The 121,896-nt window shown below is 37.9% G+C and overlaps 2 protein-coding genes across 2 annotated transcripts; both read left to right on the top strand.

The window, feature by feature from the left end:
- The first annotated feature begins 1,688 nt into the window (after positions 1-1,688).
- On the top strand, positions 1,689-57,905 carry LOC140227001 (synaptotagmin-14-like). The gene is made up of 8 exons (XM_072307437.1): positions 1,689-1,818; positions 6,493-6,654; positions 7,554-7,697; positions 47,792-47,910; positions 51,514-51,924; positions 53,310-53,508; positions 54,492-54,607; positions 56,048-57,905. Exons 1-8 carry the CDS (start codon positions 1,800-1,802, stop codon positions 56,243-56,245), a joined length of 1,368 nt encoding a protein of 455 aa, XP_072163538.1. The 5' UTR covers positions 1,689-1,799; the 3' UTR covers positions 56,246-57,905.
- A 10,113-nt stretch (positions 57,906-68,018) lies between these two features.
- LOC140236940 (ribosome biogenesis protein NOP53-like) lies at positions 68,019-84,741 on the top strand. The gene is made up of 13 exons (XM_072316885.1): positions 68,019-68,158; positions 74,416-74,480; positions 75,571-75,652; positions 76,117-76,331; positions 76,731-76,825; positions 77,247-77,342; positions 77,994-78,098; positions 78,824-78,997; positions 79,776-79,951; positions 80,548-80,614; positions 81,375-81,451; positions 83,371-83,424; positions 84,735-84,741. Exons 1-13 carry the CDS (start codon positions 68,019-68,021, stop codon positions 84,739-84,741), a joined length of 1,353 nt encoding a protein of 450 aa, XP_072172986.1.
- The last annotated feature ends 37,155 nt before the right edge of the window (positions 84,742-121,896 follow it).

Below are 121,896 nucleotides of genomic sequence, written 5' to 3'. Positions count from 1 at the left end.
TAAAACAAGCTGTTTAATGTACGGCTGTACATGTCAAATTAATCCATTAAACAACCCAGAGATTGGTTAATAGGTTTTCCTGTTCATTTTCAAACTTTTTTCATTCAGTTTTTATAGATTTGTAGTTCAATTTCATACAGAGAGATCTGGAATAGGCCAATCCTAGTTTCAAATTCATTATTTGTTGATCATTTTTTAACAAAGTCTATTCAATTTAATCATTTGTCACACATTTTCACCATTTACAATTCAAATTCGTCTATCACACTCTCTGCATGCCTAACAGCAAAAGCAGTTTTGTCTTTTTATGATCATTTTCATCAATTTTTCATTCAAATTCATGTTATATCTTTTCTGTTGTGATTTCTTGGTTACTGTAGGAAGTTAATATTTTCTGCAGCCATTCACTATTTGCACATTTAAGAGTAAAATACACACACGTGTACCCCAACTCCCATCCACATAAGACACACACACACAGTCACAGTTACATGCTATGACCAGTATCAACTTAGAGGAATTATTGCCTGTTTAACTAGGTGTCTACACATACATTAAACAAATGGTAACATTCTGAGATACATCTATGCTTCTTATTTCTGGTTGAGGCATACTGATATTGTTAGGCATTAATTTGCTCTTGAAATGCAGACACTGTTTTGCATTCCTCGTTCAGCCCACTGGTTACTTCCTCAGAGATGCATTTGTTCTCGTCCAGTTGGTAAATTCATCCAACTTTATGGCTGATTGCTTGTCATGCTTGGTTTCTCTCCCAACCTGCTTCCTTCCTCCCCCCCCCCCCAAAAAAAAAAAAAAATGATAGCAATAAAAACACATTTAGAATGCACTCAGTGCCACTCCAAGGTAAGAATCAAAGATATTACAGCTCTTCATCGCCGTTTGTGTGACACAGTGAGTTTATATCGTGATGTATCAATTCTTGGCACGGTGATATAGTATACACATAATTCTGTGCCCTTTCTGCCAGGTAGCAGTGCACTGGTGCTTTTGTTATTGATGGATTACGTGTATAATGCAGAGGTGAGCATCCATGATTGACTGGGTTCCATACGTTTGTGTGCTGCTGTATTGAGCAGTGTATAGGGCCTACAGTGTGTTAGGAGAGGGTTGGTGGAACAGTCCGGAATTACAGTTTCAGCTAGGCCATTGGACAGTTATGCATACTGGTAATTCTCGCTATAGCATATAACTATGAAAACTGAAGCAGCAGCGGCACTATTTAATTTCCATAACAATGAGTCAACAATGCAGTGCTGATGCCCAGTGCAAGCTATATTTGATAATAATGAAAAGCACAGAGTACTATATCTATTTCAAAACTACAACAGTTGTGAAAATTTCCTTAGTAGTATACTTTGTAACTGCAACATGTTGGGAAAAGAAACCTCAAATGTTAGCTCTGAAAATGCATTTTCCATTGCAGAAAGTGTTGTGATACAACTGTATGAGTGCTGCTGCTGATAACATTCACACTACATCTTGGGTTGTTCATACTAAAAGTTAGTTTAGATATACACCTAAATCATCTAAGAGGAGAGAAATGAATGAGGATATACTTTCAAATCTACACCTGATGAGGGCTAGGGCCTTCCTTCTGTACCTATTCTATATGTTGGTTTTATTTTTTATTGTTGCTTTTTGTTTTGTTTGTTTGTCAATCAGCAGGATCCTTAGATCCAAACAAGACTGGCTCTGATTTTCTGGACTTGGTCTAGTCTCCGTGCTTCTAGAAAAAGAATCTTCTTTGTGCTGGGCGTCTGTGGTGGAACTTTGCCACAATGGCAGGCATTGACGGTCGTGAGTATCATTATGCAGTATCAATATGCAGTATGAAGGTTATCTATCCTTTCTGCAAACATCACAAAATTTTGTATGGTTGAAGAATAATCCCTTCCACCATTGTGTATGGAATCTTGCAGTAATACACTGCATAGATTTTTTGAAAAGATACGAAAAACTTACCCCATGTCACTCAAAAGTAGGCTCTCTTTTTGTACCGAGAATAACTTGGTACTATTTTTTTCGGGGTCTGAATAAATTTACTGAAAATCTATTATATTGTTTCCTCTTTCATCATGACAAAATTCTCAGTTTTATCATTTTTAGGAAAATTCATGAGAGGAATCCCAATTTCAGGGTTGCAAAGGGGCACACAAACATTAAAGGCATTATTTAACATTTGCGGGTGAAACAAAAACCAAGCTTTATTGCTTCAAAGTAACTCTAAAGTGTGAGTTAGGGATAGATACAACCAATGTAAAAAATGAATCAGTATATTGAATCATTGTTTAGTATTGTTAAATATACAAATGTGAACAATAGTTATGATAAAATTGTTTCTCGAATAAACTGTATACAATTTTGGTTTATTGAGAAAAGTAGTGATACCTCCTTATACTTCAGGTTTAATTGCAAAAATTTTGTATGAAAGGATATTTTGTGATACAACTGACCTACATGTACACATACATTGTACATGTATGCATCAATTAACTCAAACTTTTTTTTTTTTAATCACTGCTCCCAATGGTAAACAGTACCTTTACGTAAGTCTCAGTGATGCTGGTTCTTAAGTGTGCTTTCCTCATTCTACTTTGTTTCATCTGTCAGATTCAAACATGACATCTGACTTACATATCAAGTACATGATGAATATTTGTTATAAATGCATATGAAATGCTACTTTGCAAGCATGTTTAAAAAAAATGGATGCTAATTGTGAATGAAAGTACAAAATTTGTAGTGCTTTTTGTCTTGAAAATTCTGATGATATATAAAGAGAGAAATCTGTCAAAACATATATGTTTCTTGATTATGCAGTAGTACTTATCCTACAAATTTTGTCTCTATATGCATATAATGCTGCCTTCTGCCAATGGTCAGAAAAAGTAGAAGAGTTGGGGATTCACATGTGTACAGCCTATACTTTTTAGTGAGACAGACCAAAGGGTAGAGCAGGGCAATGTAGATGAAAAGATTTGAAGAGTGGATTTTAATGTAATTTGCACCTTTTTTCCCCTTTAAAACTTAACTCTTTTTTTTTTTACATTTGTAAGAGTGTTGTCCAACATCCATTTTCCTTTCTATCTTTCTTTCTTTTTTAGTTTTGAGGTATCAGCTATCATCAGAAGATAAACCCACATGACAAATGAGAACAATAATAACATGTTTTCCCAGAACACTTGCAGTGAAAAATCCCCAAGTTATACTTGTACAGGTGTTGAAATATGAAAAAAAAATTAATATGAAAATATAATATATTTTCTGACATGTGTAGAATGTGTAGATAACAACAGTTTTTGGATATACATTGTACTTAAACCGTGGAGTCAGGAGCTTGCACTGATGTTTGATATGCAGTTGATAAACTGCATGTACATATTTCACTTAAACATTGCTTCACAGTGTTCATTTTACTCCAATGACCAAGATCTTGCATTATATATTAAGTTAAGAGAGGTTTATCTATAACAGAGTGAGATGTGGAATTAATTAATATCCATGTCATGTGTAATGTTGCTATCCTGCTTAAACTGACCAGTATCATTTCCTGATTTTATGAGGTCTATCTCTGTAACATAGACTTGAACTTCTTACTTTTGTAAAGATAGGACAAGCCTCATATTCCTGTAGTCTGCATCACTTTCCAAATGGACCATTCATTCAAAATATAACCTGAATTATCCATTTATCCACTATCAGAAAAAAATAACATTTTGATTCAAACTGCAGATAAGATGTTCTCTTCCTTGCATTTGAATACTTTACGTTTACTGTAGACTATATCCTAAATCTTTAAAATTAAAGGAAAATTGAAGCATGTACATGTACATTTTAGTAGTTCAACATAGACTTTGTGATAAACTTCATGAAATCTTTTCAGGATCTAACACCACAAAGTTGTCCTTCAAAATTTTGGAATGAGAGTATGATGTTCTATGATATTGATACTCAAAGCATCACAGGTACTGCAAACTGTGGTGTATCCCCATTCATTTTCGTGTAATGCATTTTTAATCAATGATATTGCCACATCCACTATAAAATTTTACATGTAATGCCTGCAGAAAGTAGGCATGAGTAAGACCAGAACTGATGTAGAGTTTATTCAGTTTTGTATTGGAGTATAAAGTAGTAGAGTAGTCCTGACCTACTGTTTGTAATGAATACCTATAATGATGAGACAAAGTACTGGCTGTATGTTTTCTGTTGATATGATATATGCATAGTGATCGATATTCTATAATGCTGAGTTTAGCCACAGAACTATCAAAATGGTGGGCATCAGATTTTCAAATGGCTGTCAAAGCTTGAAGAAAATGAGGCACTTATGTGTATACTTAATAGATAATGTTAAGAAGAAATAAGAGGATGGTAATGAAACCATATGCTCATCAAGTATATGTCCGTCTCTTACTGTATCACATATTATGCTGTCATACAGCTAGCAAACCCTACAGTAAGTATTGAAGCAAAACACTGCTGACATTTGCTGTGCAAACAGAGATCTTTGAGTCTTTGAACTCAGGGGTCATCTTTTCTACACAGAAATGAATTCACAAACACCAGTCTTTTTCTGTCTCTCTGCACCATTGCACTTAGTTTCAAAGAATGCAGACAAAGCTATTTATTTGCCATTTCAATGCATATTACTGTCGACCTGACTTTTGAAGAGCACCAAAACACATTGCACTGGACTTGGCAATCATGCCAAGTTAGCTTGAGTGGGTGATGCATGATATCTGCAGTGTTGAACATGCCAAAGCAAATCCTACACATCAATCACTAACCTTCTTTTTTTTCTACCAAGAATGTCATTCCTTAGCCCGACTCCTGCCTGTATTCTTTTACAAGAAGTCTAATGTACTGTAAAATGAGGAATGTTCGCCTACATTTTAATTTCGCGAATTTTTGCGAGTGCCAGGATTCGCGAAATTAAAATGCACGCGAAAGTTGTTGTCTACATTATATGCATTGAATGCCAGTGGCAGTTTGCGAAAATTTCATGTCGCAAAAGAGGCCTTCGGCTCCAATTCGCGAAAAATTCATGCCGCGAATATACAGTAGTCTTTCAAGTCTTATACCAGAACTGTAATCTTTCACAATTCAAGAGATGTCTTATTCTTTGGCTGTTCTAAGAGAGACACAGATTGAGAAAAATTGTCATAATTGTTAGGTTGAAGCACAATGCAGCAAACTGGCTTGTGTGCTCTGCCCAAAAATGCAGAATATGCCACAAAAATAGTGACAATATAAAAATTGATTGATGTATGTGTGATATGAATTTCATTTGACGTCAGTGATTGGAAAACATTTACAAGTAGGGCCTACAGTTCACACAAAAACAAGTAATAATGTGTAATTAGTTGAGTTGTTCATTAAATTCTGTGTCGTGTACATGTAATTCAATCAAATGGAACGAATAAGATTACTGCTTAGGTAGGATTAATGTCTGAGTTGTAGTGAATACTGACAAAATTTCTAATTACATTCATTCATTCATCATGAGAGGCTGTTAAGCCGACAACAGAGTGTTTTTAAATGATCTAATGTTTAAATGCGCCTTATGTGCTCATACAGCCACTTAGTACTGATCTCAGCTTCTAACACACTTTGCATGATTTGAATGTGAATTTTTCTTATGTCATAGCATGTTGAACCATTACTAATCTATCCCAAATCCTGATTTTGCTGTGATGACAAGCACCTATCTTTTGTTTTCTTTAAACATATTGGAAACTTGTTTCTTTGAACTAAAAATACACCTTTCATGAGTTTTCCAATGAATGTGATGCATGATTATTTGAACTTTGCCACTTTGTTTGAGCTTGATTGTATAGCTCTTTTTCATTTGATTGTAAGTACTGTATCAAATATCTCTTAACTTCGATTTAAGGATGTCTGATTATTTTGTATCATTAAAGTGATAACTGTCAGTGATCTTTTACTATCCACTTGTTAAATATTTGAAAAAGGAAGTTTTTTTTTGTGTGTGTACAGTTCACTGTGCTTTTGCACTTAAGCTACATGTATAACATATCTAGATATAATACATTATTTCCAGCAAGGTCCTAACAAAATTTTTGCCTGTATTGTCTGAAAGGGAACTTTGCATGTTGTTTGGTCTTCTGAGTTACCACAATACTTTTAATATGACAGGATATGTATGGTTGCATGCTTGGTTTCAATAACATTTGAGGGACAGACATTGTTATTTAAAAAAAAAAAACAACAACGCTACCTCTCTTTGAGTAACATTTGTATACTAATATGGTTGGCAAAAAAAAAAATGTTTTATGTGTCCAACAGTATATTAAGGCTTTCTCTGTCAGTACTGGTGTTATGTTGGGCTTTGATAAACTTAGTGATGATAAGATAATACTTGGCCAATGTGTTTCTCTTTTTTGTTCATTTGGTGATATTTCCTTGATTGTAAAGTGGTATGTCTTCTTTTTTCCCCCTTTGTGATAGTTCCCTTGGCAGCGCTGATCTTCCTCGGGGTCATCTTCATCTTTCTCACTTTCCTGGTCCTGATGTTCATGTACCTCAACAAGATGGCCTGCTTTGCCAACTGTGGTGGCTGCCCCTGTCTGGAAGAAAGGAAGGCAAAGAAGGATAAGCAAGCTATACTTGGTGAGTCAGACAAGTTTGTAACATAAAAAAGAAAAGTACATTAGACCCACTAATTGGTATTCATGGTGGTAGAAGCTCCCAAAGGTTAACACAGGATATTAGCGATAACAATAATGATTGCAGTAGTAATAAAATTGATGACAAATATGACAGATGTGACAATGATAGCAAGTATATCTTCACAAAACACTGAATAACTGGCCTATATTTTTTGTCAGTGAAGGGTGATTTGTCAATGAGTTGCACTAAAAAACAAAAACTATGCAAGGAATCATTAATTTTAATATACAGTGTAGCTTATGCAATGAATGTACATCTTCGCCCAGAGGGTCCTGCCTTCATATTACCTGTCAACGTAACTTTACAAGAACCTTGCACAGCAAGCACATTATTTATTTTAGTATTTACACTCTTATTTATACACATATAAATAGTCTTCAGCCATTATCATACCCAGGTAAATGCAAGACCTATAACGAACTTCATGTTGTTTACATAAGACAGATGTTTACAGTTGTTTGAAAATAATATCATTGAAATAGCATACAGTGTATCATCTCCTGTTTTAGAAAGGTCAAAGTAGTATTCATTCACTTGGTATCTTTCACATCTTTGTTTTTCTTCTCCACCTTTTATTCTTTCTTTCCTTCCTCCTCTCATTCTGTTTGTTCTTCATTCTCTTCTATCATCTCTCATCCTGCTTTATTCTTTCCTTTTATTTCTCCTCCTCTGGCTCTTTCTTCTTGTACCTCATTGCTTTTCTTTCTATCTTCAGTACAATTCTCCTCCTTTGCATTTTTTTTTTTTTTTACAAATTCATATTTGTGTCATCCTCTTCAATGTGATCGTCTTGCATCACATCATGTACTGATCTTCTTTCTCCCACCTTCTGTCTAAAGGAGACAGCTTCGGTTACAAGGATGAGGAGTCATCTTCAGACAGTGAAGATGAGACAATCCTCCGGTACCAGCAGTCTCTCCTGCCCCCAAATGGCAAGGAGCCTGCCATCAACAAATCTCTGAAGAAGAGGACTAACGTTGAAGGTAAAGACAGAGTCAGGGGTTTCTGTCAAAAGGGTATGCATGCAGTAGATACAGCATATAAATCTGATGCATTCCCTCCCCCTTTATTTTTTTTTTTAAAACAAAAGAAATAAAGACAAAAAATGGAGGGGGGTGTGTGCCTCCCTTTTATTTGTAAAAGCACCCCCCTTTACAGAATTCCTGGATCCACCCCTGGCTTTATTACAATTTTTGGGGGTTATTGGTATCATGTTGTAGAGCTTGATCTCCTCTACATTATGTCATCAATATTAAGTTATTTCCATTTTCAGTAAACCACAAAGGCACCATTTTACCCTATCTTTGGAATAATTCTTGGAACTCTACCCACTTTTGATTATCAAATAAAACTTTCTATTTCATGAAACTTGATTGTTTCATTTTTATCTACATTCAATCGTAGAATGTGATACTGCCTTCCTGATTCTAAACTGACAATATGTGACCGTGCATCACAAAACGAACAAAAAGTCGCACCCCTTGATTTCATGTGAGGACTCAAAAAATAGGTGAAACGGGTCAACCAAGTCAATATTTAGTTTTTCATATTTTCTTAAAGAGCTACCCTTCTTCTGCATTTTTCTTAAGTTTGGTATCATAAAATGAATGGGAAAGTGCATTTTCAGTAGTTTTTCTAAAACCTTTTTTATGTAGAGTAGTGGGATCAGGTATGCCTTAGAGGCACCTTTTCATTTCTTGATAATCCTTTGCTCACTCTTCACTTTCAAGTCTGATAACTTTTGAAGGGATAATGCTCCTGATTTGAAAGTTGGCATCAATCATATTCAGAATGTGTTTAATACAGCATGTTCAATTTCAATTTAATCTTATAATCCCTTCATTGTTGTTGCTCCCATAGTTTACATCCTGTTTTTTGTCCCATTCATCTCACAGCTAGCACGGTTTGGTATAAGATTAAGCGCTTGAATAGACAGATAGACCCTGTACTTCAGAGCCTCTTTTCTCGGTACACACTTTTTCAGAGTGTGCACTTTCTTTCCAATATTTAGATTGGTTAGGAGAGTCCATTTGAATTGAGTTATATATCATTTTAAAGCTTAGAGTCTGCTCTTTCGGAATATGTCCTTCTCTAAAAATCCATGTCTGGCGACTTTTTGTTTGTTTTGTGATGCAGGGTCACATATGTACAATGTATATATCTAGAGGGTAGTAGCTTGTCCTTGTATAAAGGGACAACATAAATGACAAATATCACAGCATTATTTCCCAGTGACCTTCCACAGACATGCACATACCTTAAGAATTCAACAAATACAGTTATTTTTATACCATACAACCTTCATATCAGGGCCAGACAATAACACACCATGGGTGTGTATGGAATACCCAAGTGCATTTGTCATTTTGCAGTTGTGAGAGTAGTAATGTTAGGACACTTTCTTGGTAAGGTATTGTGAGCCCAATACAATTGTACTTCTCTGAATTTTCTGCACATTATGCCTGGGTTTCAGTATGGGAACCCAGCTCTTGCTGACCATGGGGAAACAACCATCACCTTGACAATGTTCGTGGATTTGGGTTTTTATTTTTGTCATTGAAATGTAAGGGTAAAGAGTCAGTGTCAATATTTTCTAATTACAAAAATAAATGTTTCTTCTTTTTTCTTTTTTCTTTTTTTTTTTTTTTTTGCTAAAGCTCTTTGTGACATTTTCCTGCTGTGGCAGTTCTAAGTGTCATATTGGAATTCTAGGGATAGAATATGTATTTGATGATTGATAGCACGTAATTTTCTCCATGGGTATGGAATTTTAAGTACATAGACCAGGGTATGATATTTTGTCACCATTCAAAAAGTGTTTGAGTAGGGCCAAGCCCCCATGTCTGTGTGCAGCTTTGTTAAAGTGGAATGAAGTACCAAATACCAAATACCATATACATGTGGGTAAAGCGAATGTAGCAATAGTAGTAGAACACATCTGTAAAGTTCGGGGGAATGCGGCAATCTGTAGAAAAGTTTTGGATTTTTAAAGTTTCAGTGCGACAGTTGCTGAAAGCAAAGACTACTGCAGTTTATGACGTCACATATGGACAATGATAGAAAGAAAATTCCACGAAATTTCACATCGTCAAAACAAAGGTTCACATTCCCGTGACGTGTTACTCATGTCCAGGCTAACATCATTCCCCTGCTTTTTGAAAGATGTGAGTCAAGTGCTGTTTTACAAATGCTACAAAAGTGAAAATGTGTTGAATTTTCTTCCTATTTTTTTTAATCTGTATGATTGTTCATATGATGATGTCACAAAATATTGTAGTCTCATCAAGGGATGTCAGCACTTAACTTTAAAGATTTATAGCTTTCAATGATTTGCCAGCTGTTCCTCAAACTTTGTTCATGTGGTCTACTAATATTGCTGCATTCCCTCAATCTACATGCATATTTGGGTTTCATTCTCCTTTAATAATGAGTGAATGTGAAAGATCTGTATCACCATGTCTATGTGTGTTCCTATGTGTGTGCATTGTCCTTGGCAGACTGCCAAACTGGGATCTGTCCGAGACAGTGCAGTTATTTTGATGTAAATGAATTAATGAATGCATAAATGTTCAAACAGTATGTACATGCAGAAATGGAAGAGGAGAATGATATGTTCATCTGACCACATTGTAAATCATAAAATGTATTTCAATTATTTTATGTATTATAGAGTTCACATATTAACAAAAAAGAAATCAGTTAACATCATGTGAAGCAAATGAGAACCAGCCTGTGTTTGAATTCAGTGTATCTATGCAATCCGCAAATTATGAACTAAAATAGAAACCAAAGATGATGTCAATAATGTCTGATAAAAAGAATAGCATTTGTGAAAGGAAATTTGACCATAAGAATCACAGTGTCCGTTCCTTTCAGTGTGCCTTTCTAATGCATGTCCGGAGAGGTGCAATGTTGCATATATGGCAGTCTGTATTTATTTGTAGTCATTAATGATAGTCTGTGTTACATTTCATAGCAATGTGCACATAACATATGCAGATATTTTGAATATGGCATGAATCTCTATATCATCTACCTTCTGCCGATTTGGCCATCTTGCGTGAACATAGCGCCCTCTTGTGCTCCGTTTTTAAAATGCTTCCATGTGGAAAGCAGGCCAAGACCTGTTGTACATCCATGATGTGGAGATCCATGAGTCTCCGTCGTCATTTGCAGGGCATGGTGCTGGCGACGACTCCGAGGGTAATATCTCAGAAGATGGGGAAAATATACGCCTCTTAGGTTCGTCCCATGTGTGCAATGTGGTGAAGCACCTGTGAGGCACTGTGATCTTAACATACTAATACCAGAGATGCCAACTGCTTTTTTTTTTTGCAGTATTTAGTACTATTTTTTACCCAAAATATTGAAGTCCTCATTGAAAGTGCTGTTGTTTCCAAATTTCATAACCACATATATGATGTGTGTTGCAGGAGAGGTAAATATACTGTTTTTCCATCAAAAACATATATTTTTTGAGCCCATCAGAATATGGCAATGCAGATTACAAGGTTGGCATCCCTGTAATATTGTGTTTGTTTGACGAGTGTGTGTTTTTGTGTTGGGGTCGCACCTGATGCATATGTAGTTGGTTGGTCACAGAGTTACTTACTATTATAACACTTATCCATAGCATTCAAATCACTGTGGAATATGTGTTTGCTACTCATTGGAAGGTATAAATAACTAAGATCTGACATTTTTTTTTTTTTTTGTTGCTGCAATACCTCCCAGATCAATTTTCACATTCGCTTTAGGTGAAACTTGAGATACCGTTCTGCCCAGGTTCATCTCAAGTAATTATGTTGCTTCTCAATGTGAAAAGACACATTTGGAAAATCATAGTAATTATCAGCTTTATGTAATGACATGTGTGAACTCTACCAGCGACGGACGTGCACTTTAATGAAGTGAATTATGACAATGAAATGAATATAATGGTGATGAAAGTCATTAACAAAGTTGGATATATGGGTTTGATTAAAGATACTAAAATGAAACATGAAATGAAATACGTAGCACATCCAGCCACAAGATAAGATTAACCAAGGAGCTTTAATAAACCTCAACCCATTTTCATGTCACTATGGTTAGCCAGCGGGAGACACTAAAGATGGTAAAACCCTGTTTTTAACAGCACCTCGCACATGTTCACTAAACCAGTGGGCTTGAGTGGGTCAGAGTTGGGGTGATGGTAACTTGTAACTGTGAGAGGGCGTGAGGCATAGCTAATTACGTGCCAGACCAATGGAGAGCCCACTGAATCGTGGCAGTTGTTACTGACAAATTAAATGAGCCATGGCACTCTTGGTTTTATGAGATGGGGTACACTAAATCAGACTCTACCATCACTTATATTCCAGTACATGAACCTAAATTACAGGCAGGGACAAACTCGTACATGTCATGTGGATGTGTGTGTACATAGAGATAGTTTATTAACAAAGGGACTACTGATCCAGGAATCCATACAGACACTATGGGTGCGTTTGAGCGCTCTAAACGAACCAAAGCGAACTAAACCAGAGCGTACCTTACCGAACTGTGCCAGAATTGAAGCATTCGAGCGCTCTGTTGGGAAAGAGTACCTCACAAGTTAATTTTAGAAAAGGTCACGCATTTTTGTAGCAAGAATGTCATCCACCTGGCGCTTGAACTCCTTAAGCTGGTATCTCACTGAGCGGCGAACGTTTGCGAATGTAGCGAATTTGAGATTCGCCAACTTTTCTGACGAATGTTTGCGAAAAATCAAAGTTCGCTTCTGCCATTAGCGACAGTTAGCGACTTTTAGCGATGTTTAGCGACAATTAGCAACACTTTAGCGAATGTTTGCGAAAGTGTTTGCGAACACAGGTGGCGACTACTAGCGAATGTTAGCAAATGTTAGCGACAATTTTGCAAATGTTAGCGACAGTTTTGCAAATATTAGCAACTGTTTGCAAATCCTTTGCGACAATTTTGCGAATGTTCTTGGACCTACAAAAGCACCAGGCGATTGTGTATAGTAAGACCCATAAAACGACATAAAACCTTCCACTGAATTCAGATCTCTTGTGACAACCGTTCAAGATGGATTTCCAGGATATGGAAATAAATTTCTGCCAAGAAGAGGCTTAAGATGTTGCTATCCTTGAAGAGCTGCTTTGTCAGGCTGCTGCTACAGCTATTCTCTCTAAAAAAGAAAGAGTGAAAATGTTCACTCTTGAAGAAGTGAATAATAGAAAAGAGTGAGTTTCAAGTGAAATTAGAGTGATTTTGGAGTGAAAATGTTCGTTTTCAGTCATTTTTTAGTGACCTCAGGGATCACTCCAAGGTTTTCGAGTGATCCCTGAGGTCACTCCAAAATGAGTGAAAATAGATATTTTCACTCAAAATTCACTCCAATTTCACTCAAAACTCACTCTTTTCTGTAATTCACACCTTCAAGAGTGAACATTTTCACTCTTTCTTTTTTTAGAGAGAATTGTGCAGCATAAGAGAAATAAAATAAAGAAAAACAAGAAAGGAAGAAGAACAGAAAGAGAGTCAGAGAGTGCTTGTTGCAGAGGACAGACTTTAGTCAATATGAAAAGCCTTTGAAGCAATTACAATCATGATGGAGATGTCAAGAGCTTCAAGAACTTTCTTAGAGTGGAATCTTGTCTGTTCCAGAAGCTTTTATATAGGAACCATGCGGTTACTTGTTCGCTAGCAGTGGCGAATCATATAAAAATGTTAGCGACATCGTATTAGGACCGTTTGCAAATTCTTACGAGTGTTTTGCGAATGTTTGCAACTGTTAGCGAAAATACAAATTCGCAAAGGTTCGCAAAGAAATTTTGAACATGTTCAAAATTTCTTTGCGACAAGAAAAACTGTTTGCAACAATAAAAACCGTTTGCGAACTTTCTTGCGAATGTTAACGAACCTTTTGCAACCGTTTACGAACCCTGGCGAATTCCCAAATTCGCTACGTTCGCAAACGTTCGCCGCTCAGTGAGATACCCCCTTTACAGCTGTCCCGAACAAAGAGAATGATGTCTTTGCATTGTGACGTATGCGCATGATACGCGCATGCTTTACAGCGAGCTTTTGGTACGCTTTTTGAGCACATCGGGAAGTGGTCCATTTTTGGCTCATACAGTACAGAACGGTACACTTTAGGAGCGTTCAAGCGCTCCTCTGGTGCGGGTACGGTACGATACGGTACAGTTCTCTATAGGAGAGCGCTCAGACGCACCCTATTATATACACACAGATGCACATATCATACGCATAGACACGCATAACACAAGTTTAATCAGTTTTCAGAAGAGGGTTATAGTCAGTGCAGATAACTATAGCTCTGTCCTTGGCTAATGGGGAAAAAATGTATCAGTATAGACTCTTTATCCATCCGGAGATAAACTCTTGCACTTGCGCATATTACATATTACATATGAGGTTCAAATATTACATTTTGCTATTAAACATGAAATGAGCTAATCTGCACATTTAATGTGAACTAGCTTTGCACTTTTGAAGTTATTTTCTCTCTCACATCAGAAACTAGAGATATGAGTTAGTGGTTTCATAAAGAATAATTTGGTGACAGTTTTAGTTCAAAAGTAAAGGATGAAATCAGTTCTAATCTTATTTCATCAGTATAATTTGCTTGTTCAAAAATGTAAAGTATATGTGTTATATATATACATATTCAAATTACGTTGTTTCTTTGTGAGTTTATGTGTTTGCATTTGATACTGTTATTCTTTTGGACTCACTTTTGATATGGCTGTTCTCAAGCTTCGGTAATGCCCAAGCTTCTTGTGGTTTTGTATTGCAGGCAAAGGAAATCCTTTTGACTCTGCAGCTGTATATCTCTTTACAGCTCTGTGAAACAGTTTTTGAAAGCATCAAAGAAAAGATTTGAAAGATTCTACACTTCTCTCATATTGCCTAATATTCACATGGAAGTATGACCACACATGCACACACCCATCATACTGAGCCTCATGTTTACCATACATTGTATGTCCTTTAATAAACAAAGTGAAAACCTTTACATGTTTGAGCTAGCTTTGCTATTAAGTAAAGTTAAATGTACAGAAGAGTTAAGGTTGTATTTAAAGTAAACAAGCTAATAAACAATATAAAGTTCATATGTCAACACTGTATCAGAACAATTAACCCTGGACTAAATACCACTTAGTGATTGAGTTAGAGTAAAGATTGGGGTTAGGGTTACACTTAGGGTTAGAATTTGTGTTACTGTTAAGATTAGGTTCGGGTGTTGTTGTTATTGTTTGTTTTTTTTTAATTGTTTTTTTTTTTTTGTCTTTGTTTTAGAGTGTCGCCAACAATTTTTGCTGCAATTTTTCCTTATTGCTCCTTTGTCTGTTCAAAGTTCAGGGAAACATCACTGTCTGCCCCCACCCCCACCCCACCCTGGTACTTGCTAATTATAGTTACACATAATGTAATCGCTGCTGAAGTATGTAGTACGTTATCTTTTACCACAGATGGCAAGTTTTTGAGCATGGGCATTCAACAACTGACATTCTTCTCTCTTTGTCTATATAGTTACAATATCTCCCTCATTTCAGAGTGTTATCTTTGCACATGATCACCAACATTTGTGTAATACACACAGTCTACTAGTAAATTCACGATGTACCGTTCGCACATGCTACATATAATCATCATTTTCGGTAAGTTTTAAAATGTGTATGTCAATATTGATAGCATAGATATGAAGTCTCATTAAGGAAGATTTACATTAGATGAGTTTGAGGTGACAAAAAAATGATCTAAAGTATCAAAACTCGAAGCGATTGCAATGCGATCGCTGAGCTCTCTTTGTGTTGTGGGTCATGACGGTACAGCCCTGTCTCTATTTATACAGCGACTGGGCTGTCTATAGTTATTGACCAGTCAGGCGTGGTCCTTGCCAAAGTTGTGCCATGCTAAATAGTGCCTTAGGTCTCACAACATACAAAGCGCCCTCTTGTGTCAATACTGGTACATCCTTCTTCCCTTCTTACGGTTAATTCAGCCAATGAAGCCATTACACGAGACTTCTGGCCGTGCACTCTTTATAGTGTAACAGCAGATCACTTTACTTGTATGTACTCAAATTAATGTTACTCCAGACAATCAATGAGCTTTGCTCATGGATCAACAACAGCCAATGCATGTAACAGCATGGATTTCAAGGGTATAACTTTATGTAAAAATAGCTTGGAGCAGGGTTTTCTGAAGAATCCATTCTTTGGTCTCTTGAGGGAACAAGTAAGCATATAATGTACATTTGACTGAAATGATAAACTAGCTGATTGCACATTTTGGTAAGTAAAGATAATGTCATGTAGCCATACAGATGTCCTCCACTGTATGATGACTTGCGTATATGCCACTTAGGAGTAGATGAATTTTTAAGCATTTCCTGCAGCTGAAGAGTTCAGAACAACTTTTAGATACAAAAGTAGGGCTCGACAGGGGTGGCCATGCAGGGGCCACTGAAGATTCATTTCGGGCCACTGCATTTTATTTTTTAGGTGGCCTATTTTTTTGATTTATTTTGGGCCATTTCATATCTTTTTCGGGACACCAAAATTTCAGATCTAATTTAAGGTTATAGTGGCCCAAACAGGTCACCAGACAAAAATTTAGTACTGAACCCTGTATACGTACATATATAGTATACATTTATGATATATACTGATGCCCATTTTGAAATGTACACAACAAATTTTATGTCATAAATTACACCCCTCAACAACAACAAAAAAGCCAAAAATTAATTTTGCTCAGTGTGACAGTAGGACGTGCGGTATATGTGTGTGACACGTGTGGTTATTCTTTGTGATATTATGAAAGTTTGCGGTCAGGTTTGTGATACGGTAGGTCACAATGCTTTTGATACATGAAATGTAGTATCTAGATATATCTGAGGTTGCGTATGGGTATATTCAAATAAACCATGTATTCATGGTTTTCAATAATGTAGATTATTAATCATGTTATTGCTTTTCTTTTCTTCACTCAAGGCAAATCAAAATAAATATCACATTACCTTGTGATCAGTAACTGTAAAGATTTATTGTGTGTATACAAGGCGTGGGCTAATATGAATGCCCTCTAGTGATAGTATATTTTAGTGCTTGTGTAATGACATATTGTGGTGGTATCCTGTTTCTTTTTATGGGTTTTGATTCAGCTGATCATAGCTATAAGTTCAGAGCAGCTTTAAGTTACATGTACATGCATATGCTTGTTGATTTCCTGGATCCTTCCCATCATCTGTTGATTTTCTATTTAGATGATTGTGGTTCTTGAATAGAGTGATACAAAATGTATGCTAATGTTTTCCCAAAACGCACAATTGCCCATTTCTGTAACTCATAGTAGGCCACAGCAGAAGTGTTTCAACCTAAAAGAGGAGTTCTCTTCAGCAGTTTTTTACACTTGCTGAAGAAGACTTGTTAGCAATATCTTTGAAATTCCACTGCTTATGTCATAGATGTATTTTTTTTTTTTGGTATGTGTGTTTGTGTTTTTGGTGTAAAGATTTCTGTGAAAGTATTTATTTAATGAATCAATGAAATGTGTGTTGGTTTGTTATCTTTTGTTTTTCATTTGGAAATGTGTGTTCTATGTGTATATAATATGGATGTCACTTGATTCATGAAGATTTTCCATTCTATGGACAAAAAAAAAATGAATGAAATGAAATGAAATGAAATCAACAAAAATGAAGATTGGTCACTGTCTCACATGTTTGTGGCCTACAAAGTATCAATTTTGACCAATGTCATCGTATTAGCCTAGTTACACATGCTCTATGTGTCATTGTAGTATAGTGAATATAATGTCATATCAAGCAGTATGGGTTATGTCTTGCATAATAATCACCACCTGGTGTGTTCCCAGTATCATATTTTGTCAGTGTGTTGCATGTGTGTGTGTGAGTGTGTATCAGTGAATATTTGCAATATACATTGTATCATATGTTCGCTTGTTGCAAAGAGGAAAGCTCTTTGAGGCAATTACTTCCACTAGGGACTAGTATTGATTTTATTCCTCTAGACAAGTACAAGGTATTGTTCTCGATGGCACCATTCTGGGAAGTCTCACCCAAACGTCCTCGTACCCAAATGTTGTCATACTGGATGAGAGGTGTGTGCTGTAACCTTGTACACAGAGATCGAAAAACAGCACTGCTGAAAAAATGGCAGAACAAAGGTCATTACCTCAATAAATGTTCTTTCCCTTGGTATACGTGTGAGAGAAATATATATACAATGTACTAGCGTCATTTTGATATACATCACATTGTTGGAATATTAATTTGCAGCAGATCGCCGAAGATGTTCATAGTGGCAGCTCATTTTTTTTTCAGGGAGCCAAAGAGCTGAAAGAAAGATTCAGATGATACAAGATGATATATTGAGCAAAAAAGAGTGAAAGTTTTTATGTACCGACATTGTTCATCCATCCCTCAGATGTCTTCCGTCCCATCCAAGGCATATTTCACGTGTAGCTAGTGCCTACCTCAACTGTGCATCGGTATTGATTTTGTACCCCACTGCCTCGGAGATCGTCAATTGTTGCCACATGATGGGTGGAGAAAAATTCAATACTTCGACACAGAGGCCTGTGTGCTGCCAATATTCAGCTACTTTGTTGAGTGTTCCTGCAAGAGGATATTAGTACGCAAGGAATTTTTCCACTTTGTTGTGATGGAAAGATAGGAAATTTGTGTCCATTTTGTGGTCTTTGAAGAACATTTCTGAGACAGCGACAACTTCAACTGTCTGATAAAATCATATTTCCTGGTGGCAAGCAGAAAAGTTGTGCTAGTTTTGTTTCAAGACATGGCTTTCTCGTGGGCAAGTAAGCTTTTCTACCTCCTTGCATTATCAGCTGGTGTGCTGGAATCTGGAAATTGCATTGAAAAGGAAACTCAGTTGTGCCTACTTGAATGATGGAAATACATGAGAACGCTTTGAAATCCTTTCTTGGGGCTCGGACATAGGAGAGGGACCAGAAGATATTGGCTTGCCAGGGGAGTACAGCCCGTGCAGAAGAACTCCATTTTGTGGTCTGCCACAGGAAACAGGCGATACTGATCAGTGTGATAATGGCTTTTGATGAATTCTCTCAATTTATCGGGAACTTCTTCAGTTCCATCCTCCCCGGAAAGGGGGAGACGAGCAGCGACCCTGCCGAAAAAGAGAGCATGCTCCAGGATGGAGGGAGAGATGGTGTTACCAGTGAAGAGGGTGGTTCCACTGACTCCGAGCAGAGACTGCCCCAGAAGGATGTCTTGGCCAGCATGCAGCATGGTCAGCTAGATTACGATGGGAGTGATGGGGGAGGGGAGGAGGTTGATGGGGATCTTGAGACAATCACAGAAGGGCAGGTGCTGAGGGTCCCCGTCACCCGTCTCTACGCAACGGACAGCGAGCACTGCCTGAGCGAGGGGACATCAAACTCCGACCTCAGCGACATCACAAGCTCCAAGAGCCTGCCTGTGACAAGCCGGCTCAGGGTTAGGGATGACCAGCGGCAGCGGCTCTTGCCCAGGAGCGGTTCCGAGAATCTGCAGATCCAAGTCCGGGAAAGAAATTACCAGAAGAAGATTGTTCTGACAAAACACTATAGCCCCCATCGCTACCATGGTAAGAAGTTCAGCATTAGAAGACCAAACAGTTGTCCGATGTGTACACTGCAAATTAAAATGTCATAAAACCTTGTCATAAAACCTGGTACAGTTCGACCTCGATTATCCAGCCATGTCGGGACTGGCGCTCATCCGGATAAGCGAATTGGCCGGATATGGGAGACACAATGTTAATGTATATAGCTGCCGTCCAAGCTGCCGTCCCTGTGCACTGGCAGCTAGGCAGGTAGCGTACCCCGCAACGGTGGTGTAATCTATGCTAGCCTGCGCAAAATTGTAGTCCCTTCTTCACAAAAATAAAGTATATTTTTATGTGAAAATCATACATGTTTTACCTCATTAGATATTGAGAAACCTATCATGCACATCTTATGAAATTAGTGAAATAGATCCAAGAAAAGATGTTAAAGTCACTGTTTTTTCTCAATTTTGGGATGAAAAAAAAAAAAAAGTCCTTCATTGTGTGAACGCGTCTGGATAAAAGGAGGCCGGATAATCGAGGTCGAACTGTATCACATTAATAGTTCTTCTGTGGAGTTACTGCCTCTCCCTACTCTCCCATTGTCATGTGGATCAGCTCATCAGAACATATTAAACAGATTTTTTGGCCTCTTTTATAGTTTTCGTGATCACAAAATTTGATATCAACCCTATTGCTGATTCATGTCTTATCACCAAATGATGACAGCACTGTACCTCATGTGGTAAGGCATTGAGAAAACTAAGAGCAAAAGGCCAGCTGGAATATATTCTCTCTGTATCACAGAGGACCTTTGATTATACTTGTCTTGATATATGTGCGGTCAGTGGAATTTCCCAGGAAAACGCTCCATGTAATTCAGTCTTTGTGCGAGAAGATGACTTATCGGCTTAAATAAGGTCTGCATTTATAATAGGAAAGAAGTAGCCTCAATCTCTTAGTTCCTGCCCCAAAGAGCTTCTGAGCACATTTTTAGTGATAATCATATTATGCTTTACGTTGTGGACAACCTACTTCAGTAGTTTGGATGTACACAAAGTTTCATTAGATTTTATTTGTCATGTATATTTTGTTTTTCTCATGTTCCCACTACTTTTGATTATGTAAAGAATATAGTTCTGCATGCTGTGTCTTGACCCAAATCCATGAAAAGTGGAGAAAATGAGAAATATCTTGTGGAAAGTGGTCCACATCCTAATAATTAAGCATGTCCCTACTTTGATTATCAACTGCTTATGATTGCTACATTTCAAAGAGCTATAACCTCTTTTATCCTTGCCAGGCATTGACCACTTTTGCAATAATTTATATAGATTTTTGTTCATTACCATGACAGCAAAATTAAGACCTTGATACCATGGTCTGGGTTCTCTTTGGCTTTTTTGAGACCATCACATATTATAGTGACATAGACAGTACTGTATACCATGAGATATAGATGATAAAACATAAGAAGAGTGTGGTCAAACTATTTAAAACAGTGCATCTTATTAGTGGGCAAAGAGAAAACTGGCTGAAACTACACATTACCCGTAAAGGTGGTGGAAATAGAATATGACCAAACTGTAGATAGTATATATAGATACATGTACATAGGTAGGAAGGTATACCACTAGATAGATAGATAGATAGATAGATAGATAGATAGATAGATAGATAGATAGATAAGACAGACAGCTGTAGGTAGATAGATACGTAGATAGATAAATAGACAGATAGGTAGATAGATAGACAAGTAGGTAGATAGATAGATAGACAGAAAGGTAGATAGATCGATAGATAGATAGAGAGACAGACAGGTTGGTAGATAATCTAGATAGACAGGTAGATAGATAGATACATATGTTTTGATTTGATTTGATCATGGTTTATTGAAACAAACATGCAAAGATAGATAGATCCCTGTATTAATTATGTGGGTAGGTAGGTAGATTGAAATTAAGTGGGAAGAAAGAGGAGAGAGTTATGATTACTGTAAGCCGAAGAATGTTCATGTGCATTTTAATTTCGCAAATTTTACGAGTGCCAAGATTTGCAGAATTAAAATACATGTGAAAGTTCTTGTCTACACTATATGCATTGAACGCCAGTGGCAATTTGTGAAAATTTTATACTATGAAATAGGTCGTTGGCTCCAATTCGCGAAAATTTCATGCCGCGAATATATCATGTTTTACAGTATTTAAAGTGTACATATGTTTGTTAGTAATGACAGGTATAATATTATGACGATGGCTCTTAGGATATGATACAAGATATGATCAAACCTAGACAGACCTAGAGTTAGACATTGTATTCTTTTGTGATGTCCTCAGAGAGAGAAAGAGAGAGAGAGAGAGAGAGAATGTGTGTGTGTATGTGTGTTGTCTCTCTCAGTCCCTCTGCACTCCTAGCTAGACTAGAGTCTGTGAATGAGATGGGAGAATGTGAGAGATGAATGGAATAGACAGCAAAATAGATATACGAAGAGAGTTTATGAAAACAAAAGGGAAGACAGGGCTCAATAGGCGTGTCTTCATCAGCCCAAAGTTTCAAAATAGCGTGCGCGGTTACGAAACTAGCCCGATGTCAAAATAGTGCGCTGTTTGTGTGGTGAAGACACAAATAGCTCGATCGATATTTGGTCGGGAAAATATCCCGAGAAATCTTGGGATATTTGGTCGGGAAAATATCCCGAGAAATCTTGGGATATTTGGTCGGGAAAATATCCCGAGAAATCTTGGGATATTTGGTCGGGAAAATATCCCAAGAAATCTTGGGCTAGTTTGTGAATTAGCGCACTAATTCGTGAACTAGTGCGCTATTTTGGGTGTGTCTCCATCAGCCCAAAATTTTCTCAATCCCTCCACGCTTCTGGTTAGCCAGCTGGCTATTGGAAAGCGCATAAACAGCTAGTGACTGTATACATACACGCACGGTGTATTCAAGGATCACATGTGCGTACTAGGCCTACTGTTGTTGACATCTTCTTAAAAACTCCGTACCATGCATGCTGGCTGTTTCATCCTTGTTTGTACTTCTTCTGGTCTACTCTACCTAAGCTGAAGATTCTTGCAGATTGTGTGTATTTACGACGCGTTTAAACTGCAAATTGTACATTTCATAAGATGTCTCACTGGACACAAGAAAGAGTAGCGTTATTGATATCCCTTTGGAGAGTATAGGAGATTTTGTGCAGGGAAATCCACTTTCGAACCGCGAGCTAAGCATGCTAATTTCAAGCGGGCTGTTCGAGCTGATGAAGACACACATTCGCAGTATCGGGCTATTTTCCCAGACCGCAAAATATCCCGCTAGTTTGAACTTCAGGCTGATGAAGACACGCCTAAAGTGAACATTTGTTTGGTGACTCAAAGCAACTGAAGTTTTATTTCTTTGATTTTATTTATTTCAATTTCTGCATTCCTCTTTCATTCAACAATACAGCAAAGTCCATCAAACAAAGTTTTTAAGTAATATTTGAACAGTGGAAATATATGGAAACAGGTAAATGATTGACTAACATGTTTGGAAAAGTTGAATGGATACACTGGAATAAAATGTCACTCTAGTTCAAGTTGAATGCAATAAATATAGTAGAATCAAATGGAAAAGGACAGTAAAAGCTGTGATGAACTTCAACTTGAAGAAACTGAATGAAATTGATTTTAAAATGATATCATTTTGGCTGAGATGGGGAATTCAGATTTTAAGTTCTTGCAAGATAATTAGAAACCACTTATGAAATATGAAAGAGCAAATTCCAAGAGAAATTCAAATCTTATTTGATGAAGACTGATTTTAAAATGGCTGAGATATCCAAGAATAAAGTAAAAGTAGTCCTAATAGAATATGGGTCTCATCTTTTATTGGGACCTCTTTGTTTTTGGATATCTCAACCATTTCAACACCAATTTTCATCAAATAAATCATGAATTCCAGGTAGAAGTGTATGCTCTTTCATGTTTCATAAGAGATTTCTCATTATCTCACAAAACAGAAACCTGAAGCCCCATCTCCACCAAAACTATACAATCCCTTAAAAAAATCAGGAGACATTGGTATTGGTCACAACCTCGATGCAAATTAGATGAAATGATGATGTCATATCTCACAAGTTGAAAAAAACAACTTCACCAAATAAAGAACAGATTAACCTTGTGCATCAAAATCATTATTTGAGGTTTAAAAAAAAACTGGGCAACCAATTAAACGTACTATGTAATAACTTCGCATAATAGTGACTTTTATCCCAATCCATAGGCTCTAAATGAGAGTGGAGGGAGTGCAGAAATTTTGCAATGATTGAAGGAAAACTTCCGATTTTCTCGCAAGGAGATATCTCATTAAAGATAGACACAAAAAGTATATTATGTTTGGAGGAAAGGGTAATGTTTTAGGTGACGTACTGATATTCAGATCACTGTATTATACTCTTCTATTATTTGTTCCGCCGTCTGAGTATATAGCTGTTTTGATTATGTTTGCATAGACCCCTCTTCTAGTAACTGCTAGCTCCCCAAATTCCAAGAATACCATGTGCATAATAATGCCCAAGCCAGCACAATCTTATATATTCACAAACTCAAGATCTATACCTCTTTGCAAGATTATGTGAAAGAAATGGATATACCTCATTTTAGACGCTTGGATAATGGGACCTGTACGCATAACAGTTTCAATGTTCCTCTTTTTGTTTGTTGTTTGTTTGTCAGTTGGCAAGTTTGTTTAGTTTTTAATAGGTGAAATGTTGGGTTGTATTGTATTTGACTATGTGCATTGTAAGTAGTCTTCATCATATGCATCCAATGACAATGATCTGGGAAACCACAGAACACATTATTCCCAAGGCTTCGAGGTAATGCAGCATCCCTTTCATGTGTTGTTATTCAAATGAAGAGACCCATGTAGGACTGTTTAGCTGAAGTGTAAACATTCCTTTCTGTGACTAAGGATGCATTGTGCTCACCTGATGAACCGCCAATACATGTTGCCGAATACGGAACTCACTATCAAACACAGTCATGCCAGAAAACCCCGGACAATGGGGGAATAGTACGGGTTGTAATGCGAGGAGATCCCTGTATCTGCAAGCAAGCTCAGTGTCTTTTGAAATAGATATTTGTGTGCCTGTTGAATAAAATGACACTGAAAATGCCACAAGGATAATTAACAAAGGTGTATTCCTCAATCCTCCCCCCTTATCTCTTTGCTCTTGTGTATTTGGAGAGTAATCCAGGTACAGACAAAAATGTGGTCCTACGTGGATTGTGTGCATGGTGACATTTCATAATGGATAGTCTCTGATACGCAGGGATTGATTTGTTCCAGTGCACTTGTTATTCTGACGGATTCAGAAAAGGACAAAGTGAGGTGACGTTTTGGTGCCTGTGACCTGTATATGCGGCCAGAATGGGCTGTTGCTGTTTTTGCTGTTGTACTCGCAAAGGAAGGGGCAAGTCAAAGGGTGACAGGCGTGTGACGAGCAGCAGGCTCTTGGGGGTGAAGCCGTCGGGTGGCTATACCACCACCACCGACATCACCGACTCGGAGGGAGCTGCCCTCCTGGGCCATCAGAATCCTCGCTATGCAAGGAGGACTGCCAGGCATCAGAAGCAAGGACGGAGTGTGTCCACTCCTGTCCGACCCCACATGACGGCCATACGCATTTTGCCGCACGACACCTATGACTCGACGGACAGCGACTTCTCGAGCGCCTCGAGCCACGCCACCCTTGGCAATCGGAGAAGATTCGCTATGAGAGGTAGTACCCTCGATGTTGCAATATAATGAGCTCCTTATATGCTGCTTCAAACTCAGTGAAAGTTGATGACAAGTTTTGGGCAGATGTTATTTCAAGGCATAAGCATTAATAAACTCTACATTTAGTGTTATGCGGAAATGCATGTGCATGGTTTACCCTGCTGCCCACCATTTCAGCAATTTCAGATGTATGCATGATTGCAATTAAGAGCATTAAATGATTATGATTGAAATTGAGGAAAATCAATCCATGACTCTGCACTCTTTACTTCATTGCTATAATTACAAACAGGCCCTCATTGATTTTCACAGTCCTGTAATACTCTCTGATATATTTTTTATATATTTAAAAGTGAAAAGGGACAAAACAGAAGAATAATGTTTGTATCTAGAAGAAACACTAAAAGTTCATCAAATTGTATGTAGTTTCACATACCATTTTTCCTCTGTGATTGATGTTTTATGTTTTGTTATTAAGCACTGGGTTTTGGGGCCTGAAATGCAGACCCAGTGCCTTTGATCATCCCACGGACCTACTGTAGGTCCATGCTCATATAATCATTTTGCGAGTTTTCCACTCTCACATTAGCTGTTGGCACTAAGAAGTAAATGTCCAAATTTGGTCAGGCTGCAACTGCTCCCCTTTTCATCCCTCACTTAAATGGAGAATAGTGATTGCAGGCTAGGTGTCTTCATCTCTACCTGGCTTGATTTTCTTTTGCTTTCATAATCCCACTCTTCCAATTAACCCTCTGTGTCCCAAATTAATTACCAAGGTAGACCCCTGTCCGAGTATACTCGGGACTCGTCCTCAACAGGTTAAGGACTATACATGCTCGTATGGGTAATACACTAACAGTTATTCATCAGCCCAGGGTAAAGACAGCAGAGAAAAAAAAGCTCAACAAGCCAAAAAGATAATCTGGAAAACCATTTAACCTCACTATGATTTCATATTCAAATGATAAAATATCTCCCACTATTCTGCAGCATTACTGTTAAAGATGGTTCCTATAAACATTGACACTTCGTCCAAACCAATCAGTATCAATTTCCTACTAATTTCATATAAGTCTAAACATGTTGGAAGACCCAGGCTAAAATGGCTCACCACCAGCCTCACACCCTTAACCCATTGAGGATGGTTCGATTTTGCTCTAACACGCATTTCCCATAGAGACCTGCCTGAGTATATTCGGGACTCGTCCTCAACAGGATGAATGTGAGGTACCCATTCTTGTTCCCACAACTTGCTTGCTATGACACAGCATTCTTGCATAATTACATGCAAAGGTACATTGCCTCATATTCGCATGGACTTCCTTCAAGGATTCTCATAATTCCAGACAAATTTTGCCTGCTAATGGTGAATCACATTCTGTATCACAATATTGTCTGTGTCACTATCCTTTACTCCATTGAATTCTTCTTTCTTTCATTTTTTTTTTTTGAATTTGGTAGGATTTTGCCCTCACATTTTGTAGAACTCCATTGAAATTGTACCAGATCAGCATCTTGAGAGCTCACCACTGTTCTGTGAGCTGAAATGTAGATTACCTAACTATCCTCATAAGCACCAATGGTTAGAGGTTTATCCTTTGTATAAGATCTTGCTGCGTGAATAGCATTGTTCATAAGGATCAGAAGAAGGAGATCAAACTGATTGCATTAACCCAAGAAATCAGGGTGACTTTGCTGCAGATATCATATATTGTTGAATATGACTTTTTAAAACTTGGTACCTCTGAATTTCACTGTATGTCTCTCATTCAAAAAATATTAAATGAAACTCTTTAAATCTAATACATCAGTGCAAAATTGGAAAGAAATGTCTATAAAAAAAAAATACCAGTGTCCAGAGAGAAACCAGACCTTAAATACTTTACAATATAGTATTGTCAATTTAGGAATCAGCTACATCTTCAGGAACTTTTTTTTCAAGGCTTTTAAAAATCATGCAGCAGGAACATGAAGGGCTCAAATAAAAAAAAATAAATATATATATATATTTTACTCCATCCTCAGGGTTTTGGCAGTACTACAGTAAGAGGCAAAATCTAAGCAAAAATTCAATGCACTTTTATTTTTGTGCTAGTTTCATTTCTTATGCAAAATACACAAAAAATACCACACTGCCAAAGTTTCTACCCTTACTGTATTCTACCACTTGAATCGGTAGAGCTGGCAAGCTATACAGTGTGGCAATGAGAACAAAAAATTTCCAGCAAAATGCATCATCAGGTTGCGAGCAGGTGAGTCTGAAGGAGCTATAGTACATAATGCGGAAGATTTTCGACTGCAGCATGCAACCAGGGCACAACAAGGAGGTATTCAGGTCGACCATATTGCTGAGTGAATGATACCCTAATCTCTCTGCAACGAAGAGGACTTAAGAGCTGGATTGGAGAACTGGGGCGTGATGGATGGTACATGCTGAATGCCATTACCTCTCGCAGTCACTTTGTTCCCAGCCTTGATGTCTGCTTGCATGCAGTGGTCTGTGAAAGCCACGTACATCATATTCAAGCAATTCATTCTCGAGTGGGTGGTAGGCATGTTTTCATGAAGAAATTGCATTTTCAAGAGGCCCCCCTTTGTTTGTAACTGGCATAGTTTGGTGCAGGCAGCACATGCATTCAAACTTTGTCTCTATATCTGTGATGGACTTACACTTGCAACCATTTGGGTAGCAGAGCTTCCAGCATGACGAGACCATTTTATGTTTTCTGTTCTATCTGACAAACAGATAAAGGTTGATCTTGAAAGAATTTAGTACCTGGATTGTTTGTTATGTGCCTAACAACGCAAGAATTCCTCATAGGGGCTAGCCAGCGTGAAGCAAACTGATATTGCATTCTAAATTGGTACTTGTGTAGAGTATGGATGCCTATGTACTACAAACATAGATGATGAACTTCTGGGTCTCTGCTTGAATGGTTCTCATAGGACCTGCTATGATCACCATCTGCTTCCAAGAGATCATACAGAATCAAGAATTAATCTGGCCACTTTCAAGTAAATCCAAAGGTGTGTTGACTTTTTTTATCATCTTTTTGGGACCCGCTGCAGAAAAGAAGACATGCAGTACATGAACTTCTGCGTGACTGTCGTGTACAGCAGTAAGTAATGTCTGCAGAATGCTGACTTGATGATCAGGATCAGATCAGGATGAAGTGCTGTTGTTGTAGAGAGAGTGATTCTGAGGAGGAACAGAACCTTTGCCTGCCAAACAAGAAATATGTGAAAAATTACAAGGAGCTGCCCGGCGGGAGGAGAGATGATGATACTGATGCTGTAGCAAAGAGAACCCACAGAGATGCCAAGAAGCTGGAGGAGATTATGCGGGCAAAGCACTACCAATCCTGGTCAAGTTCATCTTCTTTAGGTGCCTATAGATGCTTGAAGAGTTTGAGTGCAAAAAGGGTTAATCACATTTTTTTTTTTTAAACACTTTAACCCGTTGAGGATGAGTCCCGAGTATACTCGGGCAGGGGTCTATGGTAAATGTGTGTTGTAGCAAAATCAGCCCATCCTCAACAGGTTAAACGAAACCATGATCAGATAGAGCAAAATAATGCTTTATTGTGATATCTCACAGTTACACATCAAGGAATATTCTTGAAGTTATGAGTTAAAATATTCCATATTCATATTATTTTCTGTGTTTTTTAGCAGATTTTATTGCAAATATCAAATATTTGCAACTACAATGTGACTTATATTGCCTTAGGTTTATTATTATTATATTCAATTTCTTGTGTGATTACGAAGCTTTATGTGTCTGTGGAATATAACATTATACATGTATGATGTGAGAAATATCATGGAAAGAGACTCATGTTTTGTGGTACATTGTACATAATTTCTATTTAGAAAATAGGTTGGATTATGGGTGCACCTGTCTAATTCTGTCTTGTTTTGGTCACAGAATTCTGTTTTACTGATTCAAATCCTGGAGAATCATGGCATATATTGGGTACATTATGCCCTGCATTGATTTTTTTCCCTCTCTTTTTGTTATAAAACAATAGTCGAAGAGTGGTTGATTTTTGTTTTGTCACCAATGTGAAACATAATTTCCATTGGTCACTTGACAGTACTAGAGACTCTAGACCAAAGCTGTTCAAAAGTTGACATATAACTCAATTTTGTTAAAATGGGACTTTACTTTCTAGAGATATATGAGTGCATATGTAAGATTGCAAACAGTCTACTGGCCTGTTTAGACAGGCATGTATGGCCTGAAAAGGCATACTTATTCCCCCAAATGGAGTGATGTATCCTATTACTTTGTGCCGACAGGAAAACTGATACCATATTCTCCCTCTCTAAACAAGAAGCACTATAGAGATCACAACATATCTTAGTCTCATTCAAATTAACTTAAGTGTATGTTTTATGTGTATGTGTGTGTGTGTGTGTGTGAGGGTTCCTCTTCATAATAGATAATGGTCCTCAGTCAGTCTGAAGAACTGTAAATTACTTTCAAAATGATATTGATTTCTGAGGTCTCTGTGAATGTTTTCTTCTCTCGTGCCCTTCCTCTGGTCTGTTTCCATAACATGTGCTTCTATAGCCACACCACATACGAAGCCCCCACTACATGAAATTTAGGCAGGGGGCATTGGGTTTCATTCTAACCAATACTTTCTATCTGTTAAGTTGACAAATTATTTCTTACTGCCGCAATAACTTAATTTATGCAAACAAAAGCTAGGTGCCTTATGTGCATTTGATCTTGCTTCCAGGAGTACTGTTGAAAACACTAGAGTACACTAGACCTGTTATCTTCTATATGTCGTCAAATATCAGACTAGTTGTATAAATCATGTTCTAGGGAAAAAAAAGCAGGAGTGCAGGTTTGCAGGGAGCATCATCATTAATTGAAGTATCCTCCCCTCCTTTCAATCAAATGGCTGAACAATGGTACTAGTTGTTGTATCATAATGTATACACAGCAAAGTGTAAATAAGATGGCCCTGAAAATTGTGCAAACATAGATGTGTCCTCACAGCTGATGGTTAGATATATCCCAAAGATTTTAATGTGAATGCTTTTGTTTTTCATAGTCCAACCATATCAATTTTGATCCTGCTTATTTCTCTGTCCTTTCTTGTCTGTATTGTTTTGAATTTCATTTATGGCCCCTCTGTAATGCATCCCCTTTTATTGCATTCAGCAACAAAGAGGTGTGATAATAAAATGTAATTGACATTGTCAAAACGTGCTATTTATGGATACCATGCAATAATATGGTTCTCCTCAGCAATGATTGGAATCAGAGGGGCGGGGGGGGGGGGGGGGGGGGAGGGAGTTCAGGTAGTGAGTAGAGCTGCTTGAATACACACAAACATTGAAAAATGAAGAGTGAATGGCTTAGCGAGATGTCTTCATATCTTGAAAGTTTTCCAAATAGTTTACCAAAAATGTGCACCACATCATGGAATAATTTTTCATTTCTAAAAATGAAAGAACTTTCACTTGGAAAGGGGGATGGAGTTATCAATTCTTTCCTAGCACAGTCACCACACTTAGATATCTGATTTTCAAATGATTTCATCAGTAAGTGAGAAATTATAGAACAATTACAGTAATCACTTTTTGCTAGAAACTTTTTTTTTCCTTGTAATGTGAGTATATGGCCAACCTACTGTCATCTTTTCTCTTTCTATTTATAATTTTTCAAAATATTTCAACAAACGTGTGAAGGTTCCAGAATGTTGAATTTCAATTCTAACAATGTAAAAGCTCCCTTGTGGGAAGTTGGGGTGTTGGAAGGGCAGTGTCAGCTTACATGGGGTGATAACTGGGTATAAGCAAGGAGGTTCAAGAGAATGGAGTCACAACTGTCTTATTTCCTTTGCTAGATTTCGATGCCGCCGCTCAAAAATATTTGGAGCATGTGCCAAACAGGATCTGCCACGCAGATAGGAAGACAATTGACTCGTGTCTCATTGCATAATCACCAGCCACTTTCTAAGGAAGATATGTCTTTGTGATGGTAATTACTTTTCGCTATCTCTTCTTATACAAGGTAGGTGGTACAGACACGAGTACAGACACGAGGATGTGCGAATAGAAATTGTGCAAAAAATGCTGAAATAAAGATGAAAATTACTCGACTGGGCATACGCGGGCACTAATCTGATATATCTATCAATAAATAATTATATTTGAAGATTATTCTATGTCAGTTTTATTTGTGGGAATTAAGTGGAAAAGTGATAATACTGGCCTTCCAGGATGGTACAGTTTTAAACATTTTCACATGATACAGCTCTGATTTACACTTTTGCACAAATTTCTGCACAGGATTGATTTTTGTTTTGAATGCTTTATCATTAAGTGAAATTTTATTTCATTTAATGAATAGATAAGCAAAATATGGCCAATATTATGTTAACGTTCAAAATGAATCTTCAGATTGCTCAGCAAGACGGCAGCTTCGAACATCGATCATTAAAGGCACAAATGCACCTGTGAAATTCTTTTGTACATCAATAGAAATCTGACAACTGTTTGAATAATTACAGCCAGTTGGAACTCCAACTCTTAAACCTCCTTGGTATAAGCAAGTAATGTGGATGTAGATAGCTATATACAAAGCTGTCTGATTGTCATACATCTATTGTCAGGGTATCTTTACCACGTTGGTACTTACCAAATAATAATTTGTGTAATTCGAGTGATGACTGGCACAGAAAACCCAAGTAGCATTATGCACACCTTTCAGAGTTCCTGATTTTCTGTAATCGGAATTATTTGATTATTCTGGGATGGGGACAAAATATGGAATTTGTACTGGCTGTTGTGTATTGTTGTCAATAGTAAACAATTCAGCTACATTGGACCCTGCATTCATTTTTGTTGTCAATAGTAAACAGTTGACTTGCATTCCAAAGCCAAAAGGAGCAGTTGATGCAAAGAGAATGCTAGTAGCAGAGATATTGCTCTGACATGGTTGGATGAAGAAGGGACGCAATGAGCGTCATGAAGGAAAATATCCTTCACAACTTCTGGCTTTTGTTGAATGGCTGACTCTCTATGAAAGTATCATGCACTTTGCGCAATTTCGCATAGGATTTAGGGGGGAAAAAGAACAGGTACTCTCTAGCCCATTTTTCCTTTATTGAAAAACTGCAGCCACCTGGTGCTATATATGTATAACACAATGGTCTAGACGCAAGGACACTAAGTGCAGTGTTGAAATTAGCTTGTGACTGAGCCCTATATCTAGTGGAGCTGCTAGTGGACATATACATTGTGTACACTGACCATACAGGGAATATAAAGAAAGAAGTCTTCTCAGGCCCGGACGAACTTGAATAAAAGTGCAAAGAGGTCACAGAGTGACTATAGTATTGTACAAAGGGTAAACTTTGACCACTTTGTAGAAAGACACTGACCATTAAGGGAGGCATCAGCAGTCATTAATTGACCCGTACAGGTCTCTTATGAAGCATTCCCTGTGCAGTATTGTATTGGAGCTAGCCAGCTAGGAAGGGGAGCCATGAGGACACTGGTGTGCTGCTGTGATGGGGGAGTGTCGGACACCGAGGCATTGCTGCTGCACAACGGGGAAAAGCCGGCGACGTTGGATAACGGAAGCTGTCATGTGGCACGGGATGATGATGAGGCAATCCAGGACCAAACATACTCTGCCAAGACTGCCGTTGCCCCCCTTCTGAAACCCTCCAAGTTGAAAAATGTCCGGAAGAGGAGGAAGGCCCACCTCCAGAGCAACCTGTCTTCTTCTTCTTCTTCCAAATCATCTGGAGAGTTCCCTGCTGCACCTCGCCCTGCCGCAGGGGGTATTTTGCATTTCTTGATCCTTACTTGCCTTGTTTGGGCAGAGATCATATACCGTAGTCGAGACTAAGAAAGTGTAATGCAAAACACTTCTGATGATAAGCCTACTTCACTTAGTTTTTACCACTATTTGCTTTGCTTTCAAACTGAACACTGTGCGTTTGTTTGTTTGTTTGCATTTTTTTTTATCAGATCAAATATAAGATGCTACTCCAATGATTTATGGGTCTCCTTATGATGCTCAGTATGAAAATAGAAATATGTGAATTTTGGAATATACTGTTCGTCATGAAATGTCAATCATAGCCTAGCTATTAGATACACAGAAGCGGTAGTGGTATATGGTAGTCGTATACATGTACTATGCGGTTGTGCAGAACATGCCCACATATGACAGAGTTGACGGACTGATTGGTAATTGCTGCTAACCACAAACAGCATTAGTTGACCTGTGACGTAAAGAATCTGTGTTAGAATGACTAGTTTTGACCTGTGACGTAAAGAATCTGTGTTAGAATGACTAGTTGATCATTTTAAGAAACTGCATGTATTTTGAACATACAAAATGTTTTTGGTTTTTTTCTGAAGGTTCATTAATTAAAAAATGAAATAAGGTTTGTTATTATGAGGGTCCATCATTAGAAACACATCAATTTCCCTATACCTAGATGTTCTGTAATGCAAACATTTGTGGCATTATTACAAAGGTAGGCCCTACATTATTTTGAAGGTATGTTTATCTGAAAATAAAATAAGGTTTATTTTGTTACTCTGGAAATGAAATAAGGTTCATTGATCGGAAAATGAAAAGAAGGTCCGTTCAGAGGAACCTTTGGAATTACAAATTCAATCTCAGTATTTCTTTTTCGAATCAACAAACCCTCAGAATAACAAACCTTTTTAAAATTTTGTAGTAATGGACATTAGTAGTAGCAAGCCATACTCCATTTTCGGATCCATGAGCCTTTGGAATAACGAAACTTATCTTATTTTTTAATTAACAAACATGCAGAATAAAGAACCTATTGAATAACAAACTGTGACCATGACCTTTCACCCGTCATTCTGCTTTTCCCCTTCAAAAAAAAAAAAAAAAAAGAAAAAAGGAGAACAGAGTAAGGATATCATCAATATAACATGTTGACTGTGCTTTGATTAGATGACATTTCAGAATGTTCGGCTCTGGTTTTTTTTTTTCTTTTTTGTCAATGAAGTGTCATTATAAAACATTTTCCATGTTTGGCATAGATTTGCCCAGTTTGAATGGGCTATGTTATACAATCTGTGACCAGATTTGGGAATCTGCCTTTTATGTTGATAGCGGCCTGCTTGTCAGGGTAGTAATACATAATATAAGAAGAAAATATGGAGGTACCAGTTTGATATTGCACAATGTCATACCGTGTCTCACATAGTCATTGTCCTTCTAATCTCTATACGGTAGAATGAGCTAACAGATGACACTATCGGTTTTCAGAGTCACGTTCTTAATCAGGTCAGCTTTGTATTGTTTGAATTTACACATCCTTGTTTGTATCACTCGAATGAATTAAAAGTGTCCGATGCAGTGGTTGCCTATTTTCCACAGGTATATTTTCACCGACAGATATTTTGGCAACATATTGAAATGAAGCTGCTCAACACCCATGTATATTGATAGAGGTATTGGAGGCCAGTGATTGCATTTACTCATATTTGAGCTAAAGACAGTGAAGAATGACCACCGATTAAGTTGAACTGCCATCCATAATATCCCCTGAGTTTGACCTGCATTTTTTTAAACCCTGCCTTAAGGATGGCTCTATTGATCAAGATTGGATTCTATACCTTGCAGATGCTGGTATATCTGGTGATTTGCACAACATGGGATTTTGGATGTGGGATATATCGAATTTCAGACCAGCTTAAAGGACAAGCTCACCTTCATAGACATGTGGGTTGAGTGAATGCAGCAAATTTAGTAGAACACATCAGTGAGAGTTTGAGGAAAATCGGACAATCCGTTTAAAAGTTATGAATTTTTAAAGTTTCTGCTTACTAAAGGCTACGTCAGTAACTAGTTGAAGAAATGTGCACTTTATTCAAAAAGTCAAGTTTTGTGAAATTCTCTTTTTATTTTCCTTATATTGTTGTACGCATGTTACATCATACACTGTGGTAGTCTTCTCATCCAGCAGTGACTGCGCAGATACTTAAAAAATTCATAACTTTTGAACGGACGGTCTAATTTTCCCCAAACTTTCATTGATGTGTTTTACTACTATTGTTGCCTTCACTAAATCCACATGTCTATGAAGGTGGACTTGTCCTTTAAGTGAGGAAAAGGTGTACTGTTGTCATTAACCTGATAAAGAACTCCAGCAGTGGACACCACATTGCTAGCAAGTGTCTGAAATCTTCAGCAAATATTCACATACTTCTGTCTTAATGAATTTCTCCCAAATTTTTTCTTTTTGTTATTTCCTGAGAGTTCAGACTCAGTCTCTCCCTGCAAATGCAGTGATAGACATCAACTGAACATGCTGAAATATAAGACATTATTATACAGGGAATGAGATATAGTAAAGTTCATGAGTCCCTTTGCAACTCTGAAAATTAGATTCCTTTCATAAGTAAGCTGGTATACTGTAGAAGTAGGTCATACTTCAGACCTTTCCTCAGCATAAAAGCTTCTTTATGATGGCAGAGGAATAGATACTACACGTTTCCAGTGAATTTATGCAAACCCCAACAAAATTCCAATGTCATTCTTGGACAGGTACAAAACATGAATACATTCTTGAGTGAGATAGCGATGGGATTCGTTTTTTAATTCATTTTTAAAACTGAGGTATATTACCATTAGATTTCACATGCAATGTTGAGACATATCATTCGTCAACCATGCAAAATTTTGTGATGTTCGTAAAAGGGATAAACAACCTGTAAAGATGCTGGGCCCATGTACAAAATTGAGAAGAGCCAAATCTTGGTAAGGCGATGTGATACCAGGTCTCCTGTAGTGTAAAACACAATATTTTCGCGGCATGAAATTTTCACGAATTGGAGCCGACGGCCTTTTTCGCGAGTTGCCTTTAACATTCAATGCGTATAGTGTAGACAAGAATTTTCGCGTGCATATTAATTTTGCGAATCTTGGCTCTCGCGAAATTCGCGAAAATAAAATGCACGCGAACATTCCTTGTTTTACAGTATTCTGCTGGAGGCGCACTGCAAACGTTAACTGTTTGTCAAGTCCTGGCAAAAGAATGTAGAGTCAAAGCCCCCCTTGACTTGGGTATCATTATTACCAATTGGGATTCATATAACTTTGAATCTCCATGATTGCTGTGTGATGTATGAATGCTGATAGCCCTACCAGTAGATTGAGAGTTATAGCTGCATAGCCAGGGATGGTTCCATGATGGGCCTTTACTTGATCTATGTAAGGCTTAAAAAAGAAAAAGGAAAGTACATACATGTACCGGTATTTAAAATTTGTCTCCCCTACATCGAGAGTGTGGTAATGTTTAGAAGGACAGAGATTGGATAATACTCATGTACATGTGTACTTTGCCAGGATGGCCCGATTTAGCCCCAAATTTTGTCAAAAGTTTGAGAGCTTGGCACCCTTGCAAACAAAGAAATATGATTCTCATCATTGTAATATGTACCATCTGGACTTTCAGCTCAGTATTCCTTCTGGGAGGATATGAAGAACTTGTAATAGATACTGAGACCAAAAGAGACCCAGTGTGTGACAATCTTTTCCCCTGTTCTGTATTAAAAAAAAAAAAAAAAAAAAAAAGAGAGAGAGGAAATTGTGTCATTTTTACTGCCACCCTCTCATCAGTAGATATCAAACTACTGTATTATCATACACGCTGTGTGACATGTGACTTTATGGCAGTTGTACTGCCTAACGATTTAGTTTGACACCCATCTGATACCACGCTTTGTGACATGTGACTCTATGACAATTGTACTGCCTAACGATTTAGTTTGACACCCATCTGATGCACGCTTTGTGACATGTGACTATATGGCACTTGTACTGCCTGACAATTTAGTTTGATGCTCATCCCTGCAACATCCATTTCTAGCAGTCCCTGGGGCTTTTTGAGCCATTTTTTCTTTGTAAAATACTGCAACTTTTTAATGGTAGGATATCACAATGCTCAATAATCCAAATTGACAATACGCCTTATCTGATGATCCATGCAATTAATTTACCGCTTCACATAGCATGCCTAAGTAGGAAATCCTTGAATCTAAAGATTATCTGGTACTGTCTTTGATGATATGTCTTATGAAATTTTTATTAGAATCTAAAGATTACCAGGTACTGCCCCCAAGAATGCAATTGGGAATCTTAAATAAAGGAAGTAAGATTGCCATGATTGAGTTCACTTCATGTCAGAAGAACAAATGACATGCAGGCTATGAATGGCTGTTTTGATTGCTAGTTAAGTCTTGTGACATAGGAAGCAGCATTGTGACATAATGGTTGCATAATGCATGCTTTTCTGACATAATACTTCAAGATAGCAACCAACTGTGTCTGCATTGCACTTTTCACAGAATTTATATGTCTGTCTCATGCATAATAAGCATTTATGGGGGAGGGGGGGGGGTTATAATTGTGTGATCATGTATACATGCAAATGTTTGCGCTGCTAAGTTTTTACTTGTTACCTTCATTTCACTCCTTTTTGTTTAGAATCCCCCTAACTAATTAGTGATACAATATTTCAGAATGAAATCACCTCCATATCATTCCAGTGCCAGAGTAACAAAATTCAGTCTTCACCCATTGGAGGACGGACTGATTTTGCTATACAGCACGCATTTCCTGTAGACACCTGCCCGAGTATTCTCGGAACTTGTCCTCAATTGGTTAAGATACCTTTCATATCATCCCCCCCCCCCATAATGTAATTAAAACAAGTAAATAGGGAAAAGAGAATGCAGAGATAATACCATTGATGCCAATGATTAATGGTAATCTTATTGCTCTAGAGCCGGAATCATTACAATTAGCCTTGATGTATCTGAGAACTTAACTGTTAAGTATCTCCATATTGGTATACATGTACCTACCTAGCATGTCCCATCTCAGTTTATTATCAATATTATCCATGCTTGTATTATTTTCCAGTGTACTGATGATATATCTAATACATGTACACTGTAAGTTGCCAAGTTTGGTCTCTAAGAGTGTGCAAGCACTTAAGATCTCACCCTTCTTTTTCTCCACACACTTTGATTAATAACCTGATCCACACTTGTTAGTGTGAGAAACTGCATAAAGACAAAACTTCATTGCTTTGATGAATATCAGTTTTGAAAGATTATAAAGTATCATGTTTCAGCACTTCAGACATATGTCTAGGATTGATGAAGATGAATACCAACAAAAAAAAAAGGGGGGGGGGATTGCCTTGCCGTGTGAAAGCTAAGGGAGTATTCAAGAGGCCTAACCTTTCCACATACGTGTTATAAGAGCCTTGATTCATCACCTCAATATGGAAAGTACCATGTGACCATAATCTATGACCCTTCATGTGTACCGTATTTGTGTTAGTACCACAACTCCTCATATCAGATTACATGCTCTCCACACTGTGTTGCAGAAGTCCTCCATTCAGGAGCATATGTGCCCGGTAACTTTCTGATGTAGATCCAATATGCTTCTGTAGGGCGCGAAGTAGTTGGACTCAGCAATGCATGTTCTCTTTACTTTATTTTTTTTTTTTACTCATCATGTATGAATCTATGTATTTAAACAAATACATACTACTGAACGTTTTCGACGTGCACTCGTCGGAGTAGAACCGCACGTACGTGTATGAAACAAGAAATGCGAACATAACAATATATACAAAATGAGCAAACCATTCAAGCAAGCAAAACAGGGCGTACGTTGGTTGGCTGACGTCAACATGCATTCGATCAATGCATTTATTAATACATCAGGAAGAGTTAAAATTGGTGGCCCATTATGAATGTTAAACTCTAACTGTAACATATTTTACTTATATATGTGTGTTTCATGCTGTTATTGATAACATTATCACACACAAGCAAGCATACAGGCAGCAAACTTTTTAGTTTATTCATTGCAATGCCTGAATGGCAGGTACAAGTGTAAATGCATCAGTGAGAAATTATAGGTTGCTTGAATGTCGATGAATCACATCAGTAGAAATTAATCTATATCCTTATCGTAATACCCTTTGGTAAATGACATGGCCAAACACTGGGATCATGCATGTTCACATAATCTCTCAAACGCTGCGCACAAGAAATGCTCATTTGTTCTGACAATGTAACTTTGTTGTTGTTGTGTTTTAAAGAAAGAAGAGAGAGAGAAAACTGTAAGTTTGCAACACTATGAAAAGGAAGTGATGAAAAAGATGAGTAAACTTTCATCTAAGATATCTTCATCGAATAAACTCCAACCTGCCGTCTCCAAGACTTTTTTAGACAAAGATGGGAGAGACCAGGGAGTGGCTTGGAAGCAAGGCTAGAAACATTCACCACTCAGATTCACTCTGACTGTCCTTCAGGTGCTATTTATTAAAGGGAATGGGAGGGGGGAAATGAGAGCAGCTCTGTCCAGGCAAGTCTTTGTGTTGTAATTCTTATGAATTTGAAAGAGCAAGATGCCAGGATCTGATGTGAAATAGCACCTTTTGTATAGGATTGAAGTGAAGCGTTCAGTCCACCTCAACTTTTCATCCACCTATACAAAACTTCTCTCCACATGCACTCCTCACCCCTTTCAACTATATAGTGCCTTAGAGATTGCTTAATTCCACAGCAGGGTCACTGAAGTGTACAATGTGCAGCACTGGCGAGAATGCAGTCATTATTCTCGCCAGATTGCGCTCGCTCAACAGTGTCGATCGCGCATCCCTGGCCGAAGCGACTGTTGAAGTTTGCAAAAGAATGGCATGTGATTCTTTCTTGCCTGCCCAATGAATGTGCTTGTACAAAGGCAAAAGAAAAAAAGGAGAACCCACTGCAATGGAACTATCGGGGAAAGAAACTACATGTAATGCCTACGCATAGGCCTGTATGGACCACTTGTGCCTTTCTACGTTTGGCGACAGTATACTCAACAGTCAGAGGGAGTTGGAGCCATGTAATCTTGTTATTGCTTCTTGTTGTTGTTCTTGATGGAGTTCTGTCTACCAGCAAATGTTGAAAATAGCAGTTCTCATGCTTTCTCTCTACAGCGGAGAGTGGCTTCATTTGGGTCAGAGGTTTTGCAGCAAGTGGTCGTAGGTGAAACATGCACCACTTACCTGAGTTAACAGGTGTGCCTGTGTTGTCTTCCATAGAAATATTCTGAAGTGATCACCTCATATCAAGCCTTTTCAGCCACTGTGAATAAAGGATGGCATACTTGGACTATGCCCCCACTATTTGACTTTCCGTCTGATGTTTAGCATATGGACTGTCAGCACTGAGGACTGGCATATTCTTTGGAAATTTATTTCTCTGAATTGGAAGTGCATGTCATATGTGAATTGGAGTGTGTGTGATAGACCCCCTTCATCTATAGCTGCACTGTACATCTGACGAGTGGTTCACCTTGTTGTCTCCGGCCATCACCGAGGCCATAAAGGCGGTCACGATGGGCTCTCTGCTGTGCCTCAAACTTTGTCCGGGGTTTCTCCCTTTCTTTGGGTCAATGCCCCGGACAACCAACGCGGATGCCACCACCTCTGAGGATGGCAAAGAGAGCAACGGCAATGTTATCAAGGATGATGCCGTGGAGGCATGTGACTCCTGCGCGTCTGACAGCATCCAAAAGACAGACAGCTTGCAGGGGAGCAAAAGTGATGTGAGGTCGGTTGTTTCGGAAGCACGGAGTGGGGGCGGCTCCCTCGTGAATGGATCAGTAGCAGTGCAGCCTGTATTGGAAGAGGCGATGGAGTCAGCACCTTTGGAAAATGGCAAGTAATTTCTGGATCATCCAAAGGCAATTTTACCTTGATGAATAGTCTTAAAGGAATACTTCACCCACTACCATACATGTACATGCACTGAAACTCTCCAGGTTATGCTTGCCACCATTTCTTCCCAACCCACCCATCCAAGAAACGGAGAGAGAGAAAGGGTTTGTTCTTGGGCTGTATTCCGACTGTTTTGCTGCTGATCATGCAAAGATTTCATTTGAAGGAAAGATGTCTTTCCGTAGATGGAAATTGTGCTTGTGCCAATTGTACCCATGTTTGGATATCATCCTGTTTTGTTTTTTTTTGTGTGATATTTGATTTGTTGTTTGTTTGTTTTTAATTCAGATGGTTGCAGTCTTGAAAGAGGGCATGTAATTATTGTTCTCTTTGTACCCAAAGTTGTTGTTTGGATTTTCAAGGTGTGTGCCATTTAGTTCGGATATATAAAAAAAAAACCAATAGTCTACCATCTAGGAAAATGTATTTATAGCCATTTATTCGTAGTTACTATAGTAAGTATAAAGCATGTATTTCAAATGTAGGTTTTTAAAAGACCGTGATGTTCCTTCAGTGAGACCCTCCAAGAGCATTCTATTGGCCCCTTTCCAGCTAAAAATTCCATACAAGTATCCAGTTTTTCAAACAGAAACCTGAGATTCCAAATTATTACATCAGTGTATGAAGGCTTCCCTTCAAAGAACTATACCTAGGTACACATGTCTCATATTTTATGGTGTGATTTGCCTCACTGCACATTTCACCAAGGTGTAGAATGAAAATGTCCTCTTTGACAATTGATTAAAATTAACACTAAAATGCAAGGTGATAGCATTTGACCCCTTCCCAGTTAAAGGTTCAGTACCGGTATCAAGTTTAACAGATACCTGTGACTCTAATTTATTACATCAGTGTTTGAAGGCTTCCCTTCAAAGAACTATACATGTGTATCATGTTTTATGGTGTGGTTTTTTGTTGTTGTTGGTTTTTTTTTTTTTTTTTTTGCCTCACTGCACATTTCACTAAGATGATAAATGAAAATATGAGGAATTGATGACTGAGATACAAATTAATGGACGTGAGTGGTGTGTGGCCCAGAGCTACCATCTTGATAACCACTCTCTTTTACATGGCACTTCAAAATGCACTCATTAACTCTTTCTCTCATAGAAAAGCAAAAGACTATAACAAACTGCCAAGCAATATTGATTAACAGATCCCAAATTCTTACACATTTAAAGATGTGCTCTGGACAGTGTCACTTCCCTTGTGATGAGCTACACATTAACCCATTCAGGACTGACTGATTTTGCTACAACACACATTTCCCATAGACACCTGTATACTCGGGACTCATCCTCAACGGGTCCTAAGCGATACAGTCCTGAGTGATACTCTATACAGAGGTGTTTTTAGCGTACTCAATCCAGATCCAGATCCAGATCCATACCTAAATCCAGACCTAGATCCAAACTGAGAGTGGGGGGTTAGGAACATGAATCTCTAGAGGGTTTTTTCTTCTCAAGTCTTTTACAAACGCATACATGTAGTGCCCAAGGTGCCATGAGTGGATCACCTAGAAGCTTATGTGTAACTCTTCAGTTGTCTCAGTGAATGCTACAGCCTCGAACCTTTGAATGGATTAAAAAAAAAAAAAAAACCTACAGCAGCTCGTAGAAGCTAAACCGGGATGGATTATGCGATGGTGACATTGGCTGACTGTGCTCTAAAGTGCTTTCACTATTTACAGTAAAGTAAAATAGGACTGTATGAGTGAAGATGGAAAGGTGTGTAGTATGATGATACCTTAAACCACCCTGTATATGGCAAGCAACTGTGGTAAGAGTTCATTTTGTACCCCCATCAGCAATTTTTTTTTTTAAAGAGAGAAAATATCAAACATTGCTGGAAATGATATTTCCAATCTTGGATGTTTATTGCCTACCATGATGAAAAACTCTCCCCCCCCCCAAAAAAAAAAAAAAGAAAAAAAAAAGTGGGATCTACATATACTTGGGATTCCAGAATCCTAGAACTGGGATGAGGCTTTTGGTTAGTATTTGAGTTAATATTTCTGTTATCATAATGCTCCCCTCAAATATTACCATGCCTGATTTTAGCTCACTCCCCCCTCCTTGACGCTGTACAAAAGCCATCTTTAAAAATGTTGGTATAGAGCACAAAAAAAAAAAAAACAACACATACATATATTCATGTATACACACTTTTCTGGGATACAAAAGAAACTCTGTCACACCAAGGAGACAAGAGAATGGACTGCTAAGCATGTTTTGGCTGTCTCTCCTTCGTCTTTTATCTCGATCTCTTCCTGTCTTTATTGTTCACTTTTGAGAATCTGAAGCAGCGCAGTATGATCATGTGTGGTGACAGGACATTTGAGTCCAAGGTTTATAAACTTAAGGAACTTTCCTTTCATTGGAGGTACTCACCTAGATCGCTTTTGCCTTGCCCTATTCTTCATTGCATTCAATTTTCTTTCTAAAATGGAGGAAAGGGGTACGGGATATGAGACAAGATAGTGAGATACTAAAGAGATTGAAATCAGGAAGAAGATTGAGTAGATAAAAAGAATAGAATGCTTGATAGATACATACTGTAGAAAAGAGACACTTTTGTACTTTTGAGAGGTATAAACCATTGAATTATGAAAATAAAAAAGAAACTGTGGCAGATTGTTTCATGTAAAATAATTAGAGTTGGCATTGAATTTAAGCAAATTTAAGCTTCATAATGCTTTAACTGTCTGTGCACCTAGATGCATATTCCAGGTTAATGGTACATTGTCAAACATGCTAATGAGAAAGTTTTTGGATACCCATACACAATTAAAGAAGATCCAGGGGCCAGTGTAGTAGAGTTAAATATTCATAGATTTGTTCTCTCCCCCTGCTGTGTGTGCTAGCTGTTGCATTGAATTGTCTGGTGAGTAGTATATAGGGCATAATTATTTTCATATTTGGCATCTAGTTTGTTTTTATCTGTCTGTCTAGCTCTTTGGTTGTTCAGGCGTGGTAATGGTGTGTGTGTGTGGGGGGGGGGGGTGAGTAACATAATTCTGAAGGATATGTGTGGGCACTAGGTAGTCAAGGTACACGTAGATGCCAAAGTTTTCTGTATATACGTGTAGGGCCTCAGCCTTTGTAGTTTGGAAAACTAAAAGCAGTGGTAAAAGGCCTTTTCCAAACAAACATACCAAAGTTTCTTATCTGCTGGTTCACACACTTGTGAGTGGTGGCGAAAAGCATGACAAAGTCTACATACTGGAAAGTGGTGATCACAACAAATAATAAATCTGTAAACTGAGACTGTAGTTTTGACATGGAAGAGTTAACATTAATTATCAGCTAATCCAGGTATGGCACTGTGGATTTAGATGTAGAATGACCAACAAATAGCACAGGGCCACTGTCATTTTATGCTCCATTCAGCCTTTACCCTTTACTTGGAGTGCCACTCAAAATACAACACTCTCTTTGAGAAGAGAGAGCTACAGAGTAAAAAAAAACAAAACAAAAAGGACTCAAAAGAGATTTTTTTAGCTCACAGACATGTAATCACAGAAGAAGTACAATTTTGAAATATGAGCTGTTCTCCCAAACAAGAAATGAATGAAGATATTTCAGTCACTGCATACAAATGTAATTGATGGCACATTTATTGCAAATTTATTGCAACCTCATATGCCTCTATATCTTCATTACATCTGTCATGCACATTATGTTTGTGCTGTGAACCTATAAAAATCTTCCCTTCTATTTCTTGTTCAAAAGTTAGTGAATGTTTGGTGTCACACACAACGCATCAGAATTATTCATAAAGTGCCAATGAATTGTCAGTAGTATGTAGATACAAGATAAGTACATATGCATATATAACTATACAGAGGAGCTAAACTATTCATTGTATGACCTCAAGTTGGTGCTCTTTCTTTTCAAAACTGATGTGACAATTTGCCCTTTCAGTATGACTGTAGGCCTGATATCAAACTGCCATGTTTCCATTGCTTGTATCATAGAAGAAGTTAAGAAGAAAAAAAGAAATCCACCCACATGTAAAAGTAGGTCTGTGTACATGTAGCCCTGCTGTGCAGCAGTATCCATTGTGATGTATACATGTAGTGCAAATCCTATTTTGACTGATTACCTGGGGTAGATGTGTACACACAAACACTTATTATGAAAAAAACAACATATATATATGGGCCGTGACGCGAGAAAAGGGCCCTTAGGGCATTATTATACCGAAAATGAGTTTTCACCTCCATATTGTAGAAGAAACTCTGACGTAATTGGATATGCAAACCTTTGTCTGAAATTCCACTCCTAAATGCGACATTTACGACATTCAAAACAGCATGTTTTGTCCAAATCCTGTCACTTTTTGATGCGTCTATACATTTCCGCGTAGTTAGCTAGTTGATCTTTTTTGCGCGTATTGCTTTGTTAAGCTTCCGCGCCGTTTTCTGGCGTTTGCGCGCAGCGGCGCTAAGGGCCCTTTTCTTGCGTCACGGCCCATATATATTTCGTGTGAAGCATGTATTTCGTGTGAAGCATATATATATGCTTCACACGACTGCACATTCCTTTGATGAATGAACCTGATAAAGATTGTTGTCTATCTTATTCAGACATTACAAACACCTCCACAGTTATGTGTAATACGTGCAATGTGTTACATGTATCGTCAAGTTCCACGGCATGCATTTCAAAAGACTGAGTGGTCACGCATTATGCACTTAACATGCAGATCTCTACCAACCTGCGTGTATGCTGAGCTATGCAGGTGCACTCAAAGCTTGTACAGTTCAGTTACACTGCATTGATGTCTGTTTTCAGAGTTTTCATTGGAACATAAATTTGAGGATAATAGGAGATAGTATGGTCCTGTGGGTGATCAGTGTTTAGGGCACAGGAATGTGTACTTTTAGATGTGGGTTCAGCAATATTCCTTGCAAATCAGAAGCAGAAGTTAATTACAGCAATTGACCAATGAGAATATGTTAATTTAGAAGTGTAACTGTCATTCAAAACTGTATGGCCTAGTATATTTCCTTGAAGGGGACACACATACCATACACTGCTTCATTGTACCTAGGCTTTCCTCCATCTATATGGATCTTTTAACAGGTATGATGTTGTCATAGTGCTGAATGCTGCTATATGGAAAGAGATAACAACTTTTATTGCCACACTGGAAGGATGGTAGTCTAGAGCATCATTTTGTTCAATAGTTTTAAAGCCAGAAATAACATGACATATAACACAGTGCACAATATCTATACACATTCACAAGAGTTCTGGTAATAGTTTCACATCTTGGGAAGACACATCTTTTTCCTTAAAGCTAGAATAAAAAATAAAAAAACACCAATAGGCCCTAATATTGTTGCCAAATTCATTTAAGGCATTTAATGGAAATTTATGTAAATATGAATACATTTTCATCTTGAGTGGGGTGTCATTCTGACCTGAGATTCAACAATAGATCATTGTATGTGACATGCGTTGTGTGCTTACAAATTGCATAAAGTGTACAGATGTGAATGTTACTAACCAAATTTTGATTAACTGTATCTTAATTAACCACAACTCATGACAATCTAATTGTCTTCATCCACTTTTTTTAATAACTTCTCGGGTATACAGTAGGAGGTAATGTTAAATACTCTGGTGCATAGGTTGTGTCTTATATGTGAAGTTTTACTATATGATGTACCGGTATGCATTGTTTCATTACAGTCGCACACGGTAAGTCTGTACTTCATAGCATTGCTCACACACAATTCATGTGAACTGTGGTAATGGGTTCCTATATGCAATGCTGGTTATTTCATGGAGTGTGCCCTCCAGGCAGAGCATTGAACCAAACTCTTGTATAAAAACCATCGATGTGCTTTCGTTCAGGCATCATGTTGACCATGTATTAAACCCCGTGGAATGTAGGGCTCTACTGCACATACTGTTATTTTCGCATACAAATATTTTCACGAAAGAGCGGGTCGTAGACTTTTTCGCAAGATGTTGTTTTTGCAAATTGACGCTGACGCTTTATACTTAAGTGCACCATTACCCTAGTGCATGGAGACATTTTCGTGTGTTGTTAAATTCATCATCCAACTATGATGGGTGAAATTTGCAAAAATTAAACCCTCGTGAAAATAACAGCTTATACGTACAGCACTCTTGTGATTTGCTCAATGACAGCAGGCATTGATATGTGTATGTGCTTGGTTTTATGGTCTGTGTATAAGAGGGAAAAGTAGTCATTGGAAATTTGTGTAAAATACTTGCCATATCACAGTGTTTACCATTGAGCGTTGGACCTGTATCTACCCTCTAGCGCTAGTCAATTCTGCATAATATTGTGGAATTCTTGTAATATCTGTGTAGTCAACGCACACATACATACTCAAATGGTGATTAATTTGTCACAGAGGTAGTCACATACTTATGCAAGACTTTTTGTTTTGATCTTTTTCTCTGTTCACTTTTTTTTTTGGGGGGAAGAGGGTGAGATGAAGATCTCATATACATAGAAGTCTACACACCTATCAATTAGTGCAGAGAGGCTGTAAAAGTCTGAACTTTTGCCATCATTATGTTGCAATAGCAAATTGAGATTTATCTTCTTGTCCTGTGGTGAATGGATCGGATCCCCAGAGTGTTAAAGGAAATTCATTATAAAGCAATGAGCCGAGATTTGAAATGCGCATTCATGAGAACCAACAGCCAACATCAAATCAAATATAATTGAAAACCTACTAAAACCTGGAGAGCCTGCCAAAAAAAAAAAAAAAAAAGGTTTACAGACTCTTTATGTATATCAAATTTATTCACGGAATATTCACCATTCACGTACGTGGTTGTTCAATCTCTACACAGTGAATGCTTGACAGGTTTCATGTAACCGTCTTATATTTTTGTGTATGTCTTCCCCCAGGTATCCGGGCAGAGGATGGAGACGATCAGGGCTCCTGCGACCTCGATGATGAGGGCCCAGTGCAATCAGAGATGTTGGACGACATGCCGCTCGTTGATGACGAGGAGGACATTGTAGAGGTGAGTGAGACTGACTACGGCCACGGTTGCAAGCACTCAAAAACAAACCATGGCGAACCAATCCAATGCATACCATTTTTTGCCATGCCAGATTTGGAGTGTTTGAGTGTTCTCAGTGGAGAAAGCATACCTCAAGTTATTTTTAGAGGGGGTCGCGCATTTTGTAGCAACAGGGTCATGTACTTGACACACTTCACACTCCTTACAGGTGTCCAGAACAAAGAGAATCAACTCTTGCATTATGATGTAGGTGCGTGTTACGCATATTCTTCTCATGCCAATTTCTGGTACGATTATGGTATGCTTTTTGAGCACATCAGGAAGTGGTCCACTTTTGGCTTGGTATAATAATGGCTTGGTACAGTACACTTTATGAGTGTGTGAGGGCTCCTCTGGCATGGGTATGGTATGATACAGTGTGCTTATAGGGAGATTGCTCGAATGCGCCTTTACTCATGGTCATAAATTCATGCTAGCCTGCCATCATTCATATCATATGTCATCATAAAACAGTCTCCCCGAGTATTTGCCCCTTCAGGGCCATGCATGCCTATTGGCCTCTCCTGAGCAACATGCTACACCTCATTAAGTGATCTATGGTCTGTATAGATGTACTTTTTACCAAGCAGCATATAGGCACACATATCTCCATGCACTGGCAAATATTGTTTTTACAGACAAGGCCCATAAAGATTGCAAGTAATACTTAGTTCCTTTTATATATTATTTTTATTTATTGTTTTTTTATATTTTGTAATATAATGATGATAAAGATAATGATAATGATAATGATATTAATAAAGATAAGAATAATAATAATAGTAATAACAACAACAACAACAGCATCAACAATGACAACAACAACAATGGAATCTTTTAATGCACCATGTTTGTCACACAGTGACATTCCTGGCGCAGAAAGGTGAGACCTCCTTTTACATTGCTTCATTTGGAAAGAGCCATGACCGAAAGAAAACACGTAAAAATTACTGGAACAAACAAGTTTTGAGTTCTTTCTTGTACAGTTGCAGCCTTTCTTGAACACCATTCTCAATATATTACTCTCATTATTCCCTATCATATTAATCTATATATCTTCATGTATATGCCTCATTTGATGAATCCTCAATTCTGATTGGTCAGATGTACTGTCCGTGTAGTTTTTGCTGTACTGCCCAGCAGTTATATCTAGTGCTTTTTCAAGATGCACGTAAGTTGTGTATCTATTTTTGCACGTTGCGCGTTGCTCATGCGAATTGTGTACATAGCTATTTGCGCATCGTGAAATGATCGAAATGATACTTTATGTAATTTTGTTTTCTCTTACCAGTAGCACAACTTTATTTCAGTGCCTCAATTTAGCATGAATGTCTTAGAATTAAGTGGGACGCAGTATATAAAACAAATATTGACCGCTTTCTTTCAGGTAATGATTAAAACCATTTGCCCTCGGTGATTCTCTCATCTCGGGGTATAGTACTGTTGAGAAATTAAAACTGGGCGAATAGTTTTAAACAAAAATGTCCCTTGAAGCAGTCAATATTTTAATGATATATATACCTAAGCCATACAAACTGATATTAAGATGTGTCATATTCTCTCCCACTGCTTTCTTTGGGAACCTCTGGTTTCTTACTGGAATAGAGGCTGTTCCCGTACCGAATGTGTGTATTACCTTGGCATTAGATATTTCTGGTTCAGATTATTACTTTCATGACCCCAAAAAGGGGTCTTCACCAATTCATAAATCTCTGCCATGTGTAACATTAGACAGTGGCATTAGCATGTTTGCTATCACAGAGTTACAAAGAGTTATTGCGATTTGGGAATACCAAATGGTCGCCCTTTTCTCAACACATCTGGTTGTATAACTGTCAGTGATCTATAGATCTATTCTGCAACAGCATATACCAGCAAACTTAAACTGACGTGGGCACTAGAAGTGACTGGATTAAGAGGATTGGGGGGGGGGGGGGGCTTTGTTTACCCATGAGTGCTTATCTAAAGATTGTGGGCTGTAGGGATTAATGCAGGGCGTGGGCAAGTATTTGCCAGCAACACCATGATTTTTCTCTTTTTTTTTTGTGCCGATTGCATCAAATGTACACATGCATGGTGATTAATCATTTATTCAAAACAGACATTGTTTTGACAACATGACATTTAAGAATGTAGAATTAGTGCAGTGGATGCATTGTATGTAAATTATGAATGATTATAGTTTATGATTGTGAGTTATGTCTTTTTTTTTATTGTGCTAAATGAACAGGCTGCTTGCACATGATGTATGAAAATATTACTTCTTACTTAACATGTTATCTAATGTGCAGTATTTGCTTTTTTCTATTCAGTATTTGTCTAACATACCTACCCACTTTAGAACATTAATTTTGTCCAAATACTTACACTATGCCAGAGTACAGCAGTAAACAGGCATGTTATTGTTATGAAATATATCTTGTAGAGCACTACTGGCTGTTGACAGCAGCAATGCTATGATCTGGCCCCCCCCCCCCCCCAAAAAAAAAAAAAAAAATGATAAAAATGCATATATATCATTGTTGCTGGCTGTTGCATGAATGAGAGTGAATTTAGGAGGAGATCCGATTCTCTTTGAGGCTCAACACTAACATTTTATTTTGACACCCGGCCCATTACTTTAATGGCCGACTGTAAAATTTGGTGGCACAGAAATATAGGAAATAAAGGGAAACAATACAAAGAAATGATATACCAATTAAAGAAAATGAATAGATCATAATAATTGTGTAAAAATCTGTAGGTACATGTATATATGGTAAAGTGTGTTAAGTGGCATGTACCATGATTAAGAAGTAAGAAAGAAAAACATAAGAAAATGGAAAAGATCAATAAAACATTGAAATGATAATACACCTTGATAATTTGTGAAATAAATTGGGATTTGTATGATATGTTCAAGAAATTCAAATGTCACATACTGTAAATAATGTCACTGAGTTTAACACACTTATTGAATTGAGGCATAAACATGACTGTTCGTGACACCACATATTCATGAAATGATTGTGTCTAACATATAGGTATATACCTATCTCTATTAGTGGATACATAAGATTAAGATGAAAGTTGTGGTTTTTTTTTTTTCTAAATTTGGTCATAATTGGCAGTGAAATAGACTGAGTTCAGCCATGTAGACTATCTTGCAACATGGCTCGCATGGTAGCTGAAATGTATGCAATTATGAAATCTTGGGGCATAGGTTTAACTCATTGAGGATGGACTGATTTTGCTACAACACACATTTCCCATAGACACCTGCCCAGGTGTACTCGGGACTTGTCCTCAATGGGTTAATATTCTCTTAGATTATTTTTCTGTATAATAAAAACACATAAAAAAAAACAATGTACACACTCACACATTTTTGGTACCCAAATCTGGCCACCAAAACACTTAAAAAAAAAAAAAAAGTTGTGGTCCAACATCTATTTCTAGTGGCCCTGGGCCATCACTGATGTCAAGCCTTGTCCCCTCCTCTGAATTATAAAGATTCACCTTAATGATGACAATTATCATTCCCATTAACCAGACACCTCTCTTTTTGCTGAATTAATAACACAGACTATCCAGCCACAAGAAGCCGGGCCCGCTGTTGGCGAGCTCGAGCTGGTCTTCCAGTACAACGGCGAGGCGCGCCGCATGAACGTCACCGTCATCAAATGCCACAACCTGCCATCCAAGGAGGAGGGCGGGGCCAGCAGCTACCGGCTCCGCCTCCTCCTGCTGCCGGCCAAGCGCCAGCGGGCCAAGACCCACATCAGGGAGTCGCAGGATCCCCTCTTCAAGGAGCTCTTCCGCTTCTCCCGCATCTTCCCCCACGAGGTGGTGAGCACGGCGCTGCGCTGCCGGCTGTACGGCTGCGAGCGCATGCGGAAGGAGAGGCTCATGGGTGAGAGCGTCATCAAGTTCTCCTCCCTCAATGTCTCCTCCAAGCAGATCATCAAAGTACGGATCGAGCCCCGCAGTGAGACGGTGAGTGTCGCCTCATTTCCCTATCTCAGAGTCCAATTATGATGAATTTTAATTGTCCAGGAGATGATATTATACATATAGGATGAAGCTCAGCAGTTGGCAAGAATATGAATGATGATTTCCTGGCATGAATATGATACTCTAGCTATCAATGTTTAATTACATAGCCTGAATAATATTTTGATGAATGATGATTTCCTGGCATGAATATGATACTCTAGCTATCAATGTTTAATTACATAGCCTGAATAATATTTTACTTGCTCTACATCTCAGGAAATCAATGAAAAATAATACCAAAGAACCTGTATGAGACATTTATATGTGACCCGCTACAACAAAAGGATCCGAAAGTCGGGGGAGGACAATTTTCTGAAAATGGAATGATATTATTTCCGTACTCTTCTACTTTAATTTCATATATACCACAACTCATAAAACTACTCGGTTGCGGATATATTGATGATTTTATCAGCGCATGTCATGTGGTTGAGAAAATCAGAGTTTTGAGAAAAACACCTTCAAAGTTGTCCTTCCGACGCTATCATGGTCATGGGGAGGCGAGATAGTTTTCACCGCTTGACAATAGAAGGCACGCTCCTAGCGACCTCCGCCATGTTCAGTCAAGCTTAGTGCCAGCGGTCTAAGCACAACCAATCGGTAATCAGGATGAAATGCACTGACCAATAAGATCACTTCCTCGTTGCTAGGGGCGGAGTCTAGCTGCAGCGCTAAATCCAAATCTTCGGACACGTTTCTGTAACATTGAAAGTTGGAAAATCATGGCCCAGAAAAATGCTAATTTCTTGCCTTTCCTTTGATCATTTAGCTTCGAAATTTCGGCAGATGATGGACAAAACATTAGACTACAAAATTATGCCAAAAACAGAGATCTGATTGTTTTAACCAGTTTTGATAATGTGACTTCAAACTCGATTTTCTCGGCTCGGCCGTCAGCGACTTTAGGATCCTTTTGTTGTAGCGGGTCACATTTGTTCACATTATAGTATTGCATTCATTAGCACTGTGGAAGTTAAATAAGAGCAGAAAATAAACAAAAATTAAAATACATACCTGTAGCACCCTCTATGTCAAGTATTACTTTTTGTCAGGTGTTATATCCCCCCCCCCCCCCCCCCCCCGGCTTCAGTGGGAGTTTGCGACAAGTTGAAGCTGAAGTTTGATTCCGTGAAGAAAATGAATTATACTTTCGTGTTCCAAAAGCAGGAGAATATTATTTGTTGTAGAAGGAGGCACATTGGAGAAAATTCACCCCTCTATACTTTCTTGTTTTGAAAGAAAGAGAATATTGTTTGTAGCGAAGGAGTCGAAGTAAAGAAAATTCACACCTCTATACTTTCTTGTTTTGTTGTTCTTTTCTTCAGTCCAAGGGTGGATCATCCCCCTACTCCAGTACCTCAGACCTCTCGGACACCAACAGTACTTCCTCCCTGCAATCCCTGGGCCAGGGCAGTGTGCCAGAGCTCCTTGTCGGCCTCGCCTACAATGCCACCACGGGCCGCTTGGACGTGGAGATCATTAAGGGTAGTCACTTCAAGCAGAGAGCTGCCGGCAGGGCTCCTGGTATGCGCATGGACAAATTTAGGATTGCATGTATTTTATTATGTTAACCCCTTGGTTACATGTACTTGTGGTGTGACTATTGATTGGCACATCTTCTGACATTCTTTGGTCTTTGGGTGACTCTGAAGACCTGACCAGTAATGGTTCTGCATGTTTTCTTGATTTCCTTGTCATGTCACAGTTGTCTAGGTTGTGTGAGTTTGTTCATTGTAGACACATCAGAGTGGATTTGTGTATCTTATGATGTGACCATTTGGTTTTTTGTTTTGCTTTCTTTTGTTTTCTTTTGTTTCTGTTGTTATTTTTTGGGGGGATGGGGGAGGGAGGTTCCTTGATATCAATTCAATGATTTGGCATAGCGGCTGAGTCTGGGAACAGAGATGTTTACTTTTTGAGGGTCAGATATCGACAACAAAAAATGGACAATCGTTTTGGTGGAATACATTATTATAACTTGATTCTTGATCATTTTATTTGATTGAACAGGATTTAGCAGCTATTTCCCAAATTTGTTAAATCAAATGCTAATTCTTGAAAATTGCTCATCACACGTTGCTCAAGTAAAAGCAAATTTGAATTCAGTTCTCCCTACCAGTTTGCAAGCAAGGATATATCAACATTTCATTTATACCCACATGGCATATTTTACTTGGCATATTTTGTGGCAAAAGTCTAAGAGTAAAAAAAATTGTTATTTACCATATTTGGGGGGCATTTCGTCAAGGGTTTTTCCTGGTATTTTTCTGACAAACTGTTATAAGATACTGAAAGCCTTGCATCTGATTGGCTGAAAGCAAATTGTCCAACAAATTTGTCCAACAAATTTGTCCAACAAAATGCTTCATGAAATGCCTCCACGGATGCACTCCAAACTTCCTAGCTGGATCTACCAGTGGTGGTATAGTACATACCAAATGTGGCATTTTATGCTAAATGTGCCTCATATGAAATGATTTTCTGATATTCATGTCTCATCACACCAGACTCCTACGTGAAGGTGGCGCTGATGTCATCAAGTGGTTTCGAAGTCTCCAAGAGCAAGACCTCTGTCAGGCGAGGGCAATCTAACCCGACGTTCAAGGAAACTTTCTTCTTCCAGGTTTGTGTGATACAGAATTTATAGCTTAAAGGGGAATTCGGGTCAGTTACAGGTTAGTCTGAAAGGAAAGAGTAAAATCGGACAAGCCTGACGATGAAAATTTGGTCATTAGAGTAAGGAAGTTACACAATTTTGAAGATTCACTATTTTTTGCTGAACAATTCTTGAAGATTTGATATCAATATGTAAATTAGTAAGGTAATGATATAGTCACCTCACAGTTTCCACTGATTGTGTACAAAAAAAGACAAGACAAAATTTTTCTGCTATGAAAGTGTAAGACATGTGAACTTGTTTTTTCTGGTTGAATGATTTGAAGAAAAAAAAAAGACCAGTCAGACATATTAGGATTTGAGACTTGGCGTAATTATTTGAATAAAAACTGAAAATTTCATTTTTTTTTGTATGAAATCTGTGTGACAAATTGTGAGGATAGGACATCATCAATTTAGTATTTGCATATTCATATTGACGGTTCTAGAACTGTTTCATGAAAATAAGCTAAAACTTCACAATTTCATAACTTCCTTGATGTTCATTCGATTTTGATCGAATTCTCTTTGTTCTGCTTAGAAAACTTTACTCTTTCTTTTCTGATAACTTTCAACTGGACTGCAATTCTCCTTTAACATATAGATTTTAAATGATGAGGGACTTGAGTTAATATGAGGTGGTCCTGGCAGTATTTCTTCATGTTCTCACTCTCTGGGTCATTAAAGAAAGAATATAGATGTAATTTACAGTAATTTTTGAAAAAAAAATTCTACTTGAGATGGAAACCGCAAATAAACATCGTGTTTCATGCAGAGTGCAGAATCCCACAGACATTAGATGTGTGACCAGGCTTCATTTGGTAAATCAATGCATAGATGGGGCAAGAGTTTGGTGATGGATATTGCTATCCTAAATCAACATTGATGAATTTTTGTCAGAAACTTTGCAAGCAGGGAGATCATATTCATCAATGTTTATTTTTTTGACCATTTTTTGCATGATGTAGGTAGAAGCTATGAATGTTTTTTTCCAAATGAGGATTCCTAAAATATTGTGTGTGATGTGCCATCCTGGTGCTTTTTTATCTTAGCAGCAATAGGTGTGCTGAAATTGCATTCCACTAACAAAAATGCAGTCATAGAAACACATGACAAATGAGTCTTAGGATGTTTGTTTTTATACACATATTCATTATTGTAAATATGTTCTTGTTGAGACTTTCATACTCCTGATCGTTGGTCGATAGAATTTCATGAAATCATACAATCTTACAGTATCCATGCATTTGGGATGAAACATGTATAAAGGTGAACAGCAATCATGAAACTGGCCACACATGTGTGGTCATAATGCATTCCTTCATATCGAGTAAAAATAAGTCTTTGACTTGTGTATAACACTTCATCTCTCTCTGTTGTGTGTGTGTGTGTGTGTGTTTGTGTACAGGTGGCCCAGTTCCAACTGCCCGAGATGACGCTTCTCTTCAGCGTCTTCAACAAGAAGGGTATGAAGCGCAAGGAGTCCATCGGCTGGTTCTCCATGGGCCTTAGCAACAGCAGCGAGGAGGAGATCGGCCACTGGAGTGAGATGCGGGAATCCAAGGGCCACCAGGTCTGCCGGTGGCATGCCCTCCTTGAATCGTAGAGGAAATTTGGCTGGCGTATACTCAAGTGGATTAACGCTCATACATTTCTTCAATCATCAATTGAGACTTGTTGCATGTCCATCTGAAATTCAGAAACTACTATAGTTTTTGCATATAGGTGTAGCCTCATCCCAAACTGATTAGTGGATCTGTTAATTTGCTCAGTTATGACATGCCAAGTTGTAACCCGTGCACCCTTAGTGATGGTGGTACCAAATAATCAATAATACAATAATATCGATAATACCAATGATAAATGATCGTGATATGACACTTGCAGATGATAGATTGCAGTAAGCTGTAGAGCTATCCACTGCTTTGGGTAGTATAAATATTTTCATGGGGCAGTGACCTTTAATTATTTCTCAGTCTGCTGTTAGATGGCATGCCTCCATCTCATCAAAAAAAGTAAATAAACTATTTAGGCTGGGGAAATATTATATTGAAGAATTATTTGTAGACTTAAAAGTTATGACGATGAATTATGCAAGGAGAAATGACAGAAAAAGAAAAGATGATAAAAAATTGCGTACTTGTTTCCATGCAGTCAAATTTTGCATCATAAGTTGTGTCTAGGTTTCTAGTCACAGTAAGAAGCCAGTGTCACATCAGGCAAACACAAAGGGGGATTTCAAGGGTGTCCTCTTGCAGATGAGCATGTATATTGATTTGCAATTCCCAAAACTGTCGACTGAGAGATATTCTGATGTAAGTCGGTAGCAGTACATAACATCTTCGTTTCCTCTTCCTCGCATGCATCATGTATCTGTTGTGTAGGTGTTAACTATTTGCTGTCACGTTTTAGTACATGATGAGAAGAGTGTGATAGGATCTTGCATCATTATCTATAAGTGTTCCTCTTTCTGTGTTTGAGGAACACATTGTGTATGTCTTCATTCCACTCTTTACTTTTTAGAAATCAAAAGTACAAACGCTTCATGTTAGCCTGGTTCTGATGGCAAATTTTTGTTTCTATGTACTGATTTTTCAGTACAGTTTTATTTACTTTTATAAGCAGCTTTCATGGATAGATGATTTTTGACTGGACATTCGTGATGAAATGTAGGATAGACATAGAGGCTGTATACAAAACTCATAAGAGGTACAGGGTGAGTTTGTCATAGTATTGAGTTGTACCAGAGTTTTTCAGCTCATTCTTTTAGTCTCCATTAGGCAAGTATATCCATTTGGTGATTTAATACCACCACCAAATCTCATTAGCTGACCTCAGATTTTCTTTCATTTGATGAGTGAGGTCAAAGTTTGTGGTTTTTGTGGTCAATTGTAATTGCCATTTAGTGTACCATAAACAGTGCTGAAAACTCAATAGTCTGTAGTTATTTATGGCCAGTGAAATAGTTTTGATTATAACCTGTACAACATCAGCTGTTGCTCAATGTGCTTTATGATGGTATCGGGTAACGTAGAATGGATAGGATATGCTCCTACTAGGCCCATCTTTTAGAAGTGTATGTCATCTTCACTTCCCAGTTTGGCAAATGAATTGCCAAAATGGTCGTCAGTTCAGATGAAATTTCGACACCAATGTGACTACTCCCTCCTATTATCGATTCTTTGCTACATGCCTTCCCCAGAAATGAAGTGAAATGAAATGAAAGTATTAAACAAAACCTATGCAAAGAATGTCTGTTAGTGCAACAAGTTGATTGTATTGAGATAATGTCTCTATATCATCCCTCTTAATTCTGTATTTCACAGTGTAAGTAATGAGAAACAGAAACTAAACATGCAATGAAAAACTCATTATCTGAGTTGTTTGTTCCCCACTTTGAGAAGAATTCCAGGATAAATGGCCATCCTCTTGAGTTTTTATCAAAAGTTTTAGAAGGTAGGAATGTACAATGTATTTTCATGGTCCTGATATTCAATCGATGCATGACTTCTTGTTTTACAGGAAGAAAACAGATATGTCATCATTAGTGGCATGTATGTCTATACTTCAGATGATAAGATCATAGTTTTCTTTCAATGTCACAAACTTTTTTTAATCAGATAAGGGTTTGCAGATGTGTTATATTTAGCTTTAGCAAATGTCTAATGCAATACATTTTAAGTGTTATCTTGGGGTAACTAACTGTAGCTGAAACAATTCTATATCTTATGAATCTTACTTTTTGGACGGACAGTGGCAACAGAAATAATCATACATATTTACATATCTCATGTTTTTGTCTGTAGTGCGAGGTGGTATGGGTTGAAAATGAATTCTTCTAGCTGTTGTTCTTCTGATCAGAAAATGGAGTTAAGTATTGCCTTCATTTTTCCTTTGTCTTCCTTTTCTTATAAGTCTTCCACAGGGTACTTCTCACAGATAATCATTCCACTTTGCATGGGTACTATATGTAGAGTATTAATGTTATATGCTGAATCTATACTGTACATGACTGAGATGATGATCATTATCTGTTTGACTGGCGTGCTATCTTGGTGGAGGCATTGTGTAGCTGTGATGACTTCACATACTTCATTCTGCAGACTATTTGAGTTAGATACAGATGCGATTGTCATTTCTCCAGTCTCTATGGTTTTTCAAAATCTTTCCTCAACATTGTTCATCAGTATCTACAGTTTTTTGGAGTAAAGGAGCAGAAACAATGTATTTTAAATGATACAGAGAGGGGCAGGTGGTGCCTGCTGACGATGCTTCCATTTTGGTATTTTAGCACATGAACAGGTTTATTATAGCTTCTGGTATGAATCACTAATTTTGATTAATATAGCATCAAATTTTTTATAATTTTCATGGAGGAGTAGTCTTCCAATGGAGAAGTCTGTGAGCAACACTTCCCATGATTTCTTCTTCCATGTTACTCATATGATTAACAAAACAGATTGCCTGGAAAACATGTCCATTATGCTCTGCCTAGGGGAAGGTACACTCCAGTGTCTTTTGTTAGCAATATTAATGCAGTAGCAGTGATTGACATAATGTCATTGACAGAATCTTGGTTCGGAAAGCTTTTTGTGGGCATATCCAAGTAATCTGAAGAGAACTAGTTGAAAAATGATCGTGAAATATATAGCACATGCTTAGATATTCTTTTGGCCGCATAAGTGATGATCACAGTGTCAAAAATCAGCACAAGTGATGATCACGGTGTCAGAAATCAGCACAAGCCAAAATGCATTTGCATCGCATTGGTCCTTTAAAGGCATAGCACAATTTGCCTCTGAAATTCGCCAGTTGGATTTCATTTGAAACAGTACATTGTTGCAATGCAAGGTTCAGCTGGTGAACTTCTACTGCACAGTGCCAAACTTTGTTAGATAGTTTGATTAAGTGTGGGCTAAAAGCTATCCCGGTCTTCCAACATGTGCTTTAGAGCTGATGTCACTCCTGTCTCAGCAAGCCTTCAATATTCCTTTTTTTTTTTTCTACGCACATATCTGTGCTTTCTCTCCTGGTATAGCTTCTCACCTTGTTTGTACAATACTCAAAATACACAGTAGGTAGCAGAAACTGTGGAATCCATGTAATATTTGTATGTTTACATCACTGTAAAAAAGACAATATTTATTAATAAAGGAGCAATAACCTGTTTAAAACTATTTGAAAGTGTGAAGATTATTCATTATGTCGTCTTGAAATGTGCTATGTTATAGTCCTACTTTGCCAGAAAGTGTAAGTATGATTTTGCTGTGACTGTCAACGGATATTCAAGAGTTCACCAGAACAAGATAGTACAGTGTAATAAAAAGCATTAACATAAGAATGAAAATGATAACAAGAATTCGATAATAATAGTAATACTGCAACTTATTGTCATTGATACTACAGTGCACTCCCGTTATAATGAACACAGTTATGATGAAATTCTGGTTACAATGAAACAAAGATTAAAGCCACAACATTACCATACCTATGCTTTTATTGTTTATTTGTTTGGTTATAATGAAATTTCGATATAACAAAAGAAAACTGCCGGTCCCCAAGGACTTCTTTATAAGGGGAGTCCACTGTATCAACATTCCGATTTTCATGATTGTAATTTATTGTACCAATGTAGGTGAAGTATATGGTCTGATCTACATATGGTAGCTGTGCCCTTTCTAGCACAAATACTATTTTCCAGAGGGCCCTGCCACTGCTTTCACACAAACATTTCAAGGTAACCATTGCCATTTATCCCCAGCCGTAGAATATACTCATATCAAGGACTAAAGTCTTCTCGTCCAGTTAAGAGTATGAATTCTCATCCATGTTGATCCAAGAAACAACAATGCTCTCAATGTGAAACTCTTGGGGTCGTTGCACTTAAAAAAAAAAGAGAAATCCTCTCTATTTTGATTTTGTGCATAATCATATACAAACAAACAAACAACAAAATCAGTAATCCTGATAAACTTTATGTGACTCCTGTATGCTGCCATTTTTCTTTTTTTTTTATATTTCACTTGAAAAAAAAATCTTAACGTTAAGTTCTTGATAGTATCAATGGCACGCATGATCGACATGTATAAAAAGCAGGTCACAGGTTCAAACACTAATAGTCTTTGTACAAGTGTCTTCCAAGCATGGCCATTATCTGCACTGCTCCCCCTCCCCCCCCCCCCCACCCCTTCAGTTTCCTTATTAGTGTCTGTTTTGGATGAGACCAGGGGTATCGAGGCAAGAAAATGTGCCAGGGGAGTAAAGATTGCCCACATCAAGTTGGTGATGCCATCAAAACACCTGACTGAAACATTTTTAGAAACAACTTCCTCCTACACACACATAAACCTGTTTTAACCACATAGAATTTCAATTGTCTGGTCCTATTCATGTTCGCAAAGGAACTCTTCTTCGCAGGTGTTATTTTTTCTCCCATATGAAAACTTAAAAATTCTAATTCTGAAGGAATGAAGAGGCTAAAATTCTCTGTCATGTACTGTTGTTATTTTCATTTACTGAAATACGACACATTAAGCACAAAGGCATTACCTGCGTAGAGAAAACAACTCTTTATCACAATTTGCTGGAAAGCGCAATGCCTTTTTTCAAAACCATGTAGACTCAACCAATCACACAGATCTCGCTCGACATTGCATTACTCCACCAATCTGTCAACGTTTTGATGAAGGATATGGCCTGCCTGTTTTCGTCGTGACCGTGCGCATGAATGCTTGTGAACACTAGAGGTGCGATGATAAAGGCCACATCCGTATTGAGGCACACACTCGTGCCTATACTTATATCAAAATAACAAAGAAACACATGAACCACGACGGAGAACTTGAAAGGAAAATGTGTGACATAAGTTCTGACCTCCGAAAAAAGACAAATAGGCACCTACATTCAATTCAATTCGCACAGAAAATTATACAAACTGTGAATAAAGTGTACGACTGTTGAATAAATGGTTGAGCTATTCCTCTTGAAACTAGGCGTCAATGGGGACACGCGTTTCGATTATATAGGCCTATACACGTACATGCTCCGTCCTTGTTTACAGTGAGATTCTATCATTTCGGGAGTGTTTTTCATTCAAATCTTAATTCTTGTTTTCTAGAAATGAAATGCAATATATGTAGATGATAACTTGCATTCATATGGTTCTCCCACCAGCTCGGGGAATATTTGGGGTATTTGATGGAGACACTGATGGCACCCGGGTCTACCTCATACATGATAGGGTTAATTTACTATTACCAGTGGAACACCACGGTAGCCTATTCTTTGTCTGACGCATTTCCCTTTTAAAGCAATATGTCATTTTAGCCGCTGCCGCGGTCTCATCCAGACTAGAAGTTGATCGAGAGAGAAAAGTAAAAAGACATCTTTATACAAATAAATTCGTTATTTTTTTTTTCAAAAATAATGAATTCTGTTATACATTCAAACTGGTTTATACATAGATGCATATCAGTTCCCTGTAACCTTATCAACAACTTTCGGTAATTGTGTTTGATGATGATGATGATGATGATGATGATGATGATGGTGGTGGTGGTGATGATAATGACTATTGTGCATGAAAACGACGACGACGACGACGACGATGATGATGATGGTGATGATAATGACTATTGTGAAGACGACGACGACGATGATGATGATGACAGAAATAAAGATGAACGTGAAGAACAAAGGAAGAAGAAAAATACACATTAAAAAGGAAGGTTTTACTCATACACGATCATAAGCGATTAAGAGAACTGAGATGCGAAATTAATGTACAATTACGTAATTTCCTATCACACTGGTATGCAATAGAATAGATTGAAGGGCACTGTCACATAGCTATTCTTTTGGACGTTGGTACCAGCATTATATATGTAGATATCTGAAGTGCTTGGAAAATAATGGGATTACCAAATTACAGCATAATACACAACTACCTGATATTCTGCTGTCATGCTGTGTTCCGTATCAATGAGTGTTCATCCCCCACCATGCCCACAGGAAGCTCTTATAGATCATTGCAAACCTTTTCACATTATCGATGTATTTCAGCTCTGCTGTGGATTAAATGAATGGTATAGTTTTGGTTGAGATGGGGCTTCAGATTTTTATTTTATCTTTTGTGAGATGATGAAAAACTACATTGTATGTAACAGAATGAAAGAGCTTACAAGTCTAAGAGGAATTCAAAGTTTGTTTGATGAAAATCATTGTTTTCGAAATCGCTGAGATATCCAAATCAAAATGGTCCTCATAAAAGATGGAACCCACCTTTTATTAGGACCACTTTGTTTTTGGATATCTCAGCCATTTCAAAATCGGTATCCATCAAATAAACCACTTATAGAATATGGAAGAATGTGTAATCATAAGAGAAATACAGAAGCGGATCTAGAGGGGGGGTTGGGGGGTTGCAACCCCCCCCCCCAAAAAAAAAAAAAAAAAATCCGGGGACCATTTTTTTTTATCTTATCTTTTTTTTTAACTTGTAATTTTACTTTTTTTCTATTTATGGCAATGACCTCTATACCAAAAATAGTGGTGTTTTAGATGCAAGAAAACGCCATTTTCACACACAGATTTTCAAAAATTCTCCCTACTGTGGGAAGGGGGACACCCCCCTCCCACACCCCCCCCCCCCCCCTCACTCGCTCCGCTCGCTCGGGCTCGGTCGCTACGCTCCCTTGCATACCCCCCCCCCCACCCCCTCCTTTATAAAAAGCTAGATCCGCCCCTGAAATACAAAGTTTATTTGATGAAAATCTGTTTTGGAATGGCTGAGATATCAAACAACAACAACAACAACAACAACAACAACAACAACAAAGTATTCCTAATAACATGTGGGACCCACCCTTTACTTGAGTATTATAGGACCACAACCAAAACCGTATACCATCCCTTTAAGATGAAATAGACTGATGCATCAACTTTTTTACTCTGGTCCAGCGACCAATCATAATGTTGCAAGCGGTGTCAGGAGTAAAAGTGGTCATTAAAAGTGGTCATTCGTGCACTACCATCATCAACGAGTATGGTTTCTGAGCGATGATACTGTTTAAGAACAATGCTATTTTTAGCTATATATTCCATGGGAATACTAGTAGGCCTAGTTACGTCACCCCAGAGATCATGATGACCTTGTTTGATGAAAGGTCATGATGGGATGCTGTTTCATTGGTCATTCAGAGTATCAGGTTTTTTTTTTTATAGAAAATATAACAATAGACGTATAAGAAGATAGCGAAGCGATCTCTCTGAGATTCGTTTGCAAAAGCTTGATGTAATAGTAGAATCTCCCCTGAGGTGGTTATGTTATCATGGTACCAGCAAAAACGCAAAACTGACAGCCTGGAAACAATACCGGCCATCATGATTTTTATCCTCAGATTTCGCTTGATGGTAAAAGTCAAAGAAGTCGTTACTTCACCTGTATTTACAATTAGTCACCTACTTGTCATAATGCGAACATGATACAAAACATATAAAATATATTATGTATGTATCTATATCTAGTGATATATAAAACCTGATACGAACCTACATACACGTATATAGGTAGGCTATGTAATATTAACATAATAATACATACATATGAAAATGCAAATATATACAACAAAATAAATGATCATTCTCCGGGGCTTTAAAAAAATGTCAGTTTTGGAGACTGCGTATAATACCTGACACAGCAGTCTTATCAGATGTGATCTCGGCGAGCGTTTTGGATATACTAGGCTCAGCTACACGGTTGAATACGCTGTCGAGGTAAGATGGCATATACTTCGTGGCGTCGCTACACCTCGGAATGACCCCGGGATCGCATTTCACGTCGATGTCGGTGATCGGACCGAATGGCCCATCTGATCTCAACGGACAAAAAGTTTGTAAGTTTGGTTTTTTTTGTTTTGTTTTTTTGTTTCGTTTTTTCCTCATTTGATGTCTCTCTGTTTTCACTCTCTCTCTCCCTCAGGTTATAAATACCATCGTCTAAGGCCCATCTAATAATATATAAATTATGACTGCTATGAGGGGCACAGTTACAATTATGGGCCCAAGGTGATGTGAAAACCATAGTTATGGTTTTCACATCACCGAGGGCCTACATAATTTTGACTGTGCCCCGAATATCAAGCTGTCATTATGTGTTTTATATACCGAAAATATAGATTCCGAAATATAGATACCGAAAATATAGATTCTAGTCTTTTTTACAGCACTCGTAATCAACGCTGATCGACAGCGCGGCGGTCGTATCATTGGTGCGTGCATATAAGTGATCTATGTGTACGGGGTTGCGACTGTCTCCAAACGTATTTACAGGGCACAGTTGATTCTATCCCCCGGGCACAGTAAATCATGACGTCATTTTGATCAAAAATGGGGCACAGCTATTTTCATGACACCACTTTTAACCAATCAGATGAGAGGAATCTATATTATGAGGTATATAATGGATAATAAAGCAAGATGCGTTTGTGTGTGTGTGTGTGTGTGTGTGTGTGTGTGTGTGTTTGTGTGTGTGTGTGCGTGTGTGTGTGTGTGTATAGAGGGAATTGAATGTAATACGCAGCCTTATGATTATTGTTCAAGATTTTCATTCTGAAATCGACAGACTTTCATCTGTTAATGAATGCGGGCGAAATTATGGCAGCAAAAAAAAAAAAAAAAAAAAACACAGATACGAAGAAGGAAGAGCGATACATATTTTGGAATTTCGTTTTCATCGAATTGCATTCTACTGCACAATGCGATCATTCAATTTTGAGCGAATCTGAGTGATCACCAAGATCAACAGTCAGAAAGCTAACTAGTTCATTCAACTGAGTTTTACCAGCTTGGGATTTCACGATTTTCTCACAGAAATGTATGTAAAAAGCGTGTTCAAAAAGTGCCCGACGTGTATCTAAATTCGCACCTGCACCGCCCCGATGAACGTTAAGCCCCCGTTCCACTATCACGATTTGGACCCCGATCTGTCCCGATCTAGCAGATCGGGAGAGAGCGGCAAAAGCGTACGGGGATCGGAAGCATCGTAGCAGCAGCGTGTGGAGGTCGGGGTTGGAGCGGGCATTTTTTCAGATCGGGAAGAAATTTTGAACCGATTCAAAATTTCTTCCCGATCTCCCCGATCAAAATTGACATATTTTTAATCGTACGGCAAGCGCGGAGAGTGTAGTGACAGCGTAAACGCAGCGGGGAGAGCGTAGTGACGGCGTAAACGCAGCGGGATGAGCGTAACAAAGTCTTTCTGAGCGTAGTAACATCGGCACAAGAACGGGAAATAATTTTAGCTGTAATTTTCGAAGAAGAAGAAGAGATGAAGAAAAAGAAGAGAAGAAAGCAGCGAAGCAGCTACCCAAAAGGCGAAGAAAGAGAGACTGCACGTGGTGCTGAAAGAGGAGGAAGAGGACATAGCAGAATTTTGAGGAATATGAAATCATCTACAACTGGAGGAAGCAAGGACATCAAGAAATCTTGGAAAAATCAGCACGTCTTTGTTTATACAATATGCATTGTGCATGCAAAAGTACCGTGAGTTGAGGAGCCTCTTCGGGGTCCACAGTATATTTCTTCGGTTCTGCATGCTAATAAGTTGACTGACTGCAGACCGACAGTCGAATCGGGGTACATCGTGGCACATCGGGCACTTTTCAGCTCTCTGAACGGGGTAACAGCGTGATAAGATCGTATAGATCGTTCAGAGCGTAGGTACAGCGTGCATTGATCGGATAACATCGGCAACATCGCACTGACAGCGTAGCTACATCGTTCTAAAGCGTACCGGCAGCGGCAGAGATCGTAATGTCTCATTCCCGATCATCGTAGTATGAGCGTAGCAAGCACTTGGTAGTCGTAACTGCAGCGTACTTGGAGCGTTCTAACATCGTACTGTGTCCAGATCGGCTCAGGTTTTACCCGATCCTTCCCGACTTGAGAAAATTGTCAAATCGTAGCGAGAACGGCATAGTGGAACGGGGGCTTTAAAGAATTCAAACTCACACACTGATAAGCTTATATATACACTCTAAAAACGCAAATGTTGAATCAACATTTAAAAGGGCCGAGGAGTGACAGCATTTTTTGAAGTGTTGCATCCAACTTTTAAGATAACATTTTAAGTGTTGAATCTAGCAGGAAAACCAACACTTTGAAAATGTTGTCACTCCTCGGCCCTTTTAAATGCTAATTCAACATTTGTGTTTTTAGAGTGTATGTATATATATATATATATATATATATATATGTATATGACAGCGGTTTTTTTTTTTTTATACTGTTGATATTCATCGTACTCCACTTCATCTTCAAGTCTGCAGGAACTCTATATGATCTGTAGGAATAAATATGTCTACGGCTAAGATTGTGGCAACATAATAGTGTAGACACAGGGATGGTCCAGCAGCCACCAAGAGGTGGGGCTAAACCTGTGAAATAGAATAGTGGACAAGCCAATGGGCGGATCCAGAAATTCCGTAAAGGGCGGGGGGGGGGGGGGACGCCTTTACAAAATTAGAGGCGGTGCACGCCCCCCCCTTTTTTTCTTTTTAATTTCTTTTGTTTTAACAACAACAACAAAAAAAAAAAAATTAGGGGGCGCCCGGTGCACCCCGCCTGGAGCCGCCAATGCTACCATTTATCGAGAACGGCGTTGGCGCAGTAATCACACACATACATGCTCCTTGACATGAACATTGACAGCAGTGAGTTGACCAAAGTCGTTCGACCTTGAACGCCTGTTCATGAATTTGAATGAAATTCTGATGAAGTTGGGCGGGAAAACTTATAAAGATAGATTGCATTTTACAGAATTAAGCCATAGCATCTCTGCGTGATAGTACAGTTCGACTCATTACAGTGCGTAGCCTAGTGTGATTGTATTATGATGATTATGTTATAATTAACGCTGATATTCAGCTGGTATTTGATCGTCATGATTGTTATCCATCTTCATGACGATATAATCTTCTGTTATTATAATAATTAGCAGCAGTATTTTGTTTTTACTGTTATTACTATTGATATATTGTTATGATGCTACATTGCAAGTCATGAAAATTAGAGTAAAGGAAATCAATCATCGCAAAGTGTATTCACACATAAATAGAGATGCAGATGAAGATCATGCATGCCATGGGTTCAAGTACACATTTATCGGATCATCTTTTATATCTCAAAATATCATTTCAGATCTGTTTCTTTATACGTTTGCCGAAGGTTAAAAAGCGAAAGTGCAGATCTACAGGAACACAACTCGGCCACAAGGGCTATACTTCAGTACCGTGTTTTTTTGTTTTGTTTTGTTTTTTAGTTACAAAAGTCTGTAGTTTTATACGCTACGACTGCTTGCAAGACTAGCAGAAACTTTAAAAATGGCGTCCGACACAGCGACCACGCAGCACGTGAAGAGAAAGAGGGTTGCGAAAAATAGGAAGAAAGCATGGAGGAAACATTCAAATATTAAAGATGTTGAAGAATTCATTGAAGATCAACGTATGCAGCTTAGGACTGGGTGAGTCATTGTGTTTTCTTACTTCACAGATCATTTTTAACTTTTATGTCGGACACAAGACTGATCGCAATCTGTTCAGTCCCACATATTGCGTTTGACGTAAGAGGATAAGCTCTAACTTGTCCTCGATCCTCTATCTCCTCCTGTCCTCCATCTCCTCCTGTCCTCCGAGATCGATCACGTGCAAGCCAACTTTTTCCCCCGATATGACTACCTTATCCTGCTTTAAAGCCATAATATTATGTTTAATGACGACGAGCATTTTCTGTCATCATTTGATTTGTAGTCATCAGGGATCAGGTAATTGGTCATTTAATAATCAATGATAATGTTACATTTACAATGTATGTCATTCATATGCCAAATAAAATATTTTTAGTCAATCAGAGCAGAGGTTACAATAATTTTCATTGATTGTTATCCATGTGTTTCTTTATACTGCGGAGGCTGCTTCATCATATTTCCAGCGTGTGCTCTACTTTAGTCTTTATATACTACAGCCACGTATACAACCACACGCGTGTGTCTTTACCATCCAGCCACACGAGTGTGGTTGTAGCCATGGCCCTAGTTGCTGGATACAGCCACACTTGTGTGTAATGTACATTCACACACACGAAGAAGCTTTTTATTGCGTAGCGGGAATGTGTGTGTGGCCGGCCACATCATGTCAACACGCGATCATGCACCACAGCAAAGCGATGAACATGAACCTGCCTCCTAGATTAATCCCATCTAATACTATCACACCATCTGGACAAATATTTTTTTTTTTCATTTCTGACTTTATTCTCATTTTCTTGATTTGATGAGGTGAATTAATGTTACAATTGATTTTGATACATCGTGTCGTTATTGAGACTTCGCCTTCGTTCGTTCGGGTACTCGCAAATCGCGCATCCACGATCCAGCGTACACAAGCAGCCGGCGCGCGGGTCCGGGTCCCTGCTGGGGCGGGCGCGGTGGGCGGCACAACTGCGCTGGCTAGGCTGTAGCTGCGCTGAGCGATCGCTAGCACACCACCAGCAGTTTAGCGATGTCAATCCAAAGTCCCCCAATTTAGCGGCAGTTGCAACTTTGCTATTAATTCTAAACCCATCATATCAAGCAAACACGATGAGAATGGAGCGAAAAATATATTTGTAAAATAACAATATTAGAAGGTATGAAAATGAGGTTACTTTCATCACTTTGTGAGCAAGCCGATTGTGTGGCGTTTACGTGTTTGACATGCACGCACAGCCATCCTCTTCTCCGTACCGTGTGTGTATCCCTATGTATAGTAAGGGTACTAGGTCTCGCGCAGGGACCTAATGATCGCGCATAGCGTAACTGCGTATAGCAAGCGATATTACGCGTAGGACTAAGCGCAAAATTTGCCGATACGCCCATGGAATAAACATACCTGACTTACCGCTCAACATGAGAAGGAAGCAGGTAAGAAATTTTGATTTCCAACAAATTTTCCACTAAATTTCCAATTTTTTACCTTGTACAAACCTACCTTCCCTTAAAATCTGTTCTAAGGATGTTGTAGCCTAGACGTGTCGTCTCGCTTGTCTCGTTCGTAGTCGATAGAATTCGTAATTTGTTCGATCGATCGTTTACCACGTGACGTCATCATACACAAGAACAATGTATGCTGCCAGCTACGCTGAAATACTGTTAATAAATGTTGTTTTAAGTCAAATTTTAACACAACGATTATAATATTACAAAGGAATAAATATTTCAGTCTATCAAAGTTGAAGTGTGATTTCAATTTGAATTTGTTTGTGATTTCTTGCGCTAACTTGTGATGTATTTGTGACAGGGGAGGGCCATAATGATACTGAAGAAAACAAATTAGATGAGAGTGTGACAAATGGGTGACGAAAATGAGAGGGTGACGAATGGGTAAGCACACACACAAACACACACACACAAAATATATGTTCATATCAGGGAGGTGTGAGACCTCCCTGTTCATATTTTACTTTTTTCCATTTTATATTACGTGTATTGGTTAAAGTGATTAGAAATATTGTAAGAAAACTTTATAAATGAAAATCATTAATGATTATGAAAATAAACTTTATAAAGGAAAATCATTAACGATTATGAAAATATCAATGATAAAAATAATAATAAGATAATAAGAATGATAAAATGATGATGGTGGTGGAAGTGATAATAATAATGAAAATGATAATGATGATGATGATTATGATGATCGATGATCGTGGTGGTGATAATAATAAAAACAATAATAATAATGACAATAATAATAACAATAACACATATAATAATAATAACAATAATATACACAAGTTAGGTAAAACTGCTGTTGCTTAACAGAGACAAATTTAATATCAAGTGAAAAAATATTCTACGAAAGCAGGAGCACGTTACAGCCGCAGAGGGGCAGACACTTTCACGCATGAAACTACAGAGGGCAGCTGCGCGATCTTTACATACCCCGAGAAATTGAACGCATAAAAAAAAGTCTGACATACAAACGGCGACAGCGCACTACTCCGTCATCGTATCATCGGGAGATTCTGGGAGGTGATTTTTCTGCATTTTCGTGATATTCATTGAGAAATTCAGGTACGATTATGGAATAACTTCTATTATAAGAGCATTTCAAATTTTCGTGCGCGATATCTAGACCCCTCAACCATACATACATTACACACGAGTGTGGCTGTATCCAGCGACTCGGGCCATGGCTACAACCACACTCATGTGGCTGGATGGTAAAGACACACGCGTGTGGTTGTATACACTGCCGTTAAATATTCTTTTCATTTTTCTATAGAGGTGCACCATTTCCACCAGGAGCATTTTTGGTTTTCCGGTTGCCTGTCATTTTTGTTGTGGCACTGCACTTTATTGATGGGCAATGTTTTGTAGTCAAATGATGCACCAGAATGATCTGCAGAAAATACACGTAGACAAAACAAAGGAGGAAAAGGGGGAAACAGATCTCATTGGTTTGTACCGTTAGTGCACCAGTTTTCAACAGGACCCAGATTTCGACACCCAGCAGATAATTCTTATAAAATTTTATACTCAATACAAACGTCTGACTTCAGCAATCAACCAAGTTATCAATCACATTTCTAGTCTTATATAAACACCGTTTGTCACTTGTCATCATAATCTGACGGTAGAATATTTAGGAGAAAAGCAACACAGTGTCAGCAGAAATGTTAATGTCAGCCATTTTTAGGGGTTCAAAACAATATGACGCATTTTGTATACATCACCGTAAAATTAAATTCACCCGTGCCGGTTATCTTGCTTTAGTATCAGTTTGTTTGCCAAATCTTGATATTTGATTTCATAATCATCTTTAGTAATTTCATGGCTGAATTCGTGATAAATGAGCAAACTTGTAGAAAGAGTTGGCTTTGAGAATGTGGCACCAGATTTCGACATTCCCATATCAAGACACGTTATAGAGAAAACAACAAGTTCTTGCGCCGGTATGATTGCTAGTTTGCGTCCACAATGCAGTGTACGCGTACTGTACGCGCCATGTGATTTCTGTGTGATGCGCGCTGTGATTGTGTCGAAAAATGATGCTGGGTGTCGAAATCTGATGCCAGCGACGGCGTGACGGAAATCGCCAAAATTGAACACAAGTGCATTCAAATTGGAATTCGTTTAAGGCATATTATTATTGGCCTTTGTAGCTCAACTTCATGTCGAAATTCCGAGGTAAAACGGTGCAATATTGATGGTAAACAAGGAAATATGCTAAAGTGTCGAAAACCGGTACCCTTACTGTATGTAGATATTGGAGTGTGATACAAGAAACTACTGTAAAAGTGGAAATTTTTGGAATGTTTGAATTTTCGCGCATTTCGCGCAACCAGAAGCTAGAGCGAAAATAAATGCATGCGAATAATTTTGCGTGCCATACGTTCCAGTCGTGGATGTCTTGATTCTGCAGACTTAAAAACACGCGAAACTCTTCTTACCCGCACAAGCGCGAAAATATCCAATTTTACTGTTACCAGTAGCTGATTGTGCATGAGGAGCTCTCGAGCTCTCATGATTCACTGGATAAGAGCACACACTTTCAGTCGGGGGTCTCTGGTTTGGATCCCCTAGGCAAGGGACCTACAGGTAATTGTGTAGTCCTTCAGAGTTGACTTTAATCAGTTGGCCCCTTGTTTGCTTGCTCCCAAACATTATATTGCTTCCTTAGTGGCCATGTAAAACAAACCAATTCAAATCATTCTTGACATGATGATGGAATACCAGTTTGACATTTCATTGTCATAGTCATAAATATATAATATTGTATACCATAGTATTAGAGGTGGGCTATAGAGGGTCAATTTTAGGTCACATTTTCAGAACATGCTCATCACACCTTAGTTTGATGACTTTGTGCCTACTGACACTATTTTTGATAAAAAGAACAAAAAAATGTGAAAAATCGGAAATCGTAAAAAATCCAAGATGGCCACCGTTTCAGCTCTAAAAAGACATTTTTGGCCATAACTCGGCTATTTTGTGGTCTATTGTGATGGTTTTGGTGTCTAACCCCATATTTTAGGGTTCAAGGAAATGGAGTATAATGATAATCTTAGTGTAAAACCTAATCTTCCAAATGATGCTAACCTTTTTACCCATATTTCAGGTTAAATTTTCCTTTTCCTTTACCCCCACCCCACCCGCCATTTTTTGCACTTTTTTTCAGTATTTTTTTTTTTGGGGGGTATTTTTTCAAGTCATGTAAACTACCATACTCTTAATAACAAGTTCTAGCTACCAATGTGGTGTTTTCTTCCAACAATACAGCGAGAAATATACAAATAACTTACATTATTACATTACATTACCGGTATGTGGCTGGTGCATTCAGGATGCTTGGTACATTGTAACTGTGAAGCCAGTGCTTACACTGTGTATACTGTATCTGCTTTGTAGTGCTGATTAACATTTGGTCAGTAGACCTGTCTGTAGTCAGAGTATACAGCATACAATTTAATTGTAAAATGACTTGAATAAGCCTTAGAACTACATATGCCAATTGTCCAGCACAGAGGTAATGTTTCGACTGGATGATGCATCCCATGAGCAAATGACATTACATGGAAGAATCTGCATCAGCAGTACTGTCTGTACATCAGCTTGCTTTGGCCATCACCAGTGCTGATGCTGATTTGTGTCCCTTTCATTCTTTTCATGTGCTTGATTCCATATGCCTCATGCTTTTGGTCTCAACACATACCAAGATCATACATACACATACACAAACACAATGATATCTTCTGTGATGATAGTCTGTAATATACTGTATACGCCGAATATTTCGCGAGGTTTTTATTTTCGCAATTTTCAAGAGTCAGCTGCTATTAGCAAAATTAAGAACACGCGAAAATATTGACTCTGATCCTGATTTGAATGTGACGTACGCATACACATTTCTCCATTCAGTACACGACTCCGCGATCGCGAATTTAACCACTCGCGAAATTGTCGGGAAGTCTCGATTCGCGAAAATTTAGACTCGCAAAATATATGGCATATACAGTATTATACATCACAAATCGTTTTGTCTTATTGGCGATGGCCTTGAAAATGCAGCTGAAAATTACAAAGACCATATACAATGTACAGTAGGGCTTGGGACCAAAGGTCGGGCCAAAGGCTGGGTCCAAGGCCAAACCCATGGCCTAAGCCTGAGGCCGGAGGCTGGGGGCCCCAAGGCCAGGGGCCCGAGGCCAAGGACCCAAGGCTGGGGGCTCGAGGCCAGGGGCCGAAGGTCGGGCTCAAGGCCAGGGGCCTAAGTCCGGGCCCGAGGCCGGGGGCCCAGGAGACCAGACTGAGACCACAAAGAGTACCAGTCATGACTTGCTGTGATACATGTAATGATGTGACAGAGCTGTGCATGCACATGTAAATACACTGTACACTAACTATACACAGCCCAGTCGCTGTATTAACTGCGACAGGGCTGTACCTGAGCATACACCTGTAAATACACTGTACACTAACTATACACAGCCCAGTCACTGTATTAATCACGACAGGGCTGTACCTGACAGCCCACAACACAGATCAAACACAAAGCGAATTTTACGATTGCATTGAGTTTTGATACTTGACATCATTGTTTGTCACCTCAAACTCATATAAGACAATCTTCATTAATGAGACTTCATAGATATGTATAATTAGTATTGTGTGTTATTATACATAAATTTATATGCATATATCATGATATGTATGAAACAACTATTTTTACTTCTCTACAGGGGCATAGTTGCAGAGAAACCAGACGAAAGCTTGTTCTTTGTGGATAAGAAACAACCTTTACAAGGTAAAGTTCAAAGTAGCAAGCTCTTCAGTGTACATTGTATGACTTGCTTTCTCCCAGTGCTTTGTCCCATTTCTTGAATTATCATGGTTGGTAAATCTTTGTCAATGATTATCATTAAATTCTCATCATTTAACCCGACATTGTTCTTCCAAGAGTACTGCATTATACAGTGTATGACACTAGCCAATTGATCAAAACAAAATCGTCTCTGATGAAATTTACCAACCCATGGGTACAGTGTCACAAATTGTGTGTTTACACAGGTATGATACGGACAAGAAAAGCATGGTTAAAACCATGGACAAAGACCATAGTTTTTTTTGTGGGGCGCCAAGTGTGGCATGGCCTATTTTGTTAACAAATCAGTCATTTCACCTACCATTTCGTCAACAAAATGATCTATGAAATGTCATTTCGTTACGAAATGACTGATTTCGTAACGAAATAGGCCATGCCAGACATGGCACCCCATACAAATCTACGGTCTTTGTCCATGGTTTGAACCATAGACAAGATTGTACCACCTTCATGAATTCAGGCACTAGTGTTCAGTTATCCCATTTTGTGCATGTTTTCTGGATCAAGATTATGATGTTCAGTGGGATTCTCATTGCAGTTGTGCATTCTGTATGACAAAGATCTTTATGATGTATAATACAGTAGTAAAATTCTATTGGTGGACTGTCATTGCAAGTTATAAAATGTTAGTCATAGGAGGGCTTTGTGCACTGAAGTACGTTGTACCACTTCAACATTCAATTATCTACTAATTCAACCAATCTACAGATGTCATAGTGAGGGCAATTATTGTTATTAGAATTCAATTCATTTTCTTTTTTAAGTGTGCAAGTTGAAATTTCTGTATACATGATAATATGGAGAGGGTTGGGCACATTCACTTCATTATCACAGTTTAGTGATTGCTTTTGCCACACGAGTTTCCATTTCCTCCCAGAATCATCCCACTTCTGTTTTGTCTTAAGATGTAGTCCAAATAAGGACAGCTTCTGTTGAGAAACTTGACACTTAGCACTGTCAGTGTAACTTGATTTTGTCTCTTGTTTTATTTTGTTTTAATTTGATTTTGTAGATTCCTCCAAAAAGAGCCAGCAGAAACCTCTCAAGTATGAGAGAAAGCTTCTACCAGATCCGAACATTCCTCTTGCAAGAAAGTAAGTTTTTTGTTTGTTTGTTTGTTTGTTTGTTTGTTTGTTTGTTTGTTTGTTTGTTTGTTTGCTTTATGGGTGAAGCCCATGTGTACTTGCAGCACAACATTGACCAGTGAACCAATGTCAGGGTATACTTTCTTATATACACACACAAGTACATACATGTATGTACTGTATGTGTGCATTACAATTGTGTGGCCCTGTGTTCAGCTAAAATATATCTTCATATTGTGAATTTATCTTCGTTTGTCTGCATCTCTGACAACTCTTCTGAATATCAAGTCAAAGCTGTCATGTGATCAAGAAAACGGACACTGACATTATAAACCAGATGAGGGAGAGAGTCTGCTTTCTAATTTCTAAAATTTGGCTCGGTCTCTGTTCTGAATATTACCCAATTTGTGTTACTGAAGGGTGTTCTGAATGAAAAGCTACACTTTGTGCTGTTGTGATGTTGCTGTATGCAGACCAAGGACACTCAGGTCAGTTCACCGACCAGCAAGAAAGAGCAAGCTGCAGCAGAGGTTGGAGAGGGAAGACAAGCTTGGGCCCGCAACCAGCGCCAAGCGTAGGAAAGTGCTCAGTGCCAAGCAAGCCAGTGAAAGGTCAAACAAACTTAAAGACGATGAAGATCGGAGGAGAGAGATCGGGAGAGCGACCTATGACCTTTGGGATGCTGCCAGTAAGTCGATTTTGTGTGTGTTAACCACATGACAGGTACCTTCATAAAATGTCTGGTATTATGTGACCATGTATATAAGTTTTGACTCACTAGAAGTTAATGATTTTGCTGCTTTTGCAAGAGATTTTTTTTTTTTCATGGGGGGGGGGGCAGGAAGTTAATCTGCAGTGAATATCAAAGGAATTGCCTTACTTTTGTTGGCTTACATATGAGATTTGCCTAATGATGTGCCTCCAAGGAGAATGTATCAAGCACGTGTCGGAACTTGGAACCAAAAGGGCAGTAATACAATACAGTCTTTGGAATTAATATCCTTCTGCTGCTCAGCTGATACTTCATGTATCTATGACATATGTTGACACAATTATCTATCATTGCATCCATTGTGTCTTCCCCCAGCTCCAGTTGATGGTACAGAGTCAACCAGTACGAAAGCTCGTGAAGCAGAACCTAATGAACATTTTCTCAGGATTACAAGAAAGACAAGGAAAAAGGTGAGCAGTGTTTGTGTGCAGTTGCACGATTGTATGCATTCTGGTGTGTTTGTGTTATAATTCTTTCCTGGTTTTTCTTTTCCATTTTAGGGCAAGGCTCAGTCCTATTACACAAAAACAGTCTCCATCTCTTAAAAATTTGATTAAGTGTGGTTGTTGATTTCATTTTCACGCTGTAAAATAATGAGACCTTTGAAAAGTCAAGGAAAATCATTTATTCTTGATATAGCTTTTGTATATTTCTTTGAAGCATCAGATTACCTTTATATTTGAGACATAATTTTGCTCCTCCATTCACGCAAGGTTTAGTCAAGTGCCAGCAATCATTGTGAATGTATTCGTGGGCATTTCAATCAAGTGGTGTAAATATGTTTTACATAGACTGAAATAACTGTGTTGTCTTTGTGTTCCATTCATGCAGCTGCCCAAAACTTATCACAATCGACCATCTGAGTTTAATGCTGTGGAGGTTGTCCATCCAGGTGCTTCCTACAATCCTTCATTTGAGGATCACCAGGTAAGACAGTCAAAGACGAGAAGAGTACGGCAAGTCTTGTTATTCAATTCTGGTAAATTTGAACTACATCGTGCAAGTGTATACTTCTTCACACCTTTTGCAAATTAAGTGTAATAGTAGGAATTTTTGCAGAAGGTAGTAACAATTGATTAGTATAATGAATAATGGGCTTATTTATTTTACTATGCACATACACTTAGGGCTTCTTCTCAAGAATGCCCAGTGATGAGCTGTCGCTGTTGTTATTTTGGTTCTTGGTCTATGTCAGGCAAGCCTACAGAAAATTTGTGCCATGCTTTTAAGACTTCTCATGGATTACATTTGAGTGTGAAATATCTATGGACTTTTGATTTGGATAAACTGTTGCGGTGATGTCTGTGATTATCAGATAGTGTATGTGCTAAACATGGTAGGGGCATTATCTATTCACAATATTGATGCAGCTGTGAATAGCATATCACTACCAGTGCTTAGATGTGTTTTCTCCATGGTTTGCATGCATTTCTTCATCTATTTCTGTGAGTGTAAACACTTCATTTCTGTGCTGTGTGAGATTTGCTTTTATTTTTCCCATGTGTTTTCTTCTAAAAAGGAATTTTGATATCCTGCTGATGTTTATATGATCATTAAATGTAATTTATGTAAATGCAGGAATTGATACAGAAGGCAATCAACGTTGAGCTGGAGAGGCAGAAGAAAGAAGACAAGATAGAGAGGTGGCATAAATTTAAAAAGATCAGCAAACGGGAAGCTGAGGTGAGTTCTTCATCAGTTTATCGTTCTTATAAATCTGTCACTTATTTCTTCAAAAAAAAGTCACACTATTCCCAGTAAAACATGTTTCTCTGCAGTTTTAAAATGACACAGAATGACATTTTGATTTTGTTTTGAAGTGCATGAGGACTGTAAGTTAACCTGGTAAGGAAGGAAGACATGAAATATAAAATTGATGTGTACGTTTTGCTGCTCTTTGCCATATTTTCTGAAGTCCTCATAATTTAATCACAGAGACATTTCTTTTTAATATTTAGGAATTTATTCTAAGGTGGTCCCCTTCACAGATGAGTACTTCCAGGAGATTTCGAGAGTTATACACTATCAAGTAGAGTAGTCACAAGGGCTCCCAATTTTGCGTCAGTTTGCTTGATTGGCCATCCTTATTAAACCTTACTGTGGCTTGAGCGCCGCATGGCACATATGCTGGAGTGTTTCTGTTTGCCAATAAGGACAGAAGTCTGTCATCAGTTGTGAAAGAATACAGATTTCCTATGGATCCTCTAATCCCCCTAATCTCAGTGTGGTCTCCCTGTCAGACTGAGGCACACTGCTCTACAAGAGTGGGCTTGCTACATTTATAACTTGGGTTTAAAGTTTGGAGTAATTACTGAATTCTGATGAAAAAGTTTTGGCAAGTTAAACTAAGTGTCTGGGCAAATAAAGGATTAAATGATGTAATAGATGCTTCTCTCTCTCTCTCCCAGAACAACTTCATGACTGAGATGTCTGCAGGCCTACTTGATGGAGTCAGCAGAGAGGAGAGGAGGGAAAGTGCCTCAGAGGATGAAGGAGAGGGTAGCATGCCAAACCCTCCGGTGATGGCAGAGAGGCGCAAGACGAGGCGGCAGAGGAACAAGGAGAGAGAAATCAAAGCACAGGTTTGTTTGAGAGGAAATAGATAAAGTGTGTATTTGAAGTAGATTTAGCTGAATCTCTAACTGCTCTCCTTTTCTTCTTTTTCTCTCTTAGTCTTAGAAGCATATATGTATCTTTGTAGTGAGTGAAGTTATATGACGTGTCTGCATTCTTGTTATTTTACCTTGCCAGGAAAAAACATTCTCTTTCTCACCACCTATAGGCCGGCACAATGAGAGAGAGAGAGAGAGAGAGGAAGACGTTATCATGAAATGAGTACCCCTTCCAGAAGTGAATTGCATACTAAGTGTACTGAAAGGATTTTATGCAGTTCTTTCTCAAATGTCATATAGATAACTTGTTAACTTTTCTGTTTTCTTACTGTTCCCAGTGCTCATTATTTGCTCCCCCCTAACCCCCCCCCCAAAAAAAAAAAGCAAAAATGATTGTTAAAAACATTTTTGAATTTGAATCAGGATGACTTACTTTGTGAAGTGATGTCATATTTTTCCTGACAAGGTAAATGCAGTAAGCTTCAAGCAAAAGGAAGCTGCCTGTCATGTTACAAAAAGCAACAACAGACCACCGCACGTTTCAGAAATATGACCAATTCTGTAATTGCTCAATTGATAGGTAGTAGTTAGTAAGTAGAGAAAAGATAGATGGGTTAAGAATTTGATAGAGAGATACATAATATTATGGAAGTAATACTGTTTTTGTTTTGTTTTTGTCTGAGACACAAGTACTTATTCTCTGTTTCTCTAACATCCAACCCTCTCCATGAATCATGATCTTTACTAGCTTAAGAGAGCCAAGGCAGAGAAGGCCGGTAAGATGAGGATGAATGCCGTGTACCGTCTGAGGGCGCTCAAGAAGGAGATTAAGGTCCGGGAGGCGAAGACCACTGCCAAGATTGCTGCCAGGAAGGCCAAGGAGGCCCAGCAGAGGGGCAAGACAAAGAGGCTCGGCCGATACAAGTATCCTTTTTGGGGCTTTGTTTGGTTGTTTGTGTGCTTGTTAGTTTGTTTGTTTGTTTGTCTTTTTAGGAGTCTGTTTGATTTTTGGAGTATGAGTAACTTTTTTCTAGTCAGAATGATGGTTGCTTTTTTAACAGTGGGATGGCAACCAACGGTTGCTCTTGAGTAACATGTAACCACAGTTATTATGACAGGCAAGTTCTGTGTTCTCGTGAGGTATGACAAAATAGTACACGATTTTGGTTTCTAGGTAGTGTTTGGGGGTGTGGTAGTTATGCAAGTATGTTTAGGAGAGTTTTTCCTACCTCTGACACAAGCAAGCTATGTCTTGAAATGGTCCAATCTTGCTAAAAAAAAGAAGAAGGTTTAAATGTATATTGAACTATGTCTGCATGATAGTTGCATGCCTTAATATCTTCTGATTTGCCAGTGAGACATAACTTTTGTGTGTATCACTGATTCATCTTTGATGTTTCTTTTGAGTTGAGTGTGTGCCAAAATGAATGCATGAATCTTGTGTGAGTTCTGTGTTTCCTTGGAGTATGCCTTAAGCAGTCATCAAGCACAATCCTTAACCATGGTTTTTCCTACCCCAGATATGAAGAGCTCCCAATCCCTGTCAAACGCTCAACTCAACTGGTTGGGAGCCTGAAGGATCTCAGGGTATCCTACATTCATTTCTTCTTTGCTTGTTTGTTTTTGCATCAAAACTATGTATCTTGCCGATATTCTCATTGTTAATGACTGTTAATCCCCTCACTTGCAAACTTTTTCATGCATTGACCACCAAGGTGAGAGGTGGTCCGAGTAGCCCAAAGTGAACTTTTTGCATTGCGGGTATGTTATGATACAGCAAATTGTGCTGCCCAAGTGACATTTGAGCTCTAGCTCTCTTCGGGTCTCCAGGCAACAAAAAGATGCCATAAACAGTTAATAAAAAAGAAAGTTAATAAAAAATAAGAATTAAAAAAAAAAATCAAGAGAATGCAAAGAGTATCCTTCTCACTGTCATGTGAATGCGTACTGTGTAGCAAAAATCCAACACACATTCAATTACAAAACATAATTGCATGTTCACTGACAGCATATATCTAGCCAGTTTTCTTCTGAAGAGGAGTTTTCAGTTTCATGCCTTTGCCCTGAAGGATGTATTATTGTACTTTTACATTGAAATTAGGCCATTTCCAAGGGAGAGGAAGTGGCAAAAGTGGAGGCATCCGAGTTGACTGTGTGCAATAGTCAACCAGCTTTTACTTTAATAGCCAAAACTGCTGCAATGTTGCAAAGAATCATCCAGTTTGATAGGAGATTGGGCCGAGTGTTTGATATTGTGTCATGTTGTGAGCTGCAGTGTCCTGAGTAGGGTAAAAAATTTTGCAGTTTTCTGATCAGCCCCCCCCCCCCTTTACTTCTTCTTTCACAGCCTGATGGTAGCTTAATTGCTGACAGATACAACAGCCTTGAAAAGAGGAACTTGGTAGCTCCGAGGATATGGAAGAAGTGAGTAGATTGTTCTCAGGTCACTCCTTTAGCGTTAAGTTTCGTTCTCATAGTTTTCAGTTCTTTCAAATCTGTATTGATGAAATTTGAACAAGCCGAGTGATGAATGAAGCCCAAACTTATGCACAGTTCTCTGAAATGTAACTAACGAGGAAATAAATTTGTACAAGCCAAGTGATGAATGAAGCCCAAATTTATGCACAGTTCTCTGAAATGTAACTAACAAGCAGATAAATTTTACTTATTTGGGGGCTTGCATGAAGGAGAATAGGAGGCTGTTGTAGTTTGGTACCTTTGCCCTTAGTTACGTACAATATGCCAGATCTTGTTTCTCTTTGTCATCATTGTTATGTTTATTGATGTTTTTTTTTTTCTCATCTGAATAGAAAGGATTCAAGTGTATGATACTGTGTGTACTATTTATGTGAATAGATACCCACATCAGTGAGACATGAACGAGTTGTGTCTGTTGGTTGAGGTTGAAATGATGGCTGTTTGTAGGAAATATGAAACACAGTGAGAGGCAGTTTAGTTCCCTGGCAAAATTATTGATACTCAATTAACAGCAGTAATATTAACATTCTCATGGACAGGCTATGATTGGGTTTTCTGCACTTAAATTTTGTTTTCAGTTTGGCAGTGGTGTTACTGTCACTGTTGTGATGATTTGTTACATTATGCAGATCATCATCTTTGCACTCTGTTAAATAGGACCAGAGAAAGAGGGAGGCTGGGTCTTCCTCTAGTCCCCAAAAGCTTAAAGATAATAAAAAGTTTTGGTACCTCAAAAGTTTCCCTGAATTTCCTTGTCTTGGTTTGTGTTTCACGTTAAAGTACGTTGTCTGTGAGAATTACTCGCCCCAAAGTGCTCTCATGTCTTAGTAATCATGCAATAATGGTTTCGTACCAGAGCCGTCGCCGTACAGCGTCGATAAATATTGTACGAAACCACTGACTGCGACCAGCAGCGTGCAGTCCATTGTACGCATAGCTAACTGCGACCAGCAGCCCCATACGCATACATGTAGCGTAATGGGGCTTCGCATTGTAACATTCAGGATCATGACAGAATTAGTATCGCGGGTAAATGTCAATTTAAAATCCCAAAATTTCTTCGATTTGAAGACTTACCAATTAAGTTGAAGTATTGAAAACAGGCTTCGAACAACGTTTGGTTCTGCCAATAGTCCCTTTCTTTTCGAATTGATGACTGAATGTGACTCGGTCGAGAGGACCTTGGGAGAGCTACATACACCATGGACCGATGCATACACTGACTACTACGGCCAACGCATGCGCACACAAACATCTTATCCGTTGATATGGGATTTGAAATTTGTGCGCATGTGATGTGTTCGCATGCACTGGCTGTATGTAGCTCTCCCAAGGTCCTCTCGGCCGAGTCACATTCAGTCATCAATTCGAACAGAAAGGGACTATAGGCAGAACCAAACGTTGCCCGAAGCCTGTTTTCAATACTTCACCTTAATTGGTAAGTCTTCAAATTGAAGAATTTTTGGGATTTTAAGTTAACATTTATCCCGCGATACTAAATCTGTCATGATCCTGAATGCTACAATGCGAAGCCCGATTACGCTATGCATATGGGACTGCTGGTCGCTATGCGTATGGGGCTGCTGGTCGCAGTTAATTGCATGATTACTAAGACATGAGAGCACTTTGGGGCGAGTAAGTCTCACAGTGTTAGTTATATGAAAGGTACTTTAACCTGAAACACAAACTAAGACAAGGAAATTTTTGAGGTACCAAAACTTTTTATTATCTTTAATTCAAATCTTCTTTGGCATGAATAAGATGGTGAATTGACTGCTGGGGAATAAGAATTCAATTGTTGCATTCATAGGTGTACTTGTAAGTGATTTGGAGTATTTATTCTGTTGTTTGTTTGTTTTTTGCAGGGGAACAAAGAGAATCATGAGGGATTATGAGAAGAAGAGCTTCAAGGAAATAACGTAAGCTTCACTACATCTCTCTCTTTGGTTTTAGCCATAACTGTGAGAGGATTTTTTGTTTGTTTAATTTGTTTCATTCATTTCGTTAACTCTCTTCAGAAGAGTGCCTGCCGATGATTGAAAACACTTAACTGAAAACACTTAACTGACGTTTACTACTTAACATACATTCATTTCGTTAACTCTCTTCAGAAGAGTGCCTGCCGATGATTGAAAACACTTAACTGAAAACACTTAACTGACGTTTACTACTTAACATACATACATTTCGTTAACTCTCTTCAGAAGAGTGCCTGCCGATGATTGAAAACACTTAACTGAAAACACTTAACTGACGTTTACTACTTAACATACATACATTTCGTTAACTCTCTTCAGAAGAGTGCCTGCCGATGATTGAAAACACTTAACTGAAAACACTTAACTGACATTTACTACTTAACATACATACGAGCTGACACCCTTGTGCTGATACCATGTCTTGTCAAAATGAAGACTGTGTTGAAGACAACTGTTCAACCTTTAATGAAACAAATAATGCACAATCATAGGTATTGTTGAATTACACAGCTTTGTGACTGTAAATACTCATGTTTATGTGTAAATGTAACCTCTGTTCGTGTAAATCCAGTGATAAATCAAGAAATATGTGATAACTTCATGTACTGGCTGCTTGTTGTACTCTATTACAGCATGTTACTGGTAATTTAGAACCTGTATAAACTGCAACAAGCAGAATATTTCTGCTAATAAAATAAAAATGAAATGACAGCTTGTCATGTGCATATGTTCTACAAACCACTATTTCTAACGTAGTAATTATAATTATTATATGAGGACATGTTCTAAAAGCAGTGCATTAAAAGCACATATTCTTGTCTACTTGATTTTCACTGTACAATATGAGAGGGTATTCAATTAAATGCATAGGCCAACATATCAACTCCCCATAAGCTACCGTTAGAGGCCATGCAATAATACACCATATTCTGTCTCATCTGTTGCATGATATGTTTACTTCTGTACAGTGTGCACAAACTCTTGTTACAGTTCACAAGTGGGAAGGGGAATACATTAAATTTTACTTTGTATGTGTACATGTATGTATACATAGATATTTATGTGTATACCTCTCTTAGTATATCCTTTATTTCTTATGGCACTTTGTTTGCTAGCTATTGTTGAGGTGGCAGTTGTTACACATACACTAATTTTGTAACATATATGTGTTTTCATAACTCTTGCTATGTATATGATATTCCAGCTCAAACTCATGCTGTGCATGTGTATTTGTGTTTATTCTTTCACAGGTCTTGAGAGTGGAGAACTCACTGGAGAAAGGAGCCAAAATGTCACCCCAGTTGATAACAGTATATTTCATTCTGTGGGTCGTTCACTACTCCATCTTGAATTTGGTTCCATTGTTCCCTAGATAATATGATCAATGAATATTCAGTGTGAAGGAGGAGCTGTAATATCATACAGTATTTGCCTCCATTTCTTTGGAACTGTGTGAAAGGCCTTGAACTTTTCCTCAATCTCCAAGCAGATGGTTGCTGAAGTGAGACACTAAAACTTTGCGAAATTTGCCTCATTGTTGCGAGCTCTCCCTCATTGTGCAAAAACTGCATAGTGACAGCTTTGCTGAATAAGAATATGTCAAATATGTCATGTACCAAACTCCTCAATTGCTGTATGGCCCATATATTTTGCAGGGTTTTTGTTTTTGCATCTTTCCACGAGTCAAATGTGATTTGTGAATTAGCAACATGCAAAATATTAACTCTAATCCTGATATTGAATGACTTGCGTCATTGTCGGGAGGTCCCAAAATTGTGACAAATTTGACTTCGTAAATACGTGGCATCTACAGTAACTTATTGTATGTAAGGAAGTGGATAATTATCTCTTGCACTTATGCTTTGGCTGTGAACTGAGTCCAAGCTTTATATGTTTTGTGCCATTAGTCATAGACTAGTCTGATTTCCATATGAGATTCATCCAGAATCCAAGTAATGTTTCACAAATTTAATGAGAAACTGAGATTTAGTCTGAATACTGTATCATGTCAGCAGTGAGAGAAGTGAGATGGATGTTCATTAGGCAAATTCAAGATTCGATCAATCAAGAATAGCTAAAGTACACTTCTTGAGGCATCAAAAAACTGATAATGATTATCCCTTGCCAATAATATATAATTTATATTTTTAACGTCATCAAATAGTTATCTCAGTGAAATGAGAATACCTTCTTCATACTCAAGCAAAGTTAGAACACAAAAGACACCAGTACATATGAAACAAGTTCATTTTTATCAGTAAAAAGTTCAGGTAGTCACTTCTCAATAACTCTGCAGACACATTTAAAGAATTTAAGTGCACACTGTCATGTAACATGCAGCAACTAATGAATTATTTTTTTCAGTTATGTGTAAGGGACTCTTCAATCACAGATTTTAATTCTGGTCGTGTTTCGAAACTCATAATGATCTTTATATGAACCTTTGAATGACTCTTACAATCTTCATGCATTTTTGCTGTAAAGAATAAAATGCACTGAGGTGAACCGATTGGAATATTTGAATAATAACCCAGACAGGCAGATGGTATTTAACTCTTTATGTGCCACGTTCGCACCTCCGACTCAGTCGACGGCATGCCAACTTCGCATATTCTGCTCAACAAACAAAGCCGCCAAGACCGATCGATAAAGCGCTAATCACTGCTAATCCCGCGGCACAATGAAAGCGTTTCTCGTGCTTTTGCTCCTCTCATATACGGCTTGCATTCTATGTGGTGATCGACTATCAAGCGATGCTCCTAACTAGATTTGCTCGTACATTCTAAGTTTCTGTCATGGTTTAATGTGCAAAAATCATGCCTTTACAGTAATGTAGCAACTGGTCATTCAAAAGAAAAATTGAAAATAGAGACGTCATACAATTTATATCGAAACAAAGCTTGGCATTCCTCTTTATTAAACTGTGCCTACTATTTTGCCCATCTTAACAGAAATTTGTAGAAGTTATACAAATTGGAAAAACAGAATTCCTCAAAGCATGACTACCTTCGTGTCTCAGATTAACGTGGCACACAGGGGGTTTCCACCATGGCACATAAAGAGTTAAGTACTCCTGTTTTATAGCGCCCTCTTGTGATAATTATGAACCTCTTTCTTTGAAAAGCTGTAGTCAATGGGATTTTTATGTATTATTCTGGATGAGACACGTACTGTAATGGTAAAAAAATAGCTAGGAAATTGCAATTCTCCTATAGCTTTGTTTATCTCTTAATATCTCGCGTTGATTGTAAAAGTGTTCATCACTGTAAGGCCATTTTTATAGTTTTGCTGCAGTTAGCTCTGTGCCCATTACATCCCCCTACAAATATTGTGCATGGTCACAGTTTTCTCTTTCGAATGTTATCAGGTGGTGTTGGACACCATGTGCCCTTTGAGACTGAAAAATATTCTAAGACAGTAAGAGCAATTGCTGGTGATAGACAGGGAAATGAAATGAGATGACCTGTTGCCATTTTATTTAACCCATTGCCTACCTGAAACTGGTGGGTCCCAGGTATATCCCAGGGAGGTTGCAGTATCTCGTAGGGAAATAGGTTAAAGGACCTATGCAGTGCAATACATGCTTGGTGACTTGTGTTGACTTATGATACCCTGATCATTACTTATGTGGCTGACATAATGCATAAATATGTCCAATACATCTTTTTTTTTTCTGCTATTTTCCTTTAGATTGGTTGGATACAGCCCCCCCCCCCCCAAAAAAAAAAAAAAAAAAATTCCAAACCAAGATTTTGTTAGTGACATTATCTGTCAATCACTGCTGCATTATTAATTTGATAGACAAAAGACATCTTAATGTACCTTTCCCTGAACTATGTGTAACTTGTATGTTTCCTTACAATGTTTTTACCACTCACACTTTAGTATGGAAACATTCAAGTTATTTGCTGTATGCTTGAAATAATTAATTTTGCTTTTGAATAAGTTTTGAGAACTGTTTTCAGTTTTATTTGTAACATGTTCGATACCTGAGTCAGAGGCTAAATTACAATTTTTCTTGATCATTTAGCCTCTGAATAAGATTTTGCTCGAATTGAAAGCTCAGGCCCCTTATGACTTGGTTTTATTCCTCAGGCTCACTATTATTGGATACATGTAAACAGTTTTTAGCAGATTTTTTTTTTTTTTGCATATTTTAATGCTGATACCTTTTACAATAAAGGGTAAATATCTTCAAATGAAAACCTAACTCTTGGTGTCACGTGTATGAATATACATGTCCCTTTACGAAATATGTGGCAATGTTCTCTCTTTCTCTCTCCCCATATATCTATATATCTATATATATATATAAATCCCTTTCTGTTGTCATATATATGTATGTGTTTGTATTTGTATATGTATATAATATATATATATATATATATATATATATATATATATATATATATATAAATCCCTTTCTGTTGTCTTGTATATGTATGTGTTTGTATTTGTATATGTATATATATATATATATATATATATATATATATATGCACACAGAAGGTATGTATATGTGTATTTGTGTGTTTGAAATAGTTTCCCTCTGAAATATATGCTGTTCTTTCTGTTTCTCCCTATATATCGAAATTGTGAGATAACGTCAGGTAATACTTGATCGTTTGTATTTATTCTGCTTCTCAAATCAAAATGAATTACATGGGTGAGACAAATGTAAACAAAATCTTTTAATTTGTAACAAATTCATTATAAAATATTTATTGTTGCATATTAATAAAGAAAAAGACAGTACATTTTATCCAACAAGGAAGCAGTAGACCGGCAGCATAAGCATGGCTTGACTGGGCTGATAAGATTTAAAAAAAAAAAATATCTGCCTGCCGATGGAGCTACACGTACAATAAAACAATGTGTTATTATGTAAACAATAAATAAAGCTTACATGTAATTGTTGCTTATCTGTCGTAATATAACATTCCCAGGAATGTCAAATGTTACATTAAACCTTTTAAACAATATCTGCTTTATATATACTTGAATACAAGAACGTCCATATCAATCATACTTAGAGACCCTCTGCAAATTTAGATGATTATCAAAATGACTGTTCTACATTCCAATGTATACATCACATTCCCATAGCTGAAAGATAAAAAACAAACAAACAAACAAACAAACAAACTTTCAATGGGGATGAATATATGTATATGTACGCATGTATATATTTATGTATTCATGTCTACCTATCCATCCATATGTATAAACATATAGGCCTATATGAATTGAGGTAATGCAGCAATATTAAACCGCATTAGCGAAGCTTGAGGGAAATTTGAGAATCCATTCAACAGCTGTTAATTTTAAAGTGTTGGTGCAGCTATCACTGGATGAGAATACTAAAAACACTTTGTGACGTCACGTGGGGACAAAATTCAACATATTTCTATGTCTCTAGCGTAATGAAAGAGCACTAGATTTACCTCTTTCAAAAAGCAGGAGGATTAATGTTCCCCTTGGCATAATCTATGTCAGTAACAGGTCGAGGGAATCTGTGCTTTTCATACATAATATGACTTTGGGGGATTTAAATATATATATATATATATATATATATATATATATATATATATATATATATATATATATATATATATATATATCGTTGTACATAAATGACGTCACTAACTGTAGTAGTGTTCTCATCAAGTGATGGCTGCACCGAAATTTGCCGAAACCGAAAAAAAAATCATAACTTTTGTAGGACAGAATTTCCGATTTTCGTCAAATTTCGCTGATGCTACTTATATTACTGCATTCACTCATTCCCTATATAGATAGACAGATAGATAGATATTTAGATAGATAGATAAATAGATAGATAGATAGATAGATAGATAGATAGATAGATAGATAGATAGATAGATAGATAAATAAATAGATAGATAGAGATATATATTTGGGTTTTAATTTCCGTTTGATGGACTTGGATCTTTCTCATAATATTCAGGTATTGTTCAAAAATTATCGGGAATTATAAGCATCCGTAATTTTCTTCGGCCTTGTATGCACCGCCAGAGAAGTTATGTGGTATTATCTGCATCATCTGATCCCCGTGTCATGTCAAATGTGGCTTCGTCGTGATCTGCCACCAAGACGAACGGTGTTGATTTTCACTTGGTCGACAGGAGCTGATTATTGGAAGGGTTTTGTGGGTTTCTATTGTTTCTCCATGGCGATATCAGATTCACGTCAGAGGTCAATGAACGCGAGAATTAACTCCACAACCTATATACATGAAATAACTTGAAAGTCTCTCAATAAGAGATTTATAGGTGAATATACGTGTGTGATCGCTCGATGTTCGCGTTATAAGACGGGAGATTTGGATTGACAGGAACTCTGACATCTTCGAATGTGCCTATATTTTGAATCAGACACATCGAATGATTATCACATTGGTAGTGTTGAGAGCAACAACAATTATGTACATTGTGGCACCCGAGATGTGTGATTTCATCCCAGCTACCGTTATTGGCTGTAGTGATTATATTCACACAACACTGTTTTACATCCCTTTGTTCGTTGCTATGACCACGTGGTTATTCACTGGCCGTTTAAATCAATTGCCTTTTAGTTGTTTGTTTTCTCTTTTTTTTTTGGGGGGGGGGGTTAGGATGCAACAGAATCGCACATGCAGTAAGCTTTGTAATCCTTGCACTCCCGAAAATAAGTGTTAATATAAAAGTACTGTTTAACATGAGTTGTGCGGGAAAACTCAGCATGCATGATGTGAAATACCACATCAAAACGAGCGTATGTGCTACGGCAAGTACCTTTAAATCAAAAGAAGTGTGTGTTTGTTTGTTTTTTTAAGAAGACCCCCGTTTTTGTTTTTGTTTTGTTCTTGTTCTTGTTTTAGTGATTTGATTCAATTTGATTTTGGTCTTTTTAATAGAGCAACAGGAGGGAAATCTACTCTAAGTAATGTGGTCGATATTTATTACTTAATTTCCTCTGCGGATAATAGAGAGCTGAGGTATAGTCATGTAGGTTGCATGTTATGCACGGCTTCGATTCTTATAGTTGGTCCTTTAACGCTTTATCAGCAAAATTCAATACGAACCCATGCTAAGAGTCTTGTCGTTGTGTATTTTGCGTTGGCGAAAGACTGTGCACAACTTCACACATATGCATCCCGCTCTTATGGTTCCTGAATTATGTGTTTCAATATAACATATTGAAAGAATACGGTAACGTTGTGTGTCCCTTTTCAAAAGAGCTAAGAAAAAGAAGAGAAAGAGACAGATAGAAAGATAGAAAGAAGAAGAGACCGAAGGATGGAATGAAATAAAAAGGTTTATCTTGATTCTAATCAGCTCTTTGTTTTTTCGTGAGGTAATTTGCAGGCTGCGAATGGACACGCGAAGAGTTGCCTTTTTTTCTCTTGATGTCATATTGATTAACGCATTACTGCCAGGCATTCAATCTTAATGACAACACTACAGAAGAAAAGCGAGCCGATCAAAGTCTGATACAAGTTCTAACTAATGGATGTTTGGTTTGTCAGGGCTTATAACAGTCGCGTCCCGATATAGCTGTGTAGATCAAGGACTTCATAAGAAAAAAAGAATAGCGTCTCTTCTGTTTTCGTCCTATCTTTATTTCCCCATTTTCAGGTGTACATCATCTTTGGGGATGATTAGAAAATTGCCCATGGAGGAATAGTAGATTAGTCGCGTGGTTAGACCTGGAGGCCAGATTGTCGGACAAGGGTGGAAGGAGGAGTGAGGTGGCTTTATACGTGTTTGGGAGCGAGGGGGGAGAAACTATAGCGTGCGGGATGTGGCGTAAAAAACAAACAGATGGAAAGTGTGTCCAGGATGCTGGCGTTGATGTCGGAGATAAGCGCGACGTAAGTGCAGAACGGTGGGGCATGGAGACGTGTGGAAGCAACCTGACATTTAGCAACGCGACTGAGAAGGGAGGAGAAATAGTAATGGACGGATAGATGAATAGATGCAGTGAAGGATTGACAGATGGATGGATGGATGGATGATTGTAGGGATGAATAGACTCTTGACTTATTGATGATTTACCTCAGGTTTATCACAAGTGTATATCACTAATAAAAGCGAACATCCAGTCAGACATTTCGATAATCAACTTCTTGCTTTCGATATAAGAAACTATTACAATCATCAAAGTTAGAAAAGATCAATTTTGGTCATAAATCGTATAAATCCGAAAATATATCTTACACAGACTATTTATAAAGTTCACATTGATAATTTCTAGTTTGTTTGTTTGTTTGTTTGTTTTTTGCAGAGCTTAATCATTGGTTTCTGTAATTTGACCAAGACAGCTGCAAATCTATTACCAGTTTTTAGTTCATGCAGGAATACGTAAGAAAAAAAAAAAAAAGATCCATTTCTAGTTTGGAATAATCATGATAATGCACGCTCCCCCTCGACACTAAAGCCGAGTGTACTAATTAGGGACAAAGTTATTATCGATGTGATATAGCTTGATAAACAGATGTCCTTACGACACTGTGCGAGTTGCATAGTTTGATTATTCGATATTGTCGAATACTCTAATTGATCCTGTATAAAGCACCATATAAATGCAATTATTACCATTATCATTATCATTATTATTATTATTATCATTATCATTATTATCATTATTATTACTATCATGATTATTACCATTATTATTATTATTATTATTATTATTATTATTATTATTATTATTATTATTATTATTATTATTATCATCATCATCATTATTATCATTATTATTATTATTATTATTATTATTATTATTATCATCATCATTATTATCATTATTATTATTATTATTATTATTATTAATATTATTATTATTATTATTATTGTTATTATCATTATCATCATTATTATCATTGATCCACTGGTATGACGTATTTTACTCTTCAGTATGTCTTGAAATGATAAGGGAAGGTAATATCGTCTTACATGCTTTTTTATATATGTGGATGAATACCAAGGTTCGACATTTTAGCATATCATAGTTGTTCTATTACAAAATGTCTTGATTACGAAGTGAAGCTTCGGAGGAGGTAGTAACTAGTCGAATGCCTCCAGACTATGAGAAGTCAATCAAACATAAAGTTTAATTTCACGTCGTGCCATCTCGCTGACAAGATCTTTCAACACGATGCATCGACAGCTACCTAGTTTCCAATGCAAAGTAAAGGTTTCATGTTTTTTTCTTCTACGATACGATACAGAAATCAAAAATTAAAGTACCAAGAGTAACTGTTACCTCGCTCTGAAAAGGTCCATCAGCGCTGACGTGATAGGCGTCGTAGTTAGATTTGAATGTAGTGCTAATTTCTCTGCACAGCGAGGCGACGTCTGGCTTGCGTTTGTAAATCGACGAGAGAAAAAATGATTAAAACAAACAATGGACGTATTGTTGGCGGGAGTTGATAAAACGCGGAAGCACTTACCTTTACGAGTGCACTGCATGGGCAAAACGCAAATAGACAGAACTAAGAAAACGCTCGTGTTCAGTATTGTTATACCGATAACAAGGCGCAAATGAAAAAATACGAAGAGAGAAATAAAATATCCGATAAACTTGGGGAGCAATCAAGGAAGAGGTGTAATCATATTCTCATTCCAAGCGAAGTATATATATTTAAAAAAGCAATCGAAGGGAGAAAAAGCAATTGCTTTGGAGGGAATGGGAAGGGGCTCGTGAAAATAGGAACCTTCTCATGTTGGGTAATTTTATCAATGAACACTGTCTCTTTCTCTCTTTCAAACTCTCTCCTCGTGAGTAAGGGACTCGCTGCTGGAAAATTGTTGCCGTTAGTATAAGCATCGGGAGATATATGATGTAGGGGGCGGGGATGCCATCCGTCGACTCGAGCCCTGCGCCGGCCAATATCACCAATATTTGCTTGAACACTCGCTGCCCAACTATCCCATGCGATGCGTTCACTCGACACAAAGCTTCATGCAGAATTATGGGATGGTGTGGCGGCCACAGAGAAGGAAAGAGTGAAGAAGAAGGAGGGGAGAAAAAAAAAGACTGCAGCAGTAAAATCAAATACAATTTTGTCAGTAGATTCAAGATTTATTGAATTTGGGATTTGCTTAAGCTAATTCCCAGGCTTTTCTTAGGAAGCGAGTCGTTGGTTCTTATCGAGTGCGCGACGGTCCATGTCAAATATCCTTCGGTGATGTTTGATGTAGAGGAAGTCAAGTCGCCCTCACAAGCCAACTTAAATTTTTCTCCTATTATCCTTTCCTTTTTCCTCTTTCTTATATTTTCATTGTCTGTTTTCCTATATCCCCTGCTTGGCCTATCCGTTTGAGTTCAATTCCGACCATTTTCACTCTCATTATTAATTCTTTCACCATGTTCGCTTGCTTGTATTTTGTTTTGTTATTTTTTACTTCGCGTATTCCCGGTGAAAAATACTGATTCTTAGAAAGTTACTGTTTACTTCACCACCGATGAAGATTTCAATTTCGTTTTCACAAAACATGTACCAGGTACACACACACACACACACACACACACACACACACACACACACACACACACACACACAGGAACAGACAAGCACAAAACAAACATGTAAATAGGACCACGCCACAAACTATATGTAATTCATTTTAAGCAGTCTGCTTACACATTGAGAAAAGGAAAGTTGAAATTAGATGTACCTCACCAGAGAACTAATCTTAAGAAACGTAGTGAACATATCACGGTGCCAAACTATGGAATATTTTCTCAGATGATGTTAAACAAAGTGTATCCTTTTATAGTTAGACATAAGACAGATAGATAATTATATAGAAATCGTTTGCATTGAACTGTAACATTGCAAGTCAATTTTTTTTTCAGTATCTTAATTCCTATTTTTTTTTTATTTATGTATGATTTCGAATGTATCGCTTTTGTGTGTTTGTATATTTGTCTATTTTTCTTTCGTTTCCTATATTATATATAAAATGTTGTATCTTGTAATCGTATGATTTTACACGGACTCACAGAAGAACAGACATTGGCTGAAGTGAGTGGCCCGTGGTGAAATAAAATAAGCTCAATCTCAAACTCAACTCAAACAATTATGTGTATAAAAGGTACCACTCAGTCAAAGAGGGATTTCTTGCCCTGGGTAAGCGTATCCCTATTCATCTATTTGCAAATTTGAAAGAGCTGGATGTAACTCTTTGTTAGTGTGTGTGTGTGTGTGTGTGTGTGTGTGTGTGTGTGTGTGTGTGCGTGTGTGTGTGAGTGTGTCTTTGCGCGTGTGTGAGTGTGTGTGTTGTGATCACAGTACGTTCTTCTATGTATGTTCATAAGATACTTAGAAATGAGTTTAACTGACAATGCTCGTTGCTGTTAGTCATGAAAATAATTGCAGTCTCATTGAAATTTGAATTTTTGAGAATTTGACGACCAGTGGAGTACCAAATACGATAATATTAGCACGTGACTTCTCTTTTATTACAGGATGCCTGCTGCAAAATTTTAACTAAGGAGCATCACAAGGATCAAATCGGTCTTGCGTCAGAATAAATAGATCGAACAGAAGTACAGGTTAGCACCTGGAGTATGTAATGTTCATGACATGTTGTTCGCAGAATGAAATAGAAGTTGCTCTTTGAGTCAGTAGTCATTGATTCGGTAAGAGGTGTGCTCTCGTATTTGAATATAGGAAAAGTATATCCATGATGGATCGATAGAATGGTAACACCAATGTAACTCTCCAAATTGACATTTATTTGGATATGTATGCTTCCCTAATACTCACATCTTGTGGGGTTTTTTTTAATTCTGCTATAAACTAAGCGTAAATATGTCACATATTGTAGGCAAGAGCGAATATGATATTGTTATCTATTGCTGAATAATGCCCGACTGCTATAGTAATCTCGTCATCGAGGGAAAATCTCCACGGTGAAATAAACCACGGCGGAAGAATGCGACTAAGATATTTTTCGCGTAATCCAAGCACAGACTTCGTCACCCCGCGATATACAATGTCCTCTCGTCAATCGGAGTTTGAGAGGAAAGAGTCAAAAGGAAATGCCTCCTATGGTGTGATCTCGCCCAGTGTTTTCTGTGGAGAAAAGGTTTACCTGTCGCCGCAAAGGTCCAAAGTGAGTACAAGAATAGAGAAAAGGGGAAAAAGAAGACCTTTCCGCCGGGAGCACATTGCACAATGCCTCAATTATTGGAATTTGATTTGGATTCGATAGAGATGGGCCGCCGCTTTTACAACCAGCTGGGTTTATAACGATAATGGGAGACAGAGGAAAGAGAGGGAAAGACAGAACATGAACAAAAAGGGCCATGAAGTTTTGGAGGAAGGAAAAAAAAATGGAAGAAAAGAAACGTCTTGAAAGGAAACTGTTTCTCAATAGCCGCGGTTTACATGACATATCCATAGAATGGGTAGAGGCCTAAGTGGCGTGTGACCGGGATGACTTACACCATATTCTGTGGCCCGGTTGATCGTAGCACAGCGGGCTGGTTTCCCGTGCTCATTGTTTAAGCTTCCCCGATGACAGTCGCCTAACCTGCGTGCTGATCGATCTTCTCCCTTGCGTCTTTCTCTAGCTCCCAGTTGTCTAATTTTACATCCTATCTTTCTATCATTTCACTCATTTTTTTTTTCTGTCTTTTTCTTCTTCCCATCGCGCTGTAATTTGTCCGCATGGCTGGGCTCCATATCGTCTGGTAACTATTTTCTCCCTCGGCGCGCCGCGCGAATCCATATCCTCCAAATAAACCGATACATCACACCTGATTGAGTATGAAAGAGCATAGCGCGTGCCAACGAGTATTGCTTTCCTCGTCATTCTAACCCCTGCGTCACGAGAAAATTATCGATGGTATTAGTAATTGCAACCAGAACAACAGCATCATTTTGTTTAATGTCAAAACCTATAGTCTCTCTCCCTCCTTTCTTCTCCCACATTCTTTTCTCTCTTATCTTCTTTCAGCTCCTTACTGCCTCACCAGACCGAAATGTCTGCTTATTGTCCATCCTCACCTGCATTGACAAGAGCTGGGTAAGGTCGGAGAAAAAGTTTTCTTGGACATAATCAATTACACCAGAGCCTCTCCGCCATGTAACCCTCCTCCCAGAGCCGGGCCTGACTGGGAGACCCCGGGTATCATCTCCGCAAAGCCTGTCACCGATTGTGCGAGGCACGCACAGAGCATCACACACTCCAATGCTCACCCCCTTCATTTTTCCTCTATAAGCGCGTCAACCATCAGATCAAAGACGCGGACGCAATGAAGCGGGAAGCTATCCAATCATCGACGCTACATTTCCAATCTTCCAACTCGTATTACTTCTTCTATTCTCAGCTTCCTACCCCTGTCCGCATCAATATTGTACAGACATATACTATACATTATCTTAGTCTAAACAAATGCTAGAATTTGCTCACTTTCCCTCTATGCGATTTATGATTTTTTCCCCTTTTCCTATTCCTTGTGCTTGACGTTACAAATTGCTATCAAACTGACAGTAATCTAATGAGCATTTGCTTGCCAAGTAATCTCGACATGCAGTGAAGCTTGTTCACGTGGTTACTGGGTATATGATTCTATTAGCGTGCGCGCCAAGGGTGGGAGCCGGTCCTTTGGAGCACCTGTACGCTGATGTGCACGCCCGGCCTGCGCAGCGGCAGTTTTATTTCAGTTTATCACAACACTATATCTCTTTAAACAAATAATATCATATTGAATAAAACCTGTCATACATCTTTTTCTGCTTGCCCCCCCCCCCCCCACTTCCTTTGGCATGCTGCTTTGAGGAAGAAAAGAATGGAAATTAAATTTTTATCATGCTATATTCGAACGCTGAATTACACAAATTTTGCGTTGATGAACATGGGATAAAAAGGAGCACAAAACATATTGTTCGCCACAAGTCTACTAGCTGCTGTCTGCATACGTTTTGTAAATGTTTCCTCAACTATCAATGCTCAGAGAATTACAAAATAAAATGTGTAAGCCGACGTTTTGTGTATGAGCTCATGCGAGATCTTTTGAAAATTCTGCGAGTAATTCCTTATAAAAGCGTAAATACACCGTTTCTGCATTAATCAGAGTAACTCTGCTTTGTTGTACATACTACTCCATGACAATTTCCTGTCTCAAAGACAGGTTTATTTCTATCAATTCTGGCAATGAATTTAATGGTATATAGACCTAAACTATTTGCTTTAAGTATAAATCTCCGTCATATCAAGAAGACTTTAGTGAACAGAAAAAAAAATCAGACGATCAGAACGATGGAAATTTCATTTCAAGTCGTGTACATGAACTCAGTTGATTTTACGGAATACAAGAAACTTTGAAAACTAGTACACGATGCCATCATATCAAAACTCATCCATTGTTTCTCACAGAAAGTGAAACCTCTACCCCCCCCCCATTCATTTTTTTTTTAATTTTACTATGCTATACTACAAGACCACAATGATGTGATGTATTGATTTCATGCAAAACAAATTGTGAACATTACGTTTTATTTAATTTATTTTTCCATGCGTGATTATCATAAATGATATGCAGTTAATGAAACCACAATGCAAAACATTAACAAATCAGTCTTTTCTTGAACTGGCAAAAAAGTGATACAAACAATCAGAAATATACGGAGGGAAAGCTAAAGATGAATAATCTAGTATTAGCTTGTACCATATAGGTTACCCATGACTGACGAAATGGCCAGATGTATTTGAAATTACCGCAGTATTTCACATTCATATAGTAACTACATAGTTCTACATACACTGAAATAAAAAAGAATTCATCTGAAATTGCTACAGATGTCCAGCAACAAGATATTCATGAATATGATAAATAACTATCATCATATTATCAGGTGTTAAGAATTACAATAGAACCCTCAATTGCATAGCAATTAAGGTGTGTATGTGCTTGCGAAAGAAAGAGAGAGAGAAAGAGAGAGGAAGGGAGAGAAAAAAAAGAATTATTTACATTTGCATAACGAAATCGTGCAATTTGCTCTTTATGTGAGATGGTGATGTAATATTCCAAAAATGTAAACAATAATGTTCTTTGGACTAAAATTTGTCTAGTGCGATCAGATCCGTTGAAATTATGTGAGGTGACGACATATTCACCATTGTCAATTTGAACATAGTTACCACCATTATACTCACTTGATTGAAAAAACATGGGGAACTTTCGAAGTCCACCATAACTTATTTAGGTCCAATTTTGATGAAACAATTTCACTCTGCCCATGAAACCAACCTGAACACGGCATGGGATTGCACTTCTACTTCGCTTCAGTGTTTCCAGGCATCTTCCATCGTCGTGTGGTGTAACTCATAAACACTGTCTGGTCTGTTTTCTTCTGCTGTTCCCGTTATTCGAATCCAATGTCCTTCACCTTGATATCTTTCATCCAATATTTTTTTCATCTTAACCTGTTCCCATGTATTTCAATGTTCAAATATTACTCACTGACTTTGTTCAATTGGCTTCCTGTTATATGAAAAGGAAATGCAGGAAAAAGAATGCAGAAGGAATGCAGAAATAGAATCCAAGCAATAAAAAATATCAGTTTATTGCAACAACGATTGTCGCCTACTTGTGGGTACTTCACAGCAAAAATCAAAGAGACGCTTGATTGAATCTTTAGTATAACATTATTCACGTGTAGGGTACTGTGTATGTATCATTTCATTCCATTTCATTTTATCTAATTTCCAACAACACCAAGCATTTACATACAAGTAGTAACACAAAATCAGTACAATGTTGTAACAAATGATAGTATTATGCTTAATGATATAGGAAGGCCAATGATATAAGAAGGCTTATGTTTTTGTTTTTTGTGTGTGTATATGCATGATTGTAATGTTATGCAAGCTTTTTTTAGATTATCACTTCTACACACAGATAAAAACGTGCTATTTTGCCTCTGTATATTTTCAGAAATCCTCCATTTACTCTTCTCCTCCAGCTGTCTTCATTTTTTCAAATTCTTTGATTTTTGATATGATTTTTTTTTGCCACTTCTCTACTGCTATCTTCCTTTCTATATTTGTTTCTCTCACTATTCCTCCCTCTCTTTTTCTCTCCTTCCGTTTCTTCTGCTCACTTATTCTCTTTCTTTTTTTTCTCCATGCCTTTGTCTCTTTCTTTTCACATCAAAAATCACCCAAAACTAAAGCAACAAGTGACTCTCGTTGTGTGTGTGTGTGTGTGTGTGTGTGTGTGTTTGCAAACATCACCGTCCGCGCATCGGCTGCAAAGTGAAATCTAATCCCCGTTGGGGTCTAGGGGTTATTAAACTGACGTGCCCTGTAGACAATACTCTTCTCCAGAAGTCGGGAAGCAACCACGAGTTCTTCCTCATTCTTCTCCTCTCCCCCTTTTGCTCAACCCGCCACAACGCCACCCTGGTCATGATTCTGGAACGACACCCACTCCGCCATTTACTGAGGATGTGTCAATTTTTTCTTTAAATTGAGTAAACGCGAGAGTAGATCACACACACACACACACCCACTCACACACCACAAACACACACACACACACACACACACACACACACACACACACACACACACGCACACACGCACACACACACATGCACACACAAAGGCGTTGGTCGCAGATTCCGAATTGCTTGGTATGCGACGTATCAATGGCGTTCCCAAAATTTAATATAGATAAACTGGCGTGGGAGGGGGGGGGGGAGGTGTAGCTGTACCGTTATCTATACATAGCAATAACGTAATGAATGACCACAATAAAAAGTCAGTGTGTTGATAGCGGATGGCGAACATTGTTATTGTTATTGTACAGTACAATACAAAGAGAAAAAAATAACGATTAGGAAGTGTATTCTTCCGCTCCTACTTACAGGAGAAATGAATAAAGAGAAAATTAGTCATCTCTAAAGAAGAGATTTTTAAGAGCCCACTGTGTGACTGTTTGTGTTTGAGAGAAAGAGAGCGAGAGACAGACAGACAAACAGACAGACAGACAGTCAGACAGACAGGGGGGGGGAGAAAAAGCATTATTTTGCAATATCAATTTTGAGTAATGCACAAAAACAAGTCAAGAACTATACGTGATGATAGTTGCTTGATGACTGCAACATTAGCACAACAATTCGTCATTTTACATGTTGAAAATGATAAACAACGTAGAGGATAGCACGTAACATCCTTAAGAATATTGTTAGACGGTCCATAAAGTCGGACCTGCCCATCTAATCGAGTAAAATAGCCCAACTTTGGGGGATGCTATCTTCTTTTATAACGTGTGTAAAGTGTAAATCCCAAAGCATCACCAGACAGGCGGCGCAGATGTGACAATAATAATTTGGCTTGAAAAAGTCCATAGTATATGTGTGGACAAAAGTTAGCCGTCAAAATATAACCCTTGGTTGAAGCTCTATTTTTACGTTTGTGATACTGACAAAACTGTTATCAATAATGCTCATGTTCACTTACTTTGTAAATAAAACAAATTTGTCATGTGAAGGTGGAGATTAAAAGAACTGATTGCACAACATCAATATAGACCTTTTTGTCAGTTTGTCAGCACTAACCCCCTTTTTCCCCTGCCCGTTATTATTCTTAGAGTCCTCTCAACTACAAGACTTTAAAGAGATGTTTAAGACGATGATACAAACAGGTTAGAAACCCAATGCCAACCCAAAAAGTGATTGGCGATTATCAAGCCGTTGTGATGACCATTGTCAAAGTAGCAACAATGATGATAGCAAAGATCAGCACAGCAAACAATGTTACACCAATTATTGTAAATTATAGTCAACATCAACATCTACTCAGGGGTCACTCGTGATGTAAGCAGGTTTTTCTCCGTCACTAACGAAATGTCAATCAACATGGCAGCGGAAAATGATAGGAGGGTTCTAGAGGACAATTCATTCATTCATTCATTCATTCATTCATTCATTTGTTCGTTCGTTCGTTCATTCATTCATTCATTCATTTGTTCGTTCATTCATTCATTCATTCATTCATTCATTCATTCATTCATTCATTCATTCATTCGTTCATTCATTCATTCATTCATTCATTCGTTCATTCATTCATTCATTCTTTCGTTCATTCATTCATTCATTCATTCATTCATTCATTCATTCATTCATTCTTTCGTTCATTCATTCATTTTTGCCATTTCAAGCCAGAAACATAATTTTACAGAAATTGAATACATAAATTACAACAGAATACATAATAAAAAATAAGTTTACATAATAAAAGATAAGTTTATAGAATGCTCACAATGATCTTTAGATATATTGTAGTTTGTCAGTGATCGTCTCTTTTTTTTTTTATTTTACTGTCCTGTCAACAAAATCACATATTCGCAAAATTTTGCATTTGCACCTGCTACTGTGATTCTTAAAAAAGTGAAAAAGTGAAAACCACACTGCAGATGACATCACGACGTCATAGGAACCACCTCCCATTTTATACCAGGAAAGGGATAAGAGTAAAGATGGATAGATAGACAGAGAGAAAGACCGACAAATAGAGAGGGAGAGAGCGAGAAGGAGAGAGAAAACGTGGGAGAGAAATGGGAACAGCAAGGGAGAGAAGAAGAGGGAGAGCGAGAGAGTGGGAGAGAAATAGATGGGAGAGGGAGAGAAGGAAAGGAAGAGGGGCGGAGCGTCATGGAGCAAATTGTCATCACCTTGCGGAGTCAATCACTAGCCGTTGCCATGGAGACGATACGCTTGCATCTCTCTCATATACACGGAGAGAAAAGTGGCATGGGAAGAACTCAGAAGTATTGGCACACATCCTGGAAGGAGAAAACAATATGGGAGAAAAATGAACCAACGCCTCCGCAATATGTATTGATATCAAACTTTTTTTTCCATCCAAAGTGGCGCCTTTTATTCCTCGTGTCTGTGCTCGTTCTACGACAGTTAGTTTGTAGGCTGCTAATCGACCAAGATCAAGGACGGAGAATGCCGATAAAAGCGAGAAATAATTGATGACACCTAGCTTCTCCGGCGAATCGCTTGCGCGCGAAAACCGCCCGTCTGCTGGTCCTCGGCTCCGGGTAACTTCGCCGGCGAGATCGCTTCCGATCAGGAGTATCTTTCCGTCTAGCTCTTGTGGATAGCGAAGTGGCAGATATACATGATGTGTCAGCCTCTACAAACTTAATAAGATATTTCACCGATGCTATACGTGGTCACGCCGACTTGACTTCAATCTATAAGTACTTTCATCTTTGTCAACAACGGAAAAATCATCAGCTTTGAAGAAACCGAATGACTTCAAGTTTTCCAATTTCAGACTGCAAAGAGAATTTTAGGGTGTGAAAGTCTTTGGTATAGGCGAATGAGTGAGTTCGGTGAAGAATTCTGAAGGTGGATTAAGGACTTTCAAACTCAGAGAGACCTGGATCGGTGAAAGTTGACTTGGAGGAGAGGCATCAAAATGCACACATTGGAGTTGCCGTTGGATCTACCCTACCAGCCCGTCGCTCTTCAAGGTACGTTCCTGGATTATCTACTCCTTCCCCTGCAATGTCATCTCGCATTTCTCAAAATAATAAGGATAACATTTGTAACAAAATGTACACTGTAATAGACGTTTGAATATGATATTACAATGGAAAAAATAGAAATGAATTATCCATGTAATGATTCTATTTGATAACGACAATTATAGAAAAGATAATATTCAAGATAATAACAATGGAGATGATTGCAATCATAATAATAATAAGGTGATTGAACATACGGTTTCTTTCAATCGGGGTACCCTCCTAAGTAACAATGGCCCCGCTATTTTACCAGTACCCGACATCATTTTCCAACTCATTTATAGTTGGTTACCATGATGATGATAGAAACTTTAGATGCAATCGTATTTCTCTTGCATTATTGAAAAATAGACCGTCATGTTCTATGTTAGTAATATTTTATTGTATATCCAAAGTGGAGATTATATATCATTTATTTTGTTATGTTGGTTTTTTTTTTCATTGAGAAATATGAAAATGAATTCAAATTGAAATTGAAATCTATACAGGAGGGAAAATTTTGGCAAGAAATCTCATCCAAGGATACATCTAGGATCGCAAGTTCAGGAAACCAAAGCCTTAACGGTTATACCCTATTGTTCCCACTGTTGACATACATTTCATGTTCATTTCCTATCGAGTTGATATGAATAGATTGGGCTCAACGTGCAATATTCAAAGTGAAATCTGATTATCCTGGGGATTTCCGTCGTGTATATGGGGTGATTAAAGAAAGAAGAATTCACATTTCTCTTGGTGTTGTCATTCTGAACGCTCCCTTGAGATGCTTACTTACACCGCGACTGTATTTTGTGAAATGTGACCTCATTTAGCAACTGTGATGATTTCGCATCATCGCCATGATCCTGAACGTATACCTATTGGCATGCTAACACTAAAGTGAACTTAACGTTTTTGAAGTATCTGAAAATAACGCCATCATAATATATTTACAGCTCTCCGACAAGAAGAAAACAACAACAACTAAACACACTTAGATATCATATGACAAATCTATATACGCGAGATTTACATCAATATTATCATTTGACATAGATATTGTACTTTGATTAAGATTTCGCTAGTCAACACTTTTACACGATTTCTGAAGAACCCGATTAAGGTTTATTTATATTTTGTCCCTCTACTGTGTAGCCTTAAAAATGTACTGTGATGATCTTGCAAGAGCACTCTTCTGCAGCTATAACTTCAGATAGAATTGCAAATGAATTTCTGGTTACAGCATTCAGTATAGTCTAGAGAACTGTTAATAGGTCGATCTTCCTGAGTGACCAATTAAGAAGAGCATAATATCACGTTGGAGTGGATAGAGTGGGGTAATGCGTACTCGTTTAGTGGAAGGAAAAAGATTGGGCGGAACTATATGTTGTTAGCTTGAAAAAAAAAAAGACCAGAAGAATGCGGAGCAGGTAGTTGGATTGTCATAGAACTGTAAAATTGAAGTAATAGCATGTCTTGTGTGTCGTCCTCATTGTTTTATATCGTAAAAAAAGAAGACATTATGGGACATGCTAACATACACGCGAACTTACAAAAGTTTGCTCCAAGGGCATGGGGAAGAAAGAGCAGTATTAATTGATTTCCTGAATCACGAACATTTGACCACCACCACCACCAACAACAACAACAACAACAACAAAATCCCGAAAAACGATGAAAATTGTATGTAGATGAATATGTATCAGCCCATCTGTCAGGTTATGCTCAAGCAAACCCATTGTCGAAGTCTTTAAATTGACGACGTGCAAGACAACACAGAATGTGACCAAAGGCCTTTCATGAAATCAGTGGCTCTCACACGAATAACATGCCTGATATTTCCCTCTTAAGTCAAAATTGATTTTACAACTGCAATTCTATTATTTTGCTGCAATTGTGTTAAACATCTTTCACGAATTGTTTTGAATAAAAGTAATATATAAGCATCTGAATAGTGTCAAAGAGAAGCTACGCGCAAATACAATGTGGTGGAAATGCAATGACTGATAAAAAGTGAAACACAGCGGCCGACACAAGAGAGGCAAAACAGGAGGGATAATACAAGAAAATCACAAGATGAAATTATATGGTGTTGATACAGAAAATAACTTTCCTTACAATGCATTTGTAACAGTTTTTGAACACACTAAATGCTTTGTTTTTCTCCAGTAGAATATCGGAGATCCAGGATTTGTATTCCTTCAATTTTGGATCATTTATGTATCAGTTTAATAAAGGTAACCTTCCAGATGTGTTTTCACCGATGTTCGTTAAGAAAAGTGAGGTATATTCTTTTCCTAGGAGACGAAACGATTCCTTTCATCTCCCTCTCATATACGAATTTTATATCTGCTGTATAATGATAACTTCCTAAGACCCAATCTTTAAAGTTATCTGGACAGAGAAACAATTCAATCATCTCGTAGTTCCTTAAAGCATAAGCTTTCTTTCTTTTGAATTAATATTTGTAGCGATTTTCAACATCTTGCAAGGCATACGTACATACCGTGAATTTCCATCGTAGTATCGGGCTTGCAGTTGGCTCGGGGGACCACACCGCTGTTTTGTATTTACAGCTAATGTACTGGACATTCATTATTATCCTCTTTGTTTTGTTCTTTTTACCTTCTCATTTTCCATGACATAATTTGTAATTTTTTACAACTGCAAATTTCATATAAGAATTCACTTTAAATCACAAGCAATGCTTCTATGTATCAATTCTTCATATTCCACATGTAGGGCCTATTAATTATCTTATTTGCTGCATTCAACAATTTTACAAATTCAGTTTCTTGATATGTTTATGATTTACTTGTAAAATGTGAAGCATGGAATAATGAAGCAAACAAACACACGACCAAGTATAATGAATACGACTGAACTTCATAAAACCGGAAACAAATCTTAGCGACTATTTCCACAAGTGTGATTATAATCACCACTGTTCCTATCTTCTTACCAGTAGACATGCACGGCTGAATCTGCTGATCGTTAACCCATTCCTTGCAAGAGGCGGTTGCACCGTATGTACAATTTGTTGAAAATGACTTTTTCTCGGAGGCAGCGCAATAAATGCTTATTTGAAGCAACGCAAGAATGACAAAATTTGTCTACACCAATACTGTTACAAATTCCTATTCGATGACCATTAAATGTCAAGAGTTCAGGACAATTCGTTGTTCAGGACAGGATTTATCGGAGGTATTGGTAGCCAAATACTCTATAACACCTTGCTAAATTATGCGATTATTCATCTTTTTGATAATGTGGTACCAATGGATTTGCAGTATATAATTTGTCAAAAGCAAAATCTCAAAGTCTGTCTAATGCAAAACGCGTTGATTTTTTTTTTCTGTCAGCAACTTGCGGGTACATCGTATGGTCTGTTGAGAAAGCGAGAAAACGAAAAAGTTCAATATCCAAAGTAATATCAAATATACGGCAGAGGGTATCCGGCTATATTAACTTGAAGTAGTTAAACGGACCGAAAAATTTTAGAGGAGGCGCAAAATCAAAGGAAATGAAATTGTCTCTCTCTGCTTGTGTGTGTGTGTGTGCGTGTGGGTTTTGTTTGTTTGTTGCTTGTGTGTGTGTGTGTGTGTGTGTGCGTGTGTGTGTGTTGGTGTGTTGGTGTGTCATTGTTATGGTGTGGGACGTTGTGTCCGGACGCTCAATGTCCACTGTCTTGCTTGTAGTGAAAGTAAGTTCTACAGTTAAGGTAAGATAGAAATGATATATTGTAACGTATATATCTTATCGTAAGAATACCTTTGTAAAAATGGCTGGGAGTGGAATACTAAAATACATGAATTGTTTTGCATAGATTGATACCAGTTTCAAGTATTAATTCCTTTCATGAAGTCATATCATTACTCTTGAAAACGTCTGGCAAAGAAACAATTTTATCGTTCCTATTTAGCTGATTAGCGCGGGTTTTCTTCCTCTAATTCTAGGTATGACTTTGAATTCCCAAGCTGTCTTTTGCTTCAATGACCCCCTATTTTAGAGCCTTTTATAGGTATCCTTGCTACGCAGGGTCGCAAAGGTCGTCGATCGCCAAAGAATGACTGATCATTTTATCATTGTTATTATCATTTTCATAATATTCAGAACTATTAATATTTTTCATTGAATTAACACCCTGAAACAAGATAGCGCACACGTAGAGCGGTTCCGAAAAGCAGCCTTCATACCCAAAATGTCAAAACATTTTAACACCCTGAGAAAATGATGTCTGACAGGCTAAAACTCATCTTTACAAGTTCATTTCTGAAGAATCAATTCGTTCACGTCTATGCGCTGTGTAGGTTCTTCTTTTTTTCCTTCATTATACATTAGATAATTCAGTTTTGAAATGTTTCCTTTACATTCTCATCCAATTTCCAAACGTTTGCCGTTTTTTATATTGTATGTTCGTTTTCGAGAGATGTGGAAAACGGGCTAAGAAATTGTATTCTTACTTTGAATGTCTATGTAGCAATTGGGACTGAGATGTGAATATAGAAAACAAGAACCAAACTAAAGCTTTTGACGAAAAGGGGATGGTAATGTCTTTTTGCCCTTAAAGAAAAAGAATATGCCACACCTGTACACGACTCCACAGGAGGACATCAACGTGCTGGATTAGATCTCTTCCCTAAATAAACTTCCACCACTTTTATACGAATAACGCATGGATGATGTAGTGACTCACAGCACTCATTAAAGTTGACGGCATACACAGACATAAAAATATATATATTTTTTTGTGTTTGTGTGTTGTTTTTCAATAATCTTATTTGATTTCTGTAATTTTACATAATAAAACGTTCATCTTGAGTGTATTACAATATACAATCAACAATGATTTATTGATCACAACAAAACATACTCAATGGGGTGACCCGAAGATCATAACATACATTTTAAATCTATACACACAAACTTACACGTACACACACAAAAATACCCTCCTTATACCTCCTACCCCCTTATTTGCCCCCCCCCCCCATGCAGTTCTATCAGGGTTCCTGCTCACATCCTATAATACTACACTTCAATGAATTATATTTGATGATAAAATTCTACATACAAGCACTCGCGCGCGCGCACTCTCACACACACAGACACATCTAAATAAATAGATAGATGGATAGATAGATAGATTAATAAATAACTAAATATATATATATATATATAGAGAGAGAGAGAGAGAGGGAGAGAGAGAGAGATACAAACAAGCAGAGTGAAAGTGGGAGGAGACACATCAAAAGAGAATTTGCATTTATACGTTTCTATTCTATAAGTACTTCTGATTTTTTTTTTCAGTTTTGTCTAGTTTTTTATTGAAGCAAAACACCTTCCTCACTGTGTGTGTGCGTGTTTACCTAGGATATAGCAAGGAGGTCAGCTCCCTGGATATAGTAAAACGACTTTGACGGGTGTGTGATGCTATAGATTCCACCAATCTAAATTATACGAAGATAGGTGTAACATTTGATGTGAGCAGCTAACCTGGCGTGGCAATTTCGTTATCGCTGGGTAAGAATGAACAGGACAGCAAGTGTGACAAGAATTGACCTGATCTTTTACATCAGTAATAGGGGTATAGGTAAGCACACAAAGAGTTAACAGATATCGAATATGGCATTGCTCCATTCACAGAGATGCAGGCACTTGATGAGTTTGTCGCTCCAAGTTGATATCAAGCTCTGTTTTCGTTTAACTTGTTCATGGCTGCAAAGAAGAAGTGAAAGTTGATTACAATAAAAAATTGTATGGAGGCTGTTCTGTTTGCATCATCACATCATTACTCTTCGCTGTGAATTTCGATTTGATCAGAATTGGCACGAAAAGAAACCTTTAACGGTCCGGTCCGATACGTTGGCATCAAAATGCATTCGAATATTCATGGCATTTGATTAGTTCAAAAGTCATCTTAGTGATTTGTAGGTCGCCAATTAAAAGCAGGAGTAGAGAAAACTGATTTTTTTTTCCCAGAAGTTGAAAATGATCAGTGGGGAATAACTTCTCGAATTGATTCAAAACATTCCATTATCTCATAATGTCGTATGTCAAACTGATTCCAATGGATGTGATGTAGGCGTACCTTGTGTGGGTATACAGTATGTGTGTGTTTTCGTGAATAGTATCACATTAACTTGCGTGTTCATGGCGGCATTATTTGACAACACATACATGTATATGTTGTTCCACTTGCTCCATTCTGGGCAAGTTTCAATCATTAGCGTAGTAGATCATTTCATCCTTCTTGACTGTACATGACGATTCATCTGAAAACACAGGGCAGAGTGAATTCTTTGCTCAAATGCGTGGTAATAAATCAAATTCTTTCGAGACATTTACATTAAGTATTTCATTCTAACCACTAATGTCTCGCCAGAAACACATGACAAATTTTACGACATGCCATTCCCTAATTTGATATCATCAAGTTTCAACGACCATTATTGCATTATGTATCCGTCCCTTTTCGAAAAAAAAAATGCATTGCATTCTTTTTTTATTATTGTTGGTGAGGAACATTGCGTGTTTTTAAATGTTTAATGGCGTTATAATCAATATGTTTGGAGATGCTTTTGTATCATTTTCGCATTTGTGACTAACGATCGTCCACTATGACAGAATGATTATTCACTTTTGCGTGAGGTTGGGTGCGTGTCTACCACACACATATAGTGAATGAAAATTCTGTAAGCTTTTGCGTGAGGCAACGAGGCAGCACAACACAAAGGCGAAAATACATTCTCATTTTTTTTTTCTGTTCCTGCACAATATCAACAGCTTTAGGCTTGCTTAATCAACTGTGCGATTTTCCTTTCTTCCTCCTAATTTGATAAGCAAGATGTGTTTCCAGTACCTCGCTGATTGTGTGCTCAGCCCACAGAATTCCAAATGGTGTGCTTTCTGAATTTTAGACGAATTTCCCTTCATATTTTACCATTATCGGCACACACAAAAATTTACGGCACCCCTTCTCGAAGTAAGTATCAATAATAGAATCTCAAAAAGCTACAATGTCAATGGAGAGTGTGGTTACCTTGGCGAGGGACAAGCTCAGAAGTGAAAGTCAACTCCTGAGAAAGAATGGTAGTCTCCGCCTTTTAAACACACGGAACGATCAACATTGTCAACATACATTAAGATATTCTGTTCTGCATTTATCAAATTAATCAAAGTTCGCGCGCGTGTACATATTTTTGTCTCCCTTGCTTCGATTCTCTCTCTATAACACGCGGAAATAACCGGAAGAAAAAAAAATCGTCGCAGTTAAAATTTCGGGCTTGATTTATGGAAGCGAAACAGTTTGCATTTCTTTACTCGTGAAAAGACATAATGAGTCACTATACATGACGAAAGAGAGGAGGAAAGAGACAAAAGGGGAAGGTGTGGAAGGGAGAGAGCGAGAGGGAATTGGTGGTTGGTGAGAGGGAAATCAAAGGCAGGGCTAAAGAAAAATGTTGCAGGAAGCATCAAGCTTCTCGCTCCTTCACAGTAACGACAGACACGACAAAAGAACAAGATGGCGGCGGTTTATGAGAGTGATTGTAATCAAATTCTAGACGAGCATGCACACTTTCGTCAACTATGTGCACATTTTCATGAACATCTCCCACACATTCGATCTCTCCTTATTATATTTTACACGCATACAAGCACACATTTTTCTTTCTGCTCAATGAATAATGTTATCATGTGTTCATGGATAGTCGATCATTTATATTCTATTCATTATGTGTGTGCATGTGTGTTTACATATTAGTTATACATCATACTTTGTATCAAAACTGTATCATGTAGAATAAAGTGATACTTATAGATTAGTGTAGAGGTATTTTTCTAACCTTTACATACGTAATTCATTCCACTAAATGATATCAAAAAGCCACCAGAGTAGAGAATATAGTTCAAAGGCTAAGAAAAAAAAAATAGTAAGATTGCAATTCTAAACTGTTTTGCAGCATTGGTGATGCTACTAATAAGTCAGCAGTTGCGAATTAATGACGCAATACGTTCTTTTTTTCATAAATTTTCACAAGTGCCAATGGCCGTGATGTTTTGGATGGAGCATCTCAGTGTTGTCACATGAATGTGCCATTGTTCTGACACTTTCATTTCGCTGCTTCTCTTGTGTGTACGTGTGTGTTTGTGTGTGTGTGTTATGCTTAGACGAGCTGGGAAGTCTACATGGTACTGGGAGCCGCAAAATCTCGTGCCAGGTATGTGGGGCTCTTTCGTCCGGCCTGCACTTTGGCGTGTTCACGTGCGAAGGATGCAAGGTGAGTTAATTTTGGGCGATTATCTACCACTCTTTAGTCTATGATCATCAAAAGCCAACTGGAATAAAGCCCCTCCTTTCGCTTCTGTGTCAAACACACTTGATTTGTACATAAAGATTCTATCATTAAGGCAGGGCTCGACACCATTAGCTTTTCTGTTTAAATCTGGGGGTCCATTCGGGCCACAAAAATCTTCGAACATAAAACTTTGGTGGCCCGAAAAAAAAAATGAAATATAGTGGCCCAAAATTAAAGAAAATATGAAAACTCATTTTGCATTCAAGATGCCATATTGAATCACCAAAACATAGCCTTTCTGGAAATTTGGTGGTCCGACATCAACTTTTAGTGGCCCCGGGCCACCGCTGCTATCTCGCCCTGATTTAGGTATATGTATCTTGTGTCGTAATGAAGTATTCGTTTATCCCCACAAGTCAATCATAATCATTGCTTCATTTAACATATCATTCCTTATTGCGATTTAAGTGCATGATATGCTACCATAAAATGTTAAGTTGTTGCGTTGTTCCGTTTTTCCAGTCCTATCTCCGATGCTCTTGTAGAACATCTTATCATGGCCTTCACGAAAAATCTGCACTATACTGTCTTCAGCGTCTTTGTCTAGTATAATGATAACAATAATAATGATGATGATGATAATAATAATAATAATGATAATAACAATAGTTGATATTTTAGAGCGCCTTTTCCACTGGATACAAAGCGCTATGAGATGTCATCCCTGGTCGCCATAGGAATAAGATATATACAAATTACCAGGCAGTGACAGTACAAGTCCAGTGCATATACATAGGCCTGTAGTATAAAAGCAGACATGGATAAAAGAAAGCAGCATTTGCTTCGATGTGATCATTTTGACATTCATATTGCTGATTATTATTTTTCCTATCATTTTCATCCAGTATTTACCCTTTATTGTAGTTTTGTTATTTTAACAACAAGTTGTTGTTGTTTTTTTTTCTTGCCCAAATAATAATGAGCTATATCTTACCAATCCTGCATAAACAAGTTTGAGTTGTCAGGAGTTATTTGCATTAAAAACGCCTTATACCAAGCATTGCATGCCATTACCAATTCTTTAAAGTTGATTCCGCTCTGTACCATACATGCATGATTTCAGGAGTTTCCTTTGAGAGATACGTCAAGTGAAATTCCTTACCCAGTATTGCGTGCTTACCTATGATGCTTCCATGTTTAGATTTCAATTTTGCGTATAGACTGGATGCCGCATTTTTACAATGCCCCGCCTATCATTATCATCCTCCCAGAGGCGACTCGCAGTTTGAATCTATGTATCAATTCTAAGTGGTCTCTACATATTCTACAAATGTCACCATTGTAAAAGTTTTGTCCTTGGCAGTGAATTGTTGTTATTGTTTGTTTGTTTGTTTTTTGTCTCTCTCTGTGTCTCTCAAAAAAAAAAAATCCTAAAGTAATTATTGCTGAGTATATCACTACGATAGAATCGTAGCGCAATGAACAATTCCAAACCCTATCTGTGCGCTTCTTTTATGAGGATGGAACTTTTCACTGACAAGTGATATAATGGAAGGAAAAGATTGGATCGTTGAACATCAAAGGATCACAGCAGTTCAGGAATAACGACTCAAATTAATCGTTTTCTTAATATACTAACCAAATCACCGGCCCATACGCAGGTTTTATGCGAGAAAAGGGAAATAATGATTGTATTGTTGTGATTCTTCCCACAGTCTAATGACTTTCTTTTGTGCGGGCTGATATTGATTGAGCACCACGCGCACGCCGAGCCTGAAAGATAAGGGAGATACATGAATAATGAATATCCGATAACATTTTGTAAACACTGGCGTATACGATGAGGGTGGAGGCGAGGGCATTGAATTCGATCCCGTCTATAACCGGAACGCGCAGTACAGAATCAAAACAATGGGTAACGGCGGTCCGAGGTATGTTCATTCTTAATTAACAAAACAATATCGTCAATCACCAATTTTCCGGAAAATAGAGAAAAGGGATCGTAATTAGGGGATGTTTAGCAGCTGTGTAGAACTGGAGTTGCAATCGACAAAGCATAATTTTAAAGATTTAAACAAGTTGTGTATCATTAGACACACACACACACACACACACACGCACTCACATGCACGCTCTTGCTGAGATTTGCGAACGATTGGCGTCGTTCTGCTTGATTGTCATTCTAAACTGTAAATGCTATTCGAGCGGGGTAAAATACATGTATGTCCAAAAGTTACTGTTGGCATGAAGATTTTGACTTAATTGTTCTTCTTCTCAAGCACTGTCAGGGTAATGTGATCAAATCGTGTATCAGAGAAAAGCAGAGAACTAGTACAGCTGTGTGACGTATACATAGGTAGCGAGACACTAAAAAGCGCGTCCTCGAAGACTTTGTGCATGCGTGACTCTCTTATTAGATCGATGTGGTGTATATGGTTCTTTATCTTAAAAAACAAGACAAAACAAACAAAATATAACATAACATTAAACAGAATTTGTTAATTTTCATTTTACATCTCAGCACCGAAACTATGTATGCCTGAACAGTGACTATGGGTCATGATTATACCGACTAACGATTGAAAGTTAAAAATGAGTATGAACAACATGCGATGCCATCTAACAAGAGCGTGGAAAAATCTTGAACATAATCTACATCTCTATACGTCTCCTGATTTCAGTGTCTTTGGGTGTTTGTGTATTTGCATCATACGTGCGTAAAATATGCAATTCTAAGTAATAAAAAAAATGTCTTTGCTGCTACCTTTAACGCTATTCTACACACATGCACATGCTTCAAAGAAACTTCAGGTTCTTCTAAACTCTGCTGCAAGGCTTGTGTCAAGGACTAAAAAAACAAACAAACAAACATGAGTTGATTATTTGATTACTGATTGTTGCATGTAAGATCTTATATACCTAAAGTTATGTTTTCATGGATTAGCTCCGTCGCATATCTCTCAGAGTCTCTGGTAAATCAAGAGACAGCAAGAAAATTAAATCATCACCAAAAGATTTGTATGCATAGTACCCCAAATTTACACACATTTTTATGTTATGCTGCCTATAAACCATGGAATAACCTCGTAAATAACATTATGCAGACGCATAAGCAGCATTTTGGCTGTATTTCTCAATTGTCCATTTTCCTTGAAGTACGTTTAAAGTCCTAATCAATAGTATTATGCGCTAGAAAAGAACTTCTAAATAATAGGCCTAATGATAAAGAAAAATGTATTTCAAAAATTATTAAGACTTTCAAATAGGACGGAATACGGAATACGGGATGCAGGTGAAATATCGAGGTTTTGGCATTCAAGTCTAATTTTGCTTGAATGCTAACACGTTTATCCAGGTAACATGATTACATTTATCATGGATAATTTGCATAAAATTTGTTACATATAAATATAATTTGCATAAAATTTATTACATATGAACATAATTTGCATAAAATTTGTTACATATAAACACTTAATGTTAGTATGGTCAATGTTGTTTTTGTGTAAATGATAATTAAAATATGATTTGATTTTGTGCTGAGGTTGTTAAGCAAAGTGTATTTTCGATAGATTCCAATCTGGCATTGTAACCTTATGTTTCACACTTGCATGCAAATGCATGCATTGACACATTTTCTTATGTATACATGCACATATGTACATGTTTCATTCATTCATTCATATATTTATTTCAAAAAGAAAGAAGCTACTCTTTTTAGATGGTACTGGAATGATATACTGTTTATACCGTCACAATAAGAAAGAGTTGAAATGTGTATCCATCTATATACCTATTATAAATCTTTGTGAGACGTAGAGACTAAAGAGCTTGCCCTTTAGTCCGATTTCATATACATTCATATGTGTATATAAATACAATATATATATATATATATATATATATATATATATGATAAATGTACATATATATCTTTATATTTCGTTCAGCAATATTCGTCTTACCAAATTTGGCTTATCAGAGGGCACCTTTATCAGAGGGCACCTTCGCATTTCTTCAAAAGGTCTCGTCACAATTATCGGTATCGCAGCCCACGTGCGTGCCTAAACTCCTTCCCGATGTTCCACTGAAGGGCTCAAGGCTGGTTACTGATATTATGACGTGTTTTTTTTTTTCTCTCTCTCTCTCTTTTTGTTTGTTATATTTTCCCTCGGATGTCGTATGCTATCGACATCAAAATAAAAGAAAGAGGAAAATTATGTTAGACCAAGGTCGAAATCGACGCCATTATAATATACAGGCTGCACACCAGGTGGCCGTAGCTTCTTCGCGTATCGTGTGACAGGACACGCTTGTAGCGAATTATTTCAAGCTTCTTTGCACTTTGTGTTCGTAGAAGGCCACCATCCTTCGATTTCTCCTTTACGTATCTCCCCACCCCCCCCCCCCGTCTCTCTTTCTCCGCTATATACCTCGATCGCTTACCTCCCTTCCGAGCAGCTCGAGTCGCAACAAACTGAGAATGTTCCTGCAAGTGTAATCTAGTTAGATAATCGTCATTGTGTTCCCGTGAAAGGGGCAATTGCGACCGAAGAAAAAGTGATGAGAATTAGGAAGAAAGAGACAGTATATGGTATAGGGAGGTAGGCGCGGAAAGAAATTAGATATCGGTCCAAGTAAAAAAAGAAAAAAAAAAGAAGGCTATGAAAGAAAGGAAAATATCACACACACAAATACACACACACACACATATATATATATATATATATATATATATATATATATATATATATATACATACAATATATATATCATATACGTATATACATATATACATGTATATCATATATATATATATATATATATATATATATATATATATATATACACTCGTTTCATCGATGAATTGTGTGAAATAAGAAATAATAAGGACAATTCAGAAAGAAAGAAAGAGCGAGCGAGAGGAATTTAATTGTGATATGAATGAAAGATACTGTAAGTGAAAAACAGATGAATTATTAAAGACTATAAAAGAGGATTTCGATGTATTCCATCAACGAAGAAAACAGACGCAAATTTGATTACCAGGAAAATCATATCTACAACACCAAGTGTGATGAACATTAATACAACTAATTAGATGAAACCTAAAGAAAGAGCGATGGATAACTTAAAGAGAGGGATGGTGGGAGAGCAAACTAGTAGCTAGAGTGTAAGAAAGAAAGAGAGATGGAGGGGGGAGATTGACAACCTCAATTTACATTCTGCGTTTATCAGGATGGGAAGCAATAAAACTTTCTGGAATGTTTACGAAATTAGTTCCACAATGGTATAGAATAATGCACACGTAGCAACAAACACAAGTCAAGACATAGGATGACAGTAAACAAGCAACATGCTCAAGGGGAAAACACCTTTATCTTCAGGAGATGCTGAATGTTGTGAATGTTTTTACAACGATACAGAATAAATGCAATTTTAATGTGCACGTATTATACATGCGTAAGAATATACGTTGCAAGTATGTTTTCAAAATGTCAATAACATTACTGTAACCCTTGAATTTTCTCTTTTTCCATACCTGAGGCAGTGCTTCTACAGGAGAAGTATTCGTGAAGGGGCCAATTACGCATGCGCAAAGGAGAGGAATTGTGAAATTACCATGGAAACGAGAAATTCCTGCAGATTCTGCCGGTTCCAGAAATGCATCGCATTAGGAATGTCAAAGGAAGGTAAGTCGGACATGTAATGATTTGGTCTCGGCTGTTTTATTTTTACTCTCATGCAGAATTAGAGCAAGAAACGAGAAAGAGAAAAGATATGAGAGATGGCAATAAAGGTCTGAATGGAGAACGCTAATGGAAAACAGATATCAGTGGATGTAAAATTGGGACAGAGAGCGATGAATGGTCACTTGAATACTTATTCTAGAAGGTATATACAGAGCAGTTCAGTAATAACGGATTTCAACAAAGAAGGCAGACCAGCAAGTTTATTAGGAGATTATTGCGTTAGGTTATTGAACAAAGATAATGGCTCATGGACAAGTCTTGGTGTAGTGTTTTCTTCACTGCGTTTGCAAGCGTACCCATAGTACTCTCTTTGTGTGCACGTACTATCCCAAGGTTGCGCGCTCTGAGCTCATACTTTATCCAATGTCCGCGTACTATTCCAAGGTTATTAGAGGTGATGAAATTCAAATTTGCTCGGTATAAAGGCGTAATTTAGGGAACGCTTTTTTTTTCGTTCTTATCTTAAAAAGGGGTTTTGAGGACACGCGCCAGTACCGTCATTACACCACACGTGTGATTGATCATGGATGTAATCAATCGATCGTTCGTATTAATGGGACAGAACCTCGATAATGACGTCATCACGCGTCATAAATGAGGCTCTTCATAGGTCTTAGTATCATTTAATATATATTTATATATATAGCTAAAATATTCTATAAACTTATCTTTTATTGTGTACTATGGTGTTATTTATGTATGCAATTTCTGTAAAATATCCATATGGATCTGTTGTAAATGTAAAAATGAATGAATGAATGAATGAATGAATTTCTTAGATGCTGAGACACCAACGACCATGGATAGACTTTTTTTTTGTAACTTTCAACAAGACGAAGGTTCTGAATTCTATATTCGTAAATCATCTATCTGTATTAAGTCTCTCTTAACTTAAGTAAATCTTATGAATCTAAGCCGACACTGCAATTTGCATTTTCTTAAATTCCATGCGTGCAAGTATTAATAAGAGATGGAATAGTGACAATGCAGAATACTTTCATTTGTTTGCCGCTAAACTTCACTCTTGTACTAGACGTTTCATAATAACACGTATAGTGTTAAAAGTGTTTCTCCAAAGTTATGGCAAAATACGCTCTTATTCCTTTTATACGGATCATTATATATAAATAAAATATGTAAGTTTAGCCTAATCACTGTATGGTTACACAGTGAAAGTTTGCGATTTAACTTACTCAACATCAAGTACAATTGAAGTGAGAATTTTCATGTATGTTTCCCATATACATTATATCACTCTGATATAAGACTAGAATATTTTACCAGAAATACAATAATTTTTGTCATAAAGTTACAGCTAAGCCGCCTTAATAACGGCGAATAGATTCCATAACATCACATTGGAACATCAAGATAACGACGAAGTAGAATTTAAAATTAACACAAATTTGATTTGCAATGTTTGACAACACACCTAATAAGTTTTATGTAAATAACCTTTCCTCTTAGGTGTGAACCCAAAAGAAGCACGGTTTTCGTAAGCTAGCTTTATGGAAATTGTTAAAAGCTTACATTGCATCAATAGTGATGCTGCATTTCATCTGTGTAGAGTTTCGGTTGAGAAGGCAAGAGTTGCTTTCCTTTTAAAGTACTTACTTTCTTGGCACATCTCTAATGTCCCAAATTGAGAGAGAAAAAGAAATCAATCGTTTGTTTCATAAATTTCAAAAAGGTGATTAATAAAAAAAAAAGGAACATGTAAACAAGAGCACCGCCTGAAAAGAGATATAGTCTATGATAGAATAGTCCACTGCCGATGAGAATGTAATTACAAAGTTGAATAGCACTATAATCTCTGCTTGAATGGCTAATTACAGTATCGCATTCACATAAAATTGCTTGCTCTTGGATACCGAAGCGCTAGTCTAGAGACGGTACTGAACATCGTCTGACATTGAAACCGACATATTGATTGCCTTTCCGTGCTATATCGTGGTAATAAAGCGGTGCGGAGTGTTTTGACGAATCGACGCATTGTCTCCAGCCGGCGAGAACGGGCGGGAAGAGCGGGCAAAGTTCGCTGAACAATGCCCGCTGACCATCATGTTACTTCCAACTAAATGCTTGTTGATGAAACGTCGCCAGAATTAACCCCCGTAGAACAATCATTTCAAAGTTTCCGCAGATCCCAATACAGGAAGAGCCTTGCTATTCGCTCCTCAACTGTTTAATTCAACCTGTTGGATTTTTTTTCTCCTTTTTCTTCATCAATTTGCTCTGCCGTGATTTAGTGGGTAATTTCGTATTGATTTTCGGGGAATGAACAGCGATGAGGTCGTTAGTTTTGTGGGTCTAGATCAATAATATAGACCTAAAACTGATTTCTGGCCTATGTAAATCTCTGTTTGCACAATGGCATCGGCGTAATGACAGAATCAAACATTCTGCCGACACGGACACTGCTTTTCTCATATTGCGAATATTCAAAAACAACATCTCCTATTGTGATTTTTGACGTATACCGCGACAATGGTGTTCCCCCCATCCTCGGGCTTGTTTTACCCTTTACGTTCTCAGATAACATGCACAGTAAGTTCTTCGTGACCTTCGAACATAATGACAACTTCTTCGCATAGATTCTGGAAAAAAAAAATAGGCTGAAAACATACTATGGGCGTTTATCTAATACCAGAGGCGAGTATTCTACGTCGATCCAGGGTGAATGTCATCAGACACTAGACTTTGTCAATGTTACTTAGGTGGTATGTGATGAAAAAAAAAAGGTAAATTACTTCGTAAAATAGCAAAACGAAAGAGACAAGGTCACACAAACGAATATCCAGTCTGACTTCAGGTATCATTAGATTACAAGTGTTTATACTGTTTATCACTTGTACATTTATCATTATCATATCCCACTGAAGTGAAGCATATCTATACATTCTGGACGACAAATGATATTAGGTCAAGAAAGAGTTTTTATGTAGGCCTGCATCATGTTTCTGTTACTGTCTTCTTCGAGACACCTTCGAACCACCTTCGAACCATAATCTGACCATCATCATTTGTTTCCCGTACTTTCAAACACATGGTTTTATGCATCTGTATTCTTTTTTTTTTATGTCAAAGCAGTGTAATTCCTTTGAGAAATACAGTAATATGAAAATAAATTGAACTGAACAGATTAAATTAGACAGTGCAGACGGAACAATCTCAAAATAGCCGAGCTGTGAACAAAGAATGGAGATTTCAGAAAATAAGTAGAAAATGAAGTGAAACCGTCCCTGTCTGACATCTTATTTGAAAGTATGGAGATTGATGAGCTAGTTAACTTGAGCAGTGAGCTGTTGTTGAGTAGGAGTGTACTACAATAATCAAGGTACTGACGTGTATCTGCAGGAAGTTAATTGTGTTGGGTATAGTAGTAAGAATACATTTTTGATAAGTTTTCATGAGAATGCAACTTTCATACCAAATCATGTCATGATAAAAAAAAAAGTTTTAATCTAGTGATTCAGATGAAACATTCGTAACCATATTCTCTCTCTCTTACTCACACACACACACACTCTCTCTCTCTTAGCAGAAAAAAAAAGAAAGGAAATACCCCTCAAACTGTACTGCATGAGAGAGAATTACGAGTGTGAGAGTGGAGGGGAGGGACTGTTTTTTTTTTTTTTTTAAGAAGGTTTTAAAAGGATTAAAGGAGAAAAGGAAACATGCAGCTGGTGGAAATGATTATGGATTAAGGAGTAGGATGTTGGATTCACTGTAGGCCTACGTATGGTGATATTCAGTTGTAATTGTGACATTCACTTCTCTTTTGTCGTTCAGGCATTAAGCTTGGGAGGCGTCCCAAGGCCGAGAACGAGCCTCTACAACACATGTGCTTCTCTACACGGAGGGACATCGGTTCGAGTTCCATTGTTGCGGGCAGTCCCCGCAGTCTGTCCTGGTCGCCCACTTACAATGGGCACGTGGCACAGGCGGACTTCAAGTCCCACCCAAGGGATCTCGAATTCGACACCATGGCCAAGTTTGGTGTCTACGACGGGACTTATCATATGAAACCCGAGAAGATTGGTAACTGTGACCAGTGCAGCGAACAATTTCCACCACAATACACCTATATCTCCCAAGCGGGCGTACACGAGGAGGTGAGCGGGTATGCATCTCTGGAAGTTGGCAGCATTCCTCAGAATGTGCCTTGGAAGATTGAGTCCCAGTACAATGCCAACTGCTGCATCCAACCAAACTACCCAATGATGTGCTCTCCGCACACCGTTGTCCCCGCGAGTATGGCCAGCGACGGATGGCAGATGTCGGAGCCGAGTCCGTCGACGACGAGCGAGATATCCTCGGACGATCAGTGGGATAACGCCTTGCGGACATCGGCTCCAACACTAAAAACTCCCGTGAGCCTCACGATACCCGAGGTCCAAGCTGGAGCGGTGGCAGCACTAGCTTATGCCAACATGTACAGGGATAAAACGGGTGACGAAACAAAGAATGGTAGCCACGTCTCTACGTCAGACAGCACCGACCGCATTTCTTTGCAAGCCATAGACCCTAGTCAAATAGATATAGATCATTCTAAAAGTTACACAGAACTCGTTCCCAGAAAATCCTCGTGTAGTGAGGAAAACCTCACAGCCGCCGGGAACTGGAATAGCCAGAACGGCGCCAACAGAGACCCTGAAGAAACTGAGTTGCATCTGCAACCACAGAGTGAAACCGAGCGCCACGCCGCGGCGGACGTGACGGTGCGAAACATCTCACTTGCTCAGCAGACGATCGTAGAAGCTAAACCGAACGCCAAGGCGGACGCCCGAAAAAGAAAGTCGGTCGACTCGGAA

This window comes from Diadema setosum, chromosome 1, assembly GCF_964275005.1.
Source record: "Diadema setosum chromosome 1, eeDiaSeto1, whole genome shotgun sequence".
Lineage (NCBI taxonomy): Eukaryota > Metazoa > Echinodermata > Echinoidea > Diadematoida > Diadematidae > Diadema > Diadema setosum.
Note: the sequence above shows the minus strand (reverse complement) of the source record. Positions and strands in the feature narration are given on the sequence as shown.

Bases quoted from the DNA above. Each gene is read 5' to 3' on its own strand.
- LOC140227001 (XM_072307437.1), top strand. The intron at 6,655-7,553 runs GTGAGTCAGACA...TTCTGTCTAAAG, and splicing joins GGATAAGCAAGCTATACTTG to GAGACAGCTTCGGTTACAAG. The intron at 54,608-56,047 runs GTTTGTGTGATA...GTTTGTGTACAG, and splicing joins AGGAAACTTTCTTCTTCCAG to GTGGCCCAGTTCCAACTGCC.
- LOC140236940 (XM_072316885.1), top strand. From the start codon at position 68,019: ATGGCGTCCGACACAGCGACCACGCAGCACGTGAAGAGAAAGAGGGTT. The intron at 76,826-77,246 runs GTGAGCAGTGTT...CCATTCATGCAG, and splicing joins CAAGAAAGACAAGGAAAAAG to CTGCCCAAAACTTATCACAA. The intron at 78,998-79,775 runs GTTTGTTTGAGA...GATCTTTACTAG, and splicing joins AGAGAGAAATCAAAGCACAG to CTTAAGAGAGCCAAGGCAGA.